Source organism: Callospermophilus lateralis, unplaced genomic scaffold (assembly GCF_048772815.1).
Source record: "Callospermophilus lateralis isolate mCalLat2 unplaced genomic scaffold, mCalLat2.hap1 Scaffold_248, whole genome shotgun sequence".
Lineage (NCBI taxonomy): Eukaryota > Metazoa > Chordata > Mammalia > Rodentia > Sciuridae > Callospermophilus > Callospermophilus lateralis.
Window position 1 is genome coordinate 1,101,673 of NW_027513318.1, and position 123,373 is coordinate 1,225,045.

The following is a 123,373-nucleotide window of genomic DNA, read 5'->3' on the forward strand; positions in this document are numbered from 1 at the left end:
TCCTCAAATTATTCCATGAAGCAGAAAACTCTTCTAAACTCATTCTATGAAACCAGGATCATCCTGATACCAAAACCAGACAAGGACACATCAAGAAAACAAAAGTTCAGACCAATATTCCTGATAAATATAGATGTAAAAATTTCAATATAATAATAACAAATCAGATACAAAAAATATATTTTAAAGATATTGCATCAAGACCAAGTGGTGTTAATCCCTGGATGCAAGGTTGTTTCAACACACGGAGATCAATAAATGTAATTCGCCACATCAATAGACTTAAAAGATGAGAATCACATGATTATCTCAATAGATGCAGAAAAAGCTTTTGACAAAAGAAAGCATCTATTAATGTTCAAAACACAAGAGGAATTAGGCATAGAAGGAACATACTTCAACACTGTAAAAGCTATATACATTAAAGTTATAGCCAACATCATCCTAAATGGTGAAAAAATGAAAACATTCCTTCTAAAAACTGAAATAAGACAGGCTGCCCTCTTTTATCACATCTATTAAACATAGTGCTGAAAACTATAGCCAGAGGTATTAGGAAAAAGAAAGAAATTAAATAGATATGAATAGGAAAAGAAGAGCTCAAACTATCTCTATTTGCAAAAGGAATAATCCTATATGTAGAAGGCCCAAAAACTGCACCAGAAAACATTTAGAACTCATAAACAAATTCAGTGAAGTAGCAAGATATAAAATTAACATGCATAAGTTAACTGCATTTCCATAAACCAATGATGAATCAGCTGAAAGAGAAATTACAAAAACTGTCCTAATTCACAACAGGTTAATAAAAAAAACCACCTTGGGAATCAATCTATCAAAACAGGTGAAAGACCTCTATAATAAAAACTACAGGGCTGGGGGTGTGGCTCAAGTGGTAGCATGCTCACCTGGCATGCGTGTGGCCTGGGTTTGATCCTCAGCACCACATACAAACAAAGATGTTGTGTCTGCCGAAACCTAAAAAATAAATATTAAAATTCTCTCTCTCAAAAACATAAAATAATATAAAATAAAAACTACAGAACACTGAAGAAAGAAATTAAAGAAAATGTTAGAAGATGTAGAACTCTCCCATGATCTTGTACAGGTAGAATTAATATTGTCAAAACAGCCATACTACCAAAGCAATCCTTAGCAAGAAGAGTGAAGCGGGAGGCATCACAATACCAGACCTTACACTACTTTACAGAGCCACAGTAACAAAAATGGCACAGAATTGGCACCAGACCAGAGACCCTGTGCCTACTACAAGAAACTGTAAGCCCAACTCTTCATGGTGTGGGCTAAGGGACCAAATTCCTCAACAAGATTCCAGAAGCATAATAAGCAAAATCAAGAATCAATAAATAGGAAAATATCAAACTAAAAAGCTTCTTTAGTAAAAGAGGCAATAAAAAAAACCTGAAGAGGGAGCCTACAGAATGGGAGAAAATCTCAAAGACACCTGTACTTCTGTATAGCATTAATCTCCAGTATATATAAAAAACTCAAAAACTTAATAGCAAACAACCCAAATAACCCAATCAGTAAATGGGCAAAAGAATCAAACAGGCACATCACAGAAGAAGAAAAATAAATGGCCAACAAATATGTGAAAAAAATTTCAACATCTCTACTAATTATAGAAATGCAAATTAAAACTACATTGAGATTGCATCTCACTCCAGTCAGAATGGCAATTATCAAGAATATAACTAACAATAAATATTGGTGAGCATGTGGGAAAAAAGATACATTCATACATTTCTGGTGGGAATGCAAATTGGTGCAACTATTCTGAAAAGCAGTATTGAGATTCCTCAGAAAACTTGGAATGGAACCACCCTATCACCCACTTATCCCACTGTCAGTATATACTCAAAGGACTTAAAATCAGCATACTATATTGACACAGTCACATCAATATTTATAGCAGCTCAATTAACAATAGCTCAGTTACAGAACCAACCTATGTGCCCTACAACCAATAAATGGATAAATAAAATGTGGTATAAATACACAATGGAATATCATTCAGTGATAAAAAGAATGGAATTATGGCATTTGCTGTTAAATGGATGGATATGGAGATATCATGCTAAGTGAAATAAGCCAATCCCCCAAAAATAAAGGCTGAAGGTTCTCTTTGATATGTGGATGCTAACACACAATAAGGTGGTGTTGGCGGCGGGCAGAAGTTCAGTGAATTAAATAAACGGAAATGAAGAAAAGAATTGGGGTAAAAGAAATACAAAAAGGTCTACTGAGTTAAACAATGCCCTACAAGTAGCCCTTCAGGTAATGCACCCAGTGGTATTATGTAAAAATGTGGATGTGTAACTGATGTGATTCTGCAATCTGTATTTGGGGTAAAAATGGGAGCTCATAACCCACTTGAATCTAAGGTATGAAATATGATATGTCAAGAGCTTTGTAATGTTTTGAACAACCAATAAAAAGAAACACAATGTAAAAATAAATAAATAAATAACATAAAGTTGTTGTGTTCAACTACAACTACAAAAATAATTATTTAATCTAAAAAATGAAGCATCTCTTTATCACTTATCCTGGCGTTTCCAAGGCAAAATCAGAAACTCACTTTTCCTGATGTTATGGTTGAAAGGTACTTTTATGCATGCTTGCAGAATTATAATTTCAATTTAAGGAGTATATATCAGCATTTTTGCTAAACAAGAAGTTTCCAGAATTAATTATTCAAAGAACAAAAACTGTTATTTCTTGAATTATTCAGGATTTTGTTCTGGGTAGTTTTAAATGTTCTTATTGAAGAAAAGTATTAAGGAATGAATTAATCTATTCAACAAGAATTCATTGATTTTTCACTATATCTCAGGCCTTTGCTTGCTGCTTAGAATATAAAACTCAATCAAAGCCAATTCTAAGTGTTCAGATTTACTATCTTGTAGTACCCATCACTTAAACCAAAATTCTAGCACAGGTTGCAGTGGTAGAAATCTATCTAGATTCATTAGGAAACACACACACACACACACACACACACACACACACACACACACACACAATAAAATACTAACCCTTTGGACTTAGTCAAAATATAAAACTTTTTTGCATCAAAGAAAAACATTAAATAAATGAAAAAAAAACCCTACAGAATGGGAAAATTTGTAAATCATGTGTTGAACAGGGACTTATATGCAGGCTCCATAAAGAATTCTCACAATTCAAGAACAAAAAGTAAATAATCCAATTTAGAAAGATGGAAAGACTGTGAACAGACTTTCCTCCAAAGAGGACATATGAATGGATAAAGAACACATGAAAGATGTTCAAACCATTAGTTAATAAGGATCTGAACATCAAAATCAATGAATGAATAGTATAATCCAAAAGACAGATAATAGCAATGTTGGAGAGAATTTGAGAAACCTGAAAGCCTCATCTGTGGCTGGTGAAAACACACCATGGTCTGTTGTTCTGGGAAGCAGTTGGCTGCTCTTCCACAAGGTAAGTGTAACTATCGTGTGACCAACAATTCCTCCCTGTGCATTCCTATGAAAACTAGCAAACCCAGGGCATAGCTTGATGATGTGGTGGTTTCTAACTAGGCTTACTCTTCAGACTCACTGGGCAGAGTTTGCAACATACACATTCCCAGACCAAAGCCCCAGAGAACCTCACTTACCAGGGCCCCCTGTAGGTTGCCAGGGCTTGGGCAAGTGTGTAGGGATGGCCATGGGTGTCAAGAAGACCCCAGCACTGCTAGCTGAGCTCCTCAGAGGCCCAGGTGAAACAGGATAAGAGAGGCTTCCTGGTGGCCTTCCTTTGGGTACCAGTAGGTGCCTCAGCAAGGGACATGTCAGAAGTACTGGAGCTGCCTCACCAAATGCCACTCAATTTTAAGACAAAGAAAATTGCCTGTGGAAATGTCTTGTTAAGCTTACAATTGAGCATCACCAAGAGGGATTCCAACATAACAATTAAACCTTCCATCCTTTGGCTTTAAGAGTTGCTAAATCACTAATGCCTCAGGGGAAATTTTGTACTTTATCATTAAGTAGTATAATGTTGCCATTTCTTACATGATGATATATTTTTTTAAAAAATCCTAAATGTTAATTCACTTTCCTCTAAAGATTCTGAGAGGTACCTGTGAATGTAAGCCACACAGAAAGTCATTCAATGCATATTAGGGATAAATGCCATCACTGACAATTCACCTGATGCTAACAAGCCCACGCTGCTTTTGTGGGAATTTATATGTCAGCTCACTTTACCAACAACTATTTTCTTTTATCTTTGATTTGCCTCCTTCTGGAATCTGTATCTGAATACTTAATTATCTCCTTGTTTCTACAAACTATTCCATCTTGTTTCAGCTAGGATTATCTGGCTCCTCCTGCTACATATTTACATTCATTAACTAGATTATTAACCAAATATTGATAGATTACCACCAATGCACAATTCACTGAGATAGGTGCTCCTGAACACACAGAGAGAAAACAAGGGTCAACATGAGCAGCTCAGTAAATCGATTAAAAACCACTGCAAGGTATGGACCCTCTGACAGGGTAGACCTTATGGCATTAAAAAAAAAGTCTTAAAAAATAGGTCAGAGGGCTTTTTCAATTCATGTTTATAGATTAAGAAGCTAAATCTTATTTCATTTAATTTACTTGTATTGAAGTCCATGGCTCCTTGTAATAGCATCTCCCTTTCTGAGTTTTTGCAAAGACTATTTTCAGTAATCTGGGGTAGAATACTGTCAGCCTCATGGCTCTATGTAATCCACTGGTGCTTCATTACTTGGTAAACAGGAGCATTGGCTTTTCACCAAACATCTGGAATTCTGCAACTTGCTATGTCATGCATCTCTATATTACAATGAATTCCACTTTTATATACTATTATACTGCACCAATTAAAAATAATAAATAAATAGAAGAAAACCAATAGAGTCGAGGAAGAAGAAGAGGGAAGGTGTGGGTAAAAAAAGGGAAGTACTGGGTGGTTGAAATTATACAAATTATATGCATTTATGAATACATCAAAATGAACCCCACTGGTAGGTATAACTATATTGTACACATACACACACATTTTCCACACACATCCAAAAATGACTGTATGTGACCATATGTATACATTCTTTCCACTAAGAAACCCTGTACAACTAAGATGAAACATATGAAACAATAAAATATTGTTTATATCTATATAAACAAAATATTGGGAGAAGACTGTAGCCATCACTTCCTCTGTAAGACTCACAGACCCCGAGGTGATAACACAGGCGGTCACAATAAATTTTAGTGTTGGTCAGGTTGCTCAATTATCTCATCTGCTACTTCTAAATAAAAAAAGTTCCAGGCCAGAATTCAGTTGTAAGCTGGTATCTCTGATGGTCTGGGTTAGTAGGAGCTGTGAGTAAAACAGATTTTCCTAACATTCCCCTCTATTACAGATGCACCACTTATTCTAATTTGTTGAAAGAAGAAAAAATAGTCTAAAATCCAAGGTGTATCGTGCTCATTATTTTCTATCCCATTTTCACCTTCACTTGGTTGCTGTTGGAAAGGACTTTATAAAAAGGGTTGCTTCTTGCTCACTATAGATTTCTAAAAGAAGGCATGAGTGCTGCATGACACTGGTGGGTTGAAAACTTGGCTTTGTCCCTTTCAAAACTGCCTCAGTGCTGTCCCGCTCTTGTAAATTTTTTGTGGTGCTGGGGATGGAACCCAGGGCTTTGCGCATGCTTGGAAAGTGCTCTCCACTGAGATCTAACCTTGATCTCATGACCTTCCTACCTTGGCTCCCCAGGTAGCTGGAGTTACAGATGTGCTCTTTTGATGCTTATAGTTTAAAGAAAAAAAAATGACATTAGGTAAGTTTCCAATTACAAACCTGATAGGTGTGAGAAGAGGTCAGGGGAACTGGGTGTGGAGGTTGAGGCAGGTGAGGTCAAAGCCAGGAGGGGGGTGAGGAGGAAGGGCAAGTGTCAAGGTTGGGGCCCACAGGAAGGAAGAAGAAAACCCAGTTAAGGCAACAGCACCTGCATGGGCTTGTAGAAAGAGCGTTGAGCACAGTGGGGAAGAAAGAATTGTGGAAAAGAGTAAATGCTTGGCTTTGTAAGCTTTTCAATGAAGAGTGGACATGACCCTGAGGGTTCTAGAGAGCCAATGCTGTACACTGGCAGGTTCCCAGCACTCAAAACTATCTTCACAAATCACTGACACCGTAGATCTGTGTCATGAATGAAAGGCACTGAGTAGAGAAGATGCTACTTTAATATTTTAAAGCATTAGGTAAGTGCCAGGCACGGTGGCGCATACCTATTATCCCAGTGGCTCAGAAGGTTGAGGCAGGAGGATAGTGAGTTCAGAGCCAGCCTCAGCAACAGCCAAGCACTTCTTAACTTGGTGAGACCTCTCTCTAAAAAAATACAACATAGGGCAGGGGTGTGGCTCGCTGGTCCAGTGCCCCTGAGTTCAATCCCAGGTACCCAAAAAAAAAGCATTTGATAAGAACTTTAGTAAACTCAGAATTCCCATGTTCAGGTCCCTCTCATTATTTCAAAGTCATCTATTTGGGAAAACTTAGACCAAGTAACACGAGATCCACATATCTATTCAATTATATTTTATAATCTATAAAAAGAAAACTCCTCCAAAGTACACATTCATGAATAATGAATAATTTAGACAGTCTAGGGCAGATTTTTACATGTTGATATGTGTTTGTGTGTATACATATAATATTCCATTTGAAATAATGCAACAGTGTAGGTTATCAAACTCAGACAAAAATATCAATCAACATATTTAACAGCAGCAATATGTTAATGGGTCTGACTTAATGTATATATTATTAAATGTCTTTTAATGGAGCTTATGAACTTGTATATATCTTATTAGATATCTCATTAAGAAGCTCATTACTTTCAATATATCTTATTAAGTATCTTTCATTTCTTAGTTTCATTAATATTCAGCCAAATGCCTTATATTCTTAATATTTTCTTTCATTCAATTTCAAGTGCTTGAGTTAGATGTTCCTGCCTTGAGTCGGAGTGCTGACCAGCCCATAGGTGCCTTCTGACTCCAGACCGAGGCAGCCGAAAGCACAGAGGGAGATTCTGAAAGGAAATACATTCATTGCTCTTTTTTTCTTGATATGATGAATTTACATACTACCTTTTTAAAAGAGGCTAATTAGCTTTTTAAAGCTGCTGGAAATAAATTATAAGGAATATACTAATAGATGATACATATTCAGATTTACAGGACAATAATCTTCTCGGAGTTCAAACTGTTACTGTGGAACTGCAGGTTTCCACACACACTCTGGGTCACCTCCTCAGGTATGGGGAACTAGAAAGGCATTCCTCTTGGCTTCACAGCAAAGCAAGCTAGACAAGTCACAAGTTCAAGACTTTTTTGAATCTATCAGAAAGCTTTGGTCACAGGGCCACCATGAAGTCCAAAATCCAGGGAGAAAAACACAACTGCAGAGAAGCCAGCACTTGTCCTTGGGGCAGAACCCACAGGAATCTTGGGGGAAATACAGACTAGAGGAGGAAGAGCAGAGTGGAGCCCCCCAGGGGGCTCAAATAAAAGGAGGGGGAGGGTTCACATCCTCCATCTGACCTTCTCCACTGACCCCATGGGCTTCATCTATGTCTTCATTGGTTAAACAACAGTCCTGGCTGGGAAGCACTGGGAAGGAGATTCTTCCTCAGACTCTTCCCCACCCACACTCCATAGAAAAGCCTTAGGGGGAAGGGGGAAGAAAACACTACTGCCCCAGGGAACCATCAAATAGGGGGCAGCCCACAGCAATGGAGGGACAGGACTGCCAAGACCACCCACCCCCAAGAGCAAAGGGTACAATGTTGGCTTACTGGGAAAGAAGCCCCCACCCTCTCCACCACCCCACTGAGGGGAGGTATGAGGAAAGAAGTGTTTGAGAGCAGCTAGGAGACAGAGAAGGAGTAAAACCACTTGGAAATCAACCCCACGCCAAGCACAAGGTATCACCAGAGGGGGAAGCCGGCAACCATACCAACCCTCAAATTGCCTACCTCCCCCTTCATCCCCATGCTGAAGGCCCCACAGGAAAATATGAGGGACTCACCTGCAGGTTCAAGAATGACTTACTTCTACCTCAATTGTTTCCATAACATATTCTTCATTCAACAAGCAATCATAAAAATCTAAAATGATAAAAATTATTGCAAAAGAGGACCAAAGTTGACGAATGTATACTACCCATTTTTGAGGTTCACGATAAAGCTAGTGTGATCAAGACAGCCTGGTATTTGCTGTAGACACACACAGAGACTATAAAAATAGGTCAGCATTAACACAGGAAGCTAATGTTTTACGAAGCTGCAAAGGTAGCCAATTGAATAAGGAGAAGTTTTTTCCACAAATGATGCTGAACAAATGATAACAACTGGATGTCCAGATGCAAAAAAAGAGGAATCTGGACCCATATCTCACCCTTCATACAAAAATAAGCTCAGAATGGATCACAGGCTTCAGTGTTGAACTATAAAGCACCTAGGAAAATCTTTTTGTGATTTTGAGTTAGGTAAACAGTTTTCAGACCCTACCCCAAAAGTAGGATCCACAAAAGAAAAATAAATTGAAAACTTTTATCTGTATCAAAATTAACTTTCAGACACTGATACAAGAATAAAATGTCAAACAAAAGACTGACAGAATATATTTCAGACTGAAGACTTACCTTCAGAATACATGAAGAACCCTCAAACAATAATAAAAAATCTATTTTTTTTAAATAGGAATAAGACTGAAACAGACACTTCAGAAAAGATACAGGGGTGTCATAAAGCGCTCAGTGTTATACAAATTAAGGACAGTGTCACTCCCCTGAGTTCTGACGAGGCTGACTCCTTGCTACACAGTAAGCTGAAGGTTTGGTTTTTCAGAGGCAGATTAGGTTTTATTTTATACTTGATATCCAGAACAGTGCTCATTCATTCCAGTGTTATATCTTTAACATAAAAATGTTCAAAATTATTAATTAATCACAGAAATTTATAATTAGGGAAAATCAAATCAAAACTAGAACCAGGAGATACCATAGACTCTCTGAACTGAATGAATCCTGAAAACAGCAAATGTCTGGGCCACTACAGAGCATGCACACAGCCACCTCCACCTGCACAATCACTTGTGAGGTTGGATCTTCCTAACATGCACCTATCAGGGCTCAGCAATCCCCCTTTCTGGTATTACTAACTGAAACTCACAGACACACACACACACACACACACACAAATATGTACATAAATGTTAATAGTAGCTTAATTTATAATCCTCCAAACTGGGAACAACCCAGATTTTCTTAATTAAGTATCCATACAAGAGAAGGCCACTCTGTCATTAAAGGAAAAAACTCAATACCTCATACAACGTGGATGAGTCTTAAATGCAATCTGTAAATGAAAGGACCCAGATTCAGAAGACTGCATGTAAGACTGCATGTATATGATACTTAGACCAACAAAATTATAAGGACAGGTCAGTGGTTACAAAGGTTGGCATGAGGGCAGGGTTCTATAAAAGACAAGCAAATGGGAATGTGGGTGTGACAGCTGCTCTGATCATCACTGGGGAGGATTCATGACTGTGTATCTGTCAAACTTACAGAAGTGTATTCCACAAAGAGTCAATTTCACTGAATGCAAATAAAACTAATAAATCACTACTGTTAATCTGTCTCTGAAAAAACAAAACCTGCAGCTCACTGTGGAGCAGCAAGAAGTCAGCCTAGCCAGAAATCAAGGGCTGATGCTTTCCTTAATTTGCATAACACTGAGCAATTCATTTAGGAAAGAAACTTGTTACTCAGATGTCTTCTTCCCAGTTGGTACCTGGAGGTTCCAGTGCTCTGAGACCAGCTCATTTCCATGGAAGGTGCCATCTGCTCCTAGTACCACTGAGTCAAAACTCTGCATTGCTGTCTTCTAGGACAGGACCAGCCATCGGCTCTTGGTGAGCCCACTCACCTCCTTGGAGAGCTCCTGGCTCTGGGCACAGAGCCCTTCACATGTTGGACCTGCTCAGCTGTCTGCTCTCCTGCTAGAGTGTTCACCCCTCTTCTGCACTCCCTGGAGTTCAGCCCAGGTTTCACTTATGCAGGCAGGTCTTTGCGACACACTGCTCTAAAGCTACCAGGTAAGAATCTCAACATCTATACTGGTAGAACAGCCATCAAAGTCCACCACTACTGTAATTAACTAAGGAACCAAGGAACTGGGGAAGAAGGAACCACCTTCACATCACTCACCATTAGATCTTTATCAGTTAGCAAAGGACCCTACAAAAAGTGATGATCTATAAATACTTACTGACTGAATGAATGAACAAGTAGCTGTATTTTAGTGCTGATATCCAGAACAATGCTCATTCATTCCAGTGTCACATCTTTAAAAGTAAACCCAACAGTTCATTGCTGGCTCACACTCAGCTCCAAGGGAGCTGTTTTAGTTTAATTTCATGTGTTAATCTGGCTGGGCCAGGGGGTGCTCAGGCACTGGTCAAACATTGCTCTGGGCATGTCAGTGAGGGTGGTTCTGAATCGGTGGACCAGTGAGCAGACTGCTCCCCTCCTGTGGGGGGTCATTTACCCAAGCAGTTGAAGGCCTGACTACAAGAGAGAGCTGATATGGCCACCTGACTGCCTGAGATGGGATACCAGCCTTTCCTGTTTTCAGACTCAAAAAACTCAGTCCTTCTTGGGTTTAGAGAATGCCGACTTTCAGACTAATACCTCACCTACCAGCTCTGTTGATTTTCAGGCCTCTGAATTGTTTTTACAGGTCTGTAGCCTGCTAATTACAGAAGCTGGAACTTCTGACCCTCCATAACTGTCAGCTAATTCCTTATAATAAATCTATTTGTTAGTGGTTTCTCAGGAGAACTCTAATATAGGACTTCCTATAAAATTGTTCCCCTACATTAGTTAATTTCTTAAATTCCTGACATACTTGGACTTTTTTATGCACACTCTGCATATTGTACCCACAACACATCCATTTTGCTTCCTACCATCTTTGCAGTGTTGCCCCACTTCACTGTGTCCAAATACTGAATATGGCCCACTGTGTGACTTTTTGGTTTGGGTTCTAGGAAGAAATAAACTAAACTGCTCTCCAGGGACCTGTTAAACCTACACAAAAACAAACAAAACAAAAAATGTGTCATCATTAGGAAAAGGGTACTGCTGAGAGCCATAGCCAAGTAGTAAAGATGAATGGTATTTTTGGTTTAAAGGTGACCCTGCTCAGGGATTAGGGTGGCTCCAGCTTTAGGGTGGATCCTGCTGGGAATAGGGTGGCTCCAGGATTAGGGCAGATCCTGCTGGGATTAGGGCATATCCTGCTGCCTCAGGTGCCCGCTCCTTTGGAGTCCCCAATCATCGAATGCTATTAGGTCCACTATTTTTGTCCAAATAATAGTACCAGAGAACTAATTTTCAATTGGAGGCAAAGTTATATTTCATTAAATTCATTGATCTTTGAAAGAGAATGTGAAAGCAATAAAGAAACAAGGATAGAAAGAATTCACTGAAGACCACACACCCTAAGCAAATGTGTGTCTCCAGCCTTTTTTCTCAGATAAACTGTTCAATTATGTTTGTTATTAAATAGCACCAACATGCACTGACTCAACACAAGGCATGTCTTTGTTATGGACTTGGGAGAACACAGTGTAGGAATGCGAGGAGGAGCAACCAGACAGGACTCAGACAGGAGGACAAGCCAGGTGGAAAGGAGCAAAGAAATGTTCTGGGACTCACACTGTGAACAGGAAGGCAACTCTCCCACTGCACTGCACTTGGGACTCAGAACTCCTCAAGTTTCCTGCACGCATACACGCACACACGCACTGTGCTTTCCAGTGATTCTAAAAGTGAGAAGAATACTTCAGTCTTTAACTCCCTGAATGCTAAAATTCCAGTTATTTCCCTGGCCTATGAGCAATGCAATATTGCTGCAATAATCATGGAATGTTACTGAAACACAGTTTTTAGGAGCGATTTCTCATTCTGCTCTAAATATACAAAGATTTTGATTTGTCATGCAATTGTATACCCCTTCCTAAGTCTCCTGAATAGTGCAGTAAGAAGGAAAAATAGTTTTTCTCTGAAAAACTGTGTGCATCTGGTGAAATAAAATGGAGGCAGAAGAGAAAATTTTGAATACAATAATAGCAAACCAAAATTACAAATCTACTTGAAAACAGTGTATTAATTCAAGCTGCTCTACTTCCAAAAGTGGATAAAGAACCAAAATTCTCAAGTAATAAACACAAGGAATCATATGTGAACCCTGAAAAGTATGTCTAAGGAGTGATATAACTGGTAGCTGTTTTTAATCAGTGAGTTTCTCCTTGGATGTGATGGTTGCAGGGATGTAAGGTATTTGTCTCATAAATCAAATATATGTGGTGTTGATGCTAATTCATTTTCTCCTTCAAACACACCTAAAACTTGAACATAAACAACCATCTAGCTATGGTCCAAATGTCTGTGTTCCTCCCAAGATTCACAGATTAAATCCTAGCCTCCAACGTGTCAGGGGTGGCCTCTAGACAGTGAGTGGGTAGAGGGGCAGAGCCCTCAGGAATGGGGTATTAGTGCCCTTGTAAAGGAGATCTCAGAAGCTGGCTCATCCTTTTGCTGCTTGGCGAGGACAGAGCAAGAAGGTGTCAGCAATGATCTGTGATTTATCAGAATGTGCCTTCAATACACAAAGACTGTTGTTGCAGGTTCCATCTTGTTGCTGCATGATACATGCTGGCTACTGCAAAGTCACCAAGGTGCACCCACCCAAAGTACCCTCAGATAAGACACTGTTTAAAGTATCTATACTTTTTTTCTACAGTCATCATCAATTACCTTGATTTTAAGAAGTTTTAAAAATCAGATTACACTTAGGCTATGTTTTGGATAAATGTCCCATAAAGGCCCATGTGATAAAGGTCAGGTCCCCAACTTGTTGTTACTGGGAAGTAACAGAACCTTAAAAGGTGGGACCTACTTGGAGGTCTTCAGGTCACGAAGGGGGCCTTTGAAGGAGACAGTGGGACCCTTGCCCCTTCCTCGTCCTCTTTCACCACCAGGCTATGAGGAGAGTCCTTCTACTTTGTCACCAGTCCCACCCGAGGCCTAAAGGCAATGGGATCACCTCATCAGGGACTGGAGCCTCTAAAACTGTGAGCTAAAGTAAATCTTTTCAAAGTTGATTAGCTCAGACATTTGTTATAGTGACAGTTGACTGATACCAAGTAGCAATACCAGATTATCTATTTTGAATATTGGAGCCTGAAATGTCCTTACCATCTGGTGAAATTCAGCATCAAAACAGTATAAATCTAAGGGCTGTGCAGGGGGCTCAGTTGCAGAGTACTTGTCCAGAGCCCTGAGGTCCGCTTGCTCTAAAGAGAGCAGTTCTGAGCACTGAGCACTTTCTGAAATCATTGAGAGTGCATGCTAACCATCTCTTCATTGACAAATTGTTAAATTCTCTAAAAAACCCAGACTTTAAAAATTAAGTTCCTACAGAAGATGAGAGTAAAGCAGAAAAATTAAAGTACTAGTCATTTTTAATCAATATATTATGTATTCTCTTGGAAAACAAACTTAAATTCTATCTTGTTTTCTTAGAAACAAAATTATCCCAATCATTATCTAAAGCATGTGGAAAAAGAAGAAGAAGTATCATTATTACTTTCAACCAGTTTGGGATGGAATATTACCTATTAGTTTAAAAGAAAAACCAAAAGAACCTAGTAAATTACTTGAAAATTAAAATCAGGAAAAAGTTTGCCCAAAATATGGGATAATATGTATCCCTGAATTTTTGCCTAGTGACTATAATACTTTCACATTTTTATCAACTGTCTAGCCCTTGCTAAAACATAGCCCAGAGATATGGAACATGAAAACAAAAGGAAAAATATAAGCAAAGTGAAGAAGCATTTTAAAGAGTCAGAAACAGAGAAGCCACACTGTTTGAGCCTTGCTTGCCCCAGAGCGTGCGGTGACAGCCTGGGTACTTGCTAGTGGGAGAGAAGGGACTAGGAGTCCCCCACCTCCCGCACCAGGACTCACTATCTGAAACCAGAGCTAGGACAGGGGCTGGCCAATACAACAACAAAAGAAAGATGAAATTAAAAACGTGGGGAGTATGCTTACTGGAGCACACAGAGCTAGCCGCAGTGGAGATAGCAACTGACCACTTCAAGTCAATATTGAATCTAAAAGTCAGCAGCTTGCAGGAGGAACTTTACCTTTCCATTTGCAGCCCTCACAGTTGGTCACACTGGGGACAGAATGGTAAGGTGATCAACAACCTCTGGAATAAGAATAACAGAGTTCCAAAGGAGGGGAATAAAACTCAGTGCTCACAAGAAGGCAGCAAACCCAGAAGCGGAGTGTGTACTCGCGTCTAAGCTACAGTAACTCACCAAATTGCTAAGGGCTTAAAACATGCATTTGCATTGTTCAGAGAAATAAGGGCAGGGGCAAAATTGACTTTTTAAAAGGGAAATAACTTAATGAGCAAAGGCATAAATCCAGTAAAACAAGAAAAGTCAAGGTCCTTCTGCAGGATGAAGCACAGTAGGCCCCAGCACCAACCTCCCCTGTAGCAACTGGCAACTGAGAGAGAAAAATGACAACTGTATTTTTACAGACACGAGGGGGCTGCTAAAGCAAAAAAAAAATGAGATGGATTGAAACTGCAGAGCAGGAGCTTTCTCAAAGTGAGGAACAAAGTGACTGCTGATTTCTTCTCAGGGGTCATTTGTTGATTTGGGGACACAGGCTAATTCTACAGGTGCAGACTAAGAATTGGGACTGGGATGCCATAAGGGACTGTACCAAGGGAGCAAAGCCAGCAAGGTTTGTGTGAGTCAGTCTGTCCCTATTAAGGAGCAGAGTGCATGTGTGATGGGTCCTGAACACAAGGTTCGTTTTCCCTCAGGGTCTTTGCTAAACTGTGGGCTGTGCTTAGAAGCCTGAGAGAACAGGCCAGGTGTGTCTAAAGCCACCTTGAGGGCTCCAATGGTGGCATGTGAGAGAAGAATTCTGCTAAGCCAGAATGCTTGCTTTAAACACAAAACTCCAGGATGTGTAAGGAATCCAGGCCAAAAGCACCACACATTAACATCTCCCAGGGAAGTGAATTAGCAAGTTGTCAGAACTGAGCAGAGCTGACCAGCCAAACCACGCCAAGCACATACAGGAAGCAGAGGCCTTCCCAAGGTCAGCAAGGACACCAGCCCAGCTTGCTCTCACCTGCACCAGTTCCTCACCAGGCTGGCCAAGCAGGGAGGGGGAAAGCCTTCTCTGCCACCATGATCATCTATCACCATCTGACATACAATTAAAAAATTGTTAGATAGGCAAATGCAAAGAATAGGAGATTAGTAATCTAGAGAAAAAGATAATTAATATAGGCTGAGAAATTACCCAGAGGTTAAAATAACTGTAATTAAAATATTGGAGAAAATAGATGTATATAAATGGGTGAAAGATGGAGAATTCCAACAACAAATGGAAGCTATAAAAATCAGCAATGAAAATTCCATAAGAGAACTAAAAAACATAATTATTAGATATGAGGGATTCTGGATGCATTCGCTACTATCCTGATTACAACACAGACAGAACAGAAATTCACAACACACAGAACCTGACCACAAAGCAAAAGCTTGTGGCCTGGTGGGAAAATGAAAATTCAAATACACACTACTACAAGACCATAAATGGACACAAGTTCTAAGGGCAGTTGGAGGCATGTTGCAGAGTGGAAGATGAAAATGCACACCCCACGTACCAGCAACCTGGCCCCAGCAAGCGGGCTGCAGCACCTCTCCCTACTTTACTCCTAGTACAGGAGGATGCTTGAGAATGTTCTCAGCAGCACAGCACTGCTTCATGAAGTAAGACAGCTGCACACATTTCCAAATGAGTCACAACAAGACAACAGAGAACTTGAATGATGGCTCACAGAATAGAATTCTGCCCATGCACTAGTGAATCATTAGCCCCATGCAACAGGACACACCTAAAGGGCAGTGTTACACAGAAGGTGCTGCAGGATGACACCAGGGGTGCGGCACCATCCACACACAAGGGCAGTTTGCTAAGTGTAAGCTGGATAGGCCTGGGGGACCCTAGGCCTCAGATCATTTCAGAAAAGTCACTCTCTCCCAAGGTCGAAGTGGGGTTTTCCAGAAGTCCACATGTAAAAGCAGAGCAGTAAATGCAGCTGTCCTTTAAGTCCAATATTTAAAACCATTTGCAAACAATGAAAAAGCCACTGTTTTAAGTGCTGGCTTTGGTTTTTCATTCCCACTTATTTCTGGCTTGGATAATATAAGTACTCTTTCATAAGTACTCTTTCATCAAAATTTTATTTATGTTTGCATGTATATTTTTATTATTATCATTACATAAAAAACATTATATAAAATTATCAATTTAAGTTTCAAATACAGCTAATGCTGATAGCTATAACCTGAATAAAAACCAGCTCTTTGGATCCTCAATACATTTTGAGTTTAAAGGGTACCTAGAATGAAGGTACTCGAAAAGCATGGCTACAGAACAAACCCTGACAAGCCGATCTGCACAGCTCCTCTGTGCTCAAGCCACGTGGCTGAAGAGCAGATTCACAGGGTGCTCACCATGGCAGGGTTCCTAAAAGTGTAGATTATTTTCTTTAAAACAAAATCAAATACAGACTTGAAGCAAATATGGCAAAAAGTGGGTGGGTATGTGTATTTGCTTTTCTACTTATTTCACTATATAACTGAAACACTTGCGGGTAGGGAATCTATCACTTGCCCCATAAATTCATTTTCTCCAAGTGTATATTTCCTTTGGTGCCATTAATTTTCTCTGTGAATCCCACTAGGTCCACTGGGTGATGTCTATTTCTCTCAGCAACTTCACACACACACACACACACACACACACACACACACACACACACTAAGAGTAGACCTAAAAAGGTTTTCCCCCTTTTCCAAATGAATATGATTTTTTTACTGATAATCTTTCAGAAATAGGAACCCCACAGATGAAATTATAGATTTATGGAGAGGTAAAAGGGACCTCAGAGACTCCATCACATGACATAATCTGATGCAATGTCCTTAAAAAAAAAAAGATTCAATAAAAGGGAATGCCAACATTATTTGAAAAGATAGAAATTAAAAAAATCAAAAGTACTGGTTTAAAAAGGATCCTTTTCATCTCTCATGTATATTTAAATTTCCCTACACACACAAAAGAAAAAAAAACACACAGATGAAAAAGGCTGACATGGTTAAAGCAATACAACTAACCAACTGACCAAAATGACAATGTTTTAAATTAAAATAAGTACCTATCCATTAATGAAGCAATAGTTAATGAGTCCCTAAGGCCTAAGAACACAGGAGGATAAAACAGGCATTCACTCTGTTCATTCCAATAGGCAGGCAGGACGTCAAGGAAAAGAGAATGCACATAGAAATACTCCAGATCATGATAGATACTAAAAATTCAGAAAGAAAACGAAGTAGGGTGATGTGGTTTTCACTGGACAGGGAGACTCCACAGGTCTCAGTGGAGAGGGAGAGTGCAGAGGCAGCCCTGAAGAGGGCACTTCAGCCATGACAGGCTGGCAGCCAGCCAGACACCTGCTGGCTGGACTCCCCTCCTTCAGAAGGTAACAGGGCTGTTAGGGAGGATCACGGAGCAGGGGCACAAGAGGGAGATGGCAAGCTGAAGGGCGGGCAGGGAGACAACCAAGAGGAACTTGGGGGATTCCAGCAGGGCAGCAACATGATCTGATGCTTGGATTGTCTGACGATAGAGAAAGCCAGCATCAGGAAGGCAGGTGAGGAGGCCACTACTGTGGTCCTTCTGCCAAGAAACAGTGGCCGAGAAACAACCATGGAGGGGAGGCAGGAGGAGGAGGACAGAAGGAGCCCTGGGCTCAGGAAAGGGCTGAGTACAGCTTAGCAATCAACAGCGATTCCCAGATTTTAACAAAAAGAATGACTTCCCCTTTGGAATATTATGTTCTCAGTCTGTGTTTTACCTATTTTCTTACAACAGTACAGCAAAATACCAAAACTCAAAATAACAAGGATTTCTCCTTTGTTCTGTGTGTTTTGATCTGCTCTCTCTTGGACAAAAGGTGCAGATGGCTCTGTCCCTCCTCACCTCTGTCCTCACCCTGGACCATCTCCAAGTCCTGGGTAGGTTCTTGTGCAAATGATGGTAGAAACACAGGAGGACAAATCCCACTTTAAGCCTCTGTTTGACAGGTCACTTTTGCTAATGTCCCACTGACCAGAGTAAACCTCAGGACTAAGCCATCATCACATGGCAGGAGACACCCACTTCTCCATATGATGAAGACCATGGCTACTCAGAGGGACAAAGAACACAGGTAGTAACTCAGCCCAACACAGGGTCAGTGTGGTCAAATCAAGACACAGTGCACTAGAAAGGCAATGACATTTAGGATCTTTATGAGATTAGGATCACGGGATAGAGAAATTGATTTGAAATTTAAAAGAAAATGATAAAGTCTGAAGACAACAATGAGATCAATAGAGACTAAAGATCACAACCAACCAGAACACAGTTCAAAGAGATTTTTAAGAATAGACAATAAGTATTCACTTATTTTAATTCATAAAATTAAGCAATTTTATTTCATAAAATTAAAAAAATAGCAAAATCACTCAACAAAGTAAGAGGCTAAATAAACTTTAAAAAAGTGTCATAGTTTCACCAAGTATATAATACTCTTACTAAACATTAAGAAAAATTAAAAAAAGAAAAATAAGAATACGCTTACTAGTCCATATTGCTAAAAGCTTTACCACTGTTTGCTGTGCTTAGAAAATATTTCTTAAAAGAATGAATGTGCTAAATATGCTCTGATGGGGTCACAGAAACATGCTGTGCACCTGAGAGGAGGCAGAACTGAGTCATGAAGAGTTTTCAACGCTAAGCAGAGAAATATGCATTGGTTATGCAGCTTACCACAGGCAAGAGGAAGGACCTGCAGAAGGCATTGGGCAACTGTGCAAAAGGAATCCAACAGACCAACCAGGAACAGGTGAATACAGATTCTAAATTAGTAAAGAATACAAGGACTAATCCAAGAAAGAGATAAAATACCTTAGACAAGAGTAATATAATAGGAGAGAGTCAAAGAAAATGCTAGAATCCAGCCCAGGGCAGTGCTTCTCAATCTCAAGGACACTAGGGTCCAGTTATAAGGCAGATTCTGAGTCAGGAACCAGAGACTCTCCCTCTTCCTCAACCTCCAAGGTGGGGCCAGCACTGCTATTTAGAAAGGACTGAGTAGAAAGGACCCAGAGAATGGAGCCATTATGGAGAACTTCCTCTGAATCAGCTTTCCCAGCACTCCAGACACTGCAGGAACAGCTCATCACATGCTCTCCCACCATGCCATGGCGTCCTTCATGGCGCACACCAAACACAACTTGTTTGTCCAGTTCTGATGTTCTGTTCAGTGTACCTCCTCCCACTTAACTCGGTGCCTTACTTGACGCACCACTTGAGCCCTGATGCTTAACTTAGCATGCATCTGGCACATGGCCTGCACCGAGGATTTAAAAAATGAATGAACAGAAATACTGGTAAAGAAGCAGGTCTGAACACACCAGGGTTAGAAAGGGCAGCTGCGTGCAAAGAGACACTACTGAGAACAGATAGAGGCTCTGGATGCAGATCTGATGGCTGTATTAATATGGACATTGGAGCCATGTCCATATTAATACATAGGGTACACACAAAGAAAGAACATCAAATGAAGCTCTCGGGGGTAGTCTTGAGAGAACCTAGGGGAGGGGACAGCAAGGAACATAGTCAGCAGGAGGTTCTCAAAGGAAGAACAGTCAAATAATGAAAAAAAAAAGTTTGAAAACACAGCCTCTGGGCCAAGCAGATGGAGCACTGAGCACAGCAACAGGCTAGGCCTCCTTCTGGAAATGGGAGATTCTAGGAGGTTCAGGAGGAGCAGCAGACAGGGAGGAAGGGAGGGGACGGCACTCCCTGTTCACACCCAAGGCTACCTGCTGCCCATCTGAAGGAAGAAGCAGCCTGGTGTGTTTGAAAATGCCTCCAAGAGCAAGGTTGTCATACAAAAATAAATGAAATAAATGAAACGGTGTCTTATAAAGCAGGGACAGGGCTTGGCTCAGATCAGAGCATGTAGCACCTGCCCCCTCCCCCACACGAACAGCAGCTGACCCACTTCGGGGGAGTAGGAATCCAATACTGTCAAAATTGACATTTTTATTTTTTGTCCCAGGAACACACAAAATCGGAATATGTGTGTGAAAGTTCCTGAATTGGGCAGAGAATATATTGAATTTATAGTGTACCACTGGATTCTCTCTGGCCTACACAAACAAGCAAAAAACCTGACTTATCCAAAGTGAATAAAAGCACAGGACTGCAGAGCAGAACTGAGAGTGTGGCGGGCTTTGAGCAGACCAACATGCAAACAGGGCCGACATGTTGAGCCTCCAAAGCACAGGTGGCCGAGGCCCAGGACAACAGGCTCAGCAAGTGGCCAAGAGCACCACAACAAAGGAGAAGGTGCTTCTCTGTGAGGCCCAGGAACCCACCCAACATGGAGAGAAAGGGCTGGAGGAGGGGGTGGGAGCTCAGAATGAATGGAAGTCCATCCTGGAGTCCACCCCACACAGCTCCAAGTCAAAAGCCAGAGGACCATAGTGGAAAATGGACTCAGACTGGGAAAACTGTTTTTGAAAATACACCGATTTGTTTTATTTTAAATTTGGACAGTCCCAAAACTCTTCAGTGATCTATTCATCTGACAATATTTTAACATTGACAGCGATGGCTATCTGAAATAGTACCAGGTGTACGAGATGGATTACGGAAGGAGAATATTCTGTGGAGAAAACACTCCAAAAGCGAGGGCAAGAAGGCAGCAGCCCTCCTGCTCTTGAGCCCCTTTGTTGACTATGCCAGAAAAACTTGGAGCCAGTTGAGACATGAGACAACTATCTGGCCACTTAAAACTCCCTGGACTGATGCCATATTCATGCACGCTCTACAGCAGACAGCATGTCAATCAATTAATCACCATACCAGCCTGGTCTGCAATTAAAACTGATCTAAATCATCAACTACCTCTGTTTTGTCTTATGAAGAGCTTGGGCATTCTTTCAGCTAGGCTGTGACAGTCTAGATGGGCAGCAGCAATGTGTGCTGCTCTCCCTCAGAGGACAGCTGGCATTATGATATGTAAAGTGCCACACAAAGTACTAGGGTCCATATAAATATTTCATCAGAAATGATGTCATAAAGAAGCCTAACAGAAGGGGTATGAGATACAACAGATGCCTAACAGAAGAGGTGTGAGGACAACTCAAGGTAGAAGTTGAGAGAGAGTGAAGTGAAGAACCATCAATGCTACAAAAACAGATAAAAAGCTGGGAAAGAACAGTCCATCATTGAGGGACTCTTATTTGACACAACAACAAGTGTCAGGGTGGTCTCCCAGTTCGCCATCTTGTCCTACAAAGCCACGCTGCCTTCCCACCATGGACTCAAGTTTCCTGCTGAACTCTCAAAACCTAGACAACTGATCTTAAATTTTCATCAGTTTCATTCTGTCTATGCTACATCTGGGGTGCCCTGAAGACACTCTTTCTTCCTACTCCACAGGGTGACACAGGAAGCCATGCCACACACACAGAAGACTCACTCCTGGTCCTGCAGATGTTGGCCTGAAATGAACACAGGCTGTGACATGAACAGGACATTTTTTTTTATGAACTGTTCTTAAAAACACACAGCTTTTGCTCTCAATATTTGCGGTTAAGAATTAATGATGTTAGGGCTACAGTTGTGGCTCACTGGTAGAGCACGTGCCTACCATGCATGAGGCCCTGGGTTCAATTCCCAGCATTGCATATAAATAAATAAAGGTCCATGAACAACTAAAAGAATATTTGGGCTGGGGCTCAGTGGTAGAGCACTCACCTAGCACATATGAGGGACTGGGCTTGATCCACAGCACCACAAAAAGGTAACTAAATAAAATAAAAGTACTGCGTCCATCTACAACTAAAAATATTTTAAAAAATAATAATTGATAATAAAAAAATTTCATGACAACTAAATCTAAGAAATGACATGCTGTGCCAAGTCAGAAGGAACATGACAGTATGGAACTAGATTAATGTGAAATTCCTCTTACCTCTCTTTGTTATTTAGGAAAATGGAATCTCTGTAAGTTGGCACTTAATGTGAATACACAGTCTTATCATTGTATGTAAGAAGTCAGCATACGATATTATGTGTTTCACCTAGTAGTAAGAGTGAAATATAGGGAAAAATAGAAAGAAAAACTGAAGAAAAAGTAAGTGGCTAAAAAAGCATCTATTACTAAATCACTTCTCTGAAAGTTCCCCAGCTTAGTGGATCTGAGAATAAGGGTTTTTTCTTTATCAATTTCTTACTACTAATAAATTGTTTCACATGATTATGTGGAACTATCAACATTATCAAATTTTAAATGTTAAGAAAATAACAATATAAAAGCTGGTTTTGGATTTTGTTTTTATTTAAAGTGAAAAAAAGATTTTGTGTATCTTTGCTTATATTTATATTTCATCTCATCACATAGCTACTTCTATCTCCGTCAAAATACCACAACTCCTTGAAAACAATGGTCCTCTGTCCCATGGTCTGGCTGTTAAATTACAACTATACATGCCCTGATAGAATATATTCCTATTAAAATCCCCTTGAAGGACCTATTTAACAAGTCAGTTGACTTAGTCAATTTTCTGCTTCTGCAACAGAATACCAGAGAATGGGGAATTTATAAACAGAAGAGGTTTATTCAGTTCTCCATTCTGGAGGGTGAGAAATCCCGGATGGAGGGGCAGCATCCAGTGAAGGATTTCTTACTGGTTAATGTGGTAAAAGGGCAAGCAAGTGTAGACATAGAAAATATAGGATGGAAAGACAAAGCGATTACCACCCACTATCAAGAATAGCACCTACTGTCAATCAGAAAAGCAGTGCTGGTGTGGTTTTCACACACAGCTCTAAATGCTTCTTTCTTCCCTTCAATTAGATAATAACTGTAAATTACACAAGAAAAAGAAAATATGAGGGACAACTGAGTAAGAGAAAAATTTCTTTCAGAAAAATCAATGATACTATAGTGAGAGGTATGCTTAAGTATTAGAACATCAAAAATATATAGTTATCAGGATTTTAAACATTTAGGTATTAGAAATTTATATATGCATTCCACTAAATTACAAAATTATATAATTTTAATTAATTAGGGTCTTCTTGAATTCTTTGAAAGTAATTGTTTTAGGTGTCATCCAAATAGTTTATGAACTTACTGATGACAAAGAGATTAAAACTCAGGTCTTCACTATTGATGGTTATCTTGAGAAAAAAGTAATAAAAGATGTTTTTGGGTAGAGACCATTGTCTCCTAAAAGGGAAAGTATCATTTTCAAGACTCCCTCACTGGCTCAATGATAGTGACTGCACAATGGACCCGCTCCATCACACCTGCCATCTCCCATCCATGCCACAAGCATTAACTCAGACATCCTCATAGACTGGTGAGTGATGTAACAGTTTTAAGCCTGATTTTGATGACCAAAAGATGCACCCTGACTTCCACTGACAGCACTGACATATTAAAAGACCCTAAGAGTCCTATACTTCTCAAAAGCAAGACTCTGTGAGTTGAATAACCCCTCCCAAGTTTAAGTTCTACACTATCATTCCTGATTATTAGCCACACTGTGTGCCAGCCCTCACTCTCCAACTTCACTGCACACCAACATCTACATCACTCCTCTTTTCATCAAGTCCTTAAAAGAAACCTGTTATTACAAATATGGAGAGATATACTTCAAATGCCACTTAACTAGATTGGACAGTTTACTTCACGTTCCACCCCTCAGTTTCCTCATATGTAAATGGGAATTACCTCACAGAACATTATGAAAATGAAATAGTTTAATATTTATAAAACTGTTAGAAAAATGTCTAACATACTGTTTGCTATAATTACTAAATATTATCAATATACCTTCAAACTTTATAAATTTCATAACACTAGATTTGAGGAGGCCATAAAAACAAGCATCACCCTTTTCAGAGCTACTCAAAACTCTTCCAAGTCCTCCTGGAGACACACTCATACAAACCTCCAGTGCACAGTGCTCCATAATCCTTGGGGCACAAACTTTTACCTGATAAAGTCTAGTTAATATGGGGAGAAAAAGGTGTGTGGCAAAATGAGTCATTCAAGTAGAAGGGAGGCAAGAGCCAGCACACAATGACCAATTGCTACTTTCACAATGACCAAGGAAGTGACAGGCAAAAATTATATTTTCAAGAAATTATGTTTTCTTGAGCAAATTTTGAATCTGCAGCCACTTCAAAAAGCAACTTGCTTAGATCAGTCCACTCACCATGAACAAATGCTTAACTAAAATTGCGGGGGGGTGGATGTTCTCTGCACCACTCACTAAAAGCACTAAAATAATCCCAAATTTTCACTATGTTATAAATATCACATAAACTTATAATTCAACTTTTCAATAAGTTAATATGGGAATAATCCCAAAAACACATTAGCAAATTTTCTTCAGATTCTCAATGCCTATGATGCCTTTTAAGGAGAAATTTTCATGTAAAAAATAATATGCTATAAACAAAAAGTTACTGGCTTCTACACTGAGAGTTCTCCTACTTCAGCTCATAGTATAGACAGTTCATCCTCCCTGAAAATGAGGCCTGTTTTCCAGGCAGCTAACTGTTCTTCTTTATCATAAGAAAAGACTCCCCTGACCACTGACAGTTACCGTTAGAAATGGAACATTCTGTTGTTAAACAAGAACAGTTAAGACTTATTTTTAATCTATAAATTGTGCAATACAACGTTCTGTTTCTTCCCATACTAAAATAAACAGTTGTACTCAAAACCACTGATTAAGCCCAACTGCACAGCACTAGTAAAAGTACCTCAAAAAAAAAAAAAAACCCTAGCTAAAAGTCTCTAATTGTTGCACAGAAAACTAAACACTATGACATTCTTTGCTGTTACCTTTTGAATGCTTCTGCTAGGTTCCTCTCACATTCCCCAGGCTGTAAGAGGCTTTGAACGGCTGGATCTCGCAGCTTGTCCTCATATCCTTGGAGTAGTCCACTGCGGCATATCTGGGCGACCAGACCTCTAATGAACCCTCCAACATACAAAGTATCAGAGTCCTGGGCTTTGCAGAAATGAAAGGTCAAAGCCTGGCAAGGTAAATCTCTCTGCAAGCTTGTAGGTGAACTTGGCCATAAGAGTTTAGTACACAGGGCTGTCTTGCCACTACCAGGCCCTCCTACCAACAACACACCCCAGGCAGCTGCCTTTCCTGAGACAGCACCAGCATTATTCCCAGAATTCATCACAAGGGACGGTGTTTTGACAGCACTACTGTAGCAGCTACTTTTCTCCTGGAGGCAATGCTGAACCTTGTGGAAAACCCACTCCCTACAGTAAAACTGCTTCCCTTGCAGTAAACTCGTCTAGGCATTTTGCAGACCTTTTCTTCCCAAGGATTAGTCATAATAGGTTTTCTATCTTCAACACTGGCTAGGAGCTAGGTACACCAATATAGTCTTTATATTCATTTGGAAATAACTTGCATTTGAATGACAAAAGTAACCAGTTACAGAAAAATTCAGCAGTTACAATTTATCAATACAATGTGCATGACTGTATTTGCTTCCATATTCTTGATTAACAGAGAATATATTCATTGTTGAACAGATGCAAAAACAACTGGTTCCAAAGCTTGCCAATAGTTTTTGTATATCTTGATGGGTCATATAGCTCCATCCTTATGTCTGGAGTTTATGTGACTGTGGAGATTTGAAGCATACAGATGAAATAATAAATCAGGAAAACTCAAAAAGAGAAAATTCAGTCTTTCAATATATAACAAATGCTTCTCCAAACTCCAGTGTTAATTGTGTGTATGAAAATTAGATGTAGAAAAGTTGTCCATTATCTTAAATGTCATCAAAGAGATAGCATTTATATAGTACATAGGTAGCTCTGTGTTTCTTGTTGAAGGATGACCACTCCAAGTACTAGTTCTTGCCAGATTTAGGCATCTGGGCAACTGCAAGGGAACAGATTCAGATTATCCCTTATGTGGCAGAAATAACAAACCACTGTTTACACTTTCTTAATTCAAAGCATTCATAAAATGCATTTCTCAAGACAGCAGATTCTTACTAAACGGGTTCCTGGGTCTTAAGATGTCCAGGTAATCCACAATTTCCATAAGTATCTAAAACGAAATAAATAAAAATATCTTAGTGCAAAATACCATATATTAAAAGATTATCTACAGTTCACCCATTAATCTCAAAAATCCATACACCTCATCTCTGGCACTTTCAAGAAGTTAGGACACTTAACCCTCAAAGATATTCGTTCCATTTCCCTTTTGCATTATTTTCTTCTATGGTTGTAATTCCCAAGCAGCCAGATATTAATAATTTAATATCGATTTTTGAAACCTTTTCACCCTAGAAAGGGAGAAAAAGAGACCTGATAAACATGGAGTGACACTCTTCATTTTGGCCCAAAGGCTCTGAGGTGGAACAGCGCTCCAAGGAAGCGCTCTCAACCCGCCGGGCACAGCAGTCAGAGGCTGTCTACTGAACTCGCCACACTTCTTTGTTGGTAGTTTGCAAAATCTAGGAGAAGAACCCCAGGGTTGCGGCTGGATGGGAACTGGTTAACAGAAAAGGGAAGGCCACAAATGATAAATTTCCACAAATGATAAATCAAACACACTACAGAAATTTATCATTTCCACAAATGATAAATCAAACACACTACAGTGTGATTCCAAGGGCGACACGCAGGATGGGGTCGGTTGGCAGCGGCGAACTCCTCCGGAGCACGGGCGCGGGGCAGAGGCGTCGGCAGGGCAGCCCGAGTCCAGCTCGGCCTGGAGACAAAAGGGTCCGAGTCCGGCACCCGGGTCGCCGAGGCTGGCCGCCCAGCAGAGGCCGCGCCCCGCACCGTGGTCCCCCGCCCCGCACGCCTGCCGCCGACTGCCCCGCCCCGCCCCTAGGGTGTGTCCGCGGGAGAGTGCGGGGTCCTCGGAGCCCCCACGAGGGCCGCAGCCAATGTCCAGCACGGCGCCCCCAACCCTCCAGGCCCGGGGAGCGGGGCGCGCCTGAGCAGGGATGGCGCGGAGGGGAAGCGGGTCTCCGCCAGCCCCGTTGCAACCGAGCGCTGCCCACCGAGGGAAGGCCTCGCTCCCGCCGCCGCCCCTGGGCACCGCGGCCCTGCCACCTTCGCCCCTTGGTACCTTGGGCCCGCAGCCGCGGCCGCCGCCTCAGGCACTGGCTGCGGGAGATTCCGCCGCCAGCAGCGCTTCCGGATCCTGCTGCAGCCGCCTCCTCTTCCGGCCTGGGGTGCGCTCCCAGCTGCAGATCCGCCTCATGGCTCCTGGCGACGGCCAGCTCCAGCTACCCCAGCAGCCCGGGCCATGCAGCTCCCCACCCCTACAGGCCAGCGGCCGCCACCGCCGCCATCAGGGCATTGACTGTCTGGGGCAGCCTGGACCTGCCAGCTCCGCCCCGCCGCTGAAGCTCCGCCCCAGGCCCCGCCCCGCCCTTCTTCGCCGGCCCAGCGCCCCCCCCGCCCCCCCCCCCCCCCCGCCCTCGAGGCCCCGCCTCCGCCATCCGACCTGCCTCACCCGCCCGACCAGGCCATGCCCCTGGCTTTGGCCCTTCTTCACTCGCTGGCGGGCGCCCCGCCCCCGTGACCCTCCTAGCTTCGCTCTACCGGGCAGGCCTGGTTGGGCTTCACAGGCCCCGCCTTCGCCGTCTAACCTGCCTCACCCACCCGACCAGGCCACGCCCCCGGCGTCGGCCCTTCTTCACTCGCTGGCGAGCGCCCCGCCCCCGTGGCCCTGCTAGCTTCGCTTGCCCTGGCAGGTCCCTTGGGCTGCGCAGGCCCCGCCTCTAAGGCCTTTCCCTGCTTCCGGGAGTGCGTGGCAGCTTGGGACCCGCTGCCGCTCTTCGGGGGCGCCTTTCAGGCGGGCGTCGGGTCTCCGCCTTTCTACGGGGGCGGGGGCCGGAGGACAGGGCGGTGGTGCGTTCTCGCCACCTGAGCTCTTGGTAGTAGCTGCCTCCCTCAGCCGTGAGCCTGCCTTTGTCCTGTGGGCCGCCTCCCTTCCTCGCTGGGCACCTCCGAGGCCACTGGGCTGGCAGCCCCACGCGGGCCTGGTCGCCGTTCTGTCCACTGAATTGCGGGGATGCTTTCCCAGACCAGAACTCCAGGAGGGATGGGCAGAGTGGGGGACGTTGCTGGGCCGCCGCCGCCCGCCCATTCAGGACGCTCCGCTGTAGCGCCACCGGCCACCTCGCTGTGTGCAGGACGCGCCCGCTGTTGGCTCGCCCTGCGCCCTCCCGAGGTCTAGATCCCGGGTTTCTCCTGGGAAAATAGGTGTGTGTCAACCGACGGAGTGGGAAACCTAGTGCATTTATTATTTTGGTTGTTTTGGCTAAAATGCAAAGTTCTCCTCTTTTCTGGTATGTTTCCCAAAATACCAAGCCAATCTCCCTGGTTTTAGGAATTTCAAAGTACAACAAGCATACGTAAGTAGAAACTCAACCAAATAGACCTGCTTGTGCTTACTCTCCCATATTGCTTATTCATGGCATGAGGCTTAATGTTTAGCTTTGACTTATGTACCCTTAATTTGGTTGTTCTTTTTCCAGAACACAACCAAAATGACAGTAAAGTTCAGTTTTTCCATAATTAGATGAAATTTGATTTTATGAAACTATGAATTATGATTTAAACAGCTTATTTGTTTTAATAGTTTTACTGGCACATTTTAGTTGTACATAATGGTGGATTTGTTGTAACATATTCATACATGAACACAATGTAACAATTTGGCCAGTAGCATTAACCAGTTTTTGTCTTTTTTATCGCTTGCTCCCTCCCCCTGATCCCTCTCCTCAACTGATATCTTATCTCGATTTATAGATTTACATGAGATTCCCCCCAACACACCTTTATTTTTCTTTTTCCTCTCTAGCTTTCACATATCTGAGAAAACATACCACCTTTGACCTTCTGAGTTTGGCTTATTTCACTTAACCTAAGTTCTTAAGTTCTATTCATTGTCTTATACATACCACAATTTCATTTTTCTTCCTGGCTTAATAAAACTTCTTTGTGTATACATACCACATTTTCTTTATCCATTCATTCACTGATGGACGCCGTGGCTGGTTCCATAGTTTGGCAATTGTGAATTTAGCAGTTATAAAATGGGTATTTATCTGTAGCTGTAGTATGACTAATTCTTAAGGATAAATACTATGCAGTGGTTTAGCTGGGTCATATGGTGGTTCCATGCCAAGTCTTTTGAGGAACCTCCATACTAATTTTCCATACTGGTTGTACTAATTTACAAGCCCATCAACAGTATAAAAGTGTTCCTTTTTCTCCACATCTTGTCCACCATTTATTATTGTTTTTATTCTTAATGGCTGATGTTCTAACTGGAGTAAAGTGAAATTTCAATGTAGTTTTGCTTGCTTAAGCAGTTTTTAAAAATATATTATTTGTTCTAATTAGTTATACCTGATAGCAGGATTCATTTTGGCATCTCATAGGTAAATGGAGCAGTTTTGATCATGACTTAGTTTACCATGCAACACTGATTGACTCTAATTTCACAGTTGTCATTTTATGTTTACTGAAAATTTTAAATGAGAAATATGTATATCACATTTCATTTCCATTAAGCCACTTGCTAGTGTGATAATTAAAATAGTTTCTACCTAACAGGAAAATTCCAGAAACTTGGTTTGGTGGGCCTCTCTAATGATAACTATCACCCTGCATGGAATACAATTTATAGTAACATCAGCTACATCTAAGCAGTTAATAATCTTCAGCCCATCTAGAATTTTATTTTTTTTACTTTAAATAAATTTTATTTCAGGGCTGGGGTTGTGGCTCAATAGTAGAGCACTCACCTCGAATGTGTGAAGCACTGGGTTCCATCCTCAGCACCACATAAAAATAAAGGCATTGTGTTGTGTTCATCTACACCTAAAAAATAAATATTTTTTTAAAAAAAAAAAATAAAATTTATTTCATATACAAATAAAGTTTATTTCATTTTTTATTGCTTTTTGCTTTCCTCAATAGAAAAGTTTTGATAATAACAATTTTATAATACTTCTTTTTGTTAATTACCTGCATGCTAAAAATAGCATGAGCAGAGTTCTTAGTCCTGCTACTATTCACATTGTTTAATCAGTTTCTTAGCCATCATTTTCTCCAAAAGTAGGTACTGGCATTTTCTGAAAAATGCCTTTTTTTTCATATGGCTTTCCTTATTTTTCTTTATAAGATTTCCTAAAATTATCTTCACAACTGCATAAATGTGAAGTTACTGACACCTTCAATTACTGCTTCTCTATAGAATCTTAAATAAAAAAATTTTCTCTGTTTGTAGGACGGTATCTACTACGTTCAAGCAAACTCTGCTTAATGTATTCTCAATTTTGGTTTCTTCAAATGTTCAGCTTAAATCTTTCCCTAGAAATTGTCTTTTTAAAATCCACTTAGAGCTACACACGTCAACATATATTTTTATAAGAGGAAGCTCAACATATATTTTAAGTTTGTTGCTTTGATGATCTTAAGCAAATTTGTAGACTGCACAGATTGACATCTCAATTTTAGCACATTTGTGTACAAAATATAGTTTGTTGTTGTTGTTGTGGTACTAGGGATGGAAGTTGTGGCCTCCTGTGTACTAGCACTCATCCTACCACTAAGCCACATCCCCAGCCCCAAATATAGTTTTATCCAATTAGAAGCTCCATCAAAAGATTCTCCCCACAAGTTCAAGTATCCCAAACCACAATTATACATTTCAAAATTAGTTTTTTTTAATAAAGTTTATGCTCTTTTCATAGAGTACATTGATTTTCTTTTTGGTCATTATAAGACTTTAAAGCTGCTGAAGGTGAATAATCTGATTTTAGAGTGCCAATAATTTTGAATGAAATGCATGAAAATGTAGAGGCTTTGTGTCAGTCCTCCAGTTTAACTAGTAGGTCCATAGGTTTATTCACAACAGAGTGCTTTAAGGAGCTTTCCCAGCAGGCTTTCCAACTGGGCCACAGTGTACAAAAGCATTCAGCCTACTTGCTTCCTCCTCCGCTGTAGGCAAAACCATCTCTATTTCACATGTTCCAGACAAACCTAATGAGATTTTCCACATGTACCAGTGGGTCTGAGAAGAAGCAGCTCGGTGGGGCTCTTGTGTGTGGAAAGTGGCAGCAGCAGGCCACAGCATTCTAGGCGCAAGGCTGACACACAGAGTCACAGCAGCGTCAGAGGCCTTCCAAGCTTCTCTGATTATGACCAGGCCCAGGACTGCTTGGAGGTGCATATGTACCACCTCTCATATCAAGTCATATTTAAGTCATATTTACTTCTTTTTCAGATAGCACCCTGTACAGTATTCTAGTCACTTTGAATCTTGAAAGGTTCTGGAAAAAATTTATCACCGGCCATCTTTCATATTTCCCCACAAATTTAAATTCTGTCCTCTCACACACTATTAAACATGGCAGACGCTGGAACTAAGACAATGAAGGTCTATCAAACTCATTCCAAATGATTTTAATGCTAATATTAATAAGGCCTTATCTACACAAACACGTGCATTTGAAAGAAAATTGACCACAACACTCGGAGCAACCAAAAGATCTTTATTGCAGCAGTGCAACAAAGAGAAAGGAAAGAAGGAAAGAGAGAGAAAGAAGGGAAGAGATGAACAGGGAGAGAGCAAGAGCGAGAGAGAGAGACAGCACGTGCAAGAAAGAGAGAGAGAGCAAGAGAGAGAGGTGCCTGGCAGGAGGGAGTTTTTATAGCCCAAATCTAATGGGGCCTCTGGGTCTGCAAGCTGCCTTGTTGGCCCAAGGGGGGTTGAGTGCTCAGCCTTGAGCGGGACTTGACACAAACAGGTGATAAAGGACCAGATAGAGGGGGGTTTGAGTGACTGGGCTATCTTGCAGCCAACATCTGTTCAGCCTGCGCTGCAGACAACACAGTTCAGCCTGCTCTGCACCCAACAGCATTATGTTAGTTATGTTGATTGGTCTTGAGGGAGACCTAGACCATGCAAAAGATTTGATTGGCATGATAAGTGTATTGATAGGGATAGCCAGCTGTTTTGCTCTCTTAAATACTCTTTTAAAACAAACCTTATTTAAATTTCACATTTTAAAAAAATAGGTGCCAGCTTTATTCAGTGCTATTCTTGAAAGCATGTCTTAAAATAGTCTTTACTTATAAAATGTGAAAGAAAAAAGCCTCTCCTTCAAAAATTAAAAGAACCCCCAAATATGATTCATTTTGCAGAATTACCAGCTAAGCAAGATGAAGACTTGCTAGCTATGATTATCAAGTAGCTGATTACAACGCTTTACCATCAACCAAAGGTCTACCCCGCCCCCTTTCAAAAGCAGTGCAGAGTGGCCCCAAATGGTCATCCCAGGGACAGGGAGAGGCCCAGCCATCCCACATCCCAGGGGGCAGTGGGTCCTGGGATGATTCCAGCCTCCACCACCATGAGCAGCAACTTTATGAAGAACCCCAAGAGAGATCAGAGAAAAAATTGTCCAGCTGAGCCCCGGGAACCCCAGAAATATAGGGGCTGACAAGGCCAGTGGTGTTTTGAGGTTCTGGGGCAGGGCTTGTGGAAATAGTAGTAAGTAATTTAAACACTGTCAGATGGAAACAATAAACATCTTCACGGTCCATACATAGGCTGAGCATCCTGAATCCAGAAATCTGAAATCCAAAATGTTCCACATCTGAAATTTTTTAATGTTCCCATGACACTACAACTGTAAACTTCCATGCCCAGCCTCACGAAATGGTCACACAAGAGTCCCACTGCATTTATTGTTGCAATCTCAAAAAATAATAAAACATTTATTTCCAACCAAACTAGGTACATTAAAAGCCTAGAGTAAATGGAAAGGGAGGGAATCAAGTTTATCCTTAGAGACCTACAATCTAAAATAAAGAAGGAAGCCAGGGACAGGGCACACTCCTGTAATCCCAGTGGCTCAGGAGGCTTGAGGCAGGAGGATTGTAAGTTCAAAGCCAGCCTCAACAACTTAGTGAGGCTCTAAGAAACTCAGTGAGATCCCCAGTACCATGAAAGAAAGAAAGAAAGAAAGAAAGAAAGAAAGAAAGAAAGAAGCAATCATTTTGTCTAAGAGAACACATGAAATAATAGTAATAAAAAAGGAGCTATGTTGTACATCCTTCAGGAGGGAGTATGTCTTTGAATTTACTTTAAGGTGAAGTCATATTTGAATGTTAGGAGCTTCATGGTTTGAGGACAGTGTAGAGTCACCACAGATAACTGCACAGGCTGAGTACTGCACAACTTCAGGTGACATTATTCAAATGGATTGTGATGCACTTCTCAAGGACTAGAAGGTCTCAGGTTGGGAACATAGTTAGAGGTTATGTTGAGTATGGGTAACAAAGCCCCCAAACAATGGTTTGATCATGAGGGCGTGTTTCTCTTGGGCAACAAGAAGTTAGAGAGGCCTAGTTTATATGGTGTACAAAGCCATCAAAAACCACCCTGATGTCTCTCTTCTGCCATTCTATGTAGCTCAGCATGGTGGAACAGAAATAGGGAAGCGGAGAGCCAGAGGAAGCCAGGCTGGGGACTGCCCAGGGAAGGACAGTGGGAGGCCGAGGAACCGGATTGTGGTGCATGCATATGATTCCCCAAATTGTCCATCCTGAAGTGCATCCTGGGGAAGGAGTGCCAGACAGCCAGGCAGGGCTCTGCTAGTGAGACAGGCGGTAGGACAGGTAGCAAGGTTCCTTTTGGACTTTCAGATACTGGGGGAATATTCTACCTGAGAAAATCAATGATCTCAAAGAGGTAAATGAATATTACTTCTTTTTGGCCTATGACAAGAATGTTTGCCTTTAATTTGAGATTCGTTAAGTAATTCTGTTTTGCTCATTGAAAAATTCTAAACTTTAGGGGTTGGGGATGCAGCTCAGTGGTAGAGCACTTGCCTAGCACATGTGATCCTCTGCACCTCATTAAAATATATATAAATGTGTATGTATGTATGTGTGTGTGTGTGTATATATATATATACACACACACATATATATGCATATATATATATATATATATATATATATATATATATATATGTACACAAATAAAATAAAGTGAAAAAAAATCTAAACTTTAAGGATAAAATTTTTGTGCTAAAATGAAACTATTTCTGTCACAATGATTTTGTTTCTCAAGCTAGAGCCTAGATTTCCACATGTGGGCTTCATTTCTCACATTGGTCTAGGTTAATTTTACCCCAATAAATTTTCTCACTCCTCTAAGCCAAGGAGAAAAAACAATTCTCAAGAAAAAGGAGAAATTAACAATAAATCAATAAAGACATCTTAACAATAAAAGCAAAATTTTGTAGAAAAATAGATGGTGATTTGATGACTGAAGAATTTTTTTAAAAAATGTATTGTAATGAAAATGTGTGTGTGTAAATTTAAGCTAAATATTTTAGTGTCACATGACAATTAGGATAGCTCGCTGATTGAAAATGGAAACCATTTGTCTCAAATGAATACTGACAGTTGTTGGAAGTGACAGCTGAATTGGAAGCACCACCTCCTACTTAAATTGGGGAACATTTAGGAATATATGCCCTTATCAGACTGGGGATAGCAAGAGCCATAACAATCTCTCTAGGGGAAGTAGTATTTATTGCATATTTCAATTTCCCCCTACTAATATTTGAAGGGATTAAATAAGTGAAATCCAGAACTACTGCTATTTATGTAAATATACTTTAAGGAATCAGTAAAACAAGTCAGTCCTTATTCAGATATTACAAATAAGAAAATAAAAATGACTGTAACAGACTTACAGACCAGCATCACAGCTGCAGTGGTGGAAGATAAGACAATGCTCTAGGAACCAGTAACATAAATTTGATTTTTCTTGTGTGGACCTTATTTTATTTAATACTAACTATTAAATTAAATAGTAATTATTTCTTTCATCATCACTGTGGGTGATCATCGTCTAGAGTAGGGGATACGGATTTATAATTGCTTGAGTTCAGACCTGGTGAACATATCATGACACATTTCTCAGAGGGGGAACCCTTCATCATGAGAGCTTTTAAAGCTCCAACCTGAAGATTCTGTATACTTGACTAAGGAAGGCCAAGGCATTCCATGGAAGATGGAACCTTCTGGAATAAAGAAGAATCAAGCCTACAGAGTCGGCAGCAGAAGAGCTTCGGGGCCCCTGCAGCAGCCCCGCTCTGGTTTGGCTCCGCTGAGGCAGGAGGCTTTTGTGTCTCAAGCCAGAGCCAAGGGCTGGAGATGTGGCTCAAGCGGTAGCACACTCACCTGGCAGGCGTGCGGGCCCGGGTTCAATCCTCAGCACCACATACAAACAAAGATGTTGTGTCCACCAATAACTAAAAATAAATAAATAAATATTAAAAAAAATAAAAAAGAAAAGAAAAGAAAGATGCACCGAATAGATCCTTCAATTAATTAAAAAAAAAAAAAAAAGCAAGAGCCTAGATTTCCACTCATGGGCTCCATTTCTCACATTGGTCTAGGTGAATTTTACCCCAATAGATTTTCTCACTCCTCTAAGCCAAGGAGAAAAAAAATTCTCAAGAAAAAGGAGAAATCAGATAACAATACAATGGAGGAAATATTACCTGCAGAATTGGCTGCCTGTCCCTGAGAAATTGAAGATGGTTTGAAGCCTGAGAGCTCTTACACTGATAAAACGATACTGTAAATTTTAATTTATTTAAAGATAAAAATACACTAAGTATAAATTTTGAATAGGAGAAATTAATTACAAATTTTCAAAGTATAAAAATACTCTTTTCTATTAATATTATTCTCTAATGCATTTTTCTGAAAATGATGAATGCAATATTACCTCCTTTTGACTCATTGAATAGAAAAAGATCATTAAAATGTTGGTACAGAATCTCTTTGTATATAGCAGTTTGTAAAGAAGTCTGTGGTAAAGTGGAGTTTTTGAAAGAGGACTCATTTTTTGTACCAGCTTTTGGTGGAGGATTAGATTTTTGGACTCTGTGGCTGCATTGAATCCCTTAACCTGAAGCTTAGTGGCTGAAAACAACCCTTACCTATACTTCTCCACCATGCTGTGTTCAACTGGTTGCTCTGATGCCTATTGGGCCCCCTCATGCAGCTGCCCTGGAGTGGGGGGAGGTCACTGCATGTGTAGTCTAGTAGCTGAGAGACCCTAAAATTTGGTACTGGGTCTTCTTCTCTTCCTGGGGGTCCAGAGTTCCTCAAGGGCTGGGGGCAATGGGGGAGGAGGTTGTGAAAAGCTGTGAAAGCTGGTGAGGTCTATATTCTGAAATTGCCCCACATAGCTTCCTGTCACATCTTATAAAAGTCAAGGCATTTGACCAGGACAGCTCAGCATCAGAGGTGGGGGCAAATCATTGGCATAAGGTTCACAAAATTACAGCTATGTTTTTTAAAGACCACAAATGGAAACCTTTGAAAACTTGATATTTCATATTAATTCCCCACCAGAGAAAAACAAAAAGCACACATATACAAGTTCTCTGTCCATTTTAAAGAAAGCTGATCTTCTGTGTTACCTTAGAATCAGGATGGTCTGATTCAAACAGCTTCCATTTTTATGGATTTAATTCTATGTACTGTTTAACATGAATAAACAGGAAAACCACAAGATAAAAACATATGTCCATCTGTACCTTTTTCAGTGTTAGATTCTGTATTTATTAAAAATTGCATTTTTATTCAATATAACATGATTTTTACAGAAGTTAAGGCTGAGAAACTTGAAATATAGTAGTTCAACAGAAACTTATAACTTTTGGAAAATATTTTGTTTGACCTCAAATGGAACATTACTCATATGAATGAATACATAACAAGATGATAGTACTTTTCAAGTTTTATAAAAAGCTTTTTTATTTTAATTAATTTGTCATTCTGTCTCTGATTACATTCTTTTAATCTGAGGAGGCTAAAAGCAAATAGTTTATAATCTTCTGCAATCATGGGTAGAAGGAGCTTCCCTCAAAGAAGAAAGCAGATATATTTTTGCTTAATTAATGTGCTTTAAAAATATGTTAAAGCATATGAGCATTTTGCAAAAATAATTTAATAATTACTATAACTTAATAATTGGCATCAGTTAAATCTTCTCAAGATTCATTTCTTATTTGATAGAATTTTTGTAGTGAATTGATTTTATAATCCCTGTTAGTTTAATTGGGCTAACTTTAAAGTGAAATCAATGAAGAATATTTTATTACTTTTATTTTTTATGTGCATTCATTATTTGCTTCCAGAAGAATTTAGAAATACCAATTACACAAGTGTCTAGCACTTCAGTCTATAATTTGTGATGGATAAGAAAAAAGCAGGACTTTTGGATATGTACACAAGTTACATAAAAGAAACCCTGGCACAGTTCCTGAACTTCAGGAGAACCAAGGTGCTGCCATTGGATGCCACACAGGAACCTGTAGAGAGAAATATCATAATCAAAATATGCTCAGATGGGAGCAGGGAAAGTCATGGTAAAGTCCATTGTAGGGGGTTATATCAGGAGCTCACTTATCACACACTAAAGTAAATGAAGGAAAGTCCCAGTTCAAGCAAGATTATAGAACTAAACCCCACCTTGGGGGTGACTGTCTGGGAGAATCTTTGTTCAATTGTATTTTGCAACACTGTTGCTGGCCTTTGAAGATGGAGAGGACCATAAGTAGGGATTGGAGAATGACTGCAAGGAGCCAAGAGTGACTGCTGCCCAAATACCCAGGAGGACACGGGAACCTTAGTCTGCAACTTCAAGGAGCTGTATTCCCCCAGTCACAAGAATGGGCCTGGAAGAGGACCTGATGTTCCTGAGGGAAACAGGCCAGCAGGACCTCAGTTGGTCCTGCTTTGACTCCTTAAGCTGGGAACTCGATTGAGTCCTGCTAGATGTCTGGTGCACAGAAACTGGGAGGTAGCGAGTGGGTCCTTTTTTAAGTTTCTAAGTTTGTGATCATAGGTATGGAAGCAACAGAACACTGATATAAATTCTGGTACCAGCCATGCTACCATAACAAAACCTCAAATATGTGCAAAGTGTTTTGGAATCTGCTGGTAAACTAAGCTGCTGGAATTTTGAGAAGAATGATAATAATTGTAAATGCCTAGATTGCTTTGAAAAACTGCTATAATTATGGACCCCAAAAGGACTGCAAGGGAGTTCTCAGAAGAAAAAAACCTCATGTTATTGAAACTGCAGGAAGGGAGACCCTTGTTCCACAGTGGCCAGAAGCTTAGGAAAATGGTTCCCTCCCTTTAGGAGGTAGGACCTGTCAATGGTGAGTTTACAAGTTGGGTTGAGGAGATGTCTAAGCAAAGTTTTGAAGTGAAAGCTTGTTCTTCTTTATGTTTATAGTAAAATTTGGGGGTGGGGAGAGAGAGGGAGAAACTTAGGAAAGAGCTGTCGATATGGGAAATCCTCATCCTCTACAGATGGCAAAAGGCTAAAAATAATAGATTGCTGCTCTGGAGGTTAGCACAAAGAGCTGAAGGGGTACAGCAGTACAGCCCTTTGCTGCAATCTCAGGAAGATGGAAAGGTCCCAGCATTCAACACCAGGGGTTCAAGTTATGCCAGTGGGTCTTCTCAGTCCTTTTAGAGAGCCACCAGGGAGCTTCTTGGAATTATCCTTCAGCCACCCCAGAAGAAGCTGAAAATGGAAAAGGAACGACCTCAGCAAGATGTGAGCACATGTTCTGTCTCATGAGGCATCCAAGGGGCCCACAAGGAACTGGGTTGTCTCATCAGCAGGAGAGCTGCCTGTGGGAACTGACAGGTACAGACCACAGGACAGGGGGAGATGCTCAGAACTATCAAGATCTCTGGCAGGAGGGGACTGGGCAAGCCACATGGCTACTTACAAAAGTTCCCTTCCATGCAGAAGCAAGAAGACACAGTGAAGCTCCCAGAGGGCAGAGATAATCCAGATAGGATTTTCCCAGGCCTGGGGACCTAACATAGAGGAATTCCCCCATTGGATTCAATTTTCCCCATGTTTAAAGAAGAATGCCAGTAACTGTCACTTTTCAATCCCCATGTAACAAATTAGCACAAAGGTAGTGACTTAAAACAGCACAAATTTTTTGGAACATGTTGAGAGCCATAGCCACAGTCAGAATGATGCCTGGCATAGTGCCAGAGGGAATGATTGAAAGGTGACACCAGTGAACCATTGAGATGATGATTTGAGTTAAGCTGTATATAATTGCTGTGGTGCTAGATTGATTGAGTTGTATATGGACCCTGTTGGGTGGGGGGAATAGGGCGGCTCCTGGAATCTGCCTCAGGCACCTGATACTTTGTAGTCATGTTGCAAGGCTCTTCTTTTGGAATTGCTTTCAGAGTTTATTGGAAATTTTTGAATGGTGACAAGTCTTGTTCTCTAAAGATTAATTAATTTTCAGCAGTAACTAAATTTCCAAAAAGCAAAGTATGGTATATAAATTTGGGCTCAAAATTAGACAAAGGTTATGAAAGGACTAGAAATCAAGTAGATATAATTTCCCATATGGCTTTTAACTGACTGTAAAGAAAACTCAAGAATAACATTTAGAATAGTTGAAATCAGTTGTAACTTCCCATATTAACTTTGCTTTTATAATTAGTTTGACATTATCTTAAAATCTAAGTACTTTCATATCATATCAAACATTTTAGCAGATAACACTAACTTGAATCAGTTACTCTTAGTTTCTTTACCTACATTCATTGTATTCAAATAATAATAATAATAATAATAATAATAATAATAATAAATGTGTTAGGCACCATTCTGCTTCAAAGGTGTTTCTATCAAAATTTGTGTGAAATTACAGAAGGAAAGTAAGATTTTACCTTGTAGGTTGAGTTCTGTTGCCTATTATAATAAGTAATTCAGCCTCAGGTGATTCTGTGCAGAGTTCTGTATTTGCTGTCATTCTAAATTTTTATTAATATTTTCAGAGAAGCTGACAGGTAAGGGGTAAGTTTCATGAGTTACACTTAGACCTAAAGACCTTGAACTTTACTGAAATTGTTTAGTAGCAATGAATCACAGCCCTGCATCACCTGAGTCCTCTTCCCATAACCAGAACACTGCTGCTGACTGTGAGGATTTCCATATAGGCTGCAACCAAGAGCAATCATTAATCTCCTTACTACAAACAGTAACTCTAGAGTTAAAATGTTGACTTTCAAGAGAATGTATGTGAGGCCAGAGACCTACCAGGTGACCAGATGATAGTGTACCACTCCAAACCAAAAATTTCACAGTAGGAAAAATGTGGCAGATTCCTAGAGTACAAAGTTGGAAGACATCAAATCCAACATGGTTTTTTTTCTTCTGTTGATAAACTTACAGATTTCTTCATTAAGAAAAATTCTGAAGAAAGGAATTACCTTATTTTCATAGTCAATGTGTAACTGATTATGTTTTTCTGCCTCTTCTGTTAGTTTAGGAATGAACTTCAACCTTGATTTCTGTTTATCCTTTACAACAAATGCTATCAGAGCAGTCAGTTACTTTTATGTTCATGGAGCATGGCACAGAGAAGGTCATAAAGAAATCTTTTTGTTGGAACAAAGAAAAGAAATAAATTATCTTACTGGATTTTGCAAGCTTAAAAATAGTTTTGGAGTCAAACTTTCTGTATTAATATTTTATTTATTTTTATGATGTTGGTGAATAAAAAAATTATTTTCTCCCATTGAACATTAATTCCCTTAACTATAATGCTGGGGTATAATTTGACCAATCTAAAAACACTGTTGTAAAGATTAAATGAGATAATACAAATAAAGTTGATAATATAATAAGTAGGTATTATATAGAGTTCTAACTGTAAATAGCTTTATACCGTGTAGCTTTCATTACTTCAAAGGGATGTCATGAATCTATTAAAGAATCTAATGGAATCCCCTCATCATCCCCTCATCATTCCATAGCTTTAGCAAGCTCTTCAAACTATCTAAGCATAATTAACAATAGCTAAATTGTGGAACCAACCCAGATGCCCTTCAGTAGATGAATGGGTAGGGAAATTTTGGTATATATGCACATTGGAATATTACTCAGCAATAAAAAGGAATAAAATCATGGCATTTGCTGGTAAATGAATGGAGTTGGAGAATATAATGTTAAGTGAAGTAAGCCAATCCCTAAAAACCAAAGGCGAAGTATTTTCTTTGATATAGGATACTGACTCATAATGGTGATGGGTGGGTAGCATGGGAGGAATGGAGGAACTTTAAATAGGGCAAAAGGGAAGGAGGGAACGGGAGCGCATATGGGGGTAGGAAAGACTGTGGAATGATTTAGACATCATTACCCTAAGTTCATGAGCCACATCCTCAGCCCATTTTTGTATTTTCTTTAGAGACAGGGTCTCACTGAGTTGCTTAGCACCTCGCTGTTGCTGAGGTTGTGTTTAAACTCAAGATTCTCCTGTCTCAGCCTCTGGAGCTGCTGGGATTATAGGTCTGTGCCACAGTGCCAAGCCCATTATATTTTTAACTAATATGAACCAATGGAATGGAGTGGAGTAGAGTGCAGTTGAGTGGAATAATAGAAGAATAGAGTCTATGCTTTGCATTTAGTGGGATAAATAAAGGTAAACATTTTGTGCAACTTGCCTTAAAGTGTATGTGCATAGTATGCTTATGTGCCTATATATGTATGTTAGGTTCAAATATATCTTGCTTGATCAAGATGGCTCACACAGAGCATCCTGCAGATTTCTATTCCTTATCATTTTCATCACACTTGCTGTTCTTAGTTTCAACTGTTTGCTTTATTTCCCAACATCTAAACACAACAGCTACATTTGCAATACAACTGACCACAGAGATCACACTCATTTAAAAAACAGATTAAATCAACCAAGTGATCACATTATCAAGCGATCACAATAATTGTATGCTAGATTCACTGATAACACAAAAGGTCATGTTCAGAAGGCAAGATGCATCAAATTTTGAGTGTTCCACATAGATAACCTATATTCCAGAGTTTCTTAGACAATGACCCTGGGAGCATGTTATACACAAAGCAGGAAAATGAAGTTGCACTCTTCTAGATGATGTCAGAAATAGTTCTAAGTCAAACTTTGTATCAGAGCATGATGCCTTAGAGTAAAATTATAATGAATAAATATTCCAGATTTTTGTAAATAAGATGCTTTAAGCCAATTTATCCACTTTCTTAACTTGAAACTAGAATCAGAACGTGAATCAAATATGTCACGTGGTTTTTCTTACAAAACATAATTCCACAACTATATATAAAATGTTTTTTGTTCGAATGATATATAGTAAAGACTGTTCACAAAAAAAAACTAAAATCCCTGCAGATGATGGAGACACCTTTGAAATTCTCCATTCCAAGGACCATTAATCTAATTTTCTTCTATTTCTTCTTGAATTAATATCTCTTCAAAAAGGTTAGTTTCTTATTGAGTCTCTGAAATGCAGTGTAGCTGTTCTCCCTCATTGTTAATGTCTTGTTTATTAAACTTTTTCAAGAATTAATCTAATTAACATTGAGTTTACTTTTTAAGACTTGTATTGTTTCACAAAGAAAAGACATAAAATTATTTGAGGGAAAAATGCAGGCATTTATTGTTTTTACCTGGTGCATTTTTACTGTTTGCCACATTAGTGATTTAATTTACACTGAACAAACACAACTCTCTCCAATACAGTTTTATTTAATGCAGCTAAATTTGTATTTGGCAACATTGTACTATATTTAGGATGGAAACATTAGTTAAAAGAGCACATAAACAAAGTATTTATTTTTGATATTCTATGAACTCAACATTAGAGATTTTAGGAAGATTTGCCAGAAGAATTCCAGAAGTTATAAGTCATTATTTATTTGATTGGTCTTCCAGGGAATGTTTGGAACTTTTCATGAATCTATATCTCATGTAGATGTTGCCTTAAATATTGATTGGATGAAGAATTAAATAGTCAATGTGCTAGAAATTAAAAACATAACTAAACTTTTAACTTTAGCAATTCCTGGTCTGTTGACTAAGGATATATGGATGTTCTTTGAGGCAAAACATCTTTAATAAGCTTTAGATTATATATGTTTTTGACGATTTGTAACTTCATATATATTATGTGAAGAGTTGAAATAAAGCAATTAACTATTCAAGCCAGATCAAGAATACCAGGAAACATGTCATTGGTGTAATAAATGGTGCTCTGTGCATGCAAATTTAGGAGATAGAATTTACAGGAATAAAATAGAATTTGTAACAATGGCAACAGAAGCCAAGCAACCAGAATATAGTCACATGATATGTTTCCTTAAAGAGCATTAGCTGAGCAGTCAGGAGGTCTTCATTTTATTTTCCTTTTGTCATGACTATTCTTAGTTTGTTATCTTTTGTAAACTGAACATCTAATTATAAATGTGTGAAACAAATATAAAAGCAACATTTGTATTTGTTGTGGGACAAAACACTGAAAAGGATTTGTTTTGGAAATAAGATACTAAAGTGGTTGCTTAAGTCACAAAGTTCATATTCAGGCAATTATGACTACCCTTTTAATTTCTGTAATAATAATTTTTTTCCAATAGCATAATTTCTTTTGTTCCCTCAATGGTGACATTCTTGAGTAATTTTATAAGCACAGAATTTTTTTAAAAAAATAAATGTTCTCCAGGAATGTTTAAAACTTTAAGTTTTTCATTTAAATGCTGCCATTCCTTCTCTCATAAAAACTGGACAAAATTCTAACTGCAAATTAAAAGAAAGAAGGATGGACAGACTCAGTCATTTTCATTTATAATCCTTTATATCCAGTCCCAGAATGTAATTTGGAGTCCAAAATAAACAGTGAGGGCAGGGACCACATTTATCTTTCACTGATCAAGTTACCAGCCCCCAGTAAGATTTCAGTTAATATAGTTTGAGTAAGTGAAAGAACAAAACTAAATCCAATAAAATGAAACATGATAAAAAACATTTGTGCTTTTAACATAGAAGAGCAAAGGCTTCTTACCAAGCATTTTTTCTCTTGAAATTTCCTATTACAAAATAGTATAAATTTATAAGCAATTTTTAATTAATGTATTGTCCATGAATTTAGAAAAACTTGTGATTTTCAGAGTTAGGCTAATTTTCTCCACCAATAAGAAGAAGAGGAATTGATACAGTACGTTATACTGTTTGATCCAAAAATATTGGATGACATTAGGCAAATAAAGATCCTAACATGCAAAAGAGTGCAGGTCCTGAGCAAACCCACACTCAGACAAACAGAAAAGTTATTTTTCATGTACTCAGAAGATGTCTTATCACTCATGGACTATCTTCTCTTTAGCTGTGGTTTTTAATTAATAGAAGCACAAAAGAAAGGCTATGCGGTGGGATGGCCAAGTTTTGCAGAACACTCTGGAGATGATGCACCTGCCTATACTATTTATCCCAGGGGCACCCAAATTTGGGTTGACACATTTTGAAGTCTGTGATAAACGTTTGCAAAATTAAACAATATTGACAGTGAAATGGGCTTTTTATTAAAGTTTTTTTCAACTTTGATATCTCATTTTAAACAGAAGTTTTCAAATAGAATATTATTGAATAGTAAATTTTGCTGTTTCCAAGCTCAAATAATTTTAAACTTTAGAAAATTGGTAACAGAAACACCTTCTGAGATTGCATTAAAAAGAAGAAAATAGAAAACATTGCAAGTGCAAGAAGAAAACATTAGATTTGAGAGGATAAAAGAAATTGAAGTTAAAATGTAAAGGACCAGGTTTTGTAAAGTTTTCAAGCTGCACTCAGAGCCTGAAATTTCTGTGGCAGTTAAGACAATTCCTGGAACCGCCTGTTAGATGTGTGTCGAAATCTTCCCTTGACCACGTAGTTACTAAATCACCCCTTCCCAGAGGCTGTGCAGCTCAGCACATACACTTCTCAGGGCTTCAACCAATCAGTTTAAATGTATGCCTATCTTAGTGCTGACCAATCACCCCCACCCGACCTGTTCCTGCCAATGAATGTGCTAATCATGTTTTAGAGTTGTTATTTGATTTTCCCGCAGTATATGATGATTTGCTAAAGGAGGCTATGACGTACGTAAAGCCCCTGCCTTCTCTAAAGAATGTATATGAACTCTGCTCAAGTGGCTCTTGGGACTCTTTGTTCTCTGCTCTTCTTAAGTGAGCTCTGAGCCACAGCATGCTGGACGCCCAATAAACCCTTTGCTGTTGCATGAGATGGTCTCTTGGTGGTCTTTTCCTCCGACGCTCACCACACCTTTTCAGATTAAAGGAACAAATTTCAGTGTCTCTATTTACAACTGCCATTGATTGATGAATACAGAGAGTCTAGGAGTACTATGAATGGGGTTCCTTCCTCTTTTATTCATCCATTGAAAGAATCCAGCTACCCTTGATACTTCTTTGAAAAATGTCATTCAACTATACCAAAGAAAAAAAAGAAAAGAAATGAAAGGATGCTTTTTTTTTTTTTTTTTAGAGAATGAAAATGGCCTTGGTTCTCAAAGACTGTTTCTTTTTCATTAATTTATTCAGACATGACCAAGTTATGATGGAAAGTCTTACAATTTATTGTATAAGTTGTGCACAAATGCAAGAAAAAAAGCAAAACAACACTTATTCCAAAATAAACTCAGTCTACTTAAGAAAATTGTTATTAACAAGTTAGATTGAATTTTAAACAATAACTGATGTGCCTGAATTCATTTTAAAAGAGCTAAACATATGTTAAATTTTTCTATGAGTATGATTTAATTATTAAGATATCTACTTCAAAGTTCAGAGATGCATGAAAACTAATATATTTACTTTCTTAGAAGTCTTTTTAAAGAGGGAGCCTGATACTTCTTCAAAATAGATAATCCAGGTTTCCTAAGAAAGTGGTGAATTGAAGTTTTTACCCCAGGATTATTTACTGTAGGATTATTATGTAAGGGCTCAAGTTGTGGCTCAGTGGTAGTGTGCTTGCCTAGCATGCATGAGGCACTGGGTTCGATTCTCAGTACCACATACAAATAAATAAAATAAAGGTCCATCAACAACTAAAAAATTAAAAAATAAATAAAAAAATATGGCCTGAGGCCTTGTCTAAAAAAGGATTATTATGTAATTAAATTAATTTATTATGTTAAAGTTTTAAGTATAAATTCACATAATTTCTCTGGGTAAGTAAATAAGCAAATAAAAATACATAAAACATACCCCAAATCACCAGTGTATTTAGGGACTATAGCAGAATCATGATACCTTTGAGCTAATGTCATTATCATATTCTCTCATGCTTTAAATTAATAATTTTCCTTACACATTTACACATACATTCACACACATATGCACACACAACCGGTTCATACACTCACATGTATAGACTTTAACCCTTTTGCTTTACATTTAGACATTTATAGCTAAAACAAACCACTATGTGCCCTATATGACTAAATAAAACTTTAAAAACTCTCCTGTGGGGAATTGTTAATTTTTGTATATCATTGAAAAATTTATTTACTACCTCCAATCAATTCTGTAGGAGAATCGAATGAGTATAAAGTCATCTCGAAGATTTAAAAGACTGCAAACAAGTTTGGAAGAAACACTGCATCCTGAATAGGAAAGATAACATATATGTAATAACGAAAATGATACACTTAGGCAAGGGAATTTGGAAAAAGTTGTAATAATGGAGAAAATAGACATTTATACTCTGAGCTGGACCATCGTATTTAGATTTTTCTTTTTAAAGTTACTCATATGTTAAATAAGGATAATAGTAACTACCACCCTGGTCATTGTGGAGATGATCAGGCATGTTAAATGACTAGCTCTGGAACAAGTATATTTATTAGAATTAGCAAATAAATGTTCATTATTATTAATGGAATTTGATGACATTAATAGTTATAATCATACTTGGTTGTGATCTTCTTCCCCAGCACCCCTCTCACACTGAAGCTTACTTCACACTTGTCTCATGATCCTTTTTACCTGTTTGATTATTAATATTGTGCTACAAGTTGTTGAACTATGTGAGGCCAAGTATTATGATGAGCTGATGTGTGCATCCTACAAAGCAAGCTCTCTCCAACTACAATCTGGTTTCCATGATTTTATTCTGTTTTATTTTCATTAAATTTACTTTAACTGATACATAAAAACATGAAAATTACACAGATTTTGGAGACTATCATGAAATGTTTCTGTATATGTAAACATAACTTACTTATTTATCTACTTAACATACTGGGGATTGAACCCAGTATGTTAAGTAGATAACATAACACTGAGCTACATCCCTACCATCTATTTCTCCCCTGCCTCTTTTTTTTTTGAGACAGTCTCACTAACTTTTTGAGGCTGGTCTTGAACTTAGGATCCTCCTGCCTCAGCCTTCTGAGCAGCAGGGATTACAGGTGTGTGCCATTGCACTCAGCTACATGTAAATACTCTCAATAATTCTGGACAGAGTTCTAAGGTTTTGCACTTTAACGATGATTCTGGTTCCTCTCATCATGCTTAGAGTACAAAGGTGCTACCATACTTACCACATTGCAAGATAGTCTATATTTCTTGAATTAAAATGACAACATAAAACATACTATTTAAATTATAAACTTAATGATTGAAACAACCATTTTTCAAAGATGTTCACAGGGAGAAACTATAGAAAACTTTATAGGAAGAGAGTTTTCTCAAGTTCTAAAAATTATAAAAACGAAAATGGTCAGGATAGAAAGAAAATAAATTTAGATTTGTAGAAGACTTTGAGCCAAATGGAGCAGAATGGAAGGAATGTTCATGCATTAATGCAGCCTGCATGCTTTTTTGAAACATAAACTTTAGATTAGATTAAAAATAAGTTCAAAAATATTAGTTGATATAAATGTTTATCTGAAAATGAACAAACGTACAAAGTTTTTAAGTAGAGTCTGTGAAATGATCATGATGTTTTTAGGACAGCTGTTCCTTACAGCCATATAAGGTAGTTGAGAGTAAAGAGAAATGTGGAAGACAGGTGCTTCAATAAGGTCTTTCAACTTCTATCTGTATGTTCAGTGAGATTGCCAGAATTTAAATGTAAGATATCCTTGCACATGTTTTCTATTGCTATGTTAAATCTCATGCTAACCCTGAGACAATTAAACAAGAGTATTTGTATATTTTAGCCTCAAAATAAACTTGTTTATAGTTCCTTCTGCCAATTAAATATGTTAATATGATGCATTTTTCCTGATTTCAAGCATCTCCAAATTTCTGAGGTCTCTTACGACTTTCCTAACTGCATTGTATTGGGACTCATATTTAGCAAATATCACTGTTATTTTTACATATATAATAAAATTTCAATGAAATGCTTAAAGCATGAAACTATTAACAACCCATGGATGGGGTGTGAAAAGTAAGCCAATTGCTTACCTTCCATAATAAAGTGAAAAAATAGAATGTAGCATTGCCTACTATATTTAATAATGGAGCAAAGAGTCATGTTTGTGGAAAGCAGTTTTGACTGTATTGTAAAATAATTAACAAGTTTTGACCATAAATTCTTAAAGTTTACAGCTGAAAAAAATCACTCACTAATGTATATTTCAGTGTATCTAGTTGCAGTTTTTCCTATTATGTGATTCAATTCTAGGGGGAGATAAAATGAGACTTGTCCCATATTATTTAGTAGTAACATCTAATTAGAGGATATAGCTGGCATAAAATAATTGAAGAGTAACTCTCACTAGTGATGTCTAAAATCAAGTGATTTAGTGTACTGCATCACTTAGAACCAATGAAGCAGAGTAAGCAATTGGCAGTAAAAGTTTTTAAAAAATAGAGAAATGGCAAAGCAAGGCAACTACCATTAACATCAACAACAACAGAAAGTAATGATATTATTATAGACATTGTATGCCATCTCCACTCTAATTTTCACAACTCTGGATTCACTTGCCAGATTTGCAATAATGTTTTCTTCTATCACATAATTTTAACTTTAATTCAAGTGTAAAATCAGAATACTGTTTAATACTGTTTAGATCTTTATTATAGGTTTCACACTTAAGTTACAGTGTTTCATATGCCCATGTGCAGTATTGATTAATACAGTTGCTTTCCTGCCCCTCCTTTTCTAATCTGAGATATAGTGATTCATTTACATGTAAAAGTCTGAAGGTAAGCATCCATTAATTCATACTATGTATGTGGTAGAAAAGATTATTTCATATGTGGAAAACTCAATAGAAATCACAGAGAATTCAAAAGAACATTATAATAAGGCCTTTTAGAAATAGATCTCAGTTTTTTGAACTGTGAGATCTGATTTAAAATTTCATGAGAATTACTTTCCTGTGAGAAGGCTCAGGGAATTATGAATATGACAGACAAAAGCAAAATAAAAATAGTAAACTCAAAAAATCTGGAATTCATCCATTATGTGGGTTTTATAGTTTATTATTACTGATTAAGATAAATCTTGGACATTTTTCTTCAGTTCAAAAACTGCAAAGGAGAAGTTTTAAACTACCTGTGTAAAATTGCTTTGGAACCATGTAATTGTAATTAGATAGGTCAGGATATATGAAAAGACAATCATATGCAGTAAATTCTGTGATATTTTTTAATTGAACACAGATTCTATTTTCAACTTTTCTAACAGTGTTTATTATTACAACAGTTTTTGTTTTAAACTTAAGAGCAATATTTAGAATGTGTGTTCTGCATTAATTTTTAATCATTGAATTTTCATGGACTTTCTGTTTTATTGCTTCATAAATAAATAACTTGTAAATTTGTCTAGTCAATTTTTGTTTCCACATAGAAAACTTAACCTTAAAAAGGAAGTTAATGTTCTAGATATATAATGAAAATATTTGTGAAAATGTAATTTATCATTAAGCATTATAATAGGGGATACATAAAAGAGAAGCACAGCCTCTTTTTTCAAATACAATACAACCATTTTAGTTGTAGCAATGATTGATTTTTTAAAAAATAAACGTAAGTCCAATTATTATTGCATATATTCGTGTACATAATGTTTCTAATGAAAAGTAGGTTAAAAGAGTGGTCATAGTTACATGGTGAGTGGCACATACCTATAATCCCTAGCAACTTTGGAGGCTGAGCAGGAGGATTGCAAGTTCAGAGCCAGCCTAGGCAACTTAGCCAGGTTCTAATCAACTTAGTAAGACCTCTATATTATATAGGGGTGAGTGTGTAGTATAAGTGCCACAGTCAATCAACACCATCCAGTTCTATGAGTAGTAATGAAATAGGGCACCTCCGCACCTCCTGCTTGTATCATTATTAATTGTGCTAGTCTTTTCTAGAATTTTGGGCTTTATTTGAAAATAAATGTTACAGTATTCTGCTTTGCACAGTATGGTGCAACTATATTTAAGAGTGAAATTTGATTCACTGTGTGACACTGGTTGAATTGTTGCCTTTCTCTTTGTAAGATTTTCTTCCTATTTTTAAGAGGTAAATTATATTTTTCTGCCCTATGCAACACACAATGTTGTTTGGAAGTTCAAATGAACCTTAAGTAAAGGTGCTTTGAAAAGTGCACTGTCTTAAAGAAAAACATCGCTGTGAAGAAATTTCTAAAGAAAACCTCAGGCCTGTGTTCTCATGATCTTAAGTTCCCTACCAGTGCTATGATGTGTACTCCAGTCTCTTTCTCAGAATTTGTCTAATATTTTATCTAGAATTGGTCAACATCCACTCTGATTTGTGCACAGTACAATTTTCATCAAATACCACAAGGCTATTATATTGCAATATAACTTCAAATAAGTATTTTGTACAGCAGAAACCTAGATAGAACTGGAAATTGAGTTCACCATTTCCACAAACCCTTAGACATCTGTCATGTGTCCGACATTGTGCTTGTCGCAGGAATACAAAGAAGAGTCTGCCCTTCACGAGCTTTTTATCTAGTTGAAGAGAAGAGCAAATGAGCATATAATAATGTATTGTAAATATTATTACGCTAAAGTGGATAAATGAGATAAATGAGAAATGTTTACTCATTTTAACAGTTTGATTTTATTTGATTTTAGGACTTACCATATGATTCATAAAAGGAAGTTACAACTAGTAGTATGATTCCATTCCAATTATTGATTTATGCCAATTTTTCAAATAAATGCTATTTTGAAGAGTAACGTTCCTATTGAATGTTACCCACTATAGTTTATTTAAGTTCTAAAAGAATAAATTTTTAATTTAATTCACTAGTCAATGTCTTTCTGGCAGTAAAATTTATGGGCTTCCCATTGAGCTAACCACTTATATTAAATTAAAGTGATGTGTTTTGGTCTATACTGCAGTTTAAGATGGAAAGATTACAACAATGACCCAAAAAGTTTAATCAAGATTTTCATGTTTATAGAAATGCATACAGAATGTATAATGGATTTAATATAACTAGGTTATATAAAATATAATAAATAAACAGATGGCATTTATAACTAATTATGCATAATATTTAACCCATTTATTAATTCATTGTAAGACAATAAGGAATCTATCTATTTACAGATACTTAATAATTACAGTTGCCATCACTTTTGCTGGGAAGCCTTACAGGAATCCAAAGTTAAGACATCAATTTTTTTTGATTATTCTATAATAAATAGTAATTGGGAAATTATTCTATAATAAATAGTAATTATTTATTATTATTATTATTATTATTATTATTATTACATAAATATTAATTGAGAAATTAAGGGAAAAAATGGTTCAGCCAGAGAAATTAATAGAAGAAATGCACATTCTGGCTATAAAAACGTTTTGCTCTGAGAAACTATAGCAGCATTTCTTTATAATCTAAGAAGCACTAATGGCAACAAACTTACAAAGATATTGAAAGAAAAGAAATAAAATTATAAGCTACTGGTGCATAATAAAGAAATAAACAAAAGACTCAGAAAATTAAGACAAAGATTTTGATTCAGTCACCTCTTGTGGAGTTGAAGACAATGTGCAGAAAACTAAAAGTGCAAAAATCAAACAAATGTAAAAACCAAATCCAAGCTTTTTCAGTTAAGTTTGGGGTAAAATCCAGGTCCTCTTAGAGTTAGTTCATCAAATATACAGTGGCAGATCAGCATAGACATTCCATAGTCCAAGGATCAAGGGAATATGTACATTATGAGGCACAGAGGCAAAGTGAGTTCCAGCATTGCCAAATCAACAGTCACTGTCCTTCAGGAAATCTCTGAGGTAATCTTAAATTTTGAATTATGGCTTCTCCGTCTAAGTCAGGATTTGAGGGGAGATACGATTTGTAATTGAATGCACTAGTAATACTGTTTCTCTTCAAGCATATTTGTCATAAATTTTTTTTTAAAAAATGATGAAAGCAAGATCTGTAGGGGAGACATTCTTTCCCTCCATTCCTGGGAATTCTAGAGACTGTAGAAGGAGCATATTCCTTGAGCTTAAGAGTTCATTTCTAGCCACCACATAAATGGATATCACCCTAGGAAACCTCTATAATGAAACTCATATTTACCACATTCCCTACACCATCCCTTTGTGTGGCTTTTATGAATTAATTCAATAAATTTTTATTGTGTTCATGCATTATTTCAGGAGCTATTTTTCTGTGCCAGTGAAATCCCAGTAAAAAACCAAGGCCCAGACCTGGGGGACTTATATTTTGGTCAGGAGTTGAAGATAAGTAATAAATATTGAATAACATAATGCAGGTTATTAAGAAAAATGGACAGGGGGTGCAGGTGATACTGGGTCTCTTGGAACAACTCTCTGATAATGTGGCTCAAAGAAAGAAGAATGTACAAATCCGTGGGAAGAATTTCCAAAACAGGAGAAATGAGTTGAAGAGCACTAAGAAACAGCTCATATAAGTATCAGAAAGAAGGTGTAGGTGGTTGAGCAGGGTAAGTCAGGAGAACAGGATGAACTGAGGATGGGTGAGGACACAATACAAATGACACAGATCTTGTGAAGAGAATTTGATCTGATTTGCACAAAGTAGAAATTACTTAGTGAGAGATTTTAAATTAATCCCTCTGCCCGTTGAATAATGAAGATAGTGTACTGACTGGGTTAAGGTAGATCTTGCATGTTAGTCAGAAAGTGATTGCAATAGTGCTGGTGAGAGCTGTACCGGCCATCGCTGAGAGTGTTCCTTGGGGCAACGAAGCCTGACTAGATCACGGACACATTGAAGGCTGTTGGATGGGTGTGGAATGTTTGGAGAGTGAGAATTAGGCGATGATTTTGAAGTTTTAGTCTTAAACTACTGGAATACTGGAGCCATACTGAAACAGAAGGGTGGGAATTAAGAGCATGGTTTTGAGTGGTTTTGAGATGCCATTTGAGTATCTAAATGGAGTTGGTATGCAGGCATTTGGATATGTAGGTCTCGAGTACAAGGAAGGAGTTGAGCTTGAAGTTATAATTTGGGCATCATCAGCATTAAGATATAATTAAAGACCTAGAAAATGATTGTAACAAAAGAAAAGGTCCCCCAACTGGCATTTAGGGAAGATAAATAAGGTGAGCATACAATCTTGGTGTTTCTCTTGTTAAGAGATAAGGTCTCAAAAGACAGTAAGCCAGTCATCTTGTAGTGCTCAGCACTGAATCATTTGCAAGTCACTTTCACATTGATGGGTGAGACCCAAACTGTGTTAACCCCAGTATACAGAGACAGTTATTCTTTTGCAGGTACAAATTCATTAACATTTTGGAATTAACCAACATATTGTAGAATTCTAAAGAAGGAAGTGTGAGACAGAATCTTACTGCATAGGCAATAATCCGATTAAGAGTCAAATTCTGTGGCATTTCTTTGATTAAATAAAAGTCCTTTTTTCCCCTAAACTATCCAAAATTTTAGATGTCAATATCCATTGCTTTAGTTATAGGAACATCCAGCTATGATTGATCAAAATCTATCCCTTAAAACATGGATGGTAGGTAAAATATTATAGCAAAAAAACTCTTGACAGTTATATTTCATAACAACTTGTTTTTAATATTTGATAATGGAAAACATAGTAAATAAATATTCATATAATACTAATAAAATGTATTCATATTGCCTATGACATTAGGGAATTCCCAACCTGTTGAAAGAATGAGAGATTTGTGGTGTCTTGCTTAATGTCTACTCGTTCATAGACTTTTCTCCATCTGGTTTTCTAGGAGTTTTAAAACATCTAAGTTAAAGTTTTTCATTTTCATTTGTTGTTGTGTTAATATGAAAATTATTCTTGCCAGAAGCATTCTGTTACAATCTTTTAAGAAAGAAATTGAAATTAGATATATGTGCCTGTTAATGTTGTGAGAATAGCGCTAACTGCATCCGCTAACTAAATCTGTAGATTAGAAAATCTTTGGTTTAGTGATCACATCAAACTTAAGGAGCTGCAGTTTAAAAGAGATTAAATGTATTTCTAACAACTGCTTCCAAAGCTGTTGATAGCAAAGGAAATGAATGACTATTATCTTGAGAAATGTCTGCAAATTTTCTTAAGGTAATATTTTGATCTTTTTTAACTCAGGTGGCATTATATCAAATGCAGGGTATCGTAAAATAGTGCTTTTGGAAATTTAAATAATAATGCTTAAAATATATTTCTATGAAGTCATTATCTTTTGAAATATTTTCTGAGATGCCAGAATTGTCCAGAATTTATACAGAATTAAAATATATTATATGAGGAAGCCCAGCATTCAGATAGTCACAGAATTGCAGTTTGAATCACAGTGATGTTAAAAATCAAAACTGGAGTCTAAAGTAATTGAAACTCATTAATTTGTAAAGGCTTAAAATAATGCAAATGTGAAAGACCACATTAAAAATGCAAGCTTTTATAGGAACATTTTTTCACTTTTTAGGAAGATACACAGAGAAATCAACATTAGAGATTTCCTCTGGCAAGAAATAAAATTGTATATTCTATTTGATGCAATGCTTTCTAAAAGAGCATATTTAACTATTATATGAAGTTTGCATTCTGAATGATATAGAAAAGAAATGACTATTGTTTGAACTGCATATTCTATTGAATAGGTTGACTTTTTAGCTGTAAACAGGAAATGTAAAGAAATTATTTTATATTCATATAATCTTTTTATCAACTTACAACAAAAGCACCACTTGTAAATATTTATTGGTTCTCAGTTTAACCTGGAAATGGGGATTATAGAATTTTTATTATACAAATATACAAGCTCCATTTTGAAAAAGTCTAAGGAATGTCAAGAGAATATTAAAATTATAGACATGTGGTAATCATTGTTCTTATTTTATGTATTCAGTATGTTGTGGCTTCATAGAATGAAATCGATAGTGTATGATGTCTCAATCCATGATGTCAGGTCTCCCAACTCGATTTCAAGTCCTTGTCATTATTCTAACTAAGACCTCAATTTCCTCAGAGGATAAATGGATTTCTGTATATTTTTATAACCTCCCTAGGATGTAACATGGTTTCTATATGATTAGAGAAGAGCAATTCCAGTAAATTGTGTTCATAATGCAGCATCTGCTATTAAAGTCTCCCAATTTTCTATTTCAAAAAAAGAATATCTCATAATTCTGCAATTTGCTATCATTATGATATAATTTCAGCTGTATACATACAGACATGCTAAACAGTGGAAAAGAAGGGTATACCTGCAGAAAATAAATAATTCTGTCCTGCATTTGTGTTTACCTCACATCTAAGAAATTGAAAGTAGTTAAAAGAAATGAATGTTGAAAATCAGAGGCAACTACCTGTAAAATATAGTTACCACTCTGTTTAGCAAGGTGAAGTATATACACACCACACAAAGTAAGAAAATTGCTCTCTCTGGAATAATATGGGGAGTGAGAGGAGTATTCTGAGAATATCTTTTACTACTTACACATAGTGATTTTTCTTTCCAGAAATAAAATAGTGAAAAAAATTACAATTGGCCCAAATTTTCTAAATTGTGTCTTTTTTTATTTTTTGTTTGACTCTTTTACTAAATACAATAGTACTCACCATCCACAGGGTTTTTGTTCAAAGACACTCAATGGATTCCTGAAACCACATTCACTAAATTTTTTTTCTATATAAACCTATCTATGATAAGGTTTAATTTTTAATTTAGGCACAGTAAAAAATTAAAAGAAATAACTGAAAATAAAACATAATAATTATAAAAATAAACATAATAAATGTTATGTGAATATAGTGTCTCTTTAAAAAGTCAAGACAAATATTGACATTTTTAAATTGTATTTCTCCAAGAGTAACTACACCTGTAAGTATGTGGTGACTACTACACTGAAAACCAAGATTTATTTACTGCTCTACATATGATAAATACAATTCACAAATTAACCTGTTAAACCCTTACAACATCATAAGGTATTATCTATCATTTCACAGATGAGGAATCTAGCAAGAAGAAATCAGGTAGCCTGTCCCAAATCCCACAATAAAGAACTAGGGTTAAAATGTTGCTCCACTACCATTAGAGGTAGCCTTTGATCTTAGAAGGACTCTATGTTAGACCAGCCAATAACTTCCTCATTGTCTGTCTAGAGTTTTCTAAGATTTCATAAAGTTCAAATGCTGATAAATATATTTCTTCTTCTCTGGATAATGGAACAGCCTGTTTTAAAATATTCACCTCTATTTTATATAAAATGGTTTACTATCTTCACAGATTTGACATTATTCTGTTTAAAGAAAATGTTATTAAGCCCATGTATCTCTCTTACAATTTTTGTGCATTAATAACAAGGGAAGCCTATTACTACTGATTTTAGTGATTGGAAGTTATGATATAATAAAAAAATAATAATTTGTTGGTGCATCAGTTTGAAAGCCATTCACAGTGTGAACAAGAATCAACTTGTCAGTCATTGTATCTTGGCCTCTGCCAAAAGAAGAAAAAAGCTTAACAGTAGTTAGGGAGCTACTGAGTTGAAATCTCTAAGGATGTTTCAACCTATTTGTTATATTTTCATCCACCCTGTCCACGGATGAAAAGTGATGTGATCTTAACTTATTACTGACTGAAAATCAGCGTCAGGGGCTTTTCTGTAGTCCTTGTAATGGTTCTGACTAACCATGCTTAAAATCCAATTGCTATTTAAATCAGACAGTGAGGCCTTCTTTTATTGACATGACATTTGCTAGTCTGTGACTTGAATGATTATATTCAGCAGGTTCTTAACTTTGGGATAGAACATGGCTGTTGAACTCAAGGTCTTTGACCTAATAACTGTAGTAAGTAATGGTGATGAAACTACCTGAATTAATAAAAGTTGCTGATCATTAGTCCTGAGAGCCAAAATGATATTTTTCTTGGGAGCACATTTATAACTTTTTTTCAAACTCAGACGTCCTTGTTCATAAATTATGAGACTAGAAATCACTCTATTGTTCATTACTTAACTGTAACATTACACATCATGATCATGCATTCTTATAATTTTTTTTCTTTCTTTTTTCTTAAACTTCTTTTTTATGTTCTCACCACACCATTGTAATGTCTACAGCTCGCCCTGTTGGTAAGTAGTCATCCTTTTATCCATTTAGCATGGCTTTTTACAATGCTTCATAATTCATGCATAGTAGAATTTGACAGAAATATAATTATTCACCCATATTCAAATATTACTGGAGGGACTGTCTACCATAGAAATTCTTCTGACTTTTTTGTCACTTTGAAAAAACATTTTTTTAATGACTTTTGCTACAAAGCATTGTGTAGGTGTCAGTTTGTCATATAAATGTATAAATGAATGATTTATGGTATAAAATGCTAACTTTTCTTAAGGGGAAAAATGGAATTCTTTCCTTTCCTTGTATGTATAAAAGAATCAATTACTATTTATGCTTGGTATTGGTTAAGACAAAAGATCATAAGATCTTATAAGATCACTTAAGCAATTCTATTACTTTCATCACTTATTTTATTTTAACCTACACAGACTCCCAGTTCTTTAGGAGTATTTTTACCTGCTACACACCTGTTATCTGCATGCCTATATAAACAAAATTAAGTAGAACGCTTTAACTTATTGTGAATAGTGCTCTCATTCTTCATTTGGCTTTGCAAAATTGAAGTAAGAGCTTATGCTTGCAGAAATTTAGGTAGTAATTATTCATGAGTATGTGGTTGATAAAATATTTTCAAATTCATTGATTTACTAATCTTTTTGTGTCAGATTTGAATTTTAGTTTAACCCAAAAAATACATTTAAATAAGCGAAATATTGGTAATTGTGTGATAAGTAAATTAACAGATGGATGTGTACATGGCTGAATGAATGAATGGATCAATTCTACATATTGCTTCTTTAATATACTAAGAAATAACAAATTTTTTTGTTTTTAGGAATTTTTAAATTTTTCCAGCTAGCTTAAAAACTTTCCTTAATATAATAACTTTAAATTGCTGACATTGATATATATTGATCCAAATTCATAACCCTCCCCCTATCTTTCTTTGAAATAGTCACAGACGTTATTATCACATAGTACATTGTTTCATTAATAGCAAATATCATAAATAGAACTTTAGTGTCCCAATCTGAATTTCTGATATGCCATTTCTGACCAGTACTTTCTTACATTAGCTCTTGAATAACTGAAACTTTCATCATCTCTTCTGTAAAACGGACAAAATATTATTGGCTTATCAAAGTTGCTGCAAGACTGGATTGAGCTTATAATTGATTATGTATTTGAAAAGTGTTCTATATGCCAATACTGGCTAATGTATTCCTTGTTTCTGAGACACTATTTTGCATTTTGATATATTGAAATATGGTTATGACTTAAAGTTATTTGAAAAATAAAGTACCAGGCTCTTTTTTTTTCTAGGAACATTCATGTTATTTGAAAATTGTGGACTATATTGTTATAATATTTAATTTTCATTTTCTTGTATTTGAAAGAAATCCTAGGAATGATAACTTGGTTGTCAATGGAATAGTATCTAAAATATGGAAGAGAAAGGGAAAATTGAGATAACAGAGAAAGCCTGAGAACAAACTGACAGTAGGCTCCATGATCACTCTCTCTGATTTCCTTGTTTCAGCATCTGTGAAAACATTTTCTGGTTCAGGGGTGGACTTATTTATGTGTCCAAGAAAGTATTTCATTATTTATTAATGTTATATAATAAAATATAAGTGAAGAAATTTATACAAGTCAGGTGTGGTGGTACATGTCTAAAATAGCAGCTATTTGGGGAGACTTGAGGTGAGAGGATTATAAATCCAAGGCCAGCTTGGACAAGATTAGTGAGATCAAGTCTCAAAACAGACCAAAAAAACAAAAGCAAAAGCAGAATCATTTATATATAACAAATTTAAGGAATGAATAAGAGTAAATGTAAATATAACATTAATTGACAAGGATTAAAGCAATTTGAATTTTTTTGGAATTCTTGATAACTAAGCAACATAAATTTACAACTTTAATTAGAAATTATTTTAAAATATTAAACTTATGGATTTTATAATAAATATATAAAGATACATGATTCGATGTGAAAATTTGTCAATTGAAAGGTTGGCAATAAGTACCTCAAAATTCAATTTGATTAGGCTTAGGTATCAATTTTAATTATAAGATCATGACCTCAAATGAATAGAAAAATATCACATATAAATTACAGATTTTTATACAGCAAATCCTGAGTCTGCTATATTGTTACCAGTTAATTTATATCAAATATTTCCAGAACATAAAACAATATTTTAATAATTTTTTATGTATTTAAAACATTTAAGCTAAGAAAACAGTACATTGATGAAAACAATGTGATGTACACAGAGTATAGGGATTTATCTGTCACCTACAAGTACTTTTAAAAGTTATTTTCATTTTTTATTCTTGTTTGAAATGATTCTTAAATTCCCATTGGACTGGAAATAATGAATAGCTTCTTGACACATTGCATTTTACTCGAGAAAGTCTGTCATTTCATAAATCTATCTCGAATGACTTATAACAGTGTTCAGAAATATGAATAACTATACTTTATACTTGACAACTACTTTTAATTTTGAAAACTGAATTTTAGATACATTTTTATTGAATTACTAAAAAAGAGACTGATAATTGGGAAATTAGTCTGTTTTTTCTATCAAATTCTTACATCAATTTAAGTTTAGGAACTATAGGTATTTGAACTTTTATTGTTAGTGGACTCAGAAGAAAGTTTTTAAACTTTCAGGTGATAGTAAGAATATTCTGTAGACACCATAGACTGTGAACAGAAGCTTGTTTTTAATTCCAATATGTTTGGTGAAAAAATTTGTACCCAGCACCTAAAGCTTAGAGAAAATGCAGAGAGGGCAAAGCTTTCTTAAGAAAATTAGAAATCATTGGAGATTCTAAAATTCTTACAAATTCAGAAAATCATCATGGCATTACACCAGATGAAACTTCCTGATGGTCTATGGAAAGTCCCACTTAGAAATCTTTTAAAAACCCCAACTAGGAGTTTGTTTAAATGGATGACTCTTATGAGTTAAAGACTCTACTTTGGAGATTCTATAAAACTTGTTTAAGAGGATCCCCAATGTGGAAATATATTGCTGAAATCAGTCCATTATACACTTGCCAATGGAAACCAATATTTTCCAGATTGCATTATTCATCTGTAATGTTACCAACATCTCCTAAAGAGCCCTTTAATTCAACCTCTGTATTTATTGGTTTCCAAAAAATCTAGACCAATGCCACTTTGACAATTAAAAAGCCATTTTTACTATTTCGAAGACATTCCTTCTAAGAAAAGCACAAGTGCATTGTAGGGCATAGTTAACTAAGAATGTTGAAATGTTCTTTTGTTTATGTGGAAAACTCTTCCAATGAAGGAACTGACAAGAAAAAAAAAACATGGTCTAAATAAGCATAAATATCTTGCTTCCTTTACCTGTCTGTCTTATTTTCCTATTGGAAGCCTTTCCCAAGCTTAAAAATAAAAAAGAACATCTATTTTGGAGATGGGCAACACATTTTTTCCTAGCAGCAACTCAAAACATGATGAGTAATTTGGAAAAGAACTGTCAAATTGACCAGCTGCCTTACTTGTGATGCTGAGCCCTGCCTCATTTTATATCTTGTACACCATATGCTATCTGCTTATTGCCTCAAGTAGAGAGACCAAAAAAAGCTGAATATATCAGGTGAAACGTGTTTGAAATATCACAAACAAACTGACAGTACACAACTTTATGAAAAAACTTTTTTCCCAATTCAGTGATATAAAAGTATGTTCTTTTTGATAGTAGAATATAATTGGTTACAGAAAAATTCATAAATATTGAGAAAATCATGTTCTTGGCAAAATTCCACATTTTTCTATTATGATTTTATAGAATCTGCCACTAGTCAAAACAGACATCTATAGGGACATAATTTTTCAATGTTTTAACTGCTTAAGCACAAAAGTAAACATATTCTCATTTTAGAAAGTTCTATTTTATGAGTTGAGGCAGTTTTGGAATAACATGTTCTAACGTATTTTATTCCTGAGGCCACCAAGAAATACAACAACAACAATAAAAATGAGTGAATAAAATAATAATTCAAGACAAATAATAAATCAGTTATTACTAAGGAACAAGGTGACAGATATTTTTGACACCTTCATATCCCACCCTACCTTGAAATGTGGAAACTGTAATGTGCTAAATGTAATTTAAATTAGAAGTGGAAAAATTATAGTTACTTTCAAGTCAAAAAAAAAAAAACGTGGTTATTATGCAGCATGCTGAGATGTATTGTTTGTAAAAGGTGTTCTGAGTGTGTTTTGGAAGGAGACCTAGAATTTTATTCCTTGCATTCTTTCTTTGTTGGACAAACTGAACCTCATAACCTGGGCTAATCTTTTCTTTCCTTCAAGTTCTTGATGTTTCTTGTACCTGGCACTAATTAGCTACTTTATACAGAGTCCTGATTAACTATTACTAAATAAATATCATGTTTTTCATCACACTGTATATTTTTACAAAATTATGGGTAAAAATGCATATTCTAATAGAGTTTCCACTATGTGAAATGTTCAAGATAGCTTAAACTAATACTTATTTTTAAAGTGAAAAACAATTTTAGATTACTTCTGCTGGGCCAGTTTTAGCCTTATGTGCTTGACAGCATCTGTCCATTGTCTCTATAGGGAAGGTTAGGTAAGAATTATTGAATCACACATTTCTTTCTTTTTTTTTTTGTTTCTCATAACTGGATGACATATTCTCTTGTTTTGGAATTGAAAGGTACTTACACAACAATTCCCTCTTGGTTGGGATATCTCTTTGCATATTCTTCCAAATATATTTTCTGGATTACGGACACCAAAAGCTTCCTGAATCTATAGGATCATAATTAAGTTAATCCTTCAAGGATGTTTCCTTCTGTTTTATCTTTGAATATTTTTCTTTCACTTATTTCCTTCAGACATACTTTGTATATTGGCTTTCCATTGTTTACATTCCATGTTTACTGACTATGCTGTAATAATTTCAAAGGTAAGAATTTTATTTCATATGTGTGAATTTTAATGTCAGTTTTCACCTTCCTTTTTAAATTATAATCATCACGTATTTCTTCTTACTAAAATAATTTATTGTTTTTCTCTTTCTTTCCCCATTTCCTTGCTGAGCCCTTACATACCTTTCTTAATCTCATGTGTCACTTAATCCATTTACTTAATCCAATTTTATGAATTTGTTTGTTGCTTTTGTAGAAGAAAAACTTCATTGTATGTACTTTCCTTTAAAATATGGTCAACTATTCTAAAGTATGTCTGTGTTTCTTTGATAATTCCTAGAAGGTACTGGTCATTTCTCTTGGATTAATTATTTTTCCTTTTTCTCTTTAATTAAATAATTAGTTCAGTAATATATATATTTATTTTGTTTTGCATAGATCCTATTAAAACCTTATCTGGTAATTATCTAGTTGAGTGCAGAAGACTACAGTTTGCATGTTTAGAGAAGAGAAAGAGGAAAGTAGGAGGGTCATTTTCTAGCCCTTGCTTGGAATGCAATCTTAAATATCTCTTTTTTTCTTAATTTTTAAGCTTATTCGTTCTAATCAGTTATATATGACAGCAGAATGTTTCTCTGGTTGTACATGAAGTAGGGTCACACCATTGATGCAATCATGACCTAGTATAATGATGTCGGTCTCACTCCATCATTTCTTGAAATCTTCATGCTCCCTCCTCTCTCTTCCCTGTCTTTGCCCAATCTAGAGTTCCTCCACGCATCACATGCCCAACTCCCCATTATGGATTAGCATCCACTTATCAAAGAGAACATTTGGCCTTTGGTTTTGGGGGATTGGCTTACTTCGCTTAGCATGATATTCTACAACTCCATCCATTTATGTGCAAATGCCATAATTTTGTTTTCTTTTATAGTAATATTCCATTGTGTACATATACCACGGTTTCTTTATCCATCATCTATTGAAGAGCATCTAGATTGGTTCCTTTATGAAAAAAATAAAATCAATTTCTTTTTAGTGTTTTATTGACTCTGCTGATAAACAATAATCTTTGTTAGGTTTGAGCTCTCTGCTTTCCCACATGAAACTACCTCCTCATCTTCCCTTTATATTCCTTTCTTCATAATGAAGATGGCTTTCAGGCATGGTAGTTTTCTATTACTGAGAGAAAATCGTCACAAACTGAGCTATTTAAAACAACATCCAGGGCTGGGGATGTGGCTCAAGTGGTAGCGTACTCGCCTGGCATGTGTGCGGCCTGGGTTCAATCCTCAGCACCACATACAAAGATGTTGTGTCCGCCGAAAAAACTAAAAAATAAATATTAAAGATTCTCTCTCGCTTGCTTGCTCTCGCTCTCTTTTTAAAAATAAAATATAAAACAATATCCATTAATTAAGTCAAAATTCTATAGATACAAAGAACAGACAGGTAAAAGCAGGGGGGGTTCTGCTTAGGGTCTCAACAGGTGAAAATCAAAATATATACCCAGTTAAGCTCTTCTCTGGAAACTCTCCGAAAGAAACCACTTCAAATTTTGTTTGTGTTGATGGCAGACTTAAGTTCCTTGCATTTGTAGACTGAAGTCCCCAATTCCTTGGCTGCAAGTCAGTGTCACCCACAGTTTTGAGAGGTCACTCTTCAGCCTTCCTATATGGCTTACAGGGCCTTCAAAATTGGCAATGGTTTCTTGAATTCTTATGTGTTAATTTTGTATTGCTTCCCTTTTGGTACTAGAGAAAATCTACTTATTTAAAAATCTCATAGGGTTAAGTTAGGCCCAACTGACTCATCTTCCTGTCTTTGGGTTAACTGATTTGTACTCTCAGTTATATCTTCAGAATCTCTTTTGTAACATAACATGATCATGAGAGTAACTCCAGCAAGCGGAAGTCATGTGGGTCACCTTAGAATTCTGCCCACCACAGGACGCTTGGCTTTTTCTTTCTTTAAGTTCACCTTCCTTTCTTCTAAATTTTAGCTGGTTTTCTATGTAGTCATGTCTCTTATTTTCAAAATCATGATTAAAGGATCAAATGACTAGCTTTTGCAATGTGACAGGAGATTATAGTGACATGACTAGTGATAGAGAATGGAGGCTGGTTATGCTGATTGATGTTCACCTTGCTTCCTCTTTCTCTTCCCGACTTGAACCTGTTTAGCAGGGATACCATACAGTTTGTTGTTTTGGCTTACAGTAGCTTTTCCATATTATTTATTTCTTTTCTTATAATAACTAGAGGAAAATAGAGCAAAATATATTGACTACATTATCTTAAACCAAACATCAAAAAGTTTAAATCTCATTAATTTTAGAATCTCTCCACATAGGATTAAAACAGAAACTAAATATTTTAATTTGGTACCTAAAGTACTATAAGTTTTGAATATTGTAATAATGTAAATTCTGTGGCCTGAAACTGTCCAATAAGATGAGAATTAAGAGATTTCACTGGATGTAGACAGAATAAAACACATGAACATCTGAGTCATTCCTTTAAAAAAGGTAGAAATTTAAATTTTTATACATTATTGTAATTTGTAGACAGCAAGAAACTCTATGATATGTATGTTTTTATATTCTATAAAATATATTGTGATATGTATTACACCTCAGTCTTACATGCATGACATTTAAATTACTACACTACTTACTTAAACATATTAAAGGTCACTCAAGGGACTGGTACATAATTATATTCATTAAAAATATAAAAACTAGCAAATTAAATTAAAATTTGAGTTAAAATATATCTGAATGCACATTAGGCTATCTGGCAAATATTGCTTCCAAGATTTATTGGTGATGCTATTTTCTTCTATCCTACAAAATGATTCGTTCTTTATCTGCAAATATGTTGTTGTATTAATCTTTCTGCTGCTTCTAGCTCTAGCATAACACTTACATGTGGTAGGGGCATGCCAAATGTTGGCACAGTTAATTGATACACACATATGCATACATAGGTAAGACTTGCATAGAAAATGTTTATGCAAGCAGCTTTAAATAGTGCCATAAAAATAGTAAGCAACATTAATGGTAATAGGCCAATCACATATTCCTCATTCTGCTAGTAGGAGATAAAATACAACAAAAAGAAGGCATTAATGAGTTAGGATGGTGCCTTACTAAGCGTGTAATTAATGTTATTAAGAAACATTTCAGTTGCATGTTAAAATTCCGTTAACTAAGCCATCCTTCAGCATCAATACATTGGTTCCTGGGTTGCAAAAAATTTTTCCTTTTTCCTTTTTCTGATTGGCATCTTAATGCAATCTTTCTTTAAAAAATGAGATAATGGGATGTGATCAGCCTTCCTGATTTTCCTGGAATGCTGATGTGACAGTTCTGGCAAGTTGACAGGTTAAGTGACTGAAAGTGGATGTCTTGTCTCACCATTTACTTGAAGAGGCATTTTTTAGGCTATAGTTTTCCCCTCCTCACTTGCACAGTTATGACCCCTTCTACCCCCAATATAAGAAATCTTATTTCCCCAGTTTAGCAGCATAGGACCTTGATATTTTTTTTACAAACTTTTAAAATATTCTCCATTTGCTGGTCAAAAATATGATCATTTTTTTCTGAATTATGTGAATATTGTCTTGATAAACAATTAGTTCTAAAATTAATAGTATTTCATTTGCAAATCAAGAGTTCCCTAAAGAGTAAAAAAAATTATTCTGATAAAAAAACAGAAAATATAGGAAAGTGGTACTTAGAAGTTCAAAATTTCTTAAAATGTTTATAGATGTTTCCAGAAAGTTTTCAATGTATAGTTTTATTTTTTTTATAGTTCAGTTGTTCTATGCAACTTGTATGTTGAATCAAGTATGAGTTTCTGTACTTACCTACAATCGAAATTAAATCTACTTTGGTAATCCAAGATATAATAAAGCTTAAATTTCTATAAACATGCCTGAGTTATATGATGAAGTAGGTATACTACTTATACTAATTATGACCAACTGTATCACTGGTGGAAAAGTGTCAGGAGCTTTGAGTATAATGAGATGAAAAAAATATTGCAATGTAGAAATATTTAATACCATCATAGGATTATAGAAGGCTTTGTAAAACAAGTAAAACAATTAATATAGAAAAATATGTGGGTTCGCTAATATGATCCTTTTTGTTTAACAAACTGACTAAAAATGTGGAATGATCTAGATTGCCAGTGGTGACAAAGAAGGAGGTGAGGTTAATGGAACCCTGGTGCCATTGAAAGAATTTTATATTTCTAACATAAAACATATGTTTTTCTCTCTGTGAAGAACAACCTCTCACCCTTCCTCTTACCTGTTTAATCAATAAAAAAGAATAAAATTCTATCCTTCCTCCCTTTGTCCCTCTATAATTTCCCTCTCTCCCTCTTTCCTTCCTCTAGCTTCTCTTAGAATTGCTTTTACAGTTGCTCTACAATGCGATTAAGAAGTCCACTTTGATCACACTAGATAATAACTGGCTCACTTCATTGCCTACTCTGATCATCAGATTTGGAATAATTGAGAGTGTTTTTGGGGTTTCAAGTATTATATGAACCCTCCAAAATTGTAGTCTTCCCAAAGTTAACAAATTCCATAGGAGGAAGTAAGAAATCCACAGAGTAATACTAAATGACAGCAGCATCATTATTCACACAAGGAATGGATGCTCCTATGTATGTGACCTCTGATAGGTGAAGAGTAGGATGTGAAGTCTGATTAGATGAAGAATCTAAGACTCTCATTCATTGTGATCATTCTATTCTCTTTAACCATTTACTTTACTTTTTCAAATTTATGAAACTAGTAAACTATATAGTACTTTTCCATCTTCATTTTGATATCAGAAAAGTGTGTGTTTGGGGGTGGGCCAGGCATGATTCTGGAAGCTGAGACAGGAGGACTGCAAGTTCAAAGCCATCATTAGCAATGGTGAGGCGTTCAGCAACTTAGTGAGACCCTGTTTCAAATAAAAAAAAAAAAAGATGTCAGAAAAAATATATATCTGTTTATGGTTTTACAAATTATATTATTGTCAAAAGAAAAGGTATAGATATTGGTATTATCTTAAATCCTATATTCCAAATTTATATTTTCCATTACAAATGCATTCTTTCCTCTGAGATGAATTATGTATTAATATGCTTCAAATCAAATATTTTATGACATTATGTATGCATTTCCAATATTAAAAGAAATGATATGAACTCAAGTGAATGTTAAATAGTAAAAAAATAAATAAAATTAAATAAGTTCAAAACATTCACTTATCAATTAGAAGTCAAACTCTACTGTTTTTAGATTGAATAAACATTTACCTCTTATTCCTAGAGTATACTGCATTGTAATGAAATGACTTCTGCCTGTTTCTTGTTGGTAAAGGCAAGTCTACTAACATTTTGCCAGGACTTCTAGGTCTGATTGCTATAAAATGCCTATTTTTGTCTATATGCTTTTGTTCCTCTGGGATGGTAGGTACTTGTTTATAGTTATATAGTCATGTTCAAATTGGTTAATTATTTTTTTCCTACATTTTCTGTCATTTCCCTCCATCCAAATTATTACCAATAGTATTGGTGAAAAAATCAGAAGCTTTGAGTAAAATGAGATGGAAAAAATATTGAATATTTTCTATAGATCCATTTTTAAAAATTTCCTAATCTATGCCCTTTACTTAGAAATTCTCTCTTAGAAGATTTTCTAGGCCAAATAATGACAACATTTCAGTGCAAGGTGGTAAACAACACTTCACACCAATAAGAATGTACTACAGATCTGAGTAAGATATGTAAATGGGGGAAAATAGAGAAAAAAAGAGAGAGAAAATGCAAGCCAGGGCAACTACAAGGTCAGGATGTGTTCAGGTTAATCATTGTTGACAAGGTGAATCAAAAGATAATAGATATCAAGATTGGTTAAGCATAAGAAAAGCCAATATATATGTGAGTGATGGAGAGAAGACTGGTCTACTGAAATTCTGGAAGTAGTCTGGGGACAAATGAATGTCAAGATGATAAAATCTTGGGAGAGAATGATTTGCAAGCCTTGCAATGATATGCATTGTAGGTTTTTATTGCCATGTAATGAAAAGCACTGTAGGGTTTTGAATCAAGGGTTATTTGAAAGAAAGTGTATTTAAGAAAGGCTGTACTTAGAGTTAGTATAGGAAGAAAAAAATTATGGGTTTTATGTTCCTTTAAATAATAAAAACAGCTATTCAAGAAAAGCATGTTATGATTTTTTAAATATTATACCTTATGGGAAGTTGTAGCCTAAATTTCTGACTCAATTATTTGATGCTAGATATGAAAAATTCTCAGTTAACCAGATTATAATTTGAAGTAAAACAAATTAAACTAGCAGTTCAGTGTTTAATAGGTCCAACTATGACATTGAAATGAAAGTAAAGTAAACCTATCTTCCAGTCTAAGACTTTAACCTTAAGAAAATTGTGTACCCTTTATAAAGTTCAGTTTACTGGCCTTTATATCATAATGGTAATCATTAAGACATAAGGTTTTCAAATTTTAAATAAAATAATGCCTGTAGATTGTTTAACATAGTCCATATCACTTAATAAGCACTCAATTAATGTTAATTATTGTCATTGTATTGCACAGTTTGTGACTGAGCAAGTCTTTGACTCAAGCAAATGATCAAAGAGATTGCATTTTAAATGTTTGCAGAATATATTAGCATTTAATAAGTAAATTATATTAAATAGCAAAAACTCTTTTCTACTCCAGTTTGTCAAGAAGTTCAAAATGTTTATTACTATTGAATCAAAAGTTTATTCATTCAGGCATGAAATTACACCCAAAGAAAGGGAGCAGCTGAGTGTGCCTGTAACCATCCTGTATCACATATTAATGTACCTAACTGTGGCATGACTATCTCCATGTTAATGCCTGCCATACAAAGTCATATTTTCCTGTAGAAACATCTTGAACATGATGCGATGAACCTTTAAGGTCCCCCTCCCCTCATCTCAAAGCCCACCCCATGCATGGCCTATGCTTCCTACTCATGTTCAGCCATCTGATTTCCATATCACCCACTCACTCTCACCAGCAAGCATTAGCATCACAGAGCTGTTGCATGACTTTGATTGAAGCCAGCTTGGGCTGAATTCAGAATCAAAGCATAATTTCGAAGAAATCAAATCTAATTTGCTGTGCATTGTATTTAAATTCTCAAAACACAGTTTCAAGTGAACTGGACTAGACCTCTAATCTTGATTGACCTTTTTATAGATCAGGTCTACTTCTCTGGAAATCACACAACATACTTTTCTCATAGAGATATTGATTTTTAATGTGTAAGTGTTGATTAAATACTGAACTGCATCACTCTGCTCCATCTCATTTCTTCTTATAGCTAAAGCAATAAGGTATAATCACTTGACATAGCAAGCAAGTAGGTTATTGCAGCATAGTTACAGGAAATTTGTCTAATGTTTTCAGGTTTTAGAGAGGACATAATTATGTATTTCATAGTCATCTGTCTTAACAAACATCAGAGAATTGCCATTTTTATAACTAGCATATTTTTTGGAGTTTATAACTCGATATCCTTAATTCACATTGGGTTTAAATTGTGTTTTGAATTGTCATCTTGAGGACCTAATTGTGTTATTTTACATTAGAAATAGAGCATATTTATAATAACTTAGAATTAAAGTATAATATAAATAGATATCACAGAAAAAAGAGAGTTTTTAGGATTGATGGCTTTTGGTTAGTGGTCTTTAAAAAATATAAAACTGGAAAAAAGTTCAAGAAATTATGATTTCCTGGTCTTTCAGAATGATATCATGAGTGGTAAATATTATGTTGTGATACTGTAGCACTTCATTTTTGTGTAGGAGTTCTGATGAAATGTTTTCATTAGGTGCTGCTCATAGCAATTCTCACTGGATTTTCTGTCCCAACTTGCCAAGGTGTTCCAGCCTTTGTCTCTGTCTTTCTAATCATCATCTCCAATCACCATCTACATTGCTTCCAGAGCATTCTTTTTAAAACCATATATCTGATATCTATTTTGCAAAATCATCTTTGAATAGATCTTAATAGCTTTCAGGACACAATTTTCAACTCCTTTGTATAAATTATCTGGTCTTATCTATATCAGCTCTGTACACCAGGTTTCTTCTACTTTCAAAACTCTTTATCTTCCTGTACCAAATCCAGTTCCACAGGTCTTTGCCTTATGTTTGGTGCCTTTGTTCTGTGACCTTAATTCTCTTCATCTAGTGATCTCTTACCTGTGCTTCAAAACACAGCTCATTTTCTATTATTGTACAAATCGTGTAATGGTGTGTTTGTTTCCTGAGAAATCTCTGCCATAGGACAAGTAGGACGAGAGCACCTCCTAACACCTCTTTTTTTCCCTTCTCTTTTTCTTTTATTTTGGGTGTCCTGGAGATGGAACCCAGAGCCTGTGAATGCTAGATAAGAGCTCTAATAGTGAGCTACACCCCCACTCAAGTGCCATGTTATATTTGGCTTCCCATGCCCTGAAACAAGCAGAATGTCTTAGAATTTGTATTCAGTCAGTACATTTTGAATGAATGAATGGAAGAACTCTAGCTTCTCAGGAAAGTGTATGCATAGATATGGCCAATTCTGAATCCTTTTGGGGCGGGCTGTATTTTAGCAGCTGTGATAAAACTATAGGATGAGGATTTCAAAAATGTTTTACAAAAACACTCATCTAAAACATTTTCAAACATTTAAGTATCAAATTCAACGAAGTCTATAGCTATTTCTAAATTACAGATAGTGATTTTACTGACAGGTAGATGACAGAAAATAAAATGCTTAAAACTCTGTTTTCATTTATGTTTTATTTGATGATTTCAATCTGTTATTGCTTTTTTAAAATATATATATATATATATATATATATATATATATTGTAAGTACCAGGTTCTCATGTCTTACTAACTAGTTATATAGGCCAATTTAAATTTTTTCTCACCCAAAGCTGTGCAAATGAACTAATAAGCTGAACAGGCAACTTTTATTAAAGAGTGTCAAATAACTGATTTTGACTGAATTGGGTTTTTAATTTTTGAAGATGACATATAAGCTAAATTCCTCAATACTTCTAAAAAAGCTAATGTCCACATTGGCATTATTACTTTTCTTTTTAGGATTTCATACAACTATACACTGATTCTTAAATATTTCATAACATTTTTTTTCTAGAAAAATCCCATATTATAGATGATAAAGATCAACCTTTAATCTTCTGTGGCAAAAATAATCCAGTGGTTTCACATTTCTGCTGAAAAATGAATACTGCTGTGCTTTAAAAGTTTTTCCTAAAGTAATTTTGTAACATTGATTTAAACTATCATTTATATTAGCAAACATGGAACAAAAATCAATGTATCTGCTGATTCAGGAGAAGTGTGTAGAAATAACAAGTAGATTGTGAGAGGCCTGTAATCTTCTGAGCATGCCAGGCAACATAAACCACACTCTGTCCAAATAGAGCCATAAATCCGGGTTCTCTGTACTGTTAGAATGAGTCTTCCGTTATCTTTAGTTATAGAAAAGAATTTCACTTAGTAGATTTATCCCTTCTGTCCTTGGGGTATGTGTTGGATATCTTGAATTAGGATCCAGGAAAATAGAACACCTAAAAAAATAAATCAATACAAATCTCACTGAATTCTTTTTGAGAAAAATACCTCTGCTTTCACAGTGATAGCATTTTTGTTAGGATGAATGATTGGTTTTAGGTTTGGGGCACCATGTATTTATTCTGTTCTTAGATTTGCAGTTATGCACTTGAAAAACGTAAAAGAAATTCAGGTGAACTCTTTTATTGGATGTTGATGATTGTCAGAGTTCTTTAGAGCTCACCTTTTAGCTGATGTATACCAGATTCTAAAACTTAGAGTAGATTTGAAAGTGTTTCCTTGGTCTTAGTTTTCTAGCATAAGCAACTAGTTAAAATAGAAACAGATGATCAGAAAAGTCATGGGATACACATGGTGTTTACAACTGATGTGGGTTTGGTGCTGAAGAAGATGTCCTTGGGAACATTTCTAGCTATACATTCTCTTGCTTTTTACTCCATTGTCTCTCTTTATCATTAGGTTCCAATCTAAATTTTTCTGTCTTAGCATTTTTACCCCATCCCTGCCCTCTTTCTTTCTTTCTTTTTGTATTATATCTAGATAGATAGATAGATAGATATCTTCTGATATAGATATAGATATAGATAGATTAAACCCTGGGGTGCTCTAATTTGATACATTTATTTATATTGTTTGTTATTTCAAATATGTAACTTCCATCCCTTAAATAATTCAATGTCTTTAATCTTCAAATCTTGAATTCCAGAATATAAGAATTTTAATAATATGGATCATATTTTATGCCTTCTGACATCCCATTGCCTCATTCAATATCTTACAAATATTGTAATAAAATGAGTGTGTACTAGGAGATGGATTTTAAAGGAGGAGATAATTGTGTAAAGGAGTGACTCCTTTCCATGTTTTTCTATTAAAAAACATAACCAAATCATTTTTATTAAAAATGTTAGAATCATAAGGGATCAATTTTCCCATACAAGTAGGTGGGACACAGGGATATAATATAATGGACAATATTTAAAATAGATCTGCTAATAAGTTTTCTCACATTATTTCCCCAATCCCTCAGTGTTTTAAGAAATGCATACAAGTAAGTAAAAAATTGCTCTCTGGCACTGAGCAATGCACCCAGAGCCAGATTTTCTCTTTGATATCTTTTTCTTTGACAATGGTTGATATTTACACATTTTCTTTCCTTTTAAATTATAGCTCCTCCACAGTTTGTGGTTAGGCCAAGAGATCAGATTGTTGCTCAAGGTCGAACTGCAACATTTCCCTGTGAAACTAAAGAAAATCCCCAGCCAGCTGTGTTTTGGCAGAAAGAAGGCAGCCAGGTGAGTGTGAGGCTTGACTGCTTTTCTGAAGTCTCTGAACTTTGCTGACTTTGGTACTCCCTGAAGCTTGCCTTGCCTCCATTACTATCAGATGCTGAACTTATTTTATTGCTAAAAGAAAGACAAATGATTCTAAAATAAGTGAAAGACAGATGTTCTAGCACTTTTTATTTGCTATTGGTAATCTTTGAAAATCCTGCATTTTGCAAGAAACAGAGTGTAGCAAACTTATTTTAAAAATCCAACCTCTTCAGGTTAAGGTGATTTTGCTTTCTTGCACAGGATTAGTCTGTGTCAGTGAGTTGGTACATACAAAGAGCTGAGAATAGTTCCTCGCTCATGGAAGATGATCAAAAAATATTTCTAGCATTTATTGGCATAGATCCAATATCCCTCCACTCCTAGATAGAAAATATAAATGACTTTTAAAAATTATTAATTTAAGCCTGTTTCCACTTAAGAGTTGAAGAAATCTTTTCTTTCATTTTCCCTTCTGGATTTCTTCACAGTAGGGTAAAACAGAAATAATATATAACACAAAGAGCCAATACCTACCTTATCTTTGCTTTGCTCTTTCTGGACATGATGGCCTCTCAATGTCTCTCCCAAAGCCAACTGGATACATTACTTTTATAATTTAGCACTTGGTCCAAATTCAGAGAGTGTTTAGCCTATACCTTCTGAGGCAATGAATGGAACTTTCAGCTAAAATTAGATCAGAGGTTGTGATCTTTGCATAAAAATTTGTGCATTCCTGAGAGATCCTGAATTATTTTGTGCTAGATTCTCTAAAATCATCCAGACAAGAAATGTAGTTCTTGTGGTACTCTTCCCCAGCACATTCTGATACTAGTCCAGGTTCTGAAAAAATTTCTCAGGGATTAATTGAAAATATTATTATAAGTCATAGGAAATCTGAAAACTTGGCCAGCAATAGGGAATGGTTTTAGCTACATTAAGAGAACCTATTTATTAGAACTCATATATGTCTGTCCTTCTGGAGAGCCTCTAGGAAGTCCTGCTCAGCCATGCTTTCTAATTTGTAGGGGTTCCTCTGCATTCCTGAACCACCTCCAAACTAGCAGTTATAAACTCTGAATGGACACCTGGTCATTCTTACTTTCTCAACACTCCTTGTTACTTCCCCTCTGAGTCAGGGATGTAAAGGCAATGAAGAAAAGAGAGTCATGTCCACTGCCTTATCCCATTATCAGAATTATCAGACTTCAACTCCCAATTTTTTTTAATCATTTAACAGCTATAAAATGTATTTCTCTTCATAGATTTCCTTGACTATTCTTTTCAGTTTATTTCACATGAATTTATCCCAAACATTCCAGTAAGTATGAAAAAAAAGATATGATAGTTAAACACACACATGCATACACACTCACAACCTTTAAAGGAGAGGCCTTAAAGCCATTTTCCTCCTTTTTTTGTTGCACAGTATTTGTAAGTGTTTTTCAACTTTACTAAAGCTAGTTTTTATACTAATCTGAAATTTTGGGTTATACATCTTACCTCCCATGAGTTATGAAGATTTCATAAATAAGTGTAAATGTAAAAGGAATTTACATGTTATGAAGATAACACAAATTGCTATTTTGTCACTGATAGCAAACATAATGATGAGAAGCAATTTGATTATTGCAAATTCACACTTTAAGTCATGTTTTGAGTGAAATCTCATAATGTTTCCTGATATATATATATATATATATATATATATATATATATATATATATATATGATTTATTTTTGTAAGATTATTTCATGTGTACATGATATCCCTCAAAATAGCTTCAAGTTAGATAAAAAATGTTTTTTTCCCTGTAGTCTAATTCACATATGGTATCAAACATTGTTTTTAATGGTTATGAAAATATTTATCAAAAGCATTGAAGTATTCATTTTCCTATTTGACAAAGTAGCATGTAAATCCATATATACTATAGCTAAGGATGCCACAAAATTTCTACTTAGCTTCTTTGGCTTGTTTATTATCATAGGTCTAGTTACCTTCTTCTTATCAATCTGCTCCCATCAGGGATCTAGAGATTGGGAGGAGGGAGAGAGGTACAGAGGGAGAGAGAGTAAAGAGAAGTGCTTGAGCAAACTGTAAATTTTCAAATCATGAATTAGGATATTAGGAAAAATAAGTTGGTCTTACTGTTTGTAGTATCCAATTTCTATGGTGATCAATGACTATCTATCAGTAGAAAGAGTGAAGTGCTTGGACTTAATGGTCCATATTCCCCAATATGTGCTGATAATGCCAATTAGTACTAATAGGATTCTCAGACACTTCAAGGCAAGCAGAGCTCTGTAGAGTGCCTTGGTTTTGCTTATAATCCATTTTCTTTTGGCCATGTCATACAAGCAGGGAATAAAGATGATGGGTTAACCTCAATCAAATGCCATTTTCCATGTAAATGGATCATTTAGAAGGTGGACTTATATTACATCGTAGAGGAATAGATCCCAGAGAGAATTAGCCCATCTGATGGATTGGTGCTATGTAAATTAGTATTCTAATGGCTAATTGTAAGAAAGTGCACATTTTGAGTTATTGTATCATTTTTAAGTGCCTTTAAATTTAGACCCTTCTCTTTTGGATGGTTTATTTCTGTAATATATTTGGATTCCAGGTGAGATTTTACTTGTTCTCAAATTATGTTTCATATGCATGAAAATATCTAGACTTAGATAGTAATACAAATTTTAGGAGAGGGAAACAGTTTTTTTGAAATCATATCCCTGTCAGGCTAGCAAACATCTCTTCTTTTAGGAGTTTAACAACATGGTAATGTTTATGTAAAGTGGGCTTACAGTGTCACACTTGAATCTAATAAAGTGGACATCCATCATGTTGCAATAAAGAGAAGAGCTTCTAATTAAAGTAGGACATCATTTGCAGGATTAAAGTCATTTAGCGTAATTGAAAAGTGTTAATACCCTATTTTATCCTCTTCCATTGGTAGTACTTCAAGGGTAAAAACATTTTAAGGTGAAAATGTGTCTTGTGCCTTTAATTGAATGTTATTACCTCCTGATTGCAACTTATTGAAACTGTTTAATTACAAACCTGGAAAATTAATTACTATATTGAGAAACAGATCCCTGAGGGTTATAATGTTCTTTTTTGTAAGTAAATAGAACATAAAAATTGATATGTTCTTATTTATAATCCAACTTGGAAACATACCTCAATATGATTTATTATATCCAAATGTTTTTCTTAATTGAACAACAGTAAAGTGACATAGGTCATCTAAATTGATGTTACTGCACTCATATAAAAACTTTCAACATTTATGATTAGGCTATATGAGATATATGATAGGCTTTTTTGTGATATATAATAAAGTGTTTTTTAAAAATAATACTTCAAAATTGTTTGGTTGAACATTCTAACTTCCATAATTATTCTACATCCTTTAATTTTCAGCCATTGATTTTATCATGCTTAGATTAGGATTTGTCCATAGCTCTTTGGGAAGTTGTCATGATTTGCAGTGCATTATAGCAATACACTCAGCTTTGTCTGTCAGTCAAAGACACACACATTTTGAAAAATGTCAGAATTTAATTTGTTGTCCTAAAATATTCAAAATTATCAGTGACAATTGCAATTATATTTTACATTCTTTGTTTCTTGTAAGTTTAGAAAAGACCTACACATTTATTGTTACTCTCTCGATTCTTACCATGTGTAGGAGTTAAATCATATGAGCATTATGCTGCCCATTTTATAGATGAGGAAAACTTGTTTTAGAGAGAGTAAATGGCTGAGATCAAGAAACCTTAATGTTACCCTGATTTTATCATTACATGCTGTATATATGTGTTGAATTTTTATACTGTAGCCCATTAAAATGTACAAGCATTATATGCCAATCAAAACTTAAAAATTAAAGACAGATCCAGCTCTTTAAAAATGCAGGTGATCATTTCTTTAAGTGAAGTATATTGAGGTCATAGAGCATGCACCATGACTGGAAACTTTCCCAGTTAGTTTTCCCACTACCCGACCTATAATTATTTTGAAACTTTTTTGTTTAAATCTATACATCTTTTTACCAACCATATTTTTCATAACTATAATATTTGTTCTTAATGCAATTTTCCTTGTAAATGGTAAAAAAAATATTGATAACATTGTGTTTGCTTCTACAGAACCTACTTTTCCCAAACCAACCCCAGCAGCCCAACAGTAGATGTTCAGTGTCACCAACTGGAGACCTCACCATTACCAACATTCAGCGCTCAGATGCGGGTTAGTACATCTGCCAGGCCTTGACTGTGGCAGGAAGCATTTTAGCAAAACCTCAACTGGAGGTTACTGATTGTGTGATATTGTTTTTAGATTCGTCTCATAAAAAATATGATTTTTTATTTCAAGATACACATTAAATGTGGGGTTTTTCTACTTGTTAAATGGTTTAGATCAATGTTTATCCTCTAAATTTAAATCTAGGTAAAGTAACACATTTTAACAGTTTTTAATTTACCTGCCAGTATTTCCTTTAATGCCATTTATTTTCCCAAAGGCAGCCCATTTTAATCTTAAAAACATTGATTTGGAGGAAATTTTAATTTTAAATTTAAAGTAATTTTAAAGAAATGACATCAAAATTATTGTGTTTACAAGTATAATCTGAATACTTTTAGTTAGTCTTATGTTGACATGACTGCTTCTCAAAGATGTTAATAATTTTATATTTTATTGCAGAATAAGAGATATCATCTTTAATATTATCAGTGAAACAGAGAATTAGTTTTTTAGTTAGCTAATCACATTATGACATTCCTTTGCCTTTAATTATACATTCACTAAGCTAAATTAATTAAGTACTTTTGGAAGCACTGATGAATGCTAAAATTATTATTTTTTACTTGCACGTATATACTTTGAATCTTAACAGAGACACTTACATTCAGAGTGAAAGTTGAAAAGGTTCTGATTTTTCCCCAAGGTTCATCACAATTGACAGTTAGGAAGTTGTAGCTAATTTTTGAGCCTCTGAGCATGAATTTATTCCCTATTCTTCCATGCCTTAAATTAAAACTTTCTATTGCTGCCTTATATTGGTGAGCTTTTTGTGTTTGTTTTCCCTTCTCATGCTGGTTACTGAGATATAAGACTTTTCATCTGTGATTTCTCTAATTCTCTGCTGGTTTAAATTTCAATGTGATTTCATAGAATTTGAATTTACGTGTAGATTAAAAGGTCACTTAAAATTAATAGAAAGGCAGTATTTTTTAATATCTGTCCATGGTATGGCCTGATTCAGCACCATGTCAGTAATGGGAATAAATAAGACAGACAAACACTGGCTGTGAAGACACTGAGTCATTAATGTCTGCACCTGCTGATGCTCTGGAGATTTATGGACTGGAGCTGAAAGAAGAAGTCAGGTTCAAGGGTAACAGTGATGAGAAATCCTTCTTTAAATAGGCAGTGCTTCCTTAAAGCCTCTTTGATGGTTTCTACCTCTTTGTTTATTTAAAAAGAGTGAAAGATAATTATGAATATTTTAAAAGTACTCATATATTCTATCAGTAAATATTTATAGGTATTAATACTTGGAAAACAAGATATTTGGGTCTAAACCTAAGATTTACTCTAAATTGCTATATTTCAAACATAATGCTTAAAATATCTACTATAATCTAGCTACTTGAAGCATTTTACTTGAGAGAGACCGAGCTTAAATGAATAATTTGCTACGAAAAAGCAGACCATATATGGAGAAAACAAAATGAGTGAATTAGAAGAGGTAGTGGTTTCAACTGATAGGGTTCATGAGACAGGTAGATATTGAGAATTATTTTTGATACAATGAATTGAAAACTTATGTTAGTTGATGATATCTCACAGCTAGAATATCTATTCTAGGTCAAAATTAAAAAGGTCATGATGGAGTTTAAATTTTCAGTTGACTGAGATGGCTCTGAACATTTCATTACAACTGTTTTGAACATTAATTCCTACATTGATTTTTACTTAAGCAATCAAAAAGTCAAAGTTATTATGAATAACTATCTCTAAATATGAAATTGTGTCCTTAGCTGATGACTTCAGCTTCTAGTCATACTTTAGGTTTTTCAGAATAGTTAGTAATTTAATCATATGTAAGTCATCATTTTCATTTTAGGTGTAGTCTTTTATAAGATCTAGGGCAATTTTGAGTCAATTGAAATTGTAAATTGAAAAATATATATCATATTCAGAGAAACAAGTGCTTATTCCATCTGTACCAATGTTTTTGTTATATCTTTGACATTAAACTCAATTACTGAGCATATATTTAATTTAAACATTCATATAGTATTCACATACTATTGCTAATAGTGATGAAATATGTCATGTCGAGTTACAGTTGTACAGATTATGGATTGAGGTAAGATGTTTCCAAATACTTAAGTTTCAAAATAGACCTCTAAAAGATCTTCTCATGGTTATTCACTTTTTTCCTTTGCCCTTATTTCAGAAAGTTAAAAAAACTTGTAAAGAAAATTCTATGGGTGGAATGAATAGAATCTAAAAGGACTAGGAGCTGAAATGCATTTCTGTCTTATGCTGACTATAAATGTCAAACCATAATCTTACATGAATGGTTTATTAAGGATTTATAATGCATAGTTAGAGAAGACCATGGAGTTGTTCACAGATCACTGGAAACCCTAAATGTTCATTTAAACTTTGACCTTTATGTCATGGAAACCTTGTGGTCATCTTTCACCCATAACATCCTTGAAAGTGAGAATTCCTCTGGCCAGGAGATTTTCAATTCACTTATTGATCGAAGTCATTCAAAAGACAATGAACCACTCATTTAGGCATTAAAAAAAGAAAAAAAAAGGCAGAGGGGAATAATTAGATGACCTTTGGCTACATCTAATGATTTCAGAGATATGACAGTAAAAGCAGGTTATAAGAAATTACTGGAATTCTTACGAAGAACTTAATTTGAAGCAAAGATGTAACATTTAAAATTTGATAAATAAGTTAGACTCTGAAGACCTATTTTTCTCCCCATATTAAAAAAACCCATTGATCTAGTTTTGGCTCATAAACGATTTATGTAAAACCATTAGCTTAAATTTCTATTTGCCAAATTATTGCCAGATGTCTCAGAATTATTGTAATATTGGGCTCCCACATTCTCTTAAGCTTCTTCATTTGTTTCTAAAATGAAGAAAGTGATCAAAAAATCAGTGAAATAAGTAGTTCTAATTTTGATGTATGACCAAGTAATGGTTCTATGGTTTATTATAGTTTTTTTATTATCAATATAATAAATTCAGGTTCATTGGGGTCTACAGTGTCTTGACTTGTGGGGACCTATTATCCTAAGTTCTAATTTAAATTAAAATTGATTGGTTGTGTCATGGGTGGTTCGCAGAGGCCTGGTAATTTTAATGATTTCTTCCCCAAATCTGTGAACACTAGTATAAATATGATGCATACAGATGGAGACAGAGTCATGAATATTGGTGTTTACAAACATGGATAGACAAAGGAATTGAGAACCTCAAGCAAAATTACTTTTCTAATTATTTACCTGGTAATAAAAAATAACTTTTTAGAGAAAAGAAACCATCTTTTTTTTCATCACAGTTGCTAAACAATAATTTAAATCCACTATTCTTTTTTATTTTCTGGGAGGATTTTTAAATATATATCTTATGTATTGGATGTTATATGTACATATATGATATATATGATGGGTATTGAATAAATACACAAAGTAAGTTCTAAGTAATATGTTTGGCTTTGGGGTTTTCTCCTTACTTCCGATATCAGTACTTTAAGACTATTGAATGCATAGGAGTTAAAATATACTAAATATGTCTTTATTCATCAGTTCTGACAGATAGACCTCCGCCCATAATCTTACAAGGCCCAGTAAACCAAACACTAGCAGTCGATGGTACAGCATTACTAAAATGTAAAGCCACTGGTGATCCTCTTCCAGTCATTAGCTGGTTAAAGGAGGGATTTACTTTTCTGGGTAGAGATTCAAGAGCATCTATACAAGAGCAAGGAACACTGCAAATTAAGAATTTACGGGTAAGCAATATTTGGTTTGCATTTGAGTCCTTGTCTTAACATAAGAACTGTTATAGGAAAATATTTTGTGGTGAACTTAAAATCTTACATCTTAGCATGCCTTCTGTGCATGTTATTTCTTACTGTAAAAATTCTTAGTTGAAATTAGAGCAAGGGTCTTTTCCTTATGTCACTCATAAATTCAAAACATACCTAGAATCTTTTTACTCTGTATCACATCTGCTATGTATGTATTTATTGAAACTATAAATCATAGTTTAATGATTTAAGGATATAAAATCCTTTGACAAAGTGACAAATGCTTCTGATTTTACTATCACTGATGAAAGGTATATCATAGCAAGATGTAGATAAGTTGGCTTGGTCAAAAAATTGTGTAGAAAAAATAAAGGGATGAGACTGAATGCAAGAAAGGCAGGTTTGGCTAGTTAGAGGAAACCGATAGGTTTTAGGGGATGTTGCTGTGGATTTTTTCATTTAAACCCCAGGATGAGAACAAATTGTTGGTGATCTTTTAACTGAAATGTATGCCACAGAGAAAGACCATTTCTGGAAATTTAACAAGTTGGTACCTCTTCAGGAGCAACTCAAAATAATATGTGTGCTTCTGGATATTTTTTTAACTATCTATTACAATGTAACAATATTGGCAGTAAAACAATTATTAATATCTCATAGCTAATGTGAGTTAGAAGCATGACCATGACTTAATAGGGCCACCTGTTTCAGAGGCATAATCAGAGGTGCCAGTTAGAGGAGATGAGGGCTCATATGAAGATTGACAGGATAGATTTGCTTCCAATCATCATGACTGCTGGTAGACTAGAGTTATTTGGGTCTACTGGATTAACAACCTCAGTTTACTTGCCTTTAGTACATTGCTATGTGGACTTTCTCAATATGCCTGTCTCCTTCCTCTATGTCAACAAGGAAGATCATCTCCTACCAAAATAGGCATTGCAATCCTATGTACGAAAGTCACAAACAAGGTATCTTAAAACCTTGAAACCAATGGTTTTCAATATACTCAGGTGGAATATGGAAATTGTAAAATCCAGGTGAATATCACCATGAGCAATATCTGTTCTCTGCCAGTGTATTCAACTCATTCAACCAAGAATAGTTACTCTACCCCTACTTATCCCATGTTGCAAGCATTACACTAAAGCTGGAGGATATATTCATACCACTGGGTTTGAGAGCCAGAATTAAGATACTGGGTATAATATAATGCATGAGGAAAAATGGATTGAAAACAATTCAGTGGAAGAACACTTAGTAGAAACTGGTATCTAGGTAGAAATTGGGAATGAAAGATAAAGAAAAAACAAACAAACAAGCAAAACCATATTGCTCAATTTTCACATTCAGAAGCTAAGGAGGAAAGTAAAAAATGTTCAAATATAAATGTTTTCAAATGAAAAGGATTCTTCCTGTATGATGGGAAATGTTATCTACACATATATGTTTATCTGGTTATTTATCACTGTAACACACACACACACACACACACACACACACACACACACACACACGCCATATAGAAGAATGATCCAATTTTTGTAGTAAATACATGCTTACATTTTTAATTGTGTGTGTATGTGTGTATATATAAACACACACACACACACACACACCACACATATATGATTTTGAGACATAGGCATTAATTATTGCTCTTAAGTAACAAAACTACTGCCAAGTTCAGTTAAAGGAAAATAAATTAATACAGACTCTTTTTAATCTGTCTTTTCATTGATTGTAAAATAGTTATTAACTTTCTTTGAACAAAATGGAAGTTATTTAAAAATTAATGCCAGCTCTTCTTGGGTAAACACTTTAACCTCTCTCTCTGGGAGCAAGGCAGCCTAGGGCAATGGAGGTTAATGCATTTTCGCTGTATTGTTGAATTAAAGGGTATTCTCAGAGTCAAGATTCCTAGGAGTGTTTGAAAGAAGCAATTAAAGGTGTGTGCTTGATGATGTCAAACTCGGAGCCCTGACAGGCTTCTGAGTAGTCTCTAAGATGCCAGCTCCTAGGGGCTTATCTGTAGCCAACTGCACAAGGAGAAAAGTAGGATGGAGTGAGCTAGAATATACACCTCTTAAAGCAGTTGGTGAGATGAATGGATAAGGTTGGAAGAGAAGTGAAGCATTCTTGTCCAGAAAAGTTATTATTTAAAATTAAAACAATAGAAGAGAGAAAAGTGCTGATGATTATGGTGATAAAATAGTGATATTTATCAATGATATTCAGGCATTTGATAAACACCAAAGTAAGCACATCATTCTTTTTTTGTAAAATGAGTCTCTTTCCAGGAGGATTCAAATGGGCTTTTCAGTGTTTCACTTGCATAATCAAGAAAGGTTTTCTATAGGTCATGTTCTTTTGTGTCTCACTATTTCCTTTTCAGTATGTAAAGCAAGAGAAAAAAATAACATGATGAATACAGTGTTCTCATAGTCCAGCTAATTGGTAACTGAATCTGTATCTTTTGAGAAGTAGAATATTCCAGTACTCATTAAAACCTACCTACCACAGCTAATGTCAGGTTGTATCTCCACACAATGACAAGGAGCTACAGTTAAAAAGCATCACCTACATACTCTTCTTTTAGCATTTGCACAGAATAACAAGTGCTACGTTTTAGTTCAACAGCTATAATAAAATGCAAATTTTTTTACTCTTTCACAGTCCATATTCAAATGAACATCCCATTAAAATCCAACCCTGGCTTATTATATTTAGTTTATGAGTGATGCTTCATAAATGCAAAGAATTATAATGACTATAATGTGAACACAGCCACATTTGAAAGAATGGCTCATTCTACAATGGCTATTCCCATCATCCCTCTGTGTAATAGAAGACAATTGTACAGAGATAATATGGCAAAGAATGATGTGCAAGAGCAATTTGAAACTTAAGTTAAAATACATAATGACATTTAAAATCAATTAAAACAGTGAAATGGCAGTAACATCCATGCACTAATGATATACCTGAGAATCCATTCTGAAAGCTAGAATCATCAATATACTTACATTTTGAACCTGACAGATGCAATATTCTATGAACTCCCACATTTCACCACCAATTAAGTTCATGTTCATCACAGTTTTAATCTATGTCTTCTGCCTTGCTTTATTCTCTTTTTTCATTAGCCTCTCTTCTTAGTCTCACTTCTCCTGTACTCCTAAACCCAACCTAAGTGAGTGTTGTTTACCATGGAAGCCCACAAGTCTCAACCACAGTGAGAACTTTTGAATTACATCTTTTATTGACCTTGGGACTATTTTCAAATTATAATGAGAGAATCTTTTGGCTTTGATTTGTAAAAGAGACCTCTTTTTAAGTGTTCTTGGCTGTTCTTGAATGAGCAATGAAAACATTTTCAGTCCTCAATGAAATGTCAGTTTTTAAAAATGTTTGAATTTTGTTAGATTATTTTTATGATCCCTTTCAACACTAACTCCATAGTCAATATTTGTTGATTTACGTATGACACAACTTTATTTTACTGGATTCTGCACTGCTACAATTTACATAGAAGTGAATACTGAACTCCTTAAAAGAAAAAAAAATTCTTCTTAAAAAAATATTTTTCTTCTTTTTTTTCATGTTTTTGAAAAGAAAGAAAGTATGGCCTCCTATTATCTCATTGCTAATTTATTCCAGAGTAAATAGTTTATTTAAAACAGAAAAAAAAACAGAAAAGACAGCTTTTCATTTCTGATGGTGTGTAGCCTTATGATATTATGAATGAATTCTGTCCTGAGTTGTCTATATTTAACTCAGGCTCCATTATAAAATGGAATTAAGAGATTAGTATTATCAAAAAAGAAAAAAAGACAAATAGAATTTATCCTATACATTTAATTGTAGAAACATAATTTTGAAAACTTTCAAATCAATGCTATGAATAACATTGTATGAATTTATTTTAATATTTCATATATATAAAATTAATGCATTATTTAGATGGGCAAATGGTAACTTTAAAAAAATCAAATATTGCCTGGTTGATATTGAGTAATTATTCTGCATATTGATTACAGTTGAATTCTCTCCTTCCATGAATGCTAGATTTCTGACACTAGCACTTACACTTGTGTGGCTACAAGTTCAAGTGGGGAGACTTCCTGGAGTGCAGTACTGGATGTGACAGGTGAGCTCTTTGTGAACCATCTTAGCAGCAGAAATCTTGAGCCTCATAATGATGGTTCCTTATTAAATAACAAGGTAGTGGACAATCAAAGTTTTAATTGATTGAATGTAAATCTAAGTCTTTACATTCAGTACCACTTTTTAAGCCCTCTACCGGTTCACACTCAGCATTACATTTGTGAAATTTAGTACATTGGTTCTTGAAAACTTTGTTATTTTACATCCTCTTAAGTGCAGGAAATTCTAGTGATCATGTGTGAAAGTAGAGTTTGCATTTACTAATGTGTATGGAAAGCAGATATTCACTTACATAGATGCTACTGATTAATGAAGATGAATTGTTCACCATCTAAGCCAACTTCTTTAGTAGACTGTTTTCTTCTTGTAAGCATCAATGTCAACATGACTCATCAGGAACAAGGTTTATTCTGTCTGTCTTCTATAGAATCTGGAGCAACAATCAGTAAAAATTATGATTTAAATGACCTGCCAGGACCACCATCAAAACCACAGGTCACTGATGTTACTAAGAATAGTGTTACCTTGTAATGGCAACCAGGTACCCCTGGTACTCTTCCAGCAAGTGCATATATCATTGAAGCTTTCAGGTATGGCATGATTTCTTTTTTCTTAGTTGTGTTTTTAATTTAGCTCTTAAGTACTAAAGCCTCACCTGAGCTATCTGGCTGTGTTAGGATAAGAATGGGTTCAATGGATGCATTTGAAGAATTTATCTTTTATATCAGTCTTTATTTAAGAACAGACTTTATGATTTTATTTATAACTTAATTGTAGAATTAAATATGCATCATCTATGTCTATATCTATAGAAATGTAGTCATGACACAATCACTTAGCTCATTTATTTTTCCTGAAAAGTGTATGTATTTAAAATGAGAATTTGGGCATTAGAACTGGGAAGACAATACTTTAATTAGGGACAGACACATTTTTATGTTATCCAATATTTATTGAAGCATGAGATTTTGGAATATTTATGCCTAATAATTAGGATAGAACTTAATTCCAATGTTTTTATGCTATATATTTGAATAAATCTATTAAATATGTCTGCAAGAAAATGTAAATCTAAATCGAGAAACTGATTCCATGTGGTTTTAGTGCAGAAAGGAAAAGATGTTTTCATGTATTTTTTGAAATCCTATCAACTTACAGCTATGAATGATAAATTAGCAAATATTATTATAAAATTACTTTATGGGAATTTAATGACATACTGATGCAAATGGGAAAATATACTTAATTTATTTTCATGTTTAATTTCACATCATAACATCAAACATTTTGAAGGCTAGCCTTTGTCCTTTGTCAATAATGGGACAAATGATCACTTTCATTTTGAGCTTTTACAATCCATATTTAAGATAATAAAAGGTACATAGTTTTCAAATTTCAAAATACTATTTTCTACAGTTTGATAGTTTGATGCTTAAAGACATCTAAAATGAAACCTCCCTAATACCATTTTCTCTTCATTGTAAGCAAAAGTAGCATTTGACTATAGACAAAGTATTTTAAAATGTCATCCATCTGGCTATAAAAGGTCTGTCTACACACACACACACACACACACACACACACACACATTCAGAGATATTTCACCAGTCTGAGATGCCAAATCACAATTCTGTGTAATGTACAATTTTTTAAAAAAATGTAACCAAGGGAAAATATTCATTACATGCTTCCTTTCTTCTTTTACAGATATGTAGTTTTAGAAGGCTCTATTATAATATTGCATGTGGAATTGATGCAAAAGAAAACACACCTTGTAACAGGAAAATATATTGGCATAATTTACTCTATAGTCCACTTATTCTTTCTGCAGGTTAATTCTTTTCAAGGTATGTATATATATATATATTTATGAGGACCATGCTTATTGTATAAACTTGATATTGTGATCTTGGCCTCTGTTCCATTTACAGGTATTCATTTAGTGGGCTGCTGTGCATTAGCAAAGGGCTGTCACATCTCCTGGGCTGAGTTTAATTTTGTTGTGCATGGCACTTCCGTTAGGTGGGCTCAGCTTTGTTGTTGAATAAACTGAATTCATCCAAATGTTTCATTTATTGGGCTGAACACTTCAAGTTTTGTGTGTGTGTGTGTGTTTAATTTTCAGCCATTAACCTTTGTCATTGCTACCCAACTCCATTTCCAATAACTGTATGACTGTTCTTTAAGTGAAATTTCTGTTCACATTTCAGCCAATCAGTGAGCAATAACTGGAAGACAGTGGCAAACCATGTAAAGACCACCCTTTATACTGTGAGAGGATTGCGACCCAATACAATCTACTTGTTCATGGTCAGAGCGATCAACCCCCAGATCTCAGTGACCCAAGCCCTATGTCAGACCCTGTGCACACTCAAGGTAATTTCAATAGCTGTAAACATGACTGGTTCTAGAGAGAAGCATCAGACTGACATTTGAGAACAAAGAGATTGCATGAGGAAAAGTACATGTATGTACACTGCTTTGTAAAATGATTTACTGGACTTTATCTAGTGAAGAAGAAAGAAGTCAGCAGTTCAACTTGCTAAAATATTTCCTTTCTCTGGAGCTGTTAGGATCTTTGCAGTGAAAAATTAAATCAGATACATTTACATGTTAAAAGTAAATCCACTAAGCTAGGACTTTAGTATATTTACAAGAGGGAAAAAAAGATAAAATAAATAAAAATAAAATTTCTCCTTCTTTGGAAGAAATTACACACTAGCAAAAAAAAGTGATATTTTAATGGATAGATGCTCAGATAGGGGTATCCAAATTACTTCAGAAATTCTATTTTTATAGTACAGTGACTGTCCTGAGAATGCAGCATCTGGATCCTCTGAGATAGTTAGAAACACAGATTTTCAGGCTCCAAGTCAAAAACACTGGGGTCAGCCAGTGTGTATCTTAATATACCCTCCAGGGGATGCTGGTGCTAAAGTTTAATGACCACAGTTATGATGTATTTTATTCAATCCAATGTTTCAAAAAGTAATTTAGTACAGAAAACAGTAAATCAAGTTTTCTTTCTGAGGCTTGTCATTCTTTTGACTAGTATAAAAACTCCTAGAATATCAAAATGTGATTTCAAAATGGAGATGTCCTCATCTCATCTTTAGTAACCTGACTCTTCCAACTAAAAAGTCTCTGGAATCTCAGATGGAATGCAGGATGCTAGATTATAGTTTCCTTTTCTACTAGTAGGTAAAGGGAATTAATACAATAGAAGTAGTGCCTTTATTATTTGCTGCAAACAGCTCCCCACAGAGTTATAAAAAAGGGTTAATTATTTCTTATTTGTAAAAGGCTTTGAACAAGATATAATTCAAAGTAGTATTTTGTGCTATGAAAAGCACTATACAGCCATAAAATATTATTATAATTACCATGTAGTTCAGTGATAGTAACTAGCATGCCATTATAACAGAGAAGGTGCCTTAAAGGAATCAAGTGAGATAAAGTCACCATGTGACTAACGTTGCTGACATGATGACAGTCAAGAGAGGAGGGAATGCCACTCTGCTATTGTTCTCTAAGCAGTAATGTGATTAATTTTCCTTGATGATAAAGGGCCTGTAGGTAAAAAACCTGTCTCAGGAAAAATAAAAAGCACAACAAAGAATCTGAAGACCTGAAACTAGTTATATTTTACCTTACCTAGATCCAATTGCTTTATAGGGTGTCTGAATTTAATGAGTAAATTAAATTATTGGATGCAAAATGGAAAAGATGTATAATTTTAATTCAGGAAATCCTAATACCTAGATCATTTACACCTGTGTGGATTGCAATAGTTTTTTTTTGTGTACAACTGCAGTGTGAGGTAAGGAGATAACAGAATGTGATGACTTGCATGTGACTGAGTCTGGCAGATTGTCCAGATCATTCAATAACTATGCCAGTCACTAAATCTTGACTCATAAAATAACTCTCGGTGAAAAGGTCAAGAAAGATTAATGAAAAGTTGTTCTTGATCTGACCTGTTTCAATTGAGAGACTATCCAGAGCAAAAGACTTATGTTCTTTTAACATATATTTAATAGGAAAACTCATGTTGTGGGTCTGAAAGTCAGGATCATTTTTGATACCTCACATTCAGTAGCTTTGCATTTTGCAACCGCTAACTTTCAAAGAGCTCTTATTTTACAAAGATTTTAAATATCACAGAACACAGAAATTGTTTATTTCATTAAGGCTACTAAATGCTTACACCATCAACATCACAATTGAGTGTATTTTTTAGGCAAAGATTAACATTGTTCATATAAAGGGACTCCCCCCTCCCCCAATTTCAATAAGAGTGTACTTTGCAGTTTTGTTAAGGATGAAACAAAGAAGGAAAATGAGGGGGGGAAAATCACCCAAGTATGATTTCCAAGTATTCATGTGGCAATTTAAATTAGTGCACTCAATTTAAGTTATAGCTAAGATATGCACTTTAAAGATATTTCTGCAAAAATATGGTGTGGTGGCCTGAGAAAACAGGAGAAAAAAAAAGATGAAGAAAATAAATCATTTTAAATTGTACCTTCTTCCTTAAATAAAGTAGTTTGAATTCAACTAAACTTTGGAGTGTACCAGTTAAAGACAACTTGAAAAGTGTGAAATTCAGTGTTTGATATCAATTAAATGTCTATAAGGTACCATTTTGTCTTAATGGACACAGAATATATACCATTGTATAGGGCCGTAAATAGGTGGATGGTGAATAAGGAGACAACAATGTACAGGTACGCATGTCTTATTCAAAACATCACCATTCTTTCTTTTCCTCCTTTCTTAATCACCAAAAGCAGCTGCATTTTCTCTTTTCAGATATTGGAGTTCTGGCCAAAATTTATTATTTTGGAATATTTTGTCAGTATTCTAAATTTTTCAGTGACTGTGAATTTGAGGAGCTCTGTCCCCTCTCTCCCCTACTCTAGTTACCTTTAATGACATAGTTCATTGTCCCAGTCTCCCAAATTTTTCTTTCCATACTTCCCAGGCTTAAATAGTTCAAGGAGTAGAAAAACACAACCTGAAACAAGGGGTTCAACAAATTTCTAACCTTCCGTGTTGAGACATGTATTAATTGACCACTGGGGAAAATTCTTCAATGCTCTAAAATCTACATAAAGCCAATCCTTCTAGAAAAGTCTCCGAGTATGTACTTCATTCTTTCTAAAGGATCATTCTAGTGATCTTCCACAATATTGTGTCTGCGTTTGAATGGAGATGAGGGACTTTAAATGGTCTTTCATTAAACCATTGTAACGAAGATTAATATCCTTCAACTTATGTCCTACCTTGTGAAGTACACACACACACACACAACACACACACACACACACACACACACACACATGCTTAAATGCTCTTTGTCATGAAAGGTTTGTAATTTTCCCCCTATAATTAGTTCTAGAAGGATAATTTGACTTGTATAAGGTGAATTGGAATTTAATTATGAATTTCTAAAAATCAGGAGTTTTTATTTCCTCTAACTGCAGATATCAGTCCATCAGCACAAGGAATGGACCACAGACAAGTACAGAAGGAACTAGGAGACGTCCTTGTTCGCCTTCACACTCCTTCACACTCCCACTACTGTTCAGGTCACATGGACAGTAAGTTGTTGAAAACTATATGAGGCTTTATGGACAGCTTTATATATAGTGAAAAAGCCTATATGAAATGTTTTGTAATACTTTAAGGAAACCAGAAATAATAGGAAAATGCAAATAACCAAACTCAAAACAAATAATTAAAATGCTCACCTTTTAAAATCCAAGTATAATCCATGAAAATATTGAATGAATAAATGTGTAAGTGGAGAAGTAGAATAAAAATATATTATAATATAAACATGACCTTTTCTATCTTCTAAATTTTTAACAGTTTTATTAAGGTATAAGTAACACATCAAAGTGCACAACTAAATATTTTTAGTATATTTATAGAGGTTTGAAATTATCATCAAATTCTAATTTTAGAACACATTTTGAAATGAAACTTTGTGCCCACTATAGGCATTCTCTGTACTATATATCTTAGCCCTGTGCAACTAGGAATTTTCTCTCTATTATAGATATGCCTATTCTAGACTTTCTTGGGTATGGATTCATATAATATATGTCTTTATTGTGTGGCTTCTTTAATTCACCATGATGTATTTAATGTTCATCCATTGTGAAGTATGTGTCAGTACTTTGTTCCTTAAAATGTACTATTCTATTGTGGGATTTCATTCCCTTCTTTACCAGGATAGTGATTCCAAATAACACTACATTGTATATCATATTTTCTTTATCCATTTATCTACTGATGGGCCTTTGGGTTGTTTGGAATTTTGGCTATTATAAATAATGGCACCTCGAACATTTGTATGCAAATCTTGGTGTGGACATACATTTAATTGTTCTTGGTATACACCTAAGAATTTTTGAATAATACGGAAACTCCCCCACTTAATTTTTTGATGAAGTAGCAAAATGTCTTCAAAATGATGATATCATTGTGTATTCGAAACAGCAATGTTTTAACATTCCAATTTCCTCCAAATCTATTCCAACTTTTCTTTCATCCTTGTTAACACTTATTATTCTTTCTCTTTTTTGGTTATGGCTGTTCTAGTGGGTGTATAGTAGTTTATCACTGTGATTTTGACTTGCATTTCTTTCTAGACTAATGATGTTCTTCTTTTCATGTGCTTGTTGGCATTTGTATACCTATTTAGAGAAATATCTATTCAAATTCTTTGTAATTTTCTAGTTGAATTGTTTGTCTTCTTCTTAAAGATTTATTCCAGATATGTCACTTATCTTATACATGACTTGCAAATATTTCCAGCCTGTGAGTTGTTTTTTACATTCTTTAGGGTGTCATTTGAAACACAAAAGATTTTAATTTTGATGAAGTTATCTTCTGAATTTAAATAAAACATCTTTATATTCTTTTAGTGAATGTGATACAACAGCACAAAACATTTACACAATTTTAATCATTTGGCATGTGTGGTCAAAAATTAGTGAGCTTTAGGTAATAATTTGATATTTTAATGAATGTTAAGAAAGTTCAAGTGTCATGCGTTATTATATGTGTCAGAATACACACTTATTTCAAATGGCAAATGTTTTTATCAGATGGCAACTGCTGCAGTGAAATCAACAAATAGGATGAAAATAGAAATATCAATTGTATTTGAGAATACTGCTACTGTGTGTGATTATTGAATGTGTGTGACTGTGTTTTGAGAGGAGTCAGATCCTATTCTCTGTGCCTATTATAGTTAGCACCAACTTCTCATTTATGTCCAAATCCCTCTCCATTATAAATCCAAAAAAATCCATTAGAATATACATATTGGAATGACAGAAAAGTACGGCTATTTGGAACACTCTGAGGATGTGACAGAATTTGTTAAAGTAATGAACATTTGAGCGCATGGTTAAGAGTTTTCACTTTAATTACAATATTGTTTATTTAGACAGTACTTGTGTTTCTATCGTTGTTGTTTGATATTATGTAAGTAGAAGGAAGACAAAAAGTTAAAATAATGTGTTTACTGCTCTTAGAATCTAAGTTACTTCAGAGAAAGAACTCTATCACTATTCCTACCAACTCCCTTAAGAGAGGAGAATGCAAAACTAGTTATTTTTGGTCAGTTGTGAGTAGTTATGTTTGGAATATAAGACACAATAAAGAGAAACATACTGATGTCTTCCTCATGATAAGTCCATTGAACAAATCCAGTTCAACAAGCATTTTTTTGTGAATGAATTATGTTCTAGATGGAGAATAGCACCACAGAAGGTGTGATTCTAGTTGCTGATACACATGAATGATTGCAATAAGGGTATTTATGCACACATTTAAATGAAAAGGAAGTGATTAATTCTATCATAGGCACCAAAAAAGACATTGTTATTCTTTCCCATCCATATTGAGAAATATGGAGGCATTATTGTGTAACAAAAGGAAAAAATGAAAATAACAGTTAAGAATGTTTAGTCCTTGCTCCTCCTCCCAACCCCACTATGAATCAGCCTCCTTATTCAGAGAAAACATTCAGCATTTGTTTTTGGGGGATTGGGTAACTTCACTTAGCATTATATTCTCCAACTTCATCCATTTACCTGCAAATGCCATGATTTTAATTCCCTTTTATTGCTCAGTAATATTCCAGTGTGTGTGTGTGTGTGTGTGTGTGTGTGTGAGTGAGTGTGTGACATTTTCTTTATCCATTCATCTACTGAAGGCCATCTAGGATTCCAAGTTCAGCTATTGTGAATTGTGCTGCTATAAACATTGATGTGGCTGTGTCCCTTTGGTATCCATGGGAGGATTAGAGGAACTCTAGATAGGCAAAAGGAGTGGCAGGGAAGGGAGGGGGCATGGGGATACAAAAGATGGTGGAATGAGGTAGACATCATTACCCTAGGTGCAGGTATGAAGACACGAATGGTGTGAATGTACTTTGTATACAACCAGAGAGATGAAAAACTATGCTCTACATGTGTAATATCCACTGCAATGCATTCTACTGTCATATGTAGCAAATTAGAATAAAAATAAATAGAATGTTTAGTCCAATTATATACTCCATAAAAGAAAAACAATGCAGACAGGTTGAATAGTATCCCTAATCTCCCCTGTTTATTTATAAGTAAAGATAAGACTAGAAGTCCCTGGATTTGCAGATTTTTAACTTTTTTTTAATGTGTGTAATTTTGGGGATTGAACCCAGAACCCCGAGCATGCTATATAAGCACTCTACTACTGACCTACACTCTAGCCCCAAATTACCTGACTTTACATATGCATTCTTATTTCTTTTTTTTTTTTACTATAAAGAGAAGCTATCTATAAATATTTAATAGAAAGGAATGACTTTTAGTAATGAAATTTTGATATATGATTCTGGGTAACACATTTTGTTTCTTCTTAAATGAAACCTCATTATTGTTCAAATTTTCTAACTTATTCGTACAAAATTGGATTATATTTTAATAAAAATATGACTAAGTTTATAGTGACTGTTTAGTATTGTAGCACTCCTAATTCCATTTTGATAATATTTTTATTGGCCTATTTTATGTTCTGCACATTGGATTATTCCAATCCCATGGAAGTAATGTAATTCTCCAATAATTCCAGTGGTACAGACTGCCATGATTCTATCTTTCAGTAGTTTTGACTGGATACAAAACCACCCAAGCCAGGAAACAATGTGTTTTTCATAGCAGATTTTCCACCATTCTTAATGGAAAACATGTCCTCTGTAAATTTTGAGGGGGTTTCTTTTTTATTGATTTTTTAAAAATAAACGAAAGCAGAATGCATTACAATTCTTATTACATGTATACAGCATAATTTTCCATATCTCTGTTTGTATATAACGTATATTCACACCAATCCTTGTCTCCATACATGTACTTTGGATAATGATGTCTATCACATTCCACCATCTTTGCTAATCCCCTACCACCTCCCTTTCCCTCCCACCCCTCTGCCCTAACTAGAATTTATCTATTCCTCCCATGCTTCTCCACCCTACCCCACTATGAGTTAGCCTCCTTTCTTTTTCCTTTTTTCTTATAGGTTGTTCAAAACATTACAAAGCTCTTGACATCTCATATTTCATACATTAGATTCAAGTGGGTTATGAACTCCCATTTTTACCCCAAATACAGATTGCAGAATCACATCGGTTACACATCCACATTTTTACATAATGCCATAATAGTAACTGTTGTATTCTGCTACCTTTCCTATCCTCTACTATCCCCCCTCCCCTCCCCTCCCATCTTCTCTCTCTACCCCATCTACTATAATTCATTTCTCTCCTTGTTTTTTCCCATTCCCCTCACAACCTCTTATATGCAATTTTGTATAACAATGAGGGTCTTCTTCCATTTCCATGTAATTTCCCTTTTCTCTCCCTTTCCCTCCCACCTCTTGTCTCTGTTTAATGTTAAACTTTTCCTCCTGCTCTTCTTCCCTGCTCTGTTCTTAGTTGCTCTCATTATATCAAAGAAGACATTTGGCATTTGTTTTTTAGGAATCAGCTAGCTTCACTTAGCATAATCTGCTCTAATACCATCCATTTCCCTTCAAATTCCATGATTTTGTCATTTTTAGTGCAGAGTAATACTCCATTGTGTATAAATGCCACATTGTTTTTTATTCATTCATCTACTGAAGGGCATCTGGTTGGTTCCACAGTCTAGCTATTGTGATTTGTGCTGCTATGAACATCGATGTAACTGTGTCCCTATAATACACTCTTTTAAAGTCTTTGGGGAATAGTCCGAGAAGGGGAATAGCTGGGTCAAATGTGATTCCATTCCCAGCTTTCCCAGGAATCTCCATACTGCTTTCCAAATTGGCCGCACCAATTTGCAGTCCCACCAGCAATGTACAAGTGTACCCTTTTCCCCACATCCTTGCCAGCACTTGTTGTTGTTTGACTTCATAATGGCTGCCAATCTTACTGGAGTGAGATGGTATCTTAGTGTGGTTTTTATTTGCATTTCTCTGACTGCTAGAGATGGTGAGCATTTTTTCATGTACTTGTTGATTGATTATATGTCCTCCTCTGAGAAGTGTCTTTTCAGGTCCTTGGCCCATTTGTTGATTGGGTTATTTGATATCTTATTGTATAATTTTTTGAGTTCTTTGTATACTCTGGATATTAGGGCTCTATCTGAAGTGTGAGGAGTAAAGATTTGTTCCCATGATGTAGGCTCCATATTACCTCTCTTATTGTTTCTCTCGCTGAGAAAAAAACTTTTTAGTTTAAGTAAGTCCCATTTGTTGATTCTTGTTATTAACTCTTGTGCTATGGGTGTCCTATTTAGGAATATGGAGCCTGACCCCACAATATGTAGATCAGAGCCAATTTTTTCTTCTATCAGATGCAGAATCTCTGATTTGATATCAAGCTCCTTGATCCATTTTGAGTTAACTTTTGTGCATGGTGAGAGAAGGGGATTCAGTTTCATTTTGTTGCATATGGATTTCCAGTTTTCCTAGCACCATTTGTTGAAGATGCTATCCTTCCTCCATTGCATGCTTTAAGCCCCTTTATCAAATATAAAATAGTTTTAACTTTTTGGATTGGTCTCTCTGTCCTCTATTCTGTACCATTGGTCCACCCGCCTGTTTTGGAATCAGTACCATGCTGTTTTTGTTACTATTGCTCTGTAGTATAGTTTGAAATCTGGTATCGCTATGCCACCTGATTCACACTTCCTGCTTAGAGTTGCTTTGGCTATTCTGGGTCTTTTATTTTTCCATATGAATTTCATGATGCTTTATCTTTTTTTTTTTTTTACAAGAAATGCCATTGGAATTTTGATTGGCATTGCATTAAACCTATAGAGAACTTTTGGTAATATTGACATTTTGATGATGTTAGTTCTGCCTATCCATGAACACGGTATATTTTTTCCATCTTCTAAGATATTCTTCTATTTCTCTCTTTAGGGTTCTGTAGTTTTCATTGTATAAATCTTTCACCTCATTTGTTAGGTTGATTCCCGAGTATTTTACTTTTTTTGAGGATATTGTGAATGGGGTGTTTTTCCTCATTTCCGTTTCAGAAGTTTTGTCACTGATATACAGAAATGCCTTTGATTTATGCATGTTGATTTTATATCCTGCCACTTTGCTGAATTCATTTATTAGTTCTAGTAGTTTCTTTGTAGACCCTTTTGGGTCTTCTAGGTATAGAATCATGTCATCTGCAAATAGGGATAATTTAATTTCTTCTTTACCTATTTTATGCCTTTAATTTCTTTCATTTGTCTAATTGCTCTGGCCAATGTTTTCAGAACTATATTGAATAGAAGTGGTGATAGAGGGCATCCTTGTCTTGTTCCAGATTTTAGAGGGAATGCCTTCAATTTTTCTCCATTCAGAATGATGCTAGCCTGAGGCTTAGCATAGATAGCTTTTACAATGTTGAGGTAAGTTCCTGTTATCCCTAGTTTTTCTAATGTTTTGAACATAAAGGGATGCTGTACTTTGTCAAATGCTTTTTCTGCGTCTATCAAAGATGATCATATGGTTCTTATCTTTGAGTCTATTGATGAAGTGAATAACATTTATTGATTTCTGTATATTGAATCATCCTTGCATCCCAGGGATGAATCCTACTTGATCATGCTGCACAATTTTTTTGATGTGTTTTTGTATCCGATTCACCAGAATTTTATTGAGGAATTTTGCATCTAGGTTCATTAGAGATATTGGTCTGTAGTTTTCTTTCTTTGAGGTGTCTTTGTCTGGTTTCAGAATCAGGGTGATGTTGGCCTCATAGAATGAATTTGAAAGAGCTCCCTCTTTTTCTATTTCCTGAAATAACTTGAAAAGTATTGGTATTAATGCTTCTTTAAAGATTTTGTAAAACTCCACTGTATACCCATCCGGTCCTGGGCTTTTTTTGGTTGGTAGTATTTTGATAGCTTCTTCTATGTCATCCATTGATATTGGTCTGTTCAAATTGTGTGTATCCTCCTGAATCAGTCTGGGCAAATCATATGACTTAAGAAATTTATCGATGATGTCTTCACTATCTTATATTTTATTGGGATATAGGTTTTCAAAATAATTTCTAATTGTCTTCTGTATTTCTGTAGCATCTGTTGTGATATTGTCTTTTTTATTCCATATGTTAGTAATTTGAGTTCTCTCTCTTCTTCTCTTCATTAGCATGGCTAAGGGTATGTTGATCTTATTTATTTTTTTGAAGAACCAACTTTTAGTTTTGTCAATTTTTTCAATAGTTTCTTTTGTTTCAATTTTGTTGATTTCCGCTCTGATTTTAATTATTTCTTGCCTTCTGCTACATTTGCTATTGTTTTGCTCTTCCTTTTCTAGGGCTTTGACATGAAGTATGAGCTCGTTTATTTGTTGTTTTGTTCTTTTTTTTTGAGGAATTTCCCTCTTAAAACTGCTTTCTTGTGGCCCATAGATTCTGATATGTTGTGTCTGTATTTTCATTTATCTCTAAGAATTTTTTTTTCCTCCTTTACGTCTTCTGTAACCCATTGATCATTCAGTAACATATTGTTCATTTTCCATGTGATGTAGGATTTTTCCTTCCTTCTTTTATCATTGATTTCCAGTTTCATTCCATTATGATCAGATAAAATGTATGGTATTATCTCCACCCTTTATATTTACTGAGGGTTGCCCTATGACATAATATATGGTCTATTTTTGAGAAGGATCCATGTTCTATTGAGAAAAAAGTATATTCACATGATGATGGTTGATATATTCTATATACGTCAGTTAAGTCTAGGTTATTGATTGTGATATTGAGTTCTATAGTTTCTTTATTCAACTTTTGTTTGGAGGATCTGTCCAATGGTGAGAGAGTGTTTTGAAGTCACCCATAATTATTGTGTTGTGGTCTATTTGATTCTTGAACTTGAGGAGAGTTTGTTTTATGGATGTCGCAGCACCCTTATTTGGTGCATAAATATTGATAATTGTTATGTCTTGTTGGTGAATTGTTCCCTTTAACAGTATATAATGTTCTTCCTTATCCCTTTTGATTAACTTAGTCTTGAAATCGATTTTATTCAATATGAGGATGGCTACCTCTGCTTGCTTATGAGGACTGTGTGCGTGGTATATTTTTTCCCAACCTTTCACCTTCAGACTGTGTATGTCTTTTCCAATCAGATGTGTCTCCTGGAGGCAGCATATTGTTGGATTTGTTTTTTTAGTCCATGTTACCAACCTATGTCGCTTTATTGGAGAGTTTAAGCCATTAATGTTTATAGTTACTATTGATATATGGTTTGTACTTCTAGCTATGTTTGATTATTTATCTTTTTTTTTAATTTACTTTGTTTCTCCATGATTAGCTTTCCCCCCGCCCTCTGTCTTTACTGAGGTATATCGCACTGTTGGTTTTGGTTATTGTTTTTCATTTCTTGCTCATGTATTATTTTGCTCAAGATTCTTTGCAATGCTGGTGTTCTGGATGCAAATTCTTTTAACTTTTGTTTAACATAAAAAATTTTTATTTCATTGTCGTACCTGAAGCTTAATTTTGCTGGATACAAAATTCTTGGTTGGCATCCATTGTCTTTCAGTGTTTGAAATATGTTGTTCCAGGATCTTCTCGCTTTCAGCATCTGTGATGAAAAATCCGTTGTTAACCTTATTGGTTTACCCCTGAATGTAATCTGCCTCCTTTATTTTGTAGCTTTTAATATTTTCTCTTTGTTTTGTATATTGGATATCTTCATAACAATGTGTCTTGACGTTGGTCTACTGTGATTTTGAATGCTCGGTGTCCTGTATGCATTGACAATTTGTATATCCGTTTCCTTTTTTATTTCTGGAAAGTTATCTATAATTATTTCATTCAGCAGGTTGCTCATTCCCTTGGTTTGAACCTCTATACCTTCCTCTATCCCGATGACTCTTAAGTTTGTTTTTTTTATGTTATCCCATATCTCTTGGATGTTTTTCTTGTGATTTTTTACCAGCCTTTCTGAGTTGGCTAGATTCTTTTCAAGATGATATATTTTGTCTTCATTATCTAACGTTCTGGCTTCTACTTGCTCCACTCTGTTAGTGATACTCTCATTTGAGTTTTAAATTTGGTTTATAGTTTCCTTCATTTCTAGAATTATTATTTGATTTTTTAAATAATCTTTATCTCCTGATAAAGATGCTTATTTGCTTCTTTTATCTGTTTATGTAATTCATTTTCAATGTGTTCTTTCACTGTTTGAATTTGCTGTCTCATATCCTCTTTAAGATTCCATTCCATATGTCTAAGGTATTCCTTGAGTTCTTTATTTGGCCATTTTTCTGATGCCTCTAGGTCCTCCTAAATATTTAGGCTGTCCTGCTCGCTTGGTATTAACCTCCGCAGGGTCAGAAGGGACGACGAGTTGTTTCAGTGGGATCGTTTAGTGCTGAGTCACAGCGGTTTGCCTGAGAGATGCAGGCGAATAGGAGCTTTAATTCAGCTTATCCGGGCTCGGTGCATGTTCTGAGAGGCCCAGACTGTTCGCCCCAGATCCACTTCAGCTCAGCATTACCTAGTGATCCTGAGCAAACAGCCTTTAGATGGTTTACGAGTCCCTATGCCCGCACAGCTGAAGAGGTCAGAGACTTGATCTCTCCGTGCCCTCCGCCATGTTGGATCTTTGAGTCAGCCTCCTTATATCAGAGGAAACATTTGGCATTTATTTTTTGGGGATTGGCTAACTTCACTTAGCATTATCTTCTCCAATACCATCCATTTACCTGAAAATGCCATGATTCTGTTCTCTTTTATTGCCATGTAAAATTCCATTGTGCATATATGCCACATTTTTTTTATCCATTCATCTACTGAAGGACATCTAGATTAGCTCCACAGTTTAGCTAGTGTGAATTGTGCTGCTATAAACATTTATGTGGCTCTGTCCCTGTAGTATGCTGTTTTTAAGTCTTTTGGTTATAGACCAAGGAGAGGGATAGCTGGGTCAAATGGTGGTTCCATTCCCAGATTTCTAAGGAATCTCCATACTTTTTTCCATATTGGCTGCACCAATTTGCAGTCCCACCAGCAATGTATGAGTGTACCTTTTTCCCCACATCCTCACCAACAGTTATTGTTGTTTATCTTTATAAGAGCTTCCCTTCTGACTCGAGTGAGATGATATCTTAGAATAGTTTTGAATTTGCATTTCTCTAATTGCTAGAGATAATGAATTTTTTATATATATATGTTGATTGATTGTATATCCTCTTCTGAGAAGTGTCTGATGATGTCTTTGGCCCATTTGTTGATTGGGTTGTTTTTTGGGTGCTTACCTTTTTGAGTTCATTATATATCTTAGAGATTAGTGCTCTATCTGATATGTGAGGGGTCAAAATTTGCTCCCAGGATGTCAGCTCTCTGTTCACTTCACAGATTGTTTCTTTTGCTGAAAGGAAACTTTTTAGTTTGATTCCATCCCATTTATTGATTCTTGGTTTTAATTCTTGCACTCTAGGAGTCTTGTTAAGGAAGTTGGAGCCAAATCCCACATGATGAAGATCAGGGCCTACTTTTTCTTCTATTAGACGCAGAGTCTCTGGTTTAATTCCTAGGTCCCTAATCCACTTTGAGTTGAGTTTTGTGCATGTACAGAATAGAGGACACAGAGACTAACCGAGAAAATTACAATTATCTTATATTAGACAAAGTTGCCAAAAACACGCATTGGAGAAAAGATAGCCTCTTCAACAAATGGTGCTGGGAAAACTGGAAATGCACATGCAACAAAATGATGGAGCTTCTTTAAGCTACTTCTAAATGAAGAAAATATTTGGGGAAGAATCAAAGTCATCATGTTTATGAAGTTAATTGCTTCAAGATTCACTAAGTTTAAAAGAGTACATCAAATTAGATTAAAATTGCATTTCTGTATATTGGGAGTTCTTCCAGGAAAGGACCATGTCGTATTCATCTCTGTAGCCCATGAAGGCTGACATTGCCAGTTTGCTTATCTATCTCTTTCTTGGGCAGGGATTTATGTGAGTATAGAATCCTTGTCCTTCACATCTGTTTTTCAAAATGTTCTTTTAATAACTGCCTATTAAACAATTGAACCAGTTGCTTTCATAGATCTTTACATTTTTCTTTTGAAATGTAACATATTCAATAATATCTCAGGGTATTATTCCCCTTCAGTTTGTAGTTACACATATGTAAGAATGTATTTGAAGCCAGGCATGGGTGCATGCCTGTAATCCCAGCAGTTTGAGAGGCTGAGGCAGAAGGATCACAACTTCAAAACCAGCCTCTGCAAAAGTGAGACCCTAAGCAACTAAGTGAGACCCTGTCTCTAAATAAAATACAAAATAGGGCAGGGGTTGTGGCTCAGTGGTCAAGTGCCCCTGAATTCAATCCTTGACAAACCCCCACCCCCACCTACCAACCACCACAAAAAAAAAAAAAACGTATTTGAGAGAGATAAGTTTTAGTGAAAAAAGTCTGATTGGGGGTGGGACCAATAGCCAAAGAAACTGTAATTTTGTAATATTTTAACTTGCTAAATGTGTAGGTTATTTAAATTATTACACTGTTGTCATTTGAATGACAGATTGTTGGAGTTTAAGGGGAGGAATATATTCTCCAGCCAATTGATTGGATCTGTCAGCAGCTGAGGTGATTTACCAAAGGTCCACAGGATTCAGCTATCAAAAGGACAAGACGTTGTACTGAAAAATTATCCCCATGCCCCACACATGGCTGAAGTTACAGCAACAATAGATAGCAATGGCTAATTTCAGAAGATCAAATTACCACTGTTTTAATGAAGATAGGCAATATGATTAGAAAATACCTGTTCCACAAAGAAAAATAGTCACTCACTGAGCAATGATTATTCCTGTGCTTGATTATTATTGTTGCTGTTCAAGGCCAAAAGGATCACAGACCATTTGACTCCGAAAACTCTCAACACTGACATAGAAAATAATATTGTTTTGAATTCAACTAGAACCAGATCAGTTCCTTAGCAGAAAAACCCATCAAAGAAAACTCACTTTGAATTGTATATTTAAATGGATGTTTTTGTTTTATTGAAAACAGTAGCTATTCAACATCTTGAATGGTTCAATAACAACACTGATTTGAAAGCCCATATATTCTACTTCTTTTTAGTACATCCCTTCTTTAGCAAAGCTTCATAACATTACACATCTCTACAGTTTGCAGTGTTTTTACTGAAATTAGACATCTGATTATTTTTGCACCCTTGAGCTGAGGGTATTATCTGAACAACACAAGTATAGGAAGGCTCAGAAAACTTAAGAGATTAATCTCTATTTGAAATCAAGGTCTTATACTGGAAGTCTGAAGTTTTCTTTATCATTTCACTTCTTCCTTAACACAATTCTTTTTAATGCACATTTCAAAATACATTGGTATTTTTTAAAATCATATAAACCTATAAATTTGTGGCCAGACTCTGATTGCAATAAACTTTAAGAGCACATTTTTCTTCTCCTCAGAATGTTAATAAAACTAGTGACAAGTGTATGGTTTAACTTGAAAATGATAACCTGTCAAAATGAGCACCACACATTAGTGGTGTAGAACACACATCCAATAAAAGCCAGCCTATTTGTTTAAATGGTAATGCTCAGCATTTTCATTTTTGCTTCCACCTGTAACAACAAATTTCCTCTCCCCCCAAATGCCTGGCAACTGCACAAACTGAAGTTAAACTACGTGGCTATTAAGTAGGCCATTACTATCTAGGGGTTGGAGACGGTGCCCACTGAAGTGAGCAAGGCGATGTGGGGTAGTAAACATTAGCTTCATAAAGTCCCTAAAATACTTAATTAATGAAAACCAAACATGGATAAAACCAATTTACCCTGATTTACAGACTCCCTTCATCTGGAAACAGCTGCTTAATGTTCTTCTTAAAAACACAGCTTGCTTCTTTCAGTATTAACAAGCTATTATTGTGAGTTATGTCTTTCTTTCAGTATATAAATTCACTTAAAGCCAACACAGAGAAGTTTATAAAATGTAAGCTTGATGTTGTTTTAACATACGCTGCAAGTTTTTTTTTTTCTTGTTTTGTTTTTTTTCAAACTTTGACAGTTTTGATGAAAAGCATCACTCTTTGACTCTTGTAAATTTAACATTTTGCTTCTCGGTTGCCTTGTTTTATGATGTTGGAATGACTCCTGCTTTTCAAAAAAATATGTGAGTCATTATGAACACAAACTGGTAACATGGATGAGGTCTCAGAGACCACGAGTTTCTGTGTTAGACCTGGGCTCCCCCTTTTCCTCATTCTTTCTCTTTCTTTCTTTTCTTTTCTTTTTTTTGTTTAAGTGGGATTTTATGCATTTATTAAAATATCATTTTTAAAAATTATTTATTTATTTTCATTGTTTTCTGTTAGTTATACATGTCAGTAGAATTCACTTTTATATAGTACTAAAGTGTAGAGCGTATTATATTCCAGAGGATATACTTACTATATGGTAAGATTCACTGTGATATATTCATGTATGTCCATAGGAAAGTTATGTCAGATTCATTCCACTCTCTTTCCTTTTCCCATCCTTACTCCCTTCCCTTCAATCCCCATTGTCTGCTCCACTGAACTTCTATCTCCCACCCCCTGATTGTGGTTTAGCTTTCACATATCAGTGAAAACATTCCACCTTTGGTATCTGGAACTGGTGTCTTTTTACTTAGCATGATAGTCTATAGATCCATCCATTTACTGACAGACAAATATCTTAAGTCATTCTTGATATAATCTTATACAAGTTTAGCAGTAATTCCAGAAAAATCTTTGAGGGTTAGAAAGTTGTCAGATGGGTGAAGAAATTTATATTTGTTGAGACTCATCTGAAAGGCTGGAATTAGCTGTATATAGGTACACACAAAGTCAGACCCATCAACTTCCTAGAGATTTCTAGCTTGGACATTCTGAACATGGAAAAAAACAATTGTTCCATTGTTTTGACCGAAGCTCTGCATTTTTATTATTTGAAAACTAATAGCTTAATATTCATTGCTTTGCTGACTTCCCTTAACAAACAAAACAATGCTGAAGCTAAATAAGAGGTGTTAGAAGTTAATTCATGATAAAAACATTTTTTTTTGTTCATAGCAAGCTGACAATGGAATAAAGAATTTTTTTAAGAGTTAACATAACCATTTCCATCATCACCTTCTCTCTTTTTTCTTTCTTCATAACCATTCTGAAATGAGGTGATTTTATTTCTCTCCATTAATCTTTACTTTTGATTTGACAGTAAAATATATCAAGCTTTAAGCTTCTTAGTATATGAATATTAAACTATAATATGATATACTAATTGGAGAAGTTACCATCACTATTTATGCTTCAATACAGCATCTTAAGAAATAGGGTAGGAACAAAAACTCTTTAAAAATAAAGAAAAAAACCCCTAAATTTCCTTTCCCTAAAAATGAAGAAACTCTGAAACACCTGTGAAGAGTGCCTAATAAATATATAAAGGGAGCATGTTTATTTTTCTACTTGCACTTACATTATTTGATTTTCATGTAATTATCATGAGACTGAACAAAAATACATATAAAATACATAAAAAAAGTTCTATTTGATTCAAATTTTAAATTACAAATCTCAGATCATTATGAAAAATAGCTATTGTCCCTTAAGTAAATGAAAACATAAGAGAGTTTGGTTGTGTACAGAGCAGGACCACTGAAAGAATAAGAAGTTATTGAATTAACAAAAGCTTTTTCATGGAATATTTGGTAATGGGTATAAGCTTTCATATGCATTTAAAACATTAGTACTTGTTTCACAACTGAAATCTCTTTTATATGCTCTCTCTAGCCACAGGGTGGTTACACATCTGTCCCCACTTTTCTTTCCTCTGGTAAACTCTATTTTTATTGCAGATGTCAAATCCTCTGACTTTTGTCCGGAAACTACCTCCCTTTCCCAACTCATTGAGCTTCTTCTGCTGTTATTTCCTGGTGCCTGCCATTCATTACATTTATTTCTGATGTGTGCTGTAACTGAACTTGACCATGTAGGCACCGTAATGCCTACCTTCCACCTGGACTCAAAGTACCACAAGGGCAAGAGTTGGCTCTACCAACTTTTTCCATGTTATTCCCCAGAGCTTAGCAGAATTCCTGGCAGATACTAGTAAGAACTCAAAAATGTCTAAGGAGCAGACAAGTAATGAGAATGGAAATCCCTGAAAAATACCACATCACATATAAAACCATAAATATGGGTGTTGAATGCAAGAGAGTTGTCCTACTCTTCATTTTGGAGATAATGTTGGGGGCAATGTGAATGTGGGATTGGAGGAGGTTATTGGAAGCAGGGAGATGAGTTAGAAAGCCCTGGTTTCACTGAGAAGATAGATATGTGGATTGAACTGGGACAGAGAAGAGAGGATAGGTCTCTTGTGAATCTGGCACACCTCCCTTCAGTTTCAGAGGGTCTTTGATGTGTTTTCCAGGTTGATCGCCAGCCTCAGTTTATTCAAGGCTACCGAGTAATGTATCATCAGACTTCAGGCCTACAAGCCACCTCCTCATGGCAGAATTTAGATGCCAAAGTCCCAACTGAGCGAAGTGCTATCTTAGTCAATCTGAAAAAAGGAGTCACTTATGAAATTAAAGTCCGACCGAATTTAATGAGTTCCAAGGAATGGATAGTGAATCTAAAACAGTCCGTACTACTGAAGAAGGTGAGTATCCAAATTTGTAATGTAAACCAAACTTATACTATGAATAAACCAACTTCTCTTACAGTTCTATTTTAGTATATTCCTTAGAAAACTGACAGAGAACATTTAAAGATATATGGGATGGGGTTGTAGTTCAGTGTAGAACACTTGCCTAGTATGTGAGGCACTGGGTTGAATCCTCAGCACAACATATAAATAAATAAAACAAAGGTCCATTGAAAACTAAAAAGTTATTTAAAAAAAAGAAAAAATATATAGTAGGCACTGTCATTTTTCTCTTTGTATTAGGAGAATTGTACAGAATCTGACAAAAATGAATATAAAAATATAAATAGATTCTGAATTTAAATTCTTCTTAAACATTTGCCCCAAGTTTTATATGTTTCTGTGCCCTTGATTTTGATTGCAACATATTTCCATATATTTATGTGGGTGCAGTTCATTAGGGACAGACTATAGAAAATAGAAGATCACAGGTTATTCACAATGACTACTCCTTTTTTAAAGTAGTAGAATGTGATATTTTCTTTTCTCAGCCATTTTCTACTGTGGGCATTGCCAGTCTGAAACATAAGTTCTGATTTGGAAGGTCACTTTCATGTTTGCAATACCTTTCTTCTTAGGAAAGTTCTTGCCTTCTCTCTAGTTTTGAAATTTTTTTTACCCACAGATACTTTAAAGTCAATCTATGATGGACCTAAGATTGATATAGGTTTCAACTAGTCCATTTATAAAGTCTCCTTCAGTAAGCCAGAGACTTATAATGAATATTGCTATTAAAATAAAAATGCGGGATGACAAAACAAATCCCCCTTTTTGTTTTTATACTAATTTTATGTGCACCAATCCTAACAAAAACCTTTTGTCTAAATGTACGTCATGCAAAGAGATATTTTTAAAAAGGCTTTAAGAAAATGTATATTGTTTGCATATACTGACCGGTATGTCTGACCAGAGAAATTTTATAAAATATAAATTTTCTATAATATAATACAGAGCAAAAATAGAATGTTCACATTAGTTTACAGTGTGATCCACAGGCAGGGGCAGAAAGCCTTATTTTAAAGGCACGTTTGCTTTACTTTTAGGATATGAAAAGAAAATGCAAGATTGATAAAAATTGGCAGTATTTTCTCCAGCATTAAATTTTTACCATATCTTGCAAGTGTAGTACTAATGAGCAGGGTGGATAACTCCAATACAGAAGATCACATTGGAATCCTCCCTCCGAAAGTCATTTTCACTGCAGTTAGGCTTTTCCTCTGGCCTAGACATTTGTCACCATTCAGTGTACATTCATCTCTGATTTCTGTGGCCTTGTGAAGGTAGCAAATGGAACTCAGCTGGGCTATGTCTGGGAATGTTGAGCAGCGATTTGGGTTCTTTCACATCTGTACAAAGAAGCTGAGTACCAGAATAAATGACCTGTCAGGAAGCAGGCCTTGTGTTCTCGCCAAGCCAGCAGTAAGGAGAATGAAAAGCCACTTTCAAAAGTGTTATTTTTCAGTGCAATCTACTTAATAACTACAAGGCTGGTAGAAAAGTGGTCAGATTGATGTCTTCATACCCTTTTTTACAGCAATATTGTCACATAGAGGAATAGGAAAAGAGCAATATTGTATTATCACATGTCTGTGTACATCCTATATCTCAATGTAAATATGATCATTCCTCAATGAAATTTATGTCCTGACAAGTTTGCCAAACATGGGAAAAACCTTATCAATGGGTCTTCAAAATATGTTTTAGATAAGATTTTTAAGGGACTAAACTGTGCAGAATATAAAAGCATTGATGGTTTTATATAAAAATCCTTTAATGTCATAAAATTCTTTGTTTTCTAATTATCAAGGAATTTTTATGTAGAATCCTTATTATGCTTTCTCTACATTTGGTTTAAATTCAGAGATTCACTGAAAATAAAGGAGTATTTTTCTGCAAAATTAATATTTCTTAACTCTCAGATGCACCGTATGGAATATGCTTAGTCTAAATTCAGGAAAACCTTCGTGCTTCCTATTTCTCAGTACAGTGGTAATTAGTTATAGGAGAAAGTATAAAGAAAGAGAGTTATTGTTGGAAATCAAAATATGACTATTTCACATTTGACCCAACATGAACCTGTTTTCATATTTATCATCATAGTTTCTTGCCCATCCATATAAAATCAGTTTTAAATCTTAAATTATGGGTCAGTTTATGAGAGTCAATTATTGTTCCCAGTGTGAAAGGATTGTTTTTCTTTGGTGGTGAAATTTATATCTGTGTTTCTGTTTTTATTTACTAAACACAATCGAAAACAATATTTTTTAAAAGACTGTCAATAATGCCACTATTCAGAAATAATATCTGATAAAATTTTGATATATATTCTCTCAAAATAATTTTGGTTGGAAGCTATGATTTTATTTTTCAGAAACATGGTCTATTAGAATTTAAATAATCAAATTCTTAAAACAGATGTACCTGGTTCAAATCCTGACTTACCATTTAACTTTTTTTTTTTTTTTTTTTTTTTAAGGGAGTTCCAGGAATTTAACTCAGGACACTCAACCACTAAGTCATATCCCCAGCCTTGCTTTGTATTTTACTTAGAAACTGGATCTCACTGAGTTGCTTAGGGCCTAGCTTTTGCTGGGGTTAGCTTTGAACTTTTGATCCCCCTGCCTCAGACTCCCAAGCTGCTGTGATTACTGGTGTGTGCCACCATGCCTGGCTTCATTTGACTGTGATAAATTTCTTACAGTAGATCATTTCCTTTTCTGTGAAATTAAGAGTTACTTCTACCCACTGAGGTTATGGTGATAATGAAAATTGACATTTTGGTGCTGGGCATATAAAAACCACTCATTAGCATGTTAACTGTTAAATTTATTATTTAGTGCATGTTTCCCCACCTGTTGTATTTGCTTTAATTTTTTATTGAGTTTAATGACTGAATTCTCAAAAAAAAAATTGTCACTGTTAAATGCTATATACAAATTTAGAAGTACTGGAAGCCAGAATGTCATTGGTCTTGCCTTTCTAATCATATTTTGTAAGCAATGCTAATCTACACTGAGACTCAAAGTCTGCATTTATCCTAATTACTCCCTCTGCAGCCCCAAGTGCCCCTCCACAATCTGTCACTGTGCTGACAGTCGGAAGCCACAATAGCACAAGCATTAGTGTTTCCTGGGATCCTCCTCCTCCAGATCACCAGAATGGAATAATCCAAGAGAACAAGGTAGGGCCTGCATGAAGAAGGAGGGTTTATGGATAGTTTTTTGGAGAAAGTTCAGTGTCATATGAGAAAGAGACAGCTCTAAATATTCTCTTATTCGTTTAAAGTGTGAAGTGGTTATACCTTTGTATGACAGGTAAGGAAACAAATGCATCAGGAATCACAACTTAATTTTAAGATTACAGACACATAACTGAGTTGAGCAAAAAAACCTACAACAGTGGAATGATTTTCTATATGGTATGATTCAGGAACCAAGGATTTAAAGGGATGGGGATAGATGTAGGTAATTAAGATGTCATCCCAGAAATTGCCTGCATGATTATTATTAAATTCTATGTAAGGGACTTAGGGCAGCTGTTTTAAAACTGGTTCTCAAGAAATGGAGAGAAATTTTGGATTTAGAGGGGATAAGGTAGGAATAGAAGATGGCAACACCAACTTGATCTCTATATTCTGCTTTTATTTATTTATTAAGATTTTGAAAGATATTTCCCTTCGGGCGGGGGGAAGGTGACCATTAAAACATCAAATTAAAAAAAAAAAACTTAAAAAAAGTTTTGTCTCTTTTATTAATTGATAAACTTGTTGCTATTTAGAAAGAGTATCTGTTGTTTTATCCTCATCCTTGATGTTTAAGACACAGGTTATGTCTAAGGATTCAAAATAAAATTTTATCTAATTGATATGATTAAACCATGGGTGAGTGTAAAACTTCTCACTAAACTTTGTAAAATTTCAAATCTGTGTTGCTATTAGGAAATATTTCTAGAATTTTGAAAACAACTTATGCAATAAAAATAATATAATAAAGAACACCTCACTTTACTTCAAAAACCCATAATTGGTATGTGAAATAAAGTTGAAATAGTTCACTCAAAAGATTGCTGATTGAATTTTATCTCTAAAAATATCCTATATTTTAAATAGAACTGTATTAAATTGAAGGTCAACTTGGAAGCACATGAATGCACTAAAGCATAAGGTTTTATTTTAAAATGATTAACATCACTTTATCAGCAAACATTCTAATAAAGTATAAGAATAAATGCCTTCATCATAGGATAGTTTTGTACATTCTCAAGTTTTAAAATATTAGAACATTGTTTGAACACTAGATAATTAATCACTATGGTGTATATATGTGTGTGTGTGTGCATGTCTATGATTTAATTCAGTGAGGAATTTGCTTTAGGACCATCTAGGTCTGAATACCCTAAATTTACTTTCAATTAAATTTTGATAAATTTATTTACAACATGATGAATGTTTTTCATAAATTATAAAATTTTCCACTCATTATAAATCTGTCATATTTTATTAGCAAATTGTATACATAGATGAGGGATAAATATTCTTTTGCTGGGAACACAGATGTCAGATATAAATATGGACCAAAATGCACAATAATTATTTTGCTAAAAGAATTCAGGGACTTACCTGTTTCAGAAACAAACCTTATGTATTCCTACATGTTCACCTACATGTAGATTATGAAGTATAATATGAATTAAAATAAAGATATGCAGCAGAACTATTTTAAAACCATTTTACAATTACAGTTTTTCATATTCCTAAAGAAAATATGCTCTAAAGTATGATTTCTTCTTGGAGTAAAGACCTAGGTGCTTTAACATCAGTGTCTACAGCCTTTAACCACTTTATTTTCATGTGTGTCATATGTGTGTGTGTGTGTGTGTGTGTGTGTATGTGTGTGTGTGTATATGTATTCATCAATATAAAGATTTATTAGTGTCAATGTAAATATTGGCTTTAATCTCATTTTAGTCAATACCTGTAACTTAGGTCAATTAATCTCATTAACTACTTCTGTGTAAGTTAGTATTTTCTTTAATGAAATATAAATTACTTAGATGTATACCTATATGCCTTAGACATTATAATTCATAGCCATCATATTTTAAATAGGTTATATGCACAATAAATTTTGATAAATTAAGTGGAAAAAAGTATGTGTTTTTATATGTACCAAAATGCTATTTCCAACTAAAGACCATTTTCTATATAGGTGTTAAAGGAATCATTGTTTGTTATAGATTATTTATCATAATTCCTTGATGATATATATATAGTTTGAATGTTGGATAGTTGTATTTTCTTTTATTGTTCTTCCTTTAATTCACACATATACATAAAATGCAGGAGTTGGACTTTGGGAAATGTCATTCACAAACATTTCTGTGAGACCAGAAATTAGATTGGTCACAATTAAAAATATTCAATCAATTATAGTCATTCAGTTACCACAAATGGGATTTTCATATTTATGTGTTTTCACTTTCCCTTTGTGTAGATCTGGTGTCTGGGAAATGAAACACGATTCCATATCAACAAAACTGTGGACGCAGCCATTCGGTCTGTAATAATTGGTGGATTATTCCCAGGTATTCAATACCAGGTTGAGGTTGTGGCTAGTACCAGCACCGGGGTTGGAGTAAAAAGTGAACCACAGCAAATAATAATCCGTGAGTATCGATGTAGGTGCTAAATATTTCAGCATTAGTCAACTGACAACAAGGTAGATTGGTTTCAGTCTACATCTTAAAATATCATATGTTCATATGATATGAACATACCATGTGGGCAAATGACTGAGTAGGATTTCCTACAAAATGATATAAGTTCTTGTGCTCTTAAGATGCCCACCAGCCTCTTGAATCTATAATCATTATAAGTTTAAAAGCTGAAAGGTATTTGAAAATTATTTTTAATCACTAGCTTTATTTGTAATTTTGGTCACTGAAATATTAAGTAACTGAAAGGAGTGCATCGTGTGTCAAATCTACATGCTTCTTACCCAGAAAAATGTCAAAAATTAATCAGAATCAGGCCAAAGAAACTTATTAATCCAAATATACTATCCCAAAGAAATTCGTGTTAAATCTACTTCCATGATTGCATGGAACTCTTCTCTATCAGCATAGATTATATTTGTTTGCTCTTGAAGTGTATATAAATGGGATCATGCAGAATATGATATGTTGTGTCTGGTGAAGAATAACCATTAAAACAATTAAACATTTAAAATATACATAAGCAATTAATTTGTTTAAAGTTAAAATTACTCTCAAATATATTTGATAAAAACAAATGTCAGGAATATACAACCAGGCAGGTTACTCATGCTTGAAATAACAGCAATTTGGGAGTCTGAGGCAGGAAAATTACAAGTTTGAGACCAGCCTCATCAACTTGGCAAGACCTTCTCTTGAAATAAAAAAACAAATAGATCCAAGAATGTAGCTTGATAGTAAATTGCTCCTGTGTCCAATCCCCAGTTCAAAAAACAATGTCATGTATACAAATTGATATAATTAGGATTTCTGAATAAACCTCTTTCCATAGAAAAAGCACAGAAAAAAATCCTAATGTCCCAAGAAAGAATAATTTCTCACATTGGAAGTTTACTAAATGTTCAAAGATAAACTAACCAGACCCAAGGCTCCATAATCCCTTTAGAGCACAAAGAAAGCATGAAAAGTTGCATTTTTTATTAAATACAAAATGCATTGATATAAATTCAAATAAATACTACTAAAAAGAAAAACAATTCTGGACTGAGATTGTAGCTCAATGGTAGGGTGCTTGTCTAACCTGTGTGAGGCACTGAGTTTGAGCTTCTGCACCACATAAAAATAAATAGATAAAAATAAAGTATTGTGTTCATCTACAACTAAAAATATTTTTAAAAAGAAATAAATTCTATTTTGAAATATTATCTAAAATCATCAATAATATATAACTAAATAGAATGAAACATTTTGAAAATATTAAATGTCCTTTTAAATTATGATAGTTTCTTAAACTACCCTCCACAAAAAAAAAGAAAAGAAAAAAAAACTCTACTACTGAAATGGAAAGCAAATCAACTTAGCCATAGTTCAAAATCAGACTCACATGTATATAGCCAATTGTATTTCAACAAAAGTATCAGAGCATGTAATTGGGTGAAATATTTCAGTGCATTGTGTTAGAAAAAATGGGTATTTGAGTGGCAAGAAAACTAAATTCTGGCCCTTCATAACATATACAAAAATTAAATAAAAATAGACAATACACTAAAATGTATGAGCTAAAAATTTTAAAACTTTCAGAAGATAGATCAAAAGAAAATATTTATAAGTTTGGCATAAAGAAATAATTTTTAGTTATATCAAGAAAAAACTAAATAAATAAAAATTAAATTTATAAAAAATATTTGCTTTTGTTCTTTGAATATACAGGTTATGTATCAGAATGGGAGAAAGAATTCCTGATATCCATGACTGATGAAGAATATAGATTGAGAATATACGAACAATTCTTAAGTAAAGCATACTTCCCTTGTGTGTTTATGCTGCAACTAAATTTTTATTAGGCCATTGCTTTGTTTCAAAGTTGGTTTCATAGGCAGGAGTCCAATGCTGGCCTTATTTTGGTGTGAAATGAATTATTTTCTCAAAAGTGATTTTGTGCTGGATAATAAAAAAATGTATAAGGCATTTTATAAGTCTATAGACAATGGTAGTGCCAGCAACACTTTGGACAGAAAAATCAAATCCACTCATCGAATATGATTACTCCAGTGGGGGAAAAAATGTTACACCATAATGGAAGAATTCCAATGTAATCAACCTGTTACCAGATGGACAGTTGCTTCCCCTAAGAGAATAATATAAGGGAGTCAGTGTTGGTTTCTGCTGTTGAAATGCAGCCATTCAGCAGGATTGATGGCCAGAAGCATCATTGGGATAATCTATATTTTTTTATTTTAAGCACAGCTTTCATAACTGCCCATCTATTATGGTAGGTAGACTCCTTAAGCAAGTACATGATAGCTGAGGACCAAGCAGTTAGAGACATCAGAGAAAATCCTACCATCCATCTGACAGTTTTCTGCAGTGCATGTCTTTTGATAAGCTTTGGCACACTAAATAAATCAGCATCATCTTTCTCTTTTTGTGAGGCCTAGATACAAAAAAATTCCCCCAGAGCTTTTTGTCATACATGTTTCAGTCTTGTTCTTTTTTGTGCCATTGGCTGTCCAGTAAATTTGTAAACCAAATCTTCTGGTCATATTTCATTGCAGGCACTGTGGACAAACAGAGGAACATTCCCTACGAATGCTTTCATATAGAGACATTCCTGAATGGGACTGTAATAATACAGAAAGGAGTAATGAACAAGAGAGTGGCACTGAGGTAGGAGAAATGAAGGTAAAGCTATCTCTTTGCAAATAGTCTTGTTAAGAATCTGCAGAATCTAATAAATAATTAAAAATACTGAAAAAAATAACATGATATAAAATTAGGATGCCGTCTACTGGTATAAAATTAGTCAACAGTCTGCTCAAAGAAATACAACCAATCGTGTGTGTATGTACGTGTGTGTGTGTGTTGCTATAAAGGATCACATTTAAAAGAGCAGTTAAAAATAACAAAACACCTGTGAATAAGTTTAACAAAAAAATGTACAAAACTGTATTGTTCAAATATATTCTTTTTTCTGAACATGTAATACATTTGTACTCTGCACATTGTGAATGTTAGGTGAGGACATGTGACTATTTCAGACAATTAACTGTGGACATATGTCAAAAGAGTCACTTCCAGAACTGAGAAAAAAATTAGTAATTTCTGATGCATTCATTTTTATGATCTCTTAATGGATTGTGATTCCTCAGAGGATGAAAAATTTAATTAATATGCTAACATCAGGAAAGTACTTTGAATTCAAAAGCACTGCTCAAATTATACCAACCTCTACCATTTGATTCTATGTTCATAAGCCACAGTGTTTGAACCTGTTCTTTCCATGTTGAAAAAAATTTTCTGTAAAGATGGAATTATCCTATTGTGAAAAGTCTGTTATTGTGGTCATGTGTTTTGTTTTTGTTTGGGCAACTTGGCATTTGGAGTGTGACAAGTGTAATTACAGAAATGAACTTTTAAATTTAATTCAAATTAATTCACATAATTTAAAATAAGATGCAAACATTTACATGTGGCTTGTTTCTACCATGTTGGATGGTATAGGTTTGGACTAATGGCATTAACTCACTGAATTTTGGTGAGGCCTAGGTATATCATGGCTATTTCCCTCTCCCCATCTTCATTCCAATGCATATGGTCTTTGCTTTCCTTTTTGGCAACTTTTATTCTTTATTTTGGGGACAAAACGTTGACAGTGTAATTATGTGAGAGACTAGATATTAGTCTCTGTTCCCCACCATCCTGAAGTTGCTAGTTTGATAGAACAGTGGAATGCATTTTGAAGATGCAGGTACTGCATTGTTAGTTGGCAGTATCTTGCAGGGCTGGAGCAAGATTCTGTAGCAGGCTGTGCATGCTCTGAATCAGTTTCCACTATATGCTACTGTTTCACCCACAGCTAGGATTCATGGGAAACAGGAATAGTACCACTCACCATTACCCATTGTTATGCCTGGGAATTTTTTTCTTCCTCTTCTTGCAACCTTATGCTCTACTGACATAGAAGACTCAGCTCCAGAACAAAGAATGTTTGTATGAGAGGATCAATGATTCCACTGAACTGGAAGTTAAGTCTTTCCCCTGGTGTCTTTGGGCTCCTCATGCCTCTCATTCAACAGGCTAAGAAGGCAGTTATGACGTTGCCAGGGGTAAATGATCCAGATTATCAAGGGGAAATTGGATAGTTACAATGGAGGTAACGGTGAGTATGCCAGGAAGACAAGAGTATGCCTTAGAGCATCTCTGAGAACTGCTATGCCCTTATTAAGGTCAATTGGAAACCACAACAATGCAATCCAGGAAAGATGACAAACACCTCATACCCTTCAGGACTGAAGGTGTGGATCACCCCTCCAGGCCAAGATACAAGACCTGATAAGGTACTTGTTGAGGCAGACAGACTGTAGCATGGGTGTGAGAAGAAGATGGTTATGAATTTTAACTATAGCTACATGACCATCTGCATAAATGAGGATTGTATTTGTCATATATATTACTTTCCTATTTTGTTAAAATGTTTGTGCATATATACAAAAACATTAAGCAAATATATTTGTTTACTTTTCTCTTTCTTCCTTGTCCTGTAATATAATACTAATTTACTTAATGTTAGTGCTTAACGTGATGTTACATCTACATTGTAGTGTTTAAGTTTAGGGATTTCAGTAAACATTATTCAGAAAAATTTTCTTCCCATTCTGGGGGGAATTGAAGCATTTTTTATTGTAAATTGAGAATTATCAAGATAGTTGGAATGATAACCTTGTTATTGTGTTTACATAGAGATTAAGTGTGATATAAAGAGACATATTTTTGTGTCAAGTTGATATATGGATTTGTGATGGTTAATCTGTATTGTCACATTGATTTCATGAAGATATGCCTAAAATTAAAAACAAAAATCAAAACAAACAAAAAAAAAAACTGGTGTGTCAAGGAAGTTGTTTCCAGAATTGATTAGCAGGTAGTACAGAAAACTGAGAAGAGAGATAAACTCTGAATGTGGGTGGCATAGTTCAATTGGTGGGTGGCAATTTGGAACAAAAGTTGGAAGGAGGGAGCCTACACAGATGCCAGTTATTTCTTCTTAAGCAGGATTTTTGCTGATCAGTTGAGGACATTGTGTTTCACTTCCTTTACTCTTCAAAAATCAATTTTAGCCAGTGATTCTGCAGAATCTTTAGGCTTTCTGGCCTTGAATAGAACTGCATTCAATGGGCGGCTTCTGAGATTCCAGGTTTTTGAACTGATCAGCCACTGGTTCCTGTAGCTCTCCAGCTTACAGAAGGTCACTGTGGGACTCACCAGCTTCTGATCCAGTAAGACAATTTAATAAATCTTTTTGATTCTATGCTTCTAGAAAATTCTGACTAATACAGCATACTTTCTAAATTTCATTGCAATTTGATAATTTTCTGTGTCTGGCATATTCCAAAACAGATAAAGAAGAAACTTTGCCACAACACACAGATAGTCATGTATTCTGACTTAAGCATGTGACCTATTTTGTACAAGCAGATATTAATAAGAATAATGCAATCAAAAATTAAAAAGAGTTTATGCAATGGGTTTATCATGTTACCATTCTTAGGCATCTTCAAATGGGTAGCAGTTCCTCTGTGAACTGGTTATCACATGAGAACTGGTTACCACATGTCTTACCATATGAGTCTGGTAAGACAGAATATCCACAAACACAATTTACATAAGCAGATAGGGAACAAGGAAAAGCAGACGTCTATGATTAATTACAAGTGAGTCCTCTACAAATCAGAAAAACTATACAGGGTGGATCAAATCTCCTCTACATTTTTTTTCACTTGTGCCACAGCTGAGGGACCCCAGAAAGCAGCCTGCCATAGTTTTGTTCCTGGGGCAATGTGACTTCTGAGCTAAAGCATTCCTATTTCTATGGGGACACTGAAACAGACGCCAGGCTATTCTGGCCAGTTCTCCCTGATGTGAGATTTTGCATTCTCAGCACATTCTGTGGTAACTCTGGAGAGTTACAAGTCAGGAAGGATACAGTGAGTACTGGCTAATCCAAGGCAACCTAGGGAACTGTCCTGCATTCAACCACCACATAAACTGCTTTTTTCCAGACCAGGGAAGGATCAGAAACCATGTGGAATAAGACTCCAGTTACCTAGCACAATTCTTTTTGTCCCAGATGTCACAATAGCTGAATGCTGACAAATAAACTAGCTAAGGTCAATTGAGCTGAATCAGAAGAATGTTTAGGTTCATTCCAGACAAACAGTACATGGAATCGTGAATTAAGTAAATGATTATTTAAGCTTCTAAGTTTTGGGTTGGTTCATTACCTGGCAAAAGTAACTCATACAAATGTTTTACTAACTCCCAGATGCTAAAGTGAGTGATTTCAAATATTTGTTGATAAATTCATAGGAAACATGTCCTGAAGTTAACTATTTCCACTGATATAAAAATTAGGTTTCATCTAATTATATAACTTCAATTTCTCCCAGATTAAAAAAAAAACCTTCTAGTTTGAGAATTAGCAGTAAAGAAAGTGAGCAGATGAGAAGAGAGGACTGTGGTTGCTGATTGGTTTGATTTATTTGTTTCCACCCAAATTCATGAATAAATTTAATCTCTATTGTAAAGTATTAAGAGGAGATACCAAGTGAGACCTTTAAAAGGGAACTGCATCATAAGTGTCCTACTCTCATGGATGGATTAATCCATTCATTGCAGAATGAATTAGTGGATTAACAAGTTATTTTTAGAAATGGTTTTGTTATAAAAGTAAGCTGTCTGTCTTACTTTTCTGTCTTAACTTCTGATGTCATGTTTCTACTCAAGATTTCAGTTTGAGCTGAATAAACCTTTATTTTAAAAAATTACTTGGACTTTGGTATTCAGTTATGGCCACAGAAAGTGGACAAAATCACGGCCTTTAAAGAAGCTTTGATCATTGAATACCTAGAATTATAGTGGTCAAAAAAATTAACTTTTGTATCTTAATTTTGGGAATTTCAATATATCTGGACACAAATTCACAGGCAAATTTAATCTTAACTATTAATTAGCCTTGGAATTTAAAATTAAAAAGTGGTTAATATTTAAAATGTTGGCAGTTGTATATAATTATCTGAGTGTCATTAATTGGAGAATTCTAATGTCAACTAATCTCCTACAATCTACTAGTATGCTATTTAGGGAAGGGTGATAAATAAAAGACAAATTCTCAGCCTTAGTCAAAAGCGTAGTTTTGGAGTTAGTACAATTAATATATTTTCCCAAAATATTTCAAAACATTTTGGGAAATAAATGATTATTTCCCATCAGGGATTTCAAACAAATTCAAAGAAGCAGTGGCTGTGGCAAAAGAAAAGTCTCTGGATGCTGTTGGCTGCCAGCCCTTGTGAATGCTCACTTCACAGGGAGGCTGCTTAGAACCAGCATTGCCCATGACTAGTGGCTGTTCTACCCAGGATGGCAGTTGAATTAAAAGACCAATTATCACATTGTTTTCCCTCCAATTTAGTCAATAACAGAAACAACTACAATATTTTGATTTTCATCTCACATTTAATTACCATGTTCTTTATTTCTTTTAGAATTTAGGTGACATATTCAGCATGCGATGAAAGACCCAATACAAATACATGCGTGCGCACACACACACACCACATGCTACATATTCAGAGCAAGTTATCAAAGAATAACAGTTCTTCATAATAACTCAGGACTCATGATAGCTAAGGCTCATCAATTCTGTAACTGCATCATCTGGAAATCAAAGTCTCTTCAATTACCATGGTAGGTCAAGAGACAGCATGAGAGTCAAGCACCAGCAGGGTGAAGATTAAGTTGTAAAGTTCCACAGATGATTTCCACTCACATTTCATCAGCCAGACTTGTCACATGGCCATCCCTAACTTCAAAGAGGTGGGAGAAGCTCACAAAGTCATTCTCAAAGGCTTCTTTCTTTAAAAGAACTTTCTGCATGCTCTAAATTTCACTATATCTTCAAAGTTTATAGCAGGCAGAGAGCACAGTGGAGGGGAATCTGTGGAAACAAGATAAAGTAGTATCTTCTTTGCTGTTTTTCACTTATGATGCCATCAGCTAAGAGGCAAGAGCAACTCAGGCCAAGAGCAAAGGCCATCAGTCTGTTCTATTGTGGCACATTGGTGTCAGTATCTGTATTAGTGGCCAGTGAAAAGTAGTCTTCAGGCCGTCTGAATCCTGAACTTGTTAAGCTAGGAACTTCCTTGTGCTGGCCAGCAGGGTACTGCTTCTACCCTTTCAATGACCTGAGAGAAAGTAATCCTAGAATTCCATGAACCTGGTCTTCATTTCACAGTGGGAATTTTGTAAAACCGATTTGATTGGAAAGATAGGTCATCTTGATATTTGGCCTCTATTTTCCTTCTACACCTATCAACCATTTTTCTGTGTCTCCTCTTCTTTGCCTCTGCAGATCTGGGTATGACTGAGTTCTCAGGTTCATGAAACTCCAACAGAAAACTGTACTTTCCTGTTTGTTAGAAATTGTAATGTTCAAATGCACCCACATCACAAGACAAAAATCTTCTGTCTTCCAGACCTAGTTTTTATAATGGTTGACATCATCTCAGATGAGTCTTAAAGAATTTATTTTTTCTAATACCATGGATTGAACACAAGGGCACACTACCACTGAGCTACACCCACACTCCTTTTTATTTTTATTTTGAGATAGGGTTGGTCTCAAAATAAATATAGGTTTGCCTTTATCTTATGATCCTCCTGTCTCACTCAGTCCCTGAAGAAGTTGAGACTAGAGGCATGCACTGCTGCACCCAGTAAAATTTGGTATTTTTGTTTGCATTTTACAATGTTTTGCATGAATTATTGTATTTTCCATTCCATTTATCTGCAATGTCCTCTAAGCCCCTAAGTCACTAATGTTCCCTACTGCTAATACATGCATGAAAATTTAATGTATCTTCCTCACATTAGGATAGAATTTTTTTTTTCAAAACTTGAAATTATTTTATTAGTCCATAAACTCAATTAATCTAGTTGCTTAAAACAATGATCTTATGTTTCAGTGCATTATCAGTGTTGATATAAGACCCCAATATATTCATTTTTAGGAAACACTGGAAAATGTACAAATTCTGTTGTTTTTAAGGCTTTTTCAATGCATGCTCATCCATAATATTCACAAATTAAGCATCAAATCCATCACTGTAAAAATCTTTAAATGTATTAAGTCAACACACACATGCATAATTTAACTAATATTAAGTTGATAAACATAATCCTAAGATAATAAGAAAAAATATTTTTCAGGGCTGTGGTTGTGGCTCAGTGGTAGAGCACTAGCCTAGCATGGGTGAGGTGTTGGTGCAATCCTCATCACCACATAAAGATAAGTACATAAAGGTATTGGGTCCATCTACAAATAAAAATATTTAAAATTTTTTTCCAACTTTATTCTCTTTATTTAAACAAAGTTGGTACAAGTTTTTTTAGAACAAATTAATATAATGTGAGTTAAAATGTTACTACAAAAACATTTAAAGAGACCAAGGTGACAAAATTCAGAATTAAAGAAGAAAAAGAGAGGAAAAACAAACAGATAGAGGGAGAGGCAGGAAAAGGAATATTTATAGAAAGATAAAAAAAAAAGCCTATTTTGTTTTGGTATCCTGATCAAGCGATTGGATCCATTATCATCATTTACCAAAGAGGTTTAGGGAAATAATTCTGTTTGCTCCACTAGGTGTTTATCAAAGAGGAAAGAAAGTGATCACACTCTACTGTGAGCAAAAATTTAATTGTTGTAAGCCAATGAAGCTTAGAAGCATTAATTTTCCTTGACTAAGTTATCTTCAAACTTGTAAGAGAAATAATCTGAGAGTTCGGTGGGAAGCATTTGATTTGTCACCAAGACAGTTTTCATCTTGAATATGATTGAATTTCTTTATGTTTCCATCAGTAAATCCTCCAACAAGTCCATGTTTCAAAGAACTGTAAAACTGGGCTTTTGGTGACCATAAATCAGGTATGTAGAGCATGGTCCTCTTTCCAGCATTGTCAGTATGATTTAAAAATATTTTAAGTGTGCTAGTCTCGCTTTCCACATAAATAGAAGATAGAAAACTTTAATGGAGTCCCAACAGGAAAACAAATAAACAAAGATACATATCTCTCTGTTTCTCACTCTTATTACTCTTCATGTCTGCACAAATACATAAAATATACACAAATACATAATAACATGCACAGACTCAAATATACACATATAAAAGTATACCCTGCTTTGTAGATCAATCAAAGTGTGGACACAAATTCAATAGGCTTCATAAACCAAAGTGACTCTTACCATTTGGGCTTTTGCTCCATAACAAAATGGATCATTTTAAACTAGTATTCTAGGTTACTCTATGACGTCACTAGAAGGTGTAACTTCTGAGCACAGGGTGACATACATGAGCATC

The 123,373-nt window shown here is 35.5% G+C and overlaps 2 pseudogenes; one reads left to right on the top strand and one right to left on the bottom strand.

Moving 5' to 3' along the window:
* Window positions 1-25,176: 25,176 nt before the first annotated feature.
* On the bottom strand, window positions 25,177-25,691 carry LOC143390195 (ankyrin repeat domain-containing protein 50 pseudogene; annotated as a pseudogene).
* Window positions 25,692-35,438: 9,747 nt separating this feature from the next.
* LOC143390196 (roundabout homolog 2-like) lies at window positions 35,439-118,185 on the top strand (annotated as a pseudogene).
* The last annotated feature ends 5,188 nt before the right edge of the window (window positions 118,186-123,373 follow it).